Genomic DNA, 102,500 nt, shown 5'->3' with positions numbered 1-102,500 from the left:
TCTGTACAGCCTTTCTCCTCTGGATTGCTGCAGCGAACGCGCTGCATCAGTGGAGAGAGAAACCTGCACGAGCGGATAACAGCCTCGGTGTCCCTGAACCGCACGAGCCCGGGAAGCATCGCGCCACCCTTATCGGCACCGGGTATCCCCGTACAATGTGAGGCTCTTCGCACGGTGAGTGGTCTTTCATAATGTCCTACTGTATCAAACTCAAACGGACTGCATTGGTACATTTAGCTATCGCTGGATTCCATCTTTGGGGTTGGATCAACCTCCCCAACTGGGATAACGAAGTCCTCCGACAGACCTGGCTATTTAACCAAATACCTTGCTCACCATACCGATATTTGTTTCGGGCTTTGGTTATAAATATTGCGACGGACTCACGCGCTTGAGTTAAATAAAAGTTTGCACGCGGGGGAACTTTTCGAGTTCAGTCTCGAGCACGAAGCTGAGCTCGAGCTATGAATTAGGATTAAGAGGTTCTGCATAAGGAGATGAGGACCGGAGGTAGCCTACTGCGGAGCTCCTCTAACATCTTCTCCACCCTGGAGGAAAAGGACCCTGCCTCATGATGAAGAGAACTTCAGGAACACGACACGTTTCAGAGTGGCTCATTGTAACGCAAACGAGCAGTTCATTAAACTCATCGAGAGAAGACCCAAATTATTTGCCATTTTTGAGGTTGACGATGCCGAAATTAGTAATATGTCATTAAATGTCGTTTCACGTCTGAGTGCTCGTGTAATTACGAATTGTTTCAGGTCGGCGGACTTGTGCGTTCAAACCATCACTCCCCTTTCATGATGGGTTCTGCGGTAAAGCTACAATGAGGAGAACTATCCATGCGGTGAACATCCTCGTGAATGTTCACCGCTGTGGAGAGTCGTTAACGTGATTCATGTTGCCACCGTACTATTTAATGCTGCTACACCAGAGGATTGATCCCCAGGCGTCAGGAAGAACCAGAACCCCATTACTGAATGAGATCTGCGTCAGTAGGCTGAGATTCGAGAGGGATGTAGTTGTGATATATGACATGAAATGATAATGATGATTGTGTGGGGAAGCGTGAGGTTCAAATATTTCCCTCACAGAATTGCGTACAATGCTTTTCATGAGAACTAGTAAATCCCCGTTTTAAATTCAATTTTTTATTCAATATTTCTGTTGTTTCCCTTTATCTGTTAGTAGGCAATCTTTGTGGATACAACTATTTAGCGTTAACGTGTACTTGTGAGAGAGTTTGTGCGTACAGCTGTGCGTTTATGTTCCTTATATTCTTTGACATTTTGTCGTAGTCGTTTTGCATGTTATCACTTGTGTGACGTCACGTGATGACTGGTTCTGGCCCCCTAGGGATTAATATAACTTGTACCAATCCTCCCCTCATTCACATCATAGCCATATTATGCACTATTATTTTTGTTTTGCAGATTAACATGACAAGACTGGTGATTATTGTTGATATTTATTGATCATTTGTGCATATTTAGTTTTTACCATCGAAATGTATTGCATTTATTTAATAGATAAGATAGGGTATTACGGTATACATTTACTATGTGATGTGTTGTTCATGGCACATAAAAGGTATGAATTTTGAAACTGTCAGAGAGGAGATAAGGTTAGTAAAACTGGTGTTTCTTGGTCTAATGTTAACCAGCTGGCCTTTTTCTCATAGAAATACACCCTGAGTCTGCATTTATTTCACCACAAATGTTTACAGAGACACTCCGTTGTTAAACTCTGTTTGTGATGTGAACCGGGAAAAAACGAATCAGCCGAATCTGACTTTGCGAGTAAAACCTCTCCAAACCATCCCATTCACCCAAATTAACCGATAACGTCAACCAGCCTTCTCATCGCCTGCCCACTGGAATCCATATTCCTGCAACTCTCAGTATCTGCAGTGCTTACCGCATAGTTCCACGAGGGTTGGATGAGGTGTGGGGACACACGATGCCTTGTCACGGTAGAGAGCAGTAAAGGCCTCGTGTTGTACCAGCACCTCGGACCTGCTGGATATCATATCATTCTGTGTGCGGTGCATGATTGGGTCATCAAGTCACATCACCAAGTCATGTTTGCATGTGATAATACATGATGTTACATTCTTATGTAAATCCCAGTGCAATGTGTGTATGTTTGTGTGTGTGAGCATACATGTGTAATCTCATGTGTTGGTGCTCATCATGGCAAGTTTGTGCAATGTGTGCATTGGTGTAAGTCTGTGCATGCGTGTGCGTGCAAGAGTGTATGGTGTGTGAGCAGTTGTCAGAGTGCGTGTGTGTGTGATTAATGAAGGTGGTCTGATGGCATCAATGGACCATGACAGTGGTAGGCCACGAGAATCCATTTCTCATGCTCCTTCCCCGGGCAAGCTGCTGAATCAGATTTTGCTGGAATTTTGCTGATAGATAAAAAAACATGCTATGAGGGCAATGTTATATTAACCTCAAAGTCCAGGATGACAGCGTTTTGTGATGCAATCCTTAGTCAGTCCTTAGTCTGAACAATGGGTCACTTTATATGAATAGTTCTGAATGACTTCCTCAACCATGAGTAGAGATAAGTGACATCCCTTACATCATGCATGTTACTCTTTATCGTGAAGTGGTTATCGCAGTGCAGAAGATTTGCTAAATTTCACAGTTATTGGCGTGGATTCTTTGTGCTTCTTTTTGGTCACCTTTAAAACAAACAGGTTATGATGTCACAAATGTGCTTTGTTATAATACAAACAACCATATTTAACCTAAGTTTAATATTATCCCAGCAATAAGTCGACAATTTCAGGCTGATACAGTAGGGTTCTGTAAGCAGCTGAAGTCTGTGCAAGCAGCACTACGGTCCAAGCAGCAGCAGCCAAATGCTCATTAATATGAATGGAAGAACCAAAACAACCGTTTATTTATAGTCAGGGGAAATGCAGTGGGAAATAAATTGCCCACAAACAATTTTGGTGAAAAAAAAACAAATAGAGCAGATGTGTTTCCAAGACAACAGATAATCAAATATATATTCCCCAAACTGTAATGAGAACCTCAATCTCTTCAACTATAAAAAACATTTTATGTTCCTGAATCCCTTTATTGTATGTCATGCATCCCATTCTGACGTTGGTCATTTATAGTGTATTTTCTTCTCTGGGTCTTGGTAATCTTCTAAGCAGTTTCAGATCTTAACTTCGATGGCTTTTTTATCAGCCATTATAACCTTCATCCCCTTCTTCAGTTTCTGTTTAGCTATAGTGAAACCATATGTTTGGATTAGTTCATGTTCTGCACAGAGAAAAAAATGGATTCTATCTTCCTAGTGAATTCAGGGTGGGTGCAGTTTCTCAGTTACTTTGCAGTCCCTAAACACTTGGTGAGACAGTGTGTTGCTCCTCATCTTTCAATGAAAGGCCCTTTGCGCTTTTAATGTTATCACTTTTAATAATTGAAATCGGGCCAGAACTCAACATAAATGATGACACGTAAAGTACGACTTCACTCCAGCGTTGTGTTGTCTGGCGGCTTGTGTTCATTGGCCATAAAATCGCATTAGCTACATGTGTCTGACTCGTAACACTGATGACTGTTCGGCTGCTACAGCTCTGACAGGACATTTTTCCCATTGATACAAAAGACTCCTTTCCATTACCAGTTCATCTTATTGTTACGATGCATCAGAGTATCCATGACTGGTCTACGGCTATCTGTCCCTGCTTTGTGTCTGCATGGATTACACCTGCAGCAGTAACAACACACACCCATCTGCAACTGTCCAGTTGTGGTGTTGGCTCTCACAAACTGCGCCATTTTTGTTTTATTTCGCGGTCTTCGCTGCTGCTTGTTCGACGTGAACTGAGACTCCCTCCCCCTAGCGCTGATTGGTCTTATCAGTTTGTTAATTTTTTGGAGGGCATTTCAATAGTTTCACGTCCAGACTGACCTGCAGAGAGACAGAATGTGAACTTGGGATGGTCTCAAAAGGCTAGCTGTCCATGGCTCGCCTTTGTGAATCCACTCCGTCATCGTCTCACCGTTCCTTATTGTTAGATTGGTTGTTTTCAGGCCAGGTTCCCAGTGTATGTGGAGTCAGGCTGCTGTATATGTTGGCGCTATATGTGTGTGTAGGGTGTGGTCCGGCCTTTTTAGGGGGGATATCTTCTCAAAGAGGTCTGGTGCTGTCCTAAGAGTCCCCTGGGCCAAACTGTATTCTGAGGCCCAAGAAGATTGGGGCACCCACCCCACACATACAACCTCCAGAGAGCAGCCATTCAGACACCTCATATCGTATTGAATACGAAACATCGTGCAGTGGACTATACCATCTGGTCGATTCATCATAATCTGATGTCACTAGTGTATCTAGAAGATGGATTTTGCTTATCAACATCACACTTCGGGTTAAAATAGTTGCTCTTTAATTTGCTGTTAATGGATGTCGAATTTTTGGAATAACAATATCCTTTATCATAATATGTGCTTATTAACACATTTTAGAAGAAAGGTGCTTATTTTGTAGTGCTCTCTGTGTTGATTCATACTTAAAGTCTTGGGTCGTGGATTAGTAGCATTGTGTATAAACTGTATTTTCTCCCATTGTTTTTGCAGCAGTATATGACCCCTGCGACTGCGCTCGGAGCGTCCCTGTGTCAACAACTACTTACTGTTCACACCCCGCTGTGGATTGGTCAATACAAATTGACTGTTTTCTACACCCTGGAATGATTTGCCACACCAGCAGAGAAAGATCTCATGTTTAGTTTTCCTTACTAAGAAATACATTGAGATTCTGTGGCTGTTAAACTAGTTTTCATTGGGGGAGTTATCTTTGGGAGCACACCATGGATGAGATCCACAGCGGTGACACCTCCCTAGTCCAGGGCGCCAGAGACATCGCCAAGGAGGCCAAGCGCCATGCCTCCAGAACGGTCGGCCGCAGTGTGGACCGCGCCTCCGACGAGTTCTCGCAGCACAACAACTACGACCGTTTCCAGGACGACGAGGCGATGGACGACAACCGCCGGGCCTATGCCCCAACCCCGTCCGGCCAGAGCGGCCGAGGCGGCGGCAACGAGGAAGACGAGGGGGCATCCAGCGACGCCACGGAGGGACACGATGATGAGGACGAGATCTACGAGGGGGAGTATCAGGGCGTGCCCCCCGCATACGGGGACGGGAAGCCCCGGGACGGGCGCGTGGCTCTGGGCCAGCCCGTACCTGAGAGCGCCAAAGACCGCAAGGAGCTGGAGAACGAGCGGCAGGCGGACGAGGAGGAGATGGCCCAGCAGTACGAACTCATCATGCAGGAGTGCGGCCACGGGAGGTTCCAGTGGCAGCTCTTCTTCGTGCTGGGCCTCGCGCTCATGTCGGACGGCGTGGAGGTGTTCGTGGTCGGTTTCGTGCTGCCCAGCGCCGAGACTGACATGTGCGTGCCCAACTCTGGGGCCGGGTGGCTAGGTATGTGGCCCTGTGACGATGATGATGTTGATGAGGTGAGGTCACACGTCACATCGGCATGGGTTAGGATTATTATTGGTGAAAGAAAACCCACAGTTGCACTCTAATGGAGACGTTTTTAGACAACATTGTGGTGAATTTGAATCTACCGGGTCCATATAGTGCAGTTGTCACTATATAACTGGGTATTACATGACATTACACAGGGCAAGAGAGTATCATTTTCAGGAAGGCCTGTAAATCAGGCCCGTTAACATTTCACCATAAACTGTTTGTGTAAAATCCCTGAGATTTACCGTCCCTTTGAAGTGGCACCCAATATTTCCTCCAACCAATCAATCTATTGCAACACTTCTGGGCAAACAACTGCTGTGGTTGCTGCCTCAAACTCAAATACTATTATTAGGACTGTATTTACTCCATAAACACCATGAAATATGTGTATATGTAATCTCCAGCACATTATTCATTTTGAATACGGCTAATAATCCTACTCAATGGATTTTCTAAAACCATCCATTGCCCCATTTCACACGAAGATGAACTTGTGTTACCATGATAGGGTGGAATGGTTGTTGTTTAGATCTTGAGTGCAGCGTGTGTATTTTACACACCTCGATGAGATCGATGGCTTAAGACGGGAAGTGACGGTGAATAGATGTCTCTCCACGGCGAAACGGCCCGATGAATGCAGGGTTCTTGGCACGCAGCCCAGCCATGAGACATCTGAAAGTGTAATCTCATTGTTAAGGGCAGCCAGTGGGTTGTCATGGCACCAGGTATTTGGATACACACGTAGGAGGATCATACAGGGAGATGGATCTCCTGTGTGTGTGTGTGTGTGTGTGTGTGTGTGTGTGTGGTGTGTGTGTGTGTGTGTGTGTGGTGTGTGTGTGTGTGTGTGTGTGTGTGTGTGTGTGTGTGTGTGTGTGTGTGTGTGTGTGTGTGTGTGTGTGCGTGTGTGTGTGTGTGTGTGTATTTGTGTATGCTTGGGACATTGATGCTTTCTGTTTGTGGGAGTATGTGTTCATGTTTGTGTATATTTTTTGGATACACCTGTTGTTTATGTGAGTTTCTGTGTGTGTGGGCGTGTTTGTGTATAGTTTAAGACATACATGCTGTTAATGTGTGTGTGTGTGTGTGTGTGTGTGTGTGTGTGTGTGTGTGTGTGTGTGTGTGTGTGTGTGTGTGTGTGGTGTGTGTGTGTGTGTGTGTGTGTGTGTGCGCACGCATCTTTGTGTATATGTTTTGGACACATACTGTGTGTGTGTGTGTGTATGTATGTGTATGTGTGTGTTTTAATGAGATGGTGAACTGGATGTGTTGGTTGGTCTATTGTTCCTGCTCTTTCTACTTGTTATCTTGATTGGAGTATTTGTAGTATGGGGTTGTATTTAAGTATGTCTTACAATGGTTATTACTAATGTCTACATTACCCCCCCCCCCCAACAAACAAACACGCAATCCCTAACGCACATACACAGCAGGCAAGTCTAAAAACATATACACAAACATGCACACACACACACACACACACACACACACACACACACACACACACACACACACACACACACACACACACACACACACCCACACACACACACACACACACAACACGCACACGCACACACACCCACAGCATGTATATCTAAAACACATACTGACTCACGGTGTTGTGCATGCAGGGCGAGCGCACGGAGGAGAGTTAATGTCTGCAGCACCGTTCTTTATTACTGCAGCTGGGCCAGGAGGAGACAAGAGGGGGGGACACAGAGAGAGAGAGAAGGAGAACGGGAGGGGATGAGGGGAGAGAGGAGGAGACTGGGAGGGGGGAGAGAGGAGTAGAACGGGAGGGGAGAGAAAGCGGAGGATAACGGGAGGGAAGGGGGCGAGAGAGGCGAAGACGGGAGGGGGGGAGAGAGAGAGGAGGAGAACGGGAAGGGGGAGAGAGAGAGAGGAGGAGAACGGGAGGGGAGAGGACATAGAGAGCGGAGGAGAATGAGAAGGGAAGGGGGAGAGAGGAGGAGAGGGAAGGGGTGGAGAGCGAGGAGGAGAACGGAGGGGGGGACACAGAGAGAAAAGGTGGAGAACGGGAAGGGACGAGGGGAGAGAGAGAGGAGGAGAACGGGAGAGGGGGAGAGAGAGGAGGAGAATGGGAGGGGAGGGAGGCGAGAGAGAGAGGAGAAGACGGGAGGGGGAGAGAGAGAGAGGAGGAGAACGGGAAGGGGGAGAGAGAGAGGGGGGAATACGGGAGGGGAGGGGACGCAGAGAGAGGAGAAGAATAAGAAGGGAGGGGGGAGAAGGGAGGAGAGGGAAGGGGGGGAGAGAGAGGAGGATAACGGGAGTGGAGGGGCTGAGAGAGGAGGAGACGGGAGGGGGGAGAGAGTGGAGGAGACGGGAGGGGGGGACATAGAGAGAGAGAAGAGAATGAGAGACAGAGACGCTGATGGTGAGACGGGGAGAGGGAGCCGTTGGAGGAAGTGAGAGAGGGCGAGGGAGAGACAGACTGGCTGAGTTATATAAAGAGGTACAGAGGGGTGAGGTAGAGAGAGAAATGAGGGAGGGGTGTAGAGCGACAGGGGAGAGGATGGAGGGACGGGGTGGGAGGCCATTCTTCCTCCCTACATTACGTTACATCACATTATGGTGAGGGAGAGTCCTGAGAGATTTAAGGCAAGAAAGAGAAAAGGACTAGATGCGTTGGTTCGGACCACACGAACCAACGCACACATTTTTACAAGTCTTGGTTCCTGGTCTGTTGGTCTGTTGTGTGTGTGTGTGTGTGTGTGTGTGTGTGTGTGTGTGTGTGTGTGTGTGTGTGTGTGTGTGTGTGTGTGTGTGTGTGTGTGTGTGTGTGTGTGTGTGTGACCACACTTGCCATTCACAGGTAGACTCAGTCCCCAAAATGACCTGACTAATAGGCTTGGCTGGAGCCTGGAAATTGCTAATTAAAATGTCCACTCAAGGCAACATTCACTTTAACACTGAAGACGGGAGGGCCTGAGCGTTTCTTACCCCCCTTAATGAGGGCTAACAGAGAAATCATGTGTTAGAATAAACTGTGGCCAGGTGCATGGGTAGAATTATGGGTATCTAAAGGTATACACCATGTTATAATATTAATGAATATGTTTTAATTAGTGTGTAATCCCATGGAAATAGGAATCGTTGTGTACACAGTGAAGATGAATAAAAGATAATCACCGTCTAAAACTGATAACCATTTCAGTTTGAACATACTCGTCCGTTTAAATCCTTCTCCGTCCTTCATGCTGTGGGAATTCCTTCATAGATTCTCCAGCTATCAGGGAATTATCTGGATCAACCGTTAGCTTAACTCCACTCTTATTTCACTTTAGCATGATGAGACGTTGTGTGCGGTGGTAATTACACCTCCTAGGCGTCCGGAGGGCGCTGTGTTTACACACAAGCACACAAATAATGAGACTAACTGGGTGTTATCTCAAGGCCTGCGTGGCTCTGATACAACACAGTACGCTAGCTCTAGCGCTTAGACAGCAATCTGCAAGGGAATATGCTTGTATTGAACCAAACGTTTGATGACGTCATTAATAAGAAAAAATATCGAAATGTTGTAATGTCTCCAAAAAAAGGTCCCAAATAAAATAACATTAAATTTTCTTCCCAGATGGGGAATCAGGGAATATGAAAATAATATAATTGAAAAATATGTTTTAGATGATAACTGTAGTATGTTTATTTTTGGCTGATCCTGTTAAAGATCTGACCTCCCGTTTAACCCTTGTTGAAGGAGAAAACAAAGACCAAAACAACTAAATCATCCCACACCACCACCAGCCCCCAGGCACCACCGACCCCCACCACCACACTCTCTGAACAACAACATAACCCACCACCACCACAACAACCACCAGCATGATCCCGCCTCACCGTTTTATTACAGATATAACCCTGTGTGAGAGGGGCAATAAAATGAATGGGCCCGGCCGTACCAGATGCTAATCATGGACCCGGTGAATCACACCAGTTCCCTGCGTCATGTCTGCACAACTCGATAAGGCTCACTAGCATATCTATTTCATCACCTTAAACACAGCAGGACGGGTGTTTGTGTGTGTGTGGAGGGGGATGGAAGACAGAGAGAAAATAAAAAAGGGTCTTTGGCTACCTTCTCCACCGCACTGTTGTGGTGCCCTGTCCTCCAAAACGCATTAGCATTTTTATTAGCACATTATTAGCACACAGTCGGGTGTAGAGCATAGTGTTTACTGGGCTGGTCCAACATCACACCCCAACTGCTCTCTGCATTATCCAGAGGAATCACCCTGACACACGGGGAGAAGAAATAACTTCCGGTTCCCTTCGCCTTATTCTTTTCAAGAAAATGTATTTTCATACAGACTACAAGGCAACAGAATGCAACATTTTATGTAGTAAAAATATGTCTATTTGTTAGGTTGTTAGTCACAAGTAAATCAAAGACATTGAATCACTGGGACCTGAAGGAGGCAGCAGCGGCTTTGTTAGCGGCCCACACCTCCTTGAACTTGTTTGTGTTGTGACTGGTTTCAGAACTCAGTTGTTTCCTCGCTGCGGCTCTCTTTGTTTACCGGTAAGCATTGTCTGTCTTACGCCAATCCATCGTGTTGGTCGCAACTTGGCCATATGTGGCCTCTCAGTACCAGTCAGTTTGTTAAACAAGGCGTTTCTATAAGAATGTTCCGCATTTAGGCCCAATTCAGTGTAAAACCATGTGTTACTTATTAGTGGTGGTGGTAGTTTGATCTCATCTTCCCTCTCCCTCTCCATATCTCTTCTCTAGGTAGTATCGTGTACTTGGGGATGATGCTGGGAGCATTCTTCTGGGGCGGCCTGTCAGATAAGCTTGGCCGCAAGCAGTGCCTATTAATCGCCATGTCTGTGAATGGTTTCTTCGCCTTCCTGTCCTCCTTCGTCCAGGGCTACAGCATGTTCCTGCTCTGTCGCATGGTCTCAGGCTTTGGGTGAGAAGACTTTTCTATCCTGCTCTATGTACTAGTCTACTCGACTATACTGTACTGTATTCTACTACTCTACACTGAAGTCTACTTTACTGTATTCTACACTGTTGTATTACACACTACTCTGCTGTATTATACACTACTGTAATCTATGCTACTCTACTGTACTAGTCTACTCTACCGTGTTCTACAATGCTATACTGCTAACCCCAGTTACCTCTGCGACCTCCTCCAAGAATACACTCCCTCCCGCTCCCTCCGCTCAACCTCTGCTGGACTACTATGTATCCCCACATCACGACTCACTACAATGGGTGCCCGGTCATTCAGCTGTTCAGCACCCAGGCTCTGGAACTCCCTCCCCCCACACATAAAACAGTCAGACACCATTACAACCTTCAAGTCACAACTCAAAACTCACCTGTTCAAACTCGCACACAACGTCTAACTGATCACTGTTTTGATTGTTTGTTTGTTTTGTTTTGTCTTGTTTTTGTTTTATTTATTTCTTATTTATTATGTTTATTTATTTATTTTTTCCACAATGTCTTTTTTTTTTTTTTTTTTTTAACGATTTATGATGAATATATATGCTCTGTAAGGTGACCTTGGGTATCTTGAAAGGCGCTGTCACGTTAAAATTGTACCGGGGGCGAAAATTGTACCGGCCTACGTCATCGTTTGTTTACATCCTGACAACCTGCCCGGCAACAGACGACGCGATGCAGAAAACATGTTTCCAAACGACGAAATAACATAATACAGATAGCGGATCGCTATCTGTATTATGATAGATAGCGATAACACTTGTTTTTACTTTATATTTGTATTGTATTTAATTGTTTAATCGAAACAATAAAAAAATTTGCCCGCGAAACGGGCGATCGCGTCAAATGACAAATGTTTTGCCCGCGAAACGGGCGATCGCGTCAAATGACGTAGGAGGGTTCTTGAAACATAATACAGATAACGGATCGCTAGATAACACTTGTTTTTACTTTATATTTGTATTGTATTGAATTGTTTAATCGAATTTAGCTAGTAAACTGAGTGTTTTAAGCAGGTTTCGTAGTCTAGAATGTTCAAGAACCTTCCTACGTGATTTGACGCGTCATTTGACGCGATCGCCTGTTTCGCGGGCAATTTTTTTTATTGTTTCGATTAAACAATTAAATACAATACAAATATAAAGTAAAAACAAGTGTTATCGCTATCTATCATAATACAGATAGCGATCCGCTATCTGTATTATGTTATTTCGTCGTTTGGAAACATGTTTTCTGCATCGCGTCGTCTGTTGCAGGGCAGGTTGTCAGGATGTAAACAAACGATGACGTAGGCCGGTACAATTTTCGCCCCCGGTACAATTTTAACGTGACAGCGCCTCTAAATTAAATGTATTATTATTATTATTATTATTATACTGTACGAGTCTAATCTACTGTATTCTACACTACTCCAATGTACTAGCCTACTCTACTGTATTCTACACTAGTCTACTGTGTTCTGCACTACTTTACTGTATTCTACACTACTCTATTGTGTGCTACACCACTATACTGTATTCTACACTATTCTACTGTACTCGTCTACTCTACTGTTTTCTCCACTACTTTAATGTACTAGTCTATTCGACTGTATTCTACATTACTCTAATGAATTCTTCTCTACTTTATTTTAATCTACTGTATTTTACTCTACTGAAGACAACTCTACTGTATCATACTGAAGTCTACTCTACTGTATTTGACTCTTCTGAAGTCTACTCTTCTGTGTTGTACTCTACTGTATTTTACTCTACTGAAGTTTACTCTATGGTATTCTAATCTATTGTAGTCGACCCTTCTTTATTCTACACTACTCATCTACTTTTATACTTTACTCTTCTACTCTGCTCTACTCTACTCTTACTACTATACTTCCCCTTCAGTAAACTACTCCACCTCACTATTCAACGTTTTCTACTTCCTTCTTATCTACATCTATTTTACTCTACTCGACACTGCAATGACGCATCTGATGTGAGTAAAACATATCTTAATGCTGATGTTTCTTCCTGTCTCCGCCCCCCTCCTTCCTGTCCTCAGCATCGGTGGCGCGGTGCCCATCGTGTTCTCCTACTTTGCCGAGGTACTGGCTCGGGAGAAGAGGGGCGAGCACCTGAGCTGGCTCTGCATGTTCTGGATGATAGGGGGGATCTACGCCTCGGCCATGGCCTGGGCCATCATCCCCCACTACGGTTGGTACCGGCCAGCCTCCTTCATCCAGCCGCATTCATCCAGCCTCATTCATCCATCCTCATAGCCGGGCTATTGCCAGACCAAGCTCAATCGTAGATTGCACGTTGGTCTGGGGAAGCTGCTGTCATTTTCTTCAGCACAAGAGGCGTGATCGACGGGCCTAGTTCAACTGACTCGGTACGCGATTGGCTGCTTGCCGTTGCATCCCTGTCATCATTGTGTTGAACCAGCCAATACCGCACCAAGGGGAAGCCAGCTTGGTGATTGGCTCCCGCAAAAACATATCGGAAGCAGAAAGAAATGCATTGCTCTTCTCCAGACCCTTGTGCAGGGCGAACTCAAATCGCCGGCAGAATGGGCGGAGCTACCCAGTCTACCATCCTCATTCATTCCAGCCTCCCATCAAGCCTCCTTCATTCATCCAGCCTACCATCAAGCCTCCTTCATTCATCCAGCCTACCATCAAGCCTCCTTCATTCATCCAGCCTACCATCAAGCCTCCTTCATTCATCCAGCCTATTTCATCCAGCCTCATTCATCCAGCCTATTTCATCCAGCGTCCTTCATTCATTCACATTCACATTCACATGTCTCCCAGAAAACCGGTGTACTCAATGACATGCAGAGCCGGCCCTCCTTATACGCAAATTAAGCGGCTGCTTAGGGCCCCCGACCGCCAGGGGCCCCCAAGAGCGCTGTATGTTTTAAAAAAATATATATATTAGTGCCAGTTTAACGCGTTATTAACGGCGTTAACGCAAACCCATTTTAACAGCGTTAATTATTTTATCGCGCGATGACACTGTTTTGGCTTGGTAGTTGTAGTTTTTTCACCTGCTGTCTAGCAACAACTAGTCACGTTAGAAAAACAAAAACACCATACCAGGGGGGTTTACCACGAACCTCGCTGAACATACCCAGGCTTTCTTGGGAAAACCTGGCTCGACAGAGCTGCAACTCGCAATCAGAGTTAAATGGTACCACGACGCTCACTTTAGATTCAATTAGTTGAACCAGGTTTTCCGCTTTAGGTTCAATGCGCGTTCACATAAAAGGGGCGTTTCTCCCGTCATTTGACTCACCCTTATGCAAAATAAATCGTGCGAGAGCGGTGTATTTCATCCAAGGCGAGCAGTGTATTATTATGAACTCCTACGATGAATTCAAAGTTCAAATCACAGCCAAGGGGAACACGGTTGCCTATAATATGGCTAGGGTGGCGTGCTGGCAAAAAATAGCCGACCGTGTTAATTCGTAAGTGAAAAGATTCTGCATGTTGTCTAAAAAATATTATGTATCTTTTACCCCCATATATGTGGGGCCCCATGTTTGCTCCTACGAACATGGGGCCAAGTCAAAAATAAATATAAAAATATTATTCAATGTGGTAAGTTGTAAGCATCCATTTTAATAATTTCTGGTGAATTTAGCCTATGATTTGGTTTTCCGACTATGGAGGTGATTTTTCTTAACAATTCTCACAGCTATAACATGAATTTGTAGAATAAAAGGCCTAGGCCTAATTGTGTCACTGACATAGTGGTTCTATAAGGGATAATGGACAACACGGCACTTGACTATAGGTTAATGTACGTTAAACGTGCGGGGCCACCTTCGAACTTGAAACACAGACACACTGCGCAACACTAGCCGCGTTTACATGGCACATCTGATCCGCATAGATTTCTATGCGGAATAGATCTGTTCCTAAAATGTGATCCCCTACTGTATACATGGCAGTAACAAAAGTGTCCGTTATGTCTCTCGCGCACACCTGACACATCTCTGATCGGCGGTGACATAATGGACGTCTTATAACTATTTGGCATTGTGAATTTGATTTTAATGAAAGCACAGCAGGAGAGAGCTTTTCTCTGCCTGCTCTTTCAATTAAGAAGGAGGACAGCACAGCTACGTCCGATCTTTATATTTACCCCCACCTCCACCGCAAACAAGAGGAATTTGAATGCGAGTCCGCAGCAAAGACTGGTGGAAGAGAGTGGTCTCTCTAAGTTAAGAAGTATTTTAACGTTCAGCCTGCAAAAGTACTAGTAGCAGCCTACTCATTTACAGTTATCCCGGACGCGCGCGGACACTACGATACGCGAACACATCATTAATAAACACCCATGTCCCGTCGCTTAGCAACCGGACATGCTTACCGGACTACTTATGAACAAAGACGTGAATCAGGCAATAAATCCACTTTCCTTGACAGCGGTCAAGTTCGGTGTGCATAAAAGTACCAACGGAGCTCAGTGGACCAATTGCGAACTACTGCAGCTGCTCTAAGTTAAACCCCAATCTGTTCGGAATAAGTGTATACATGTCGATTAAAACTGACTACTCCACCTCTTCTATTCGGCATAGAATTCTATGCCGAACAGATAATTGTATTCCGAATGAGGCGTACCATTTTCTATTCCGCATAGAAATCTATGCGGATCAGATGTGTCCATGTAAACGCGGCTATTAAGTGCACGGCTTCTTTGTGTAGCATTGACTACATACGGTCCAACAAGGAAGATCAAATAACGAATACCCTCTGATGAGAATCTGTATCTCTCATAAAGAATATCGTCAGACAATGCCAAGGGATCGGTTCTGTCCCGAAAAACCCTCTGTCTCCGGAGAGACGCCTGTACGATACGTGCGGCGAGGTCCACGGGAACACCCACAAATGGTGACGCCATTATCGGAGGAGGGGCTAGGAAGCTGCGCACGCCGATTTAAGTAGCCGATCTCCGGGTAGACTAAGCTGAAAAGCTGCTCCCGACCAGGTTTGGTTGCGAGCATAAGTCACTATGGTGATACAGCGACGCTTAAAGAGATCGACTTTCGTGGTACAGCTAACCCAGGCTTTCAGCTCAACATACCTCCCTAACCCTTTAATCGAAGTTCGTAGTACAGGCCCCTGGAGGGTCTGGGTAGCATGTTGGTTCATTGGGTCAAACAGAGCTGTACTCTGATTGGTCACGCTCTGATAGGTAGAGGTTATGTGGTGGGACTGCCATTTGTTTTGGCGTTTATTTGTTGCGCTGTCAAACTAAATTAGTAATACGGATTTAGGATTTTACAATACTACACCTCCCTCGAATCATCAGACACATGGCGGAGAAGTGGCAACAAAAAATCTCATGATGCATTCTGAGGTACAAGCCCTTGACTTTTAGTGAACTGATCCAAGATGAGCTGCTGATAACGTACAGTAACATACTGCTGGAAATAACCCATGGTGGACATACAGCTGGACAGAACCCATGGTGGACGTACAGCTGGACAGAACCCATGGTGGACGACGTACAGCTGGACAGAACCCATGGTGGACATCCAATGATCCACCACTGGTACACTGAGCACATTTTCCTTCTTCTTGTGTGTGTGTGTGTGTGTGTTTGTGTGTGTGCGTGTGCGTGTGTAAAATCGGTTCTGCTGCAGTACTTTTCTCCATTGACTGGCACATTGAGAGAGTGTGTGACACACACACACACAGACGCACTTTGTGTGCGTCTGTGTGTGTGTGTGTGTGTGAATGTTTGTGTGTAAGCAAGTGCACGTGGGTGTCTATGCCAGGGAAATGTGGTATTTGGGTAGCTTTCTGTTTTACCCTTTTAATTTTTGAGGAATAATATTAAATGATTCCAATTAAAGTGCCTCATTTTGGAAAATCTGTATTTTAATTGGTATGTGGAATCAAGCTGAAGGGTTTGTGTGATGTTTGTTTACCTGAGGGTTTTAATAGACACCGACTGATAGCCAAGCCACACTCTCTGCATCATGGTGCATCTATTTGTTGTGGATGTACGTGTGTGCATGTGTCACATGCATGTTTGTGTGTGTGTGTGTGTGTGTCTGTGTGCTAGAGTGTGCGTGAGTGTGTGTGTGTGAGTGTGTGTGTGTGTGTGTGTGTGTGTGTGTGTGTGTGTGTGTGTGTGTGTGTGTGTGTGTGTGTGTGTGTGTGTGTGTGTGTGTGTGTGTGTGGTTGAGTGTGTGTGTGTGTGTGTGTGTGGTAGAGTGTGTGTGTGTGTGTGAAAGAGAGAGAGAGTGTGTGTACAGATTGCTTATTTACTGTATAGGAAGTCCATAAATCTTGCAGAATGTCTGAGTTCCTGAATCAGTTATCCATCCCTCCAGTCCATTAGACCCATAATCTGTCTAATGAGATCCATACAGGAGAGGACAAAAGCAGTTTATCAAATACACATTCACAAACGCACAAACTCACTCAACAATCAACTCAACTAAACAGACCCTCATGCATACACTCACTCACTCTCATACTCATACTCATGCACACACTCCCTCTCACACATACTCACTCACTCTCATGCTCACGCTCATACACACACTCACTCACACACACACACAAACTTTCCCATGACTATATTGGGAAGTATCTGAACAAATCAGAATGCATCGTTGGCAGTATTGTTTGAGAGCTAGTAGGCTCCGGGTAGCATAGCTGTATGATTACTATCCAGGACCAGGAGTGTGTTTATACGCATGCACACACACAAATATATATTGTGGCGACCCGGCCCAAGGAATGTCTCTGTCACTCTGGAAAGTACCACACGCCAATGTCCGTTCAAAGCCACAAGAGGCATTTATTCAAGGAACAACGGAAAAAACACGTGGGTCTGTGCCCAACGCGGGAAAAACGAGAAATAATACTGATGGCTCTGTGAGCCACGAAAGAGTCAATGTTATCGTCCCCGCGAGCGTTGGGGAAAAGGTCCGCTAGATCCACTCCCGGAGGTTCCCCGGTCCACTCCAGCTTACAGCTTCCTTCCCGTATGAGAACCTGTCACAGCCTTTTAAAGGGGTACCTGGTCTTGCACGTCCTCCGCAACAGGTGTTCTCCATTGCGCCGATTCGGGTGACGCAATGGACGCTCTCTGGCTCCGACTGGACGATATCGGCGGTATACGCCATCCACCACCTCTCCCCGGGGCCGCATGGGTTTGGACCGGGTTGCCACAATATATATATATTTATATATATATATGTATGTGTGTGTGTGTATGTGTGAGGGGCGGAAATATATATGTGTGTGTGTGTGTGTGTGTGTGTGTGTGTGTGTGTGTGTGTGTGTGTGTGTGTGTGTGTGTGTGTGTCTGTGTGTCTGTGTCTGTGTCTGTGTGTGTGTGTGTGTGTGTGTGTGTGTGTGTGTGTGTGTGTGTGTGTGTGTGTGTGTGTGTGTGTGTGTGTGTGTGTGTGTGTCTGTGCGTGTGCGTGTCTGTGTGTCTGTGTGTGTATGTTTGAGGGGCGGAAATATATATATACATACATTATGGAGGTTGTTGCCTGGTGTGAGCTCATGATAACAAGAATAAATTCATTATTTCTTAAAGCAGTTCTCAGCATTTCTTTCCCCCAGGAGTTGATATCTGCTTAAAGGCATTTTGTTAGACTTTAGACTGTTGGTAACAGAAAGGGCTTGAAACCTCGCAACACAGCGTCACATCACAATAACCCATAACTCCATATTGGAATCAAAGGCTCATCGAAGTTGTTGTTATTGTGTTGATAGTAGTGTTTGACTCTTTGTTTACTAATGCATCATCATCGTTTCAACGGAAGTTATGGAATATTAACGTTGAAGTCTTGAGTCCTCTCAATATGGCAGTATTATTATGATTATATCATCATCAAAATGCTGCGTTGTGATGTACAAGCCCTATTGTTCCTCAGCAGTGTATGAGTGAAGTGGGAATACAGCGGGATTGGGGCGAAGGTTGCTGTTAACGATACTTTTATAACTATGATTTGATCATATGTTGCATTGGGCATAACTGTAGATTAGTATGCTGTTTTATAAACTCACACTGTTTATGTGTGTGTGTGTGTGTGTGTGTGTGTGTGTGTGTGTGTGTGTGTGTGTGTGTGTGTGTGTGTGTGTGTGTGTGTGTGTGTGTGTGTGTGTGTGTGTGTGTGTGTGTGTCTGTTCCTCTGTCTACATGGCTGGTGGTAGGGTGGAGTTTCAGCATGGGTTCAGCCTACCAGTTCCACAGCTGGAGGGTGTTCGTTGTGGTGTGCGCTCTGCCCTGCGTCTCTGCTGTGGTGGCCCTCACTTTCATGCCCGAGAGCCCACGTTTCTTCCTACAGGTGAGGGGTGGAAAAATCTCATTTCAATGCAAAACGTCAATTAAAAGTAAATTCGGTGGCAAACGTTCCGATTTCAATGGAAAACAATAAAAATCAAGTGGCAAACATTCTTAAATCGGTGAATACTTCTTAATTCAGTGGCAAATGTTCTAAATTCAGTGGCAAACATCCTTAATTCGCTGGCAAACATTCTAAATTGAGTGGCAAATGTTCTTAAATCAGTGGCATACATTTATAATTCAGTGGCAAACATTCTTATTCAGTGGCAAACATTCTTAATTCAGTGGCAAACATTCTTAATTCAGTAGCAAACATACTAAATTCAGTGGTAAATATTCAAAATTCAGCGGCAAATTTTCTAAATTCAGTGGCGAACATTCTAAATCCAAGGTCAAACCTATAAATTCTCTAACATTGTGCACCTTGGCTTCTTTATCTGCTTTATTTGCTTCAGATATATTGCTGACATTGAACTCTTATTCTTATTTTTATGTGATCTTCTTTCTGCACAATTCTATGTGCAAATTTTCTGCAGTAATTATTGTGCTGTTTTTTTTTTCTTTTCTTATCTCATTGTATTGATTACACTTCATCGTCCCTCCTCTCATCTCTGATCTTCTCCAGAACGGCAAACACGACGAGGCCTGGATGGTGCTCAAGCACATCCACGACACCAACATGCGCGCCCGCGGAGAGCCTGAGCGAGTGTTCACTGTGAGTGAGTGCAGTGACACCACCGCCTCCACCACCACCGCCTCCACCCCAGTAAGGCTTCAGTGTGGTGGCCAGGAGTGACCTCTGTCTCCCCCTACAGGTGAACAGGATCAAGGTCCCTAGGCAGCTGGACGAGCTGGTGGAGATGCAGAGCGAGACGGCCAACCCTGTGGCCAAGGCCTTCATGAAGGTTCGGGCCGAGATCAGAGGAGTAGGTTGCTTTCTTCAGGGTTTACCAGCCTGGCGTATAATCAGAGCTAAAGCAGTCCTGCAATTTAATAGCAGGACTGCTTTGTGTAACATGTATGAAGCCTATCGTTCACCAAGTTTTGAGCTTGTCTGCCATCAGACCTCAGAATAGAACCTGAAGTCTGATTTGTGAGAACAGTCTAAAGCCAATCCAAGTCAACTTAAACAAACGTTCCACTTGGGACATCAATACTGTGAGAGTCCAGCTAGGTGTGATTGATCGAGAGGTAGACCCCAGCCTACCAGATTGCTCCAGTCCACCAGTGAGGTGATTCAACATCAGCCAAATCGCTGCACTGGGTCGACACTCCCACTCGTGATGTCACAAAACGCTGGATAAATATAGTCCATCTACCATTTACAAACGGTTGTCCTGTTCCCTACCAGCTGTGGATGACCTTCATGAGGTGCTTCAGTTACCCGGTGAGGGACAACACAGTGAAGCTGGCCGTTGTGTGGTTCACCCTGTCCTTTGGGTGAGCTTCCACACACACTCTCCTGCTCTTTATTCGACCTGCCCTTCCATGTGCTCCTCCTGATGTCCCCGCATTCAGTGTTGAATGGCGACCTGACGCTTTTGTTTTTCATAATTGTTCTCCATAATCCCTCCTCTGGGAACAGGTTGCATGTGGGAAGAAGCAATGGCTGTCTTTCTTTAATGTGCCAGCTCCCGTCTGCCTTGGTATCACTCAATAAGTCACAGCAGGCTGTGAGTGTGGCAGTGTGTGTGCATGTGCTAGTGGGCCTGTGTCATTGTGTTTGAGTCTGAGTGTTTCTTTGTGTTCTTGTGTGTGTGTGTGTGTGTGTGTGTGTGTGTGTGTGTGTGTGTGTGTGTGTGTGTGTGTGTGTGTGTGTGTGTGTGTGTGTGTGTGTGTGCGTCCGTGTGCGTCCGTGTGTGTGTGTGTGTGTGTGTGTGTGTGTGTGTGTGTGTGTGTGTGTGTGTGTGCGTGTGCCTGTCTTGAGCGTTTGTGTGTGTGTCTGTCTCAGTATGTCTGTGTCTTTGTGTGGTTTGTGTTTAGATACATCCTTTATTGGGTCATAAGCCTGTAATGCTAGTGGTGATGGATGACAGATAATTGAAGTGTGTGATGCAACAGGCTAATGGTGGCGTCTGCCACCTGTCAACAAGTCATCTCATTGTAATGTCCTCATTGGTCCAGATAAGCCCTAGGGGGCGGGTTGTACAGTGTTGTACAGCGTGTGTAGGGATCCTTACATGCTTTTCTATTGAGAACACGTAACACGCTTGATGCAAATGTATATTAATGTATATGCTCATGTCATCTACATATACACACACACACAAACATACGCAAGCACTCACTCACACACACGCTATCTCTCTCATACTCACTCACTCACTCACTCACTCACTCACTCACTCACTCACTCACTCACTCACTCACTCACTCACTCACTCACTCACTCACTCACTCACTCACTCACTCACTCACTCACTCACTCACTCACTCACTCACTCACTCACTCACTCACTCACTCACTCACTCACTCACTCACTCACTCACTCACTCACTCACTCACTCACTCACACAAACCCACACATCACATTCCAAACCCCATAGTTAAAGGCCAGAGCATTAGTTTGTGACCCGTTCCATATGCAGAGTCCCGTCCTATCTTCAATCAACACAGAGCTGGCAGCCGACTGGTGCACTTGAATTAATTATTTTCCGTGATGCTCTTGACCATTAATGACTAATGTAACGTCCCAGTAAGGAACTGGTAGTAAAATCTCTTTCCTCTGGTGTCTGGTGTGAGCAGGTATTATGGACTGTCGGTGTGGTTCCCTGACGTCATCAAACACCTCCAGGCGGATGAGTATGCCTCCAGGGTGAAGATCCACAACGGAGAACGTACCGAGGACTTTACCTTCAACTTCACCCTGGAGAACCAGATCCACAGGAACGGAGTGTTTCAAAATGACAGGTAGACTTATTTTGTGATTCCTGCCTTTCTGTTTGAGGGTGCTATATGAATAAACTTGCCTCCTTGTGTAGCAGGAATTTGTAATAGGTTTATATGGTGATATTAAAGCTGGGGTAGGTAATTTGTCTTAGTAGCATTTTTTGTCATATTTGTTGAAATTCTCTGCTGAAAGTAATCAATAAATGATATGCTCTGACAAGAAAAATAAATTGTTGAGTATCTGATCTGTTATAAGCCCATCCAATCATTTCATACAGCCAAATTAAATGATTGGATTACCTACCTGTCTTACCTGCCCACTGTGCCCGTGCACTTATTGCACCTGACCGGAGTGTCCACAAGTCTAGGCCAACCCACTGCTAAAGCTAATAGCTCTGCCTGTTTTGGGGGAAAGGCTTTTGAGGGAGCGTCGCTTCGAATGACAACGTTCATTGAGCGCGACAAGACAGATAACACTTATTTTACAAATTACAATTATTAGCGTTCCTAACTTTATATTTGTATTGTATTGTATTGTATTTATCTATTTCCCTACACAGTAATAGCTAAATGTTATGGGGATTACGTGAATAATAATAATCATAAACATTTACCAGTTAGTAAATGCCTGCTCACCTATCTACCCATCTATCTATCTATTATCTATCCATCTATTACCTATTACCTATGATCTATTCTCTAAATTAAATTAAGGAAATTAAATTAACACAAGTTAGCTAGACTATGATACACTTTAAACACTCAGTTTACTAGCTAAATTTGATTAAACAATTAAATGCAATACAAATATAAAGTAAAAACAAGTGTTATCTAGCGATCTGTTATCTGTATTATATTATTTCGTCTTTGGCAACATGAGCGCGATTGTTTTTTTAAACCTGCCTGGCAACGGGCAACCCCTTACGTAATCTGTTGTCCGTTGCCTGGCAACGGACAACTGATTACTGATTACGGTACAAATTTGGCACCCGGTACGAATTTGGTGTTACACCTCCCCTAGCTTTAAGCCTCAGTGCCTACACTAGCTTTAAGCCTAAGTGCCTACCCCAGCTATAAGCCTCAGTCAATAACAAAATATCACAAATTGACATAGTTTTGCGCCCGATTGCGACTGGTTGGTCAAAGTGAAATGTTGGGCCAAATGTTTTAATTCTGGCATGGCTTTAGACACACACGTGTCTGTAAAATGGATTTCTAGTTTCTAGTCTAGCTTGTTCATTCTGTGTCATCACCATTCTTTAAAATGGATGAGAAGCTTTGAATTTTTAGAGTGTTGAAAAACCCTCAAATGACAAGGATGGCCGCATCAGTGGTGTGATGCAATCTAGATGTACGGTCATAATGGGGTACGGCAGCACCTGGGACATCATACGTGATGTTTGATGTCTTTGATCACGCTGTGTGTTCGCTCCACAGGTTCATCGCCATGAGGTTCAAGGCGGTGACCTTCATCGACTGTACCTTCGACAACTGTTACTTTGAAGACGTCTCCTCCGTCGGCACCTCCTTCAAGAACTGCACCTTTATAGAATCCTTCTTTTATAACACTGGTTAGTCCACGTGGAAAGACCGTCCGTTTGTCTGCCCCTCCGCCTACCTGTCTTTTTGTCTGTGTCTGTCGGAGCATCTGTTTCTGTGTTTGTTCTGTCTGTCTGTCTGTCTCTCCGGTCAGTACCACGCTCAACCCAATGGTTTCGAGGCAGACAGGGATTTTGTAGTGTACTAAACTTTGTATTGTACCAGACGTAGGGCAGAACACTCTCAGGAATGTTACCAGAGAGATTTGAATGGCCTCCGTCCAGCACCGTCCAGTGCTGAGCAGCTGAGCACAAGGAGATGATAACAGCCTGTCTGGCTGCTGATTGGTTCTCCTCTATGGAGCAGTGGGCAGAGACAGTAGATGATACTGATGAGGGCAAGAAGTGGATGTACAGTAGAGATGGAGGCCATACTTTGTGAGATTATCGTTACTTATGTCACTGAATTAATCCATCGTTACCACTGTGGATCAAGGAAGGGTAAATGTTTCAGATGTTGTGGGGTCCTGCCTTTTAGAATAACAACCTGTTAATCAAACTGTGTCACTGTTAGATTGAAGTCACACGTTTATTTTGTTTGGTATAGAGCTGATATCCTCTCATTGTGTTCATTGTGAATATATTCCTGAATATGAACAAGTGTTTAGTGTGAACTCAATTCTGTGAAATCCCTCTTTCTTCCTCCCTCCCTCTGGTGAAATGGCAGACATCGATGACTCCAAGCTCACCAACTCCCGTGTGATCACCAGCTCCTTCCACCACAACAAGACGGGCTGCCAGATGACGTTTGACGATGACTACAGCGCCTACTGGGTCTACTTTGTAAACTTCCTGGGAACTCTGGCCGTGTTGCCTGGCAACATCGTCTCTGCGCTGCTCATGGACAAGATTGGACGCCTCAGCATGCTGGGTAGGAGACTCTGTTTGATATCTGCTCCGGTATGATGCTCAGATCTATGCTTGTGGTTACTGGCCAGAGACACAATCGACTATAGATCTAGGAGCGCATGTAAACAGTTGCCTCTAATCTGGTTTGAAAGAGTTCAGATTGACTGTAGATCTAGAAGCCCATGTAAACCGCTGCAACTAATCTGGTTTGAAAGCCCACTCCCCTTATTTCGCACACCGAATATATATTAATACATAATTCATGTACTAAATATATCAATATAATATGCTGTGATATGAAGCTAGAATATAATGTGTAAATTTGATATATACTATAATATTATTATAATATATTACATAACGTACTGAGCGGAACTGAGTCTGTTTTTCAGGTCCTGAACTGAAGAAAATATAGATATTACTATTAAATAAATAAAACATTCTTTATCTCTTGTTTCTATAATCTGGCACTGGAAACAGTTTGCCTTTTTGATGAATATTATGTATCTCACATGATCCGTAAACTTTCTGGAATGTATCTTCATGAATTAATGCCCTCATTGTACGTCTCTTTGGATTAGTGTCAGCTCAGTAAATGTAATGCAGAGCTGCTGACCATGTTTCGACCACAGGGGGATCCATGGTGCTGTCAGGTATCAGCTGTTTCTTCCTTTGGTTCGGCACCAGCGAGTCCATGATGATTTTCATGCTCTGTCTCTACAACGGACTCAGCATCTCAGCGTGGAACTCTCTGGACGTCGTCACGGCGGAGATCTACCCCACTGACAGGAGGTGGGTGCTGTGTGTTTTTGTGTAGTAAGTGTAGTTGTGGGTCATAAGGACCAGTTCTCCACCCGTGTTTCATCGACCTGCCTCTATGTGTCGAACATGGGGCGCCATCAAGAACCACTACTTTGTACATTGAAAACAACGAGGTGATAGGAATGTGGTGGTCATGTTGAGTGAACACGATGAGGCCAGCGTACAGTACGCCACACAGAACTGAATCTCTGGCATTGTTACGTGGATTATCAAACTGTAGGTTGGACTTTTTTATTATATATGAAAGGTATTTATATGATGTTGTGCGCTATGTGTTTCTCCCAGGGGAACTGGCTTCGGGTTCTGTAACGCCATGTGCAAGCTGGCGGCGGTGCTGGGGAACCTGATCTTCGGCTCCCTGGTGGGCGTTAGCAAGGCGGTGCCCATCCTGCTGGCCTCGGCCGTGCTGGTGACCGGGGGCCTGGTGGGCCTCAGGCTCCCCGACACACGCGCCAATGTCCTCATGTGAAGGGGGGCGGTTGATCTTGAAATGGATTTAGGGATTTATTTTATTTGTTGGTTTTCCTTATTTAATTGTTTTTATTAGTAATTGCATTTATTTTTTTGTTTTTATTTATTTATCTTTTATTAATGTTTTTATTTAATCTTGCTTAAGTCCATTATATGAAAGTGCCAAAATGCTCAAAATCTGTTGTTAAATCAGTAGCAGATATTAACCAGAAAATATGGAACAATGAAATATAGTCACCGTTATTTGCGGTCGCAAATACACAGGGGCTCATCGTTGTGTTTATATTATGGAGTTGTATAAATATATAAAGTAAGTGATCCTTATTACATCTTATTTCTGGACAGTATGGATCAACATGTTCGACGGTCCTCTGAATTCTCCCTTTAGGTCTGGGTGAAGGTTTATTTGGTGCTTAGAACTAGGGATCTTCACAGCTCGGCAGGGCTGACCCTATGGGGGTCAACCCTATGGGGGTCAAGCCTAACCCTATGGGGGTCCACAATGATCTTATGGGAGTCAACCCTGCCCATAGGCTGAGGGCCATAGCCTCACCCATAGGGCCCTGGATAAAGAATGGTAAGGAGTTTTTTCTTCAATGAGTCTAATTAAATTATTTTTTAAATCAAAGACCTTATTATACAATGACATAGGTCATATAATTCCTAGGCAAATTAACAATTTGAATTTGTACGTTGTTTAGGTTTCTTTGTTGAGTGTTGAGTTTCTGTCCGCCTGCTCGACTGCATAATGAGACATTGACTAAAGACATCCTCTCATTTAATACAGTCCCAACAGACTCTGCTGCAGATGCAAAGTAAAACAACGTTTACACTTTCTCTATTCCCCTGCTGAGGAACTTTTACACCTCACAACCCTTTCTGTCTGAATGTTCTGTTCCTTCGTGTGTGTGTTTGTGTGGTATGGCAATTTGCTCAGTGTTAAGGGCTTCGCTTTTAACTAGTCTGGATCTCTATCCACATTGGACAGCCTCCGTTTGACCTCTGAGCCCCCTGAGAAAATCACCCTCTGTCTGGCTCCTCGCTCTCAATCTCTCTCTCTCTTTCTCTCTCTCTCTCTCTCTCTCTCTCTCTCTCTCTCTCTCTCTCTCTCTCTCTCTCTCTCTCTCTCTCTCTCTCTCTCTCTCTATCTATCTATCTATCTATCTATCTATCTATATCTCTATCTATCTATCTATCTATCTATCTATCTATCTATCTATCTATCTATCTATCTATCTATCTATCTATCTATCTATCTATCTATCTATCTATCTATATCTCTATCTATCTATCTATCTATCTATCTATCTATCTATCTATCTATCTATCTATCTATCTATCTATCTATCTATCTATCTATCTATCTATCTATCTATCTATCTATCTATCTATCTATCTATCTATCTATCTATCTATCTATCTATCTATCTATCTATCTATCTATCTATCTATCTATCTATCTATCTATCTATCTATCTATCTATCTATCTATCTATCTATCTATCTATCTATATCTCTCCCTCTATGTCTGGGTGAGGGGATCTTAATGTCTCCCTCCATGCTCTTTTTAGCTTATCTTGTTGTTTCTGCTGCTCGGCTCCCTTGGAACTAAAAGGCCTTTCTTGAAGAATCTCGCTTCAAGCGTGTCTCTCGCAGACTCTCTTTTTGTGTGCATGTGTGTGTGCGTGTATGTATGACTTTGAGTGTGTGTCTACCAGTGAAGGTTAGTTTCTGTGTGTGTTTGTTTGTGTCAGACCTTGTGGATGCATGACTACGCTTCTTGAAGCAGCGGGTGTCTGTGGTGTTGTAGCTGACTCATCGCCTTCTACTTCAGAAACTCATGCGCCCAAAAACATTATATTGTGTATGTTTTATTTTCACTCTCAAACATGCCACGTATTTTAAGGGATGGAATGTGTCCAAGCAGTGACACTTTCCTCTCATTTTGCCCCAAAGTGAAAGTAGCCCAACCTTGAGTGAAATCCAAAGCCATGCTTCCAACATTGTTGGTTATTAATATCCATGCTTGATGTTATAATATTAACAGTAACGTTTTCATTCTAATAAGCAAATATGGCATGGTTTTGGGGGGGGGGGGAATTGATTCTATGTGGATTGAGTTGCACATTTGTGCAACATTTGTGCAACTCAGTAAATGCCTTTAAATCTGTGCTACAACTTTAAATCGTACGTTTCATGTTTTCATTTCATATTTTTCCTGAACTTAAAAGACGAGCCGAACCTATTAGGATTCTTGTTTCCCGTTTCTGGTTGTAGTTTGTGTGTACATTTTTCGTGTCTGCTTGTCCTTGAACTTCTCAGCCACTGTGCCATCAAGGCAACACTTAATGTGCCAAGCCCAATTTATATATTGATCCCTGTGGAAGAAAAAACAACCTGCATGTTTGTTCCTCAAGGCATTCTGTGGTTCTGTTGTTGTGTCCTCTGTTCTTTGGTTCCCTAATAACTATTCTTGTGTTGTTCTATTTTTGTGTTTCGGTTTACTGTGAACCGTGGGTTAATTCTACTCTTGTTTTGAGTTCTGAATAAGTGTGGACATGGCATGCTCTTTGTGAGGGGAGGGCTTTATGTGCTCAAAGAGCCAATCAGACTCGGGTATTTTAAACCTCAGAGCTTCATTGTCGATAGATTATTGATCACAACTTCCTGACGTCAATGATGAGCATGTCTTACCTTGTGGTGTCATGTTCACCCATTTAGAAAACCAAATAAAACATGTCAAGATCCTTAAGGGTCTTAAGGATGTTTATTTCCACAAGGGGACTCTCCCAATGTGAAGATCTGAAACCCTCTGAGTCAAGAACAGCCTCCCTATACAGATCAACAGCAGATGGCACCATATATATTCTAGATGTCAGTGTCCCAGAGGACACATTTATTCACATTACATCTACATAAATTCCAATTTGGATATTTGTCTCCCTCTGTTAAATGGAGCGAGTCAACAAAGTACAGCATAAACATTACTTGTCACCTGAGATCCATTAAAACGTTGCTAGTGGAGAGGCCCACTACAACACTGCATTATTTCCTTAATTGTACCTAATTATAATTTATCTTTGGGCTGAATAAAAAATAACTCCCTTCTGGCCAAGTCTCCCGGTATGTTGTCACTTTAATTCAGAGTTATTTTCGACAGAAAGACACTTATGTGCCAACAATTGAGTGCAAACTCAAATGTTGGCAGGAAGTAAAAAGTTGATGGTCCTTTTACAGCTCATCGCATAATTGTGTATCCTTGTAATTACAGACCATCCTTAACATACTTCTGGAATTAATAGATGAAACATTTTGGTAGTAGACATGGTTTCAGCTCTATACCCTGATTATATTATAGAATTATAATGTCTATGGAGTTAATAGATAACATCCTACTGTTTATGACTGCCTCTTTATCTCAACAATGTGATGTGTTTCTTTGATTTCAATCTTGTTCCGGGGCGAAATGTTAGTGTGTCCACTGATGAATCAAACGGCAGGAAGCTGCTCCCTGTCTGACAGGAAATACCAATGCATTGAGTCGGAGGTCTGAACCAACTCACCGAATACAGTGAGCAGAGAGTTCTCCCACTCAGCCGTGTCTGGTGACCTGAAAGACAATGTTCCTAGAAATACAACCCCTTCAAATATTCACAAACAAAAATAGATAGTTTTGAGTTTTTTCAAGTGTGTATTTACTTTGATTCATACCGATTATAATCAACTAGAATCCTAACACAACCTTTTAAATGAAAAAGATTTGACAATGCAAAGTAGAGAGTTGCACTGCTCCATGAAATCAGTAATTCCATTCTCATCAAAACCTGAAAACACACTTTCTCAGCATTAAAACACAACTGTAAACACACACCCACACACATTGTACTTCTCCCCTTGTAGTGAAGTTGTTTACATTGAAGCCCGATGAGGGTTTCTAATCCTTGATTCTTTACCCGGAGCAGTAGAAAGACAACCAACAGAAGGTCCATTCCTCTTCTCCAGAACTGCAGGCTAGGTTCACAGCAGCAGCGACTATCTCGCTCCAACTCATTTAGATAAACAGGAGTATTGTGTACGTGATGCTGGTAGATAAGCCACCCTGACACCCCATCTGCACTGTAACACTCTCATATGCTATACAGCATAGGATTGTACACAACCACTTGCCATAGTATAGGCACTATGTATTCCCGCGAGACCAGGGAATGGGAGCGCAATCCAGGAAGTTGGAATGAATAAAGTCACACGTTACGCTGATACGGATCACTCGTGGAGTTACTTTTATTCATCAGAAAGTGTGCCACAGAATAAACATTACATGCACCTGGCCCCTTTGTATTCACAACCTGTTTAAGCTCCGCCCCTGTCCCATGTTCTCCATGTCAAGGTCTCCATCCCTCTCATCACTCATGATGGAAGGCCGTTTCCCACAGATAACACATTACAGTACCCACTGAGTCGCTTGTTCTCTGACATTCCTCCCTGGAATGTCCCCAGCTCTCCTGTGGCACTAGAGCTGCCCAATGAACACTTACACACACGTCTTTATGACTGTGTAACACAAACCTACACTAAATGCTGTGTTGCCGGTTTCTTGTCAATAAACATTTACAGCAAATTCATTGCAGAAGACTTTCTAAAGAAGAAAAAGGAAATTAGATATTATGGGACACATACAATCATCAGCTTGTATTTAATTGTCTAGTATGTTCCCCAAAAAAGGAAACCTTAAATAAACCATAAATGTTGGGACTGTGAGCAGTCCCAGAGGTATTCTTAGTCACCCACGCACCGCCTATCCCAGCGGCCACCCTTTTCAAGCGAATCAAGGATATATTCATTAATCCTAGACGCAACTCTGCTTCCGGCAGGGGATTGTAACACACTCGCAAAAACGCACACTCACGCACTCACACATGCACACCTAAGCACACACATATATACAGTATATATAACAATATAATACTGTTGACAGATTTTCAAATATTGAATTTGCCATAACTTTACCATTCTTTACACAATCAGTTTATTAATCATGCAAGTCAATAGATCTTGATCATCCAAACTATTTTTTCAATTCAAGCTATGAATTTTAAGAAGCTGATTTTTTTTAAATGAAATTGTAACTGAACAGCAAAATCTATCCGACCGACATTATTGGTCTCATGGCAAAAATGTTTAGCATGCAAAATAAATAATGTACACCAAGTTTCAGATTTTTGTATCCATTGGGGTGGCCATGACAAACCCCAATCCTAACCCTTAGACCAAAAGTCATAGCACCCAATATTGGACTTTTGCCGCCAAACATTTTGGAGACCCGAGGCCTCTACGGATTCTGTTTTTTGCTTAGGAAATTTCCTTTCCTAACTAGATGATCCGGAAATACTTGGAGGAAAGGTTGTTCGAATTCTAAAAATGTTTAGGAAAGGTCCCTTGATGCAACCCACCGTAAGCACAGACTACTACTGACCAAACTTTACGAAAGGAAAGGGGATAATTGTTACCCATAATCCTTTACAGCAGCGATATTTAAAGCAACGCCACGACAAAGTTAACTGACTCTAGGCGAAGACGCATGACAGACGCGGTAAAGCAGAAGAAGAGAAGAGAAGAAAATAAAATGCTAACTTCCCATTTAAGAAAGACTACTGGGTGCAGTTAATTTCAACATCAGGTTAAGTTTAGCCTCTTTTTTTCAAATCTGAATTGGGGTTCAGGTGGTCTAAAATGTTCCCGCTGGCCAAGTCAAACCTAAGTGATTCTACCTGTTGGCGACAACCTGATTGAAATCAATATGACTAGAAGGCATCAGTGGCGGTTTCTCTAAGACTGCAAGGGAAGCTCAGCTTCCCCTAAAATTTCGAACATTAAATATTCAAATATGTATTGTTGTGTTAACATTTCATTGACTACAAATTCGTTAAAATACGTTCATGTCGAAGACGAGTTCGATAAGAATCTTATCCAAGACTGACTCGATTTTGTTAACTTCTCATACATTCCCGTAATGTCAATGCATTAGACCGTAGAAGCCGAGCGTCCATTCACTTCAATGAGACTGCATGGAACAGTTTTTTTCATTGCCTCGAAACTCGACGGTCATTGGATAAATGCCCAGATTTGTCCCGCCCCCGGACGCTCAGCGTCTCTGGGGGTGGATGGAGCAGTGGGCTGGCCTGTGCTAGCCTGGACGCTGGGCTTCCGCGTTATGATTGGAGGATCAGTCGAAAGTCTGAATCACTTTTTGATTGACAGCTATTTTGAGATATACACAGTCACTTCACTATCTGAGTTCAGTCCCATCGCGGATTTTGCAAGTAAAGTCTCATGACAAACTGCAACACATTTCTTGGTATTTGCTTGGCGAAATTGCTTCCATTATTAATTTCTTACACTGTGAATAAAACACATTTATTGTATTTCCTTGTTTCAGTTTAACATACTTTCCGCATTTCCTTGTTCCGAGATTAATATCGTTTCGTTAGTTCGTTCATTTATACTGTTGGCTAGGTCGGAGTGAACTAGCCAGCTAGCATTTTCTTGAAAAGGAACGGAGGGCCGAATTGAGGTATAAATAAATTGACAACTATTTTGATGTAGGCCAAAAATGAGCTTCCCCTCTTTAAAAGACCAGCAGCCGCCACTGGAAGGCATGGATCGAAAGAGGGCGTTTTGTGGTCCATCTTCGGAAAAATTTCACACTAGAGACAAATAATATTACCAATACCCGCCATCGCGCAATGACGTCGGTAGGGAAAAGTGGAGTCAAATTCATTTTAAACATGTTCGAAAGGACGCACCTTTGACTCACCTTGACCCGATGACCTTATCCACAAAGGTTAAGGAAAGGTGTCATATAGGTTAGGAGAGCTGACTCTCCGAATGGGCCATGCTCTTCCAGGATACAAATATCATGGACGCACTTCCAAACGTTTTTACTTTACCAAACAATAATAGGAATTCGGGCAATAACAATAGGTATCCACAGATAAACTGTGAACACCTCACTTCACCTCACCAAGACATCTTCCCTGTAGGCCTACTCGGGAACAGCCCGTTGGTTGGATCCATGCCAGTGTTTTTCTCAGTGTCTAAACATTCCAAGAGGGCCCCCTCAGATCCCTCCACTTAAAAGCATAAACTTTAGTAGTTGAAGAACATCCACGACATATTTTAGATATCAACTCGTAACTTTATTCATAGAGCACTTTTTTGTGCAAAACAGCAAGGTGCTTGACCCTATGTGCTTAAAAAGGGAACCAACACAACAACAACAACAACAACAACAACAACAGGAAAGTGGTTAAAAAAGAAAAAGAAAATGCAGCCTAGGGAAATGTGATGTGTTTTTGTTTGTAGAGCTACTATTATCAACACACACTATGTCACACTTTGGAATTCACGTGGGAGTCTGTACTCTGAATTAACGCCCAGCCACAATCTAAACAAAAATAAGAAGGAAAGCAATCCCTGTTGGTAATGAGGAATTTTGCAAAAGTTGTTCATACTTAAAGGAGTCATGCAGTAAAAAGATGTAGGTCTCAGCTATACTACAAAGGGGGGAAGTCCATATCTATGGGACTTGAAAGGAGACTTAGCCGACCGCTGGGATGTTGGTGTGTTGTCATACAGAAAAAACATGATGAACCTGATTGAAATTAATATGACTAGAAGGCATGGATCGAAAGACGGCTTTTTGTAGTCCATCTTCAGAAAATTGTAGTTTCACAATAGAGACTAATAATATTAGCAATACCCGCCATCGCGCAATGACGTCGGTAGGGTAAAGTGGAGTCAAATTCATTTTACACATGTTTGAAAGGACGCACCTTTGACTCACCTTGACCCGATGACCTTATCCACAAAGATTCAGGAAAGGTGGCATAAAGGTTAGGAGAGCTGACTCTCCGAATGGGCCATGCTCTTCCGGGATACAAATATCATGGACGCACTTCCAAAGGTTTTTACTTTACCAAACAATAATAAGAATTCGGGCAATAACAATAGGTATCCACAGATAAACTGTGAACACCTCACCTCACCACACCAAGACATGTTCGCTGTAGGCCTGCCGCCTACATTGGAACAGCCCGTTGGTTGGATCCATGCCAGTGTTTTTCTCAGTGTCTAAACATTCCAAGAGGGCCCCCTCAGATCCCTCCACTTAAAAGCATAAACTTTAGTAGTTGAAGAACATCCACAACATATTTTAGATATCAACTCGTAACTTTATTCATAGAGCACTTTTTTGTGCAAAACAACAAGGTGCTTGACCCTATGTGCTTAACAAGGGAACCAACACAACAACAACAACAACAACAACAACAACAACAACAACAACAACAACAACAACAACAGGAAAGTGGTTAAAAAAGAAAAAGAAAATGCAGCCTAGGGAAATGTGATGTGTTTTTGTTTGTAGAGCTACTATTATCAACACACACTATGTCACACTTTGGAATTCGCGTGGGAGTCTGTACTCTGAACTAACGCCCAGCCACAATCTAAACAAAAATAAGGAGGAAAGCAATCCCTGTTGGTAATGAGGAATTTTGCAAAAGTTGTTCATACTTAAAGGAGTCATGAAGTAAAAAGATGTAGGTCTCATCTATACTACAAAAGGGGGAAGTCCATATCTATGGGACTTGAAAGGAGACTTAGCCGACCGCTAGGATGTTGGTGTGTTGTCATACAGAAAAAACATTTACCATGGGATTTCCAGGGAGGCGTTGTGACGTTCAATGAAACCGAACCCAGCTGGTTGACGTTACAGGGAAACGAGACCCAAACAGAACGAGAAGCCGAGTGGGGATGCATCTGGATACTCATATCAAATACCTTGTAATATAAACCTTCTTAAGATGCGTCACCTCAGGATTAGCCTCTGGAATCACCAATAGCCTTGGAGTTTTCTACATAAAGTGTCTTCATTTACAAGTATGGTCAACAAAATGTGGCCATAAACCAACCTGCATCTTTCTAGTGCTGAGGATACCCTGTATCTTTCAACTGATAAACTCAATTTGTACTTAACAGAGGATAAATAAAGAAAAAAAACTTTGGGGAATAATTATTTTTTGTCCCATTTTCTGTTTGTTTAATGTGTAGGCTTTTATAAAAATTACAAAACATAAATGTGTATTTAGCCTAATTATCAGCCTATTATTATAAAATAATAAGCCTGATGATCCCTAGCCCCTTTTTTTGTTTTGTTTTTCATCGTTTATTAGTATTACCGCGTTTAGATCGTCGGTCTAGGACGGCCTACACTGATTTAGGGTTGGTTTTACTGCTTAAGTTCTTCCTCAGGACAATTACGTATTTAAGTTTTTACAATTACGTTTTTTTTTTTTTTTTTTACCTATCTCATATGAAGCACTCCCATGTCTGGGATACAAAAACGAGTTCAAGTCACAGCCATATCATGAGTTGTTGGAAGAATCAAAAGTTGAGATAAGGTCTGAAAACGGGTTGGCTGGAGAGGTGACATCACAGGAGTGGAATGCGCGTGCACTGCGCGCTCTGCTTCACAGTGTAAGCAAGAGGCTAAGGAGGGTTCGACCGCACTGGTTTCCCAGTAGAAACAACTGTCCCAAGATCCGAGGTAGCATACTAAGAAGAAACAGGGAATTAATTGGCCGTACAAATCACATCTTTTTTTGTGTGCTTTTTTTTTTCCCAACTTCATAGTCGGCCAGCATGTTTTGTACAACCTTTTGGTTGCTCCTGGTGTCTGCGCATGTGGCCTCGACTGCGATACATAACGGTGAGTTATGGTGACGCACGCGCCCTCGGTGATCTGCTCAATGCTTTTTGAGTTAGTGTGTGGAATTCGATGACTAGCTTGTGTGTGGATTTGTCTTATCTTATCTGATACATTGTAGTTACTAATACTAAATAGGCGTACTAATGTGTTGTTGATATTGCCAACTCGGTATAACATGGGTAATTTTTTTTTGAATACCCTATCCTCAATTCATGTATTTGGACCACTTATAAAACTGATTTATAATAAAGGTCTAAACCTGAACTATTTAAATTTATTTAAAACATATATAATATATTACATTTATTCATATGATGTATGATCTAAACCCTCACTGCAGGGAGCTCCATCGTGAGAACGTTCGCCATAACACGCACGGTCCAGAGGCCCACCGACGAGCCCTTTGACTCGGACTCGTACGGTGACACAAGCTGGCAACATTTCGTCATTTGGGCACCGGAAGAGCTGCAAAACAACTCCTACAATTTAGCAAACGAGACTTGGCCGAGCGAACACATCTCAAAGCAGGCCCGGCAGTTTCTGAGCAGTCCTCTGTCCACGGTCTTCATCCCGTCGTTCTACACGCTGGTGTGTCTGCTGAGCTTGCCCCTCAACGGCCTCGCCCTTGTGACGTTCGCACGGCAGGTGCGTCCCGTCAAACCGGCGGTGGTCTTCATGTTGAACCTGGCCGGGGCGGACCTGCTCTTTGCTCTGCTGCTGCCCTTCAAGATCCACTACCACTTCAACGGCAACGACTGGACATTCGACCCGCTTCTGTGCCGCGTGGTCACGGCCAGCTTCTACTGCAACATGCACTGCTCCGTGCTGCTCATCGCCTGCATCAGCGTGGACCGCCTGCTTGCCGTCGTCTACCCCATCCGTTCGCTGGGCTGGCGCCGGCCGCGCTACGCCGCCGCGGCCTGCGGCGCAGCCTGGACCCTGGCGCTGGTGGGCTCCGCCCCACTGGCGCTGACGGAGCAGACGGTCCGGCTGGAGCAGCTGGGCATCACCACCTGCCACGACGTCCAGCAGATAGAGCAGCTGCAGTGGTATTACAAGGTGTACTTCTCCACCGTGGCCGTCGCTCTCTTCCTCCTGCCCATGCTCGTTACCCTGGGGTGCTACGCCCTCGTCATCTGGGCGCTGCGGAGGGTGCCGGACAAAGTGGGCCATCACTCGCGTAAGAAGGCCCGGGCCATGTCCATGGCTCTGATCGTGCTGATGCTGTTCCTGGTTTGTTTCGCCCCCACCAACTGTCTGCTGCTACTGCACTACCTCCAGTTCAGTCCCCTGGGGGGTGGCGCCGACGGCTCCTACGTGGCCTACCTGGTGTTCCTGTGTGTGGGGAGCCTCAACTGCTGTCTGGACCCTCTGGTCTACTACTTTGGCTCGTCTCAGTGCCAGCGGCAGCTCTCTGCCACGCTTGGCTGCCGGAAGGGGCTTGATAGTGGCAGGAAGAACAGATACTCATGCTCTGAGACCTCCTCCAGAACTGTGTTGAGGTCCAGCCACGCCGGGTTCACCAGTCTGAAGGCCAAACCTCCGGGAGCCAAACTGGACTCTTTCCAGACCAGCCTCGAAAGCCAGTACAAGAAGCTTCTTGTTTAGATCAAAACCTGAATGTACTGGATTGGTTAGCCCCGGCACAAAGGCTTTTACATAGGAAGTTAAAACAAAGCTTTGAACCTGTAAAAAAAGTGAATTGGTTGTATATATTAAATTTGCTTTGATTTATAAATGTGATTAAACCAAAGTATTATTTTCTTATTAGAATTTTTTATCAAAGATAACTGAAAATGTTTCTATTTATCTACCTATAAGTATCTACATCATACACGTTATTCAGGCCTTCCTGCCTATGGACCCTCGATATTAGTTTTGCACGCTTACAAAGTCTACATGCACTCATATTCCTTTATTTTATAGGACTCGAAGTGAGCTGAATAAACTAAATCATTACAAAAAAACATGTAACACAGATGATTCCTGTATTTTATCTTCTTTAAAACTGTGTGTGTGTGTGTGTGAGTGAGTGAGTTAAAGCTACCAACAGAAAACTACTTATCAGGTCCCTCGTGTCTCTGCTAATCCAACCGGAAGCCGTGTAAATGAAGCATGTTGTTGTTTTCCAAGTCCAATATATGACATCCTATATATTATTTATCAACCACAATGCTCAAATGGATTTCTTCCTTGAGCTGGATTTTTGCTTTTTTGAACAATCATTGGATAGTCAACGCAAATGAGGAAAATTAGGAAATCAGTTTGGTATTCCGTTACGCCATTGAATATATCAATGTAAATATTGCAGTTACGAAATACATTTTAAATTTCCCAGAATATATGCCAAATAAATTAATGATGGCTCGATAACAATTAAAAAAACATTCGAACATGACGCTATGAGCCGGAAACTCATAGAACGTCGAGAGGCGGTACCTTATCATTGTCATCGCTAGAGGGAGCTGCATCGTTAGAATTGCTGGCCGTCATCTGCTCAAGCCGCCACTCCTACAAAGTCCACATGCACGCATAATCCTAACTTTATTTAATAGGGCTTGAAGTTAGCTGAAAAAATCAAATCATTACAAAAAAACACGGAACACATGATTCCTGTATGTTACTTTTCTTTATAACAAAAACTGTATTTTCTTGAATCGATTGCTTTATAATGAAATGCTTTAAACGGATTGCTTTATAATGAAATGCTTTAGACTGATTGCTTTCAATAGAGGGTACTGCTACAGTATAGTGTTTATTACTTGAACCACCTGTCAATCATCATGTCTGACAGTAGGTAGGGCCCACGACGTAGTGGTCACGTGCCATGTACTAAACGATGTTATGGTGTCTCCATTCGTGTCTGTCAGTTTCACCCATGGTTTCACCCAGAATTTAGCCAAGATTAAATTTTATTTATAATAACATATCTTCAAAACATAACTTTGAAATAAGTAGGCTTTATTGTTTCATAATCGTGTATTGCCATGCTGAATTTGTTTCCCCTCTGGGGGAAACAAACTTGGAGGAACTATTTGTCTGAATTCTAAATCCATGAAATAACATCTCCAGCAACTGGGCGTAGATGGTATTGTCAACGTTTGGTCACCTGACTGAGTGACATCACGACTATATAGATCAGGTAAAGTTGTGAAACAAGATAACTGCGGAAGACCGGAACAGAGCCTCTGACTATCGAACGCTTTTATGTTAAAAGTCTCTGGTTAAAGTCTCTCAAGCGATGAAGCCTGGCTGTGTTTCTAAGTTCCTGGTACTATGTTTTTTCCTCAACATATCAAAGTCTATGGCCGATCATGGTAAGTGTCCCTCCTGGCTGATTATGTTTCTCCTGAGTAGACCTACTGAGAAAACCAGCAGAGATCTACCCGGCCGGCTGTCAGTCAGGCCGTGTCGATGCTCAGTGATTGGTGGAAATATTGTTTACAGTAGGCCTATATCATTGATCTGCGTCATTATTGATTCATGTGATCCGGATATAACTTCTGGTCCTGTTTTGAAGAGTGCATCAGTGAAAAGATGTCCTATCAGTCATTGCTATCTCGCCCTATTTTCGTTTGTCAAATTCCTTCAAGACGATAAAATCGATGAGTAGGCCTATATTATTGTCCCTCGTGACAATAAGCAGATGACGAAAAAACGACAGTGTCCAATTTACGGCAGATTGAGTAAGGCTCATTAGTGTGCATGTGTGGGAGTACAAGCCACCCAATATAAACAGCTGTGTTGCGGGGATTCAGACCATATGGAAGCATATATGTAGCAAAATTCAAATGGCAATGCAATTTGGAATTACATTATGCATTTGACAATTCATTATGCAATTTTACAATGTAATTTGTAAATACGTTATTCAAAGTGTATTTTAACATGCAAAGTGACAATGCAATCCTCAATTAAATTTGCAAAAGTTATAACAATACAAATAGAATAACATTTTGTCAAATTCTTTGAGTTCCTTTATACAAATTGAAAAGCTATAGCGTCCCCGTGATTGCAATCCACTTCGCCGCGCTCCGTGTGTTGCGATATTCAAATGACATTTCAATCCGCAAAACGGAATCCAAAGAGGGAATCCAAAGAGGAATCCAAAGAGGAATCCAAAAAGTCAATATGCAAAGTGGCAAACGTATCAGCCAATCAGCGTCTGGGCGGGAACTACGTCACTTGCTCGTAATTTCCTTGTTCACTTCTAGTTCGTATGTGTCAGGTCCATGGTCACCAATGGAGGTTATTGATACTCTCCGAAGTTTGGCCGATGATGTGGAGAACAATCGTGTTGAAGACACAGATGCAGTAGATAGAGTGCGTGTTCTGGGAGATAGGATAGACGACTTATCCTCGCTGGTACGTTTTGACGCCAGTGTGGTAAACACAAAGATTTCCCAGGCACTGGGTGCGATACATAGGGTCGGGAGACCCACCGTCTCCACCCACTCCTCACCTACAAAGCTCTCCACAACCTAGCCCCCAGTTACCTCTGGGACCTCCTCCAAGAATACACTCCCTCCCGCTCTCTCCGCTCAACCTCTGCTGGACTACTATGTATCCCCACATCACGACTCATTACGAATGGGTGCCCGGTCATTCAGCTGTTCAGCACCCAGGCTCTGGAACTCCCTCCCCCCACACATAAAACAGTCAGACACAATAGAAAGTGACGTAGTTCCCGCCCAGACGCTGATTGGCTGATACGTTTGCCACTTTGCATATTGACTTTTTGGATTCCTCTTTGGATTCCTCTTTGGATTTCCTCTTTGGATTCCGTTTTGGATTCCGTTTTGCGGATTGAAATGTCATTTGAATATCGCAACACACGGAGCGTGGCGAAGTGGATTGCAATCACGGGGACGCTATAGCTTTTCAATTTGAATAAAGGAACTCAAAGAATTTGACAAAATGTTATTGTATTTTTATTGTTATAACTTTTGCAAATTTAATTGAGGATTGCATTGTCACTATGCATATTAAAATACACTTTGAATAACGTATTTACAAATTACATTATGAAATTGCATAATGCATAGTCAATTGCATAACGTAATTACTTATTGAATTGCAAATTGCAAATTGCATTGCCATTTGAATTTTGCTACATATATGCTTCCATAAGACCACGCCCCAATCTGGAGTCCTTCCTAGAAAGGTTATTAGCTGACTTCACAGTTTTTCTCAGTCGCTTTGGTTGCTACATTTCTCAGATCAGAATTGAAATTTGCAAAACATTAAGTGCATTTCTCATAACAATTTGTACAAATAGCAAAACACCATGGATTTCTTGCAAAAGCAAGTCTCTTGCTCAAAATCCTTAGTTTGTTTCTCAAAGTAAATATCTGTGTCAATGAACAAGTCAGTGCCATCAAAATGACAAGCCCTTGTGTCATTGTATACGGATGAGACAGTCAAATAGTTTAGCCCTGTTGTCAATATAACAGTGTACTCTGGAGGGATGTTCTGATGTAAACCATGGCTAAAGTTTTGAAGACAATTATTGTAAATTGTAAGTTACACCTTAGTGTATGTGGGAGATTGATGGCGAGAGACTGGACAAGATTCACATTTACGCTTTGACTGTTTGTACTGTAATTTGTTGACGGACCATGTCATTGCTAGAAATGTGAACATAGGAAAATCTCCTTAGGGTAAACTGTACATGCATTGCTGTATGAATTACAGTGCAGTCATCCTACACCTCCTGATGTTCCTGTTTGTTGGGCCACAAATTCTCAGACAATGTAACATTGTGTTGTGCTCCAGCTATATATATACGTTCATGGTTCAGGAGATGGACCTTTGAGCTATTCCAGAAAAGTGGTTGATCGTTGGTTGATCTAACACTTCACACTTTTCCCTTCTTTAGAGAAAGTCAAGATTCACCTGGTAGCAATTTACCAATTCAGGACAGATTTAGAAAAAAAGTCTAATGGAAACGTATAGAAATATGCTTGACATATTATGACAACTTGTTCAACCATTTTGCATGCAAAGACTTATGCAATGAACTAATGCCCAAATGTTGTGGGGGTGAGACTATTCAATAGAGACCCATTACCATACATTTTGATCAACATGACATAAGCAATTGATAATGTAGGAAAGAGCAGAGAATTGTACATAATCATTTGCATGAATGTACCAAAGCATTTGCAACTTATTCAAAGAAATGAGAAACTGCTTTTTTGATGGGCACAAACGACACAATGATGTGAAGATTGAACAGGTAGTTTTGAGAATTTCAATTCTGATCTGAGAAATGTACCAAAGCGACTGAGAAAAACTGTAAGATGATATAAATATTTCTAAATAGTTCCTGACAAAATATTCAGTAGGTCTTTCGTGGAACCCTCTGTGAAATATAATATACTGTTGACCGTAACTTAATGCCATTTCTTGCTTCATGCCAATACAAATGTTGCATGCGTGTGGTTTGGACATTTTCTTTTTATTTCCGGCAACTTGGTGTGCGTTAAATTTCCGTTTGTGTTGTTGCCATAATGTTGTGAAAAAATTTACTGGGCCATTCTTCACACCTCTTGTTGCCGTCTGTTGACTTAAGAGAGATCTGTAAACGATCTTAATAAAACTTGTCTTTCATTGACCTTACATTTAGGGAATATAGCAGCCGCTTTTATCCAAAGCTTCTTACAATAAGTACATTTGTCCGAAGGAGAAACAATATTTCGGTACAGTAAGGATGTTCATAGAACCTATGCAAAGCACTAACAATTGTAAGGTTAACCCCTTCCCATTACACAACAAAGATATCTAGGATAAGATACTACAGAATTAAGTCCTCCCATTGTATGACTTGCGACATACAATAAGTGCATAGGGGTTGAAGGGGCCGGCTATGCAGAGTCTAGGTGAGCTCTGTACAAGAGAGTTTTTTGCGGAAGCTGGTGAGCGACCCTGCAGTCCTGACATCGGCAGGGAGCTGACTCCACCACTGTGTTGCCAAAACAGACGAGCTGCTGAGGTAGTTGGGCGGCGCACTTGGGTCTGCTTGGGCTTGGGTGTCTGAGCTTAGATTAGTGACTTGACCAACGCTTGGAGCTAGGCAGGGGCAGTTCCATTGACCTCTTTGTATGCCAGTACCATCATCGTGAATCTGATACGAGCTGCTACAGGGAGCCAGTGGAGGTCCCTGAAGAGGGGGGTCACATTGGAGAATTTAGGCAGGTTGGACACGAGGCGCGCTGCAGCGTTCCGGATACGCTGCAAAGGTTCAATAACGGGGGCAGGGAGTCCAGCGAGGAGTTGAAGTAGTCGAGGCAGGAGATGACGAGCACTTTGACCAGGAGCTGAGCTGCTTCCCTCATGAGTAATGGCCTGATCCTGCAGATGTTGTAGAAGGCAAACCTGCAGGATTGGGCTATCACAGTGATGTTTGCGGTGCAGCACAACTGATTGTCCAGTACTAAGGTAGTGAACATGTGTCTTATAGTGGAACTTTTCAGTTGGACACAAAGTTAATACTTCCTTTGTATTTCACTCCAGCATCCGACTCCCGAGGCTTCACTGGAGTGGAGGACGATGCAGGTGTGAGCATCAGCATCAGAGGTGAGACGGTCTTGAAGAGTCCGCTGACCACAGTCTTCCTCCCCATCGTCTACATCATCGTATTTGTCGTGGGTCTGCCTGCCAACGCTCTGGCCCTCTGGGTGTTTCTATTCCGGACCAAGAAGAAGAACCCGTCCTCCATCTACATGGCCAATCTGGCGCTGTGTGACCTGCTCTTTGTCATCTGGATCCCTCTGAAGATCGCCTACCACTTCAACGGCAATAACTGGATCTACGGCGAGGGTCTGTGCAAGGTCCTGGTGGGGTTCTTCTACGCCAACATGTACTGCTCCACTGCCTTCATCGCTTGCATCAGCATTCAGCGCTACTGGGCTGTCGTCCATCCGTTGTCCCGGCAACGAAAGGACAACGCCGTGAGCGTGGCCGTCTCCGTGGTGATCTGGCTGGCGGTCTGGGTCCTAACAACGCCCCTCTTCCTGTACGACCAAACGGTGAGGGTTATCAACATGGACATCGTTACGTGCCATGACGTCACCCGTCCTAGCCAGAGGGAGTTGGCGGCAGGCTACTTCCTGACCATGGGCATTCTGGGATTCGTAGTGCCGGCGGCGGTGTGCGTGGTGGCCTACGTGCTGATGCTCAAGGCCCTGCGGAGCTCCATGACGGACGAGGCCATCGCCAAGAAGCGACGCAAGGCGGTGGTGCTGATCATCACCGTGCTGGTCATGTTCCTGGTGTGCTTCAGTCCCAGTAACATCATGCTGCTGGTGCACTACGGCCTCATGCTGGCCCAGAGGACCAACAACGGCTACGGCTTCTACATCACCACCCTGTGCCTGGCCAGCCTCAACAGCTGCATCGACCCCTTCGTCTACTACTTTATCTCGGAGGACTTCCGCGAACACGTACGAAACACGCTTATCTGCCGCAGCCAGCGCAAGGCAGAGCGCATGCGCGTGTCCTTCAGTGCACTCAAGAACTCCAAGAACTCCAAGAAGAGTACGTACAGCTCTGACAGCTCTGGGAAGACCCAGAGCAGCAGCTGCTGACCGCGGGGGGCGTGTTGGACTTGGCGGGTGCTGCCTCACAACGCGGCACACTTTTTAACATTTTAACAAGAGCTTGTTTTCCTATGAATTTGTATATACTGTGAATTAGAATTGTTTGTTTTTTATCAGGTCCCTGGTGTTGCTGGTATCCGACCGGCAGTATATTGTCTAAATAAGGCATGTTGTTTCTGTTTATGTTTTACCCCAATATGTGATATTCTTTTAAATAAAACACATTGCTCGAATGGATTCCTTCTGTGAGTTTGATTTTATTTTTTGTTTCAGATAGTCAACACCAATAAGGAAAATTAGCTTATTAGTTTGGTTTCCGTTATTTGACACACGATTGAATACACGATATTGCACTTGTAAAATTGAAATTGCCCCTTTTTTCGATCCACAAAATAAATGAATAATGATGTATTTAAAACCATTAAGGCTCAATAACAATTGAAAAGCATTCAAACATGACGCTATGGGCCGGAAACTAATTGTCATCGTACGACGAGGGGTGGTACCTTTTCATTGTCCTCACTCCAGAGTTGGGCTTAACATGCACGGATAAGAGGCCCAAAAAACCCGAAAAACACTGCTAATTTTTTCATATATCAACATGTCACATCTAAATCTTGTAGATGTGTGTAAATCTACTGCTTAATTCTAAATCTAAATTTTTTTATCTGTCAAGTTATCTATTTGTTCAAATGATATGCTCCTGTATTATGTGGTTTACGACCAGAGTTTGGATAGCTTCTTGTTCACATCTTGTTTTCTATATGAGAAATAGGTTCTGGTTCAAACATCATGCCCACCTATTAAAGAAGAAGAGGAATTTATATTTACAGGAGCTGTTGCTGCAAAACTGATTGTTCAGTACCACACCGAGGTATCTGGCAGTTGATGACGTAGAAGTGATGATCTCGACAGTGACCAATAGGTCCATGTGAGGGCAATCTTTCCCTGGCATTAGGAGGAGCTCAGTCTTGTTCAGATTAAGTTTAAGGTGATGGGCAGTCGTCCAAGGGCTGATGTCTGCCGGACATTCTGAGATGCGTGCTGCAATCAGGGTGTTGTCTGAGGACAATCATTAGTCAACATGCGACTGATGATTTTCCAGCGCTAAAGAATGAAGAAAATACATTGTGATTCCTCCCTGATAAGGAGAACTGAATGGAAAGCCCAACAGGTTAGGCGTGATACAGGAGGAAGATGGCATAGATTAGTTATTGATGGAGATGAAAATAACTATGAACTTTGGGAAGTAGAGTTTTTCGGCCACCTGAGAAGGACACAATACTCTCCACCGCCCATCCAGACCCTGTAAACAACAGAGAATGCTACGCAGAGTTATTCAATTCCTCGATGACAAAAGCCTATCGTTGGTGATGAGAGAGGCGTCAGAAAAGCCCTACAAATGCTATGGGGCCTTTACACCAGTCAGGGTGAGCCCAGAGCCCTGTTTCAGGTAGCTGGTTTTGAGGCAACCCCGAGTTTGTTCGCTCTGAGTTAGTGGAAACTCTGGGTTTTCCGTTTCAGGTAGCAGGTTAGTTAATATAATTTGTGTTTGAAATTGTAAATAATTATACTTGAAGAAAATACTTCAAGCATAATTAGCAACCGCAGCAACCGTTAGTTGCTGCGGCAACATACGCCGTGGGTCTAACCTACTCGAGTCGGGAGGTGGTTAGACCTACTCTGAGTTTGTTGTCTATAAGGCTGAAGGCAGCTCTCCGAAGGAAGTGTTAGAAATGACATGTCCTTTTCTACGAGAGCCCGTGGACGTAGAGGCTGCGATCCTCAGAAGGAATCTCCGTTAGGAACGATTATTAAGACCCCGGTTGGATATAGGCCTACTTTCTTTTCCTGATAATTTTCTTCACGAGCGCGATCGTTTTTCAGCGCCATCTATCATTTATTCAGCCCACCTTCTCAGCCCCCTTTTTAACTGTCAGACGCACCGGGGGCATACTTTTAAGTTCAATGCAAATGATTTGTGTGGCACTACGTTTTTTTGCAAATGGCAGCTTTCTTTACAACGTCGGTGACGCCGAGCACATTTCAAAGGTGACTTTGGCATTGAAACGTTTTCTTTACACGTTTGTGATGTTTCCAAGTCACCGACCCATACGAACAATCAAGGAAGAGTTCTACAGAATTGCAGGTATAGTAGCAATAATGTAGCCTATTTGTTTCTTGGAACGTTTTAATTTAATAAATAATGTGCACTATTTAATTCAATAAATTAATTTGTAATGTTGTAGGTTTACCGGGTGTCATCGGGTGCATCGATGGAACTCATATTCCTATTAAAGCTCCTTCAGTGAATGAAGGAGACTATGTTAATAGGAAGTCCTTCCACAGCATCAATGTGCAGGTACAGTTGTAGGCCTAGACCAGGGATGCCAGGGTGAAATTGGTCAGGGGGCCAGAATTTTTTCAAGTGAGACCTCAGGGGGCCGGATTACACTTTCGGACTGAAAAGGCCTGAAAAGGCCAAACACTGACTCAACACATGGAAAGGTAGGCTATTTTAAATTATGCTTGAAGGCCTAGACATCAAAAATAAATTGCATTGGCCCCAAAATAGCCTCACAATGAGGCCTACAATTACATAGCCTAAAGCAGGAGACAGCTCCCCTCTAAAAATTTAACATTTTCCTATCCATGCAAGTAGCCTACATTTATAAATGAGAAATGCAACAAAATAGACTAGGTGCCAACAAAACACATTTCCTATAAATAACACAAGTGTTAATTACTTTTATTTTATTTATTGAAGGCTTGCATAGGTGAACTAGGCGATCGCCTAGGGCGCAAATGCGTTGGGGGCGGCAAAAGTGTAATTAATGAATTAATTTTAATGAAACAAGCGTGTTTTCTAAACACGTTACGAAATGGAATGGAGAATGGGGGATAAACAGTTATTGAATCGTAACAGACCAGCAGCAGTAACAGACCAACTGACGGATTCCAAAAAAAAAAAAAAAGTGACATACAGTCGGGCCGTGTCCGGCCCGCGGGCCGTAACCCTGGCATCCCTGGCCTAGACCATGGTTTCTCAACGGGGGCGGTACCGCCCCCTGGGGGGCGTTTGCACAACCTAGGGGCCGGCAGTCCCCGAGGAAGACGTGCGTCAAGCCACTCGGCCTGCAATTGAGGACATCGCTGGCCGATTAGTCCGTGCTCAGCTCATTAATCAGTTGTGAATTGTTTTAATTTTGTATATATGTTTTATATAGGCCGACACAAACTGTAAATCCGGTGACAGCTCTTCTATTTATTCGAACAAATCTCTCCTACAGAATCGAAACACCTCAATTAGCTCCTTGTCATTTGATGATGTTCACTGCATTGCTTCTGTCAAAAATAACCATTCCCGTCTAAATGCCTGCTCGTTGTAAACCAGACATTACAAATACATATTGTAGGCCTACTCACTTTCGTTTGCAGTGTTTTATTGTTATGCATTAACACAATTGATGAATGAAAATGAATGAAAGAATGAATGAAAGGAATATTTATTTCGGTGTCCGACAGCATCTTCATTTGATCAGTAAAAAGTAAAACATTAAAACACAGTAAGAAAAAATATAATAAATATAAATATAATAAATATGATGATATGATAATATAATAAATAAATATAATAAATATAATCAAACAATTATCCTTTAACTCTAAAATATTTATTTACATGTTTGTACAGGGATGGTCTGGTTGGATGCTCTACGGTCGGTTGGTCTTCAAAAATAATGGTTTGGGGCCTCATTTGTTGCTGGAGCAACTGTATTTGGAGCCGTAATTTAATTTGCTCTAATTCTATTTTTTTGGTCTCTGCCTCTAATTTAATTGTCTCCTTCTCCACCCGGATAATTTCTGTCTGCTTCATGGCTTTCAGTTCTTTCTCCACTGTTCGACGCCAGGTTTCTTTGGGTCGTCCTCTCTTTCGCTTGCCTTTGGGTGTCCAGTGTAGGGCGTTTTTGTAATGTCATCCTGTTCTTTTCGCATGATGTGTCCAATCCATCTCCACCGCCTTCTTGTAATGATGGTCTCTATCAGGGTTGGACTGGGACAGAAAGTCAGCCCTGGCATTTTCTGTCCAGACCAGCCCACTACATTATCAGCACTAGGGGTGGGACGAGATGAACGGGAAGAAGCCTGTATGTACTTGATTAAAACAATTTAATCAAGTACATCCATCCGAATAATAGTCCAGCACTGTAAATAGCAGTTGTTGCATTTTACTGTTTTTGTTTTTCAAGTTTGTGTCTCTGGTGCTGCTGACAAAATAGATGTGGAACCTGAACAGGAAGTTAACAGACCTCCTGTGGTCGCTGCATCTCCATCACCCATATCTACAGATCTATAAAACCCTTGTTAAATATCACACTTGATCCAACGCTAAATTCTCTCTTGCAGTTTTTAGTCTGTGACTGTGAAAAATTTTGGTGTAAGCCCAGCATTAGTTAAAACCAGACTTGGTCAATAATAACAAAATATCCTGACAAATAATCTAAATAGAAACATATTACAGACAGTAGCAGCATTAGAGCTGAAACTCATTTGTTTTAACGGTGACTCAGTCATTATGAAACCATAAATAGAGAATTGAAAAAAAATATATTATCTATAGCTGTATGAAAAAGTCTAAGACATGCATTACAGGTTTATATATATATGCATTCTCATATACGTGTATGTGCACATGTATGTTTACATGTGCACATACACGCATGAGAATGCATATCTATTCAGACCTGTAATTCATGTCTTAGACTTTTTCACACAGCTATAGGTAAAGAAAATTGTATTCTCTATTTATGGTTATAAAGACTTACTTCCTCGTCCGCAGCCAGCCAGCTACACTCCTCACCAAATTCATGACTTGCAAAATAACAGCAAACAGAACTTGCACTCAGTATCTGTGTACTGACAAGTATATGGATCCAATAGCCATGTAGCCTTTTTTGATGTAGTGACACTTGGTGACAAATTTATCTGTCATGAAGGATGACTTAAGTCTCCAAAGAGCCCCAAGGCCTACCTGCATAACTGTTAATTGAACTTAAAAGATATGCAGATGTTTGAAATTAACATCAATATGAAAATCTTCACCAGGCCGCAACGCGGGAGGAGGAGATCGAGGTGTGACGCGGACGCGGACCGAGCGACGCGGACGGACGCCGGAGAGCCAGCGCACCCGCCTACCCGAACCCGAACATCGCGGAACGCCGAGGGCCCGCCCCTCCGACCCAGAGAGAGGAGTGGAGGTGCTACACGTGCGGCCAGACGGGCCACCTGGCCCGCCATTGTCCCGGAGCAGGGGACGTATCCATGCCCACGGCCAGTCCGTCCGACAGGAGAGGGGGGGTCTGCCTCCGCACCACCTGCTGGTCCCACGAGCGGACCGACACCCCCAGCCTATGCTGGGGGTACGCGTGGGGGGGCACGACACCCACGCCCTGCTCCACTCAGGGAGCGTGGTTACGCTGGTCCGACCCAGCCTGGCGGACAGGGCCTCCGGGCGGAGGATCGACGTAGGCTGCATCCACGGACAGACCGAGTCCTACAGCACGAGGCAGATCACAGTCCAGACCCCGAAGGGCACCTTCACGGTTCGGGCCGGGCTGGTCCCAAACCTCCCGATGCCCCTCTTAATCGGACGGGACTGCACGATCTTCGCCAAACTGCTAGGGGCCGAGCTTCAGGCACCCCGGCGCCGACCACCTCGGACCCGACCCCGCCGGCTGCGTAGCCGGCCGGCCTATATGGCCTCCCACCCGGCGCCCTCCCGGTCCGACTCGGACGAGACCCCCGACAGGCCCCCGAGAGAGGCGGCACGACACACCCACGCCTCGTCCACGGTGTCCCTTCCCCCGGGGACCCCGGACACGATGACGGCCTCCGAGCAGGCCCCTCCGCCAGACGAGGAGGAGACTCCGCCCCTCATAGACTTCTCCGACTACCCCCTGCCCGACGGGGGAGGTCCCGACAAGGGAGGACAGTTCGCCACCGCCCAGCTGGAGGACGACGCCCTCCGCCACGCCTGGGGACACGTCCAGGTCCATGAAGGCCTCTCGCGGGACTCGTGAGTGACCGACAGTACCCACACTTCAGCACCAGGGGGGGGTTACTATACCAGGTGGTACAGAGAGGGGGTAAGGAGGTAGAACAGTTGGTCGTTCCAAGGCCGTACGTAAGCAAAGTCCTCTATATGGCCCCACCCACCTATTGGGGCTCACCTGGGGGTGGACAAGATGAGGGACAGAATCCTGAACCGGTTTTACTGGCCGGGGGTAAATCGTAACGTAGAGGATTACTGCCGGGCGTGCCCCGAGTGCCAACGCACCGCCCCGAGACCCAATGTACGGAACCCCCTCATCCCGATGCCGCTGATAGAAGTCCCGTTCGACCGGCTGGGTCTAGACATCATAGGTCCCCTCCCCAAGACTAGTCGAGGCCACCGCTACGTCTTAGTTATGGTGGATTACGCCACACGCTACCCAGAGGCAGTTCCTCTCCGTGCCGCCACAGCCAAGGCGGTGGCGAGGGAGCTAATGGTTTTATTCAGCTGGGTGGGGATAGTCCGAGAGATCCTGACGGATCAGGGGTCCTGTTTTATGTCCCAGGTGTTGAAAGACCTCACCAGTCTGTTACAGATCCGCCACCTCCGGACCTCCGTCTACCATCCCCAAACCGACGGGTTGGTGGAGAGGTTTAACAAAACCCTCAAAAGTCCATGCTCAAGAAGGTCATGGAAGCTGATGGGAAAAACTGGCCCCAGGCCTCCACGGGATTCTCGCCCTTCGAGCTCCTCTACGGCCGGCGACCAAGAGGGCTGCTCGACATCGCCCGGGACGCCCGGGAGAGCCAACCATCACCCCACCGCACCGTCATCGAGCATGTGGAGCAGATGCGGGGCCGGATGGCGCAGATCTGGCCCGTGGTCCGGGAACACCTCGGTCGGGCCCAGCAAGCCCAAGCCCGGGTGTACAACCGAGGGGCCAAGCTCCACACCTTCAACCCGGGGGACCAAGTGCTGGTCCTTGTCCCGACCGCCGAGTGTAAGTTCCTGGCCAAATGGCAAGGTCCCTACGACGTTATCGACCGGGTCGGCGACGTCAACTACCGGGTGCGGCAACCGGGGAGGCGCAAGACCATCCAGGTCTACAACATCAACCTGCTGAAGCAGTGGCACCCACCAACAGCCCCGCGAGAACCAGCCCTCCTGTCCCTGTCCGCACGACTACCCCTGCCCGAGGTACCAGTGGGGGAGCAGCTGAGCCCAAGCCAGACCCAGGACATGAAGGAAGTGGTCCTCCAGCACCTCGATGTCTTCTCGGAGCGGCCCGGGAGGACCGCGACCGTCAGCCATGACATCAGGACGGAACCGGGAGTCAGAGTCCGACTCCGGCCCTCCCGCATTCCGGAGGCACGGCGGGCCGCCATCCGAGCGGAAGTCATCAGCATGCTACAGATGGGGGTCATCGAGGAGTCCCACAGCGCATGGTCCAGCCCGGTGGTCCTGGTCCCCAAACCGGATGGAACGTACCGCTTCTGCAACGACTTCCGGAAATTTAATGAAGTGTCGGCCTTCGACGCCTATCCCATGCCCCGCATAGACGAACTGTTAGAGCGGCTGGGCCCAGCCCGGTTCATTACCACCCTGACAAAAGGATACTGGCAGGTCCCTCTCACCCAGCTGGCCCGGGAGAAGACAGCTGCACTGTCCCGGAGGGACGCCTGCCTAGGCCTATGCCGGGGGGACCCCGACTTGCGGGTGGGGGTGTGTGGCAACCCCGATCCGACGGAGGAGTTTGAGCCCCGCCAGCGCCCTCTCCGCGGGCAGGTAGTCGGTGGGAGATATGTGCCGCTCGGCGCAGCGACGCGGGAGCGCGCATCGAGCGCACCCGCGCAATCACGGAGATGCGGAGCACCCGGCGGAGGGAGACGGCGGAGGGTACTTAAGGACCGCACGCGCACCAGTCAGGGGAATGCGGCCGAGTCGGAAAGACGTGGTAGGTGGAGATTACCCGGACCCCCGCTAACGCCATTACGCCTCCCCCCAGGACTAAGCAGCCGAAGACGCCGGGGACCGAGACCCCGCCCCCCGCAGCAGGACCAGACCCGGAGCGGTGTCCTTTTTTCCCATACCAGGAAGAACCTGAGTTAACTCTTTCGTTACCCTTTTTTTGGCATGAGTGGTTACACGCAATAAAAAAACGTTGACCCACACCCTGTTTGGTCCGTCTCCTTCGGGAATCTCAGCCGCCGACGATTGGGGTTGCCACAAGCTCATGAGTCTGTGTCAATGTTTACTGTTGCTATGGCAACAAGAGACTGCTGACGTTAGCAGATGTTAGCTAGCTTAGCTAAATCATCTGAACAATAATAACCCATAATATCACAATTTGGCATATTTAAACAAAATCAACCACAACTACCAACAGTCACAGCCCTTCAACTCTGGGCTAATATGTTGTCACAAGTATGCAGTTAATTAGGTCACATCACATTCAATGTAAAAACGTTTTCTACTTTGTTTTGGACATGTCTCAAAATGTAGCCTAGCTAGCCCCAGGCTAACGTTACTTAGCATATATGCCTCCACTCGCTCGTCTCCTGGCGCAGCAGCACCTGCTGGGGTGTGGACCCCGGCACCAAATAGGTCTGTCAATTTTGAATATTTAACTTCCATCTCCAGAGGCTTAAGTCGCCGTTTTTCAGCACCACCCGGGCGTTTTCAGCTCCGTACCGGCTCCCGCGACTCCGGTCCATGCCATGAGGTCCCGCCCACCCTGGTTTGTGTTGTGATTGACAGCACTGTCAGGGCTCTCTGAGCCAGTCAGCCCATGATTGATTGACAATGACAAACATAGACCAATAATATGCATCGATGCTGGCAACACACTGCTAGCTCTCTGTCGCCCATTGGCCAGCCCAATTGGAGGGAATTAGAGAGAGAGGAAAAAATAAAACATAGCGGACCGGAGCGGCCCACATTGGGTCAACGGCGCACCGGTATGCCAGATGGCCAGTCCACCCCTGGTCTCTATACTTTCTTGGTTGGTCCGAGCAAGTAATTGCTGGTTGGAGATGGTGTTAGGCCAGAAAATACGTATGATTATTCGGAGGTTTCTTGTGTGGAATGCAGATATCTTAGAAAGGTCTTTCTCTGTCATCCTCCAGCATTCAGAGCTGTATAGTAAGGTGGAGAGAACACAGCTCTGGGCCCCGTTTCCCGAAAGCGTCGTTAGCCTAAGTGGATCGTGAAGTGCGTCGAAAGGGCATCGTAGAGTTTTCACCGCGTTTCCCGAAAGCATCGTGGGGAACGAACGTCTTGAAAACGCTCGTAGCTAACGAGTACTCCAGGGGTGCTCGTAGGTACTCGTAGGACGCTAAGAGCATCGTCAGCTATAGCCTCAGTGGCGACACCATCGGACATTCCGTCTATTGGATGCGTTTTATTAAAACGCATTGCGCCTTTATGTTCTTAGTTTGGTAATTAATAAAGATTAGGAATTAATTTATTAACAAAGATGTTAAAATGGCCAAAATAAAACGGGACAGTCCAGAAAATGTTTGCGCAGGCAGGGCACTCAAAATGTGTGAGAGAAAGTGGGGGGATTTGTGCAGACTGACATAGGCTACTCATAAAACGTAGCATAAAATAATGTAAAAAATAAAATAAAATTAAAAATAAAGAAATAGAATAAATTATAAAAAACAAGCAAAGGAGCAGGCAAAAGGCTGGGATATGGTGGGGATTGGTCACGTTGACCGGAATGTTTAGTGACATGTGGGAGGGTGGAGGGGGTTAAAAAAAAGTCTCAATCACTCTTCGACGCGCATGAAAACCAGCCGCGTAGTTATGAGGGAGGCCGTCCTCACACCGATCTTCCTCGTCGTCATCGTCCTCAGCGTCCTCCGGTTCAAGCAATGCCACCCCAGCCTTAGCTGCAATGTTGTGCAACATAGCCGTCACACATATCACGGCGCATGACTTGGCCGGCGAAAACTGGAGCCCTCCGCCTGACCTGTGAAGGCATCTAAAGCGCAACTTCCACCTCCCGATCGTGCGCTCAACGATGCACCGGGCCAGACGGTGGGCTTCGTTGTATTCCTCATCAATACATACCTTACCCTATTTCCGGAGGGGCTTTTATAGCCAATCAAATTATCAATCAAGGAAACCCTTATGCGGAATCAGATTAAGTCGGCTCTCTTTGCTGCGCAAAGCATGTTTCAGAAATCAGCCCATTAAGATAAATGTAGTTGTCACACAAGCTATTTTTAATTTTTTGTCATATGGAATTATTTCAGGGGGGGAAATGCCGTGAAACGCACAGTGCATTCAGGATTAGGACTGATATATGTCGGTTTCAGCCTAATCAATTGTGTTTTAATGTCTTGCTATAGCATTCATATAATTGCAGTCTATTTTTTTCGTAGGCTACTCTGCTGTTGTCCTTGATGGGGATATATTTTAACCCTTTTTAACACAATTTTCCTGCGACATTCCTGCGTCTCCCCCTCCTACGGAGCCCATTTCAGCACCGTGTCAGTAGACAGTTACAATCCTACGACGTCGTGAGTGCAGCGAATGCGCGTTCACGTTAAGAGGAGTTTCGGGAAACGCTCCAAAGAAATTATCGATGGATCGCAAGATCCATCGGGAGAATGATCGTACGAGCGAAGATCCATCGTTATCGGGAAACGGGGCCCTGGTATAGCTTGAGTTTGGTGTTGATGCTGTACTTCGTGGACTTCCACACATTGTTCATCATTCTGAATGTGTTTCTGGCCTTGTTGAGTCGGCTTTTGATGTCATTGCCTGTTCCTCCATCATATCTTACAATGCTTCCCAGATATGAGAACTCTTCTGTTGTGGGTATATTTATTCCATTTATTATTTATAGGTGGGGGATTTTGTGTGTTTAAGGTCATCACCTCTGTTTTCTTCAGGCTTATGTTCAGTCCTATTTGTTGTGCAAATCTGTTGACACAGGATGTTTTTTCTTGTATATGTAGGTGTGTATGGGAAACCAGTGCCAAGTCGTCTGCAAAGTCTAGGGGCCTCATGTACTAAGGTTGCGTACGCACAAAAACGTGGCGTACGTCCTTTTCCACGCTCACGTTCAGATGTACAAAACGTGAAATAACCGTAAAAATGTGCGGTCCCCACGCCAGCTCCAGAGCTGTCGTACACACGTTTCTACAGCTATTGTTCCTTTGGCGACACTTAGAGGTGACGCTGGGAAACTGGGAAAAAAGGTGAAAACCATGACTCATCAGAGTGATTTGCACATCAGAGACACACTAATGAACGATTAACACACCTTGCAATTATATGGGTGGCTATAAAAGCATGCGCAATGGATGAAGAAAATTGTTTTAAAAATGGCTGCGTTAGCGTTGTTAGAGGACATCGCAAATGGTCAAATCCGAAGGGAACGTATATTTAGGGAACGCGAGGACTTACTCGCAAATGATGATGATTGGCTCATGAGCCGATTTCGTTTCCCCAGGCCAGTATTACTGGAGCTGTGCGCAGAGCTGCGGCCGGCCCTAGTGCGCCACACAGCCAGGAGCCAGGGGTTGTCCGTGCCCACACAGGTGCTGACCACGCTGGGGTTCCTGGCAACAGGGGCCTTCCAGCGGGAGCTGGCCGATCGGTCAGGAGTGTGCCAGTCCACCCTGAGCCGAGCCATGCCAGCTGTGTGGGACGGAATCATCATATGAGATTAATATGAGTCCAGACCGGCCTCATATGCATTAATGCATTAATATGAGATAATTAATGCATTCAAAGCCGAGCCACGCCGCCTTGCCCTGTGAATTCAGTTGCAGCGCAAATATAGCAGCAAATACGTTACATTCTTAACCCAGCAGCGGTGTTGTTCAGATACTGATTAAATGGGTTTGTTAACCATGCGTAATAGTATGGCTCCACGAGTATGCGCACACGTTCTATGTGTTCTTCATCTCTGGGCACTGCGTCCCTTTATGTTTTGCAGCGGTTGCATTTGTTCTCTGTTAAAATACATGGTTAATGTATTATTTTGGAGTTAATACATTTGAAAAAAAAAACAGGAACACCACTAGTTTCTGGCTACGCCACTGGTGTCACCGATCAAAGCGGCCACTCTCAAATCGAAGGGGGAGAGTTCCCCCACTCCCGTCCCCCCTCCTGTTGCGATCACGCTTCGGCGGTGGGCAGAAACCCTCCGCTTCACCTCCATCTTGAGGTCTGACCACTTTTTTTTAATTTCAGAGTGTGTGCGCTGCTGAGACCCCACTGCATTGACGGCCTCGCAAACACGCTCCCACTCACTTCTCTTTTGTTTTGCATTTATCCCTGTTGACAGGGTTCCAAATAGCATATGCTTGCGCATTTCTACCTCGTGGAGCAAAATCTCGAGCTCGGACTCCGTGAAGTTTCTTTTTTTGCCTCTGTTCATGGTGCCAGGTGATCGGATTAAGAGGTGAATCTCAGGTCCAGAGGCCTATTTAAATGAAATTGCATATTTAAATGAGGGCGTGGACAGGGAGGAGTTTGGCACCTCGGCATATGCGCTCAATTCCACGTTGATTGAGATGTACAAAAGAAACGTGCTTGGATCCATGCGTTCGCACACTTTGATACATCTGAATTTATTTGTGCAAGACAGTTTCTGGGTTTTGGCGTACGCCAAGTTTCAGTATGAAATCCACGCAAGTCTTAGTACATGAGGCCCTAGGTCTTCAAGTGTTGTAAATAGTGTCCATCTGATGCCTCTAGGTTGATCTTCGGTTGTTCTTCGCATCACCCAGTCTATGACGGTATTGAAGAGTAATGTAGACATCACGCATCCTTGCCTCACTCCAGTCTTGACTTCAAAAGTGTGGTTGCTGTTACCTACTTGGCATGTGAAGTTGGTGGAAAAACCCTTTATGATGAGGATGATTTCTTGTGGAATCCCATACAAACGTAGAATGCGCCATAAACTGTCCCTGTGTATGCTGTCAAATGCTTTCTTGAAGTCTACAAAATTGATATATAGCTGTCTTTGCCATTCTGTACACTGCTCTATGATGTTGCGCAGAGTGAAAATTTGGTCGGCACACCCTCTTCCTTTCCGAAACCCTGCTTGTTCTCTTCTGAGCTGCTTGTCTATTGCATCTGAAATTCTTTGCATGATGACTTTTGCTAGTATTTTACTTAGAATTGACAAAAGGGTAATTCCACGCCAGTTGTCGCAGTTTTTTAGGGAACCTTTCTTGGGGATCTTTACGATTACACCCTTTGACCAGTCGTTTGGTATCGTCTTCCCCTCCCATATGGATGTGAAGAGTGGTTTGAGCAGTTTTGCTGAAAGTTCTGGGTGTTCTTTGAACAGTTCTGCGTTCAGGTTGTCTTGCCCGGGGGCTTTTCCGTTTTTGAGTGATTTGATGGCTGAAACTATTTATTTTTCTTCTGGTGGTGCAGTGTTAATATCAAGGACAGTCTCAGGTTCCTGTATCTCTGCTTCGGCTGTTGGTGGGGGTCTGTTTAGGACCTCACTGAAGTGTTCAGCCCACCTTGCCTCTACTTCAGCCTCTGATGTAAGAGTTCGCCCTTGTTTGTCAGTGATCGGCGTATCTATAGATCTATGGTACCTACCGCAGACTATTCTGGTGATTTTGTAGACCTTACCTTGCTCTCCCTTGTTTGCTGTTTCTTCTGCCTGGTCTGCAAGACTGTTTATATAATTTCTCTTGTTTTCTCTTGCCATCCTCTTAACTGTTCTGTCGGTTTCCCTATATTGTAATTTGTATTTATCTTTAATCCTTTCTGACTTGGCTTCCATTAATTTCTTTTTAAGTGCTTTCCTATCTGCTATGACTTTTCAGGTGTCTGCTGTAATCCACTCTTTTCTGTTCCTTTGCTTTATTCCCAGGCAGACTTCACTGCTATTGGAGTAAGCGGTTTTGATCTGTTCCCATTTAATGTTGGCATCATCAGGTCCTTTTTGCGTGTTGTCACTCGTGTCTGCCAGAGCTTGGAATCTGTTTTTCAGCTGTAGTATGAAAGCTAGTATTCAGCTCTCCTTAATTTTAACTTAAGCACTGCTGTGACTAGGTGATGGTCGCTGCCGACATCAGCTCCTCTCCTGACTCTAACGTCCAAGAGTGATCGTCTCCAGGTGCCGTTGATCATTAGATGATCTATCTGGTTCTTGTCTCTTCCATTGGGGAAACACCAGTTGAGTTTGTGGATGTCGCAATGTGGGAATAGGGTACCTCCGATGACAAGGTTGTAAGTGGGACATAGCTCTAACAGCCTCTCTCCATTTTCATTCATAATGCCGCAGCCCCCCCTCCCCATGGCCCTGTCATAGTTTTTGTTATTGCTGCCTACTTTTGCATTTAAATCGCCCATTATTATCTTCATGTCATGTTGTGGAGTTTCTTCTAATTCTGCTTGAAGCTGATCATAGAATATGTCCTTGGATTAGAGGCTAATGTAGATAATAACAATTAGCCAATGACTCACAAAGACAAACTGGAACACTATAAGTGCTACAAGCCAGGAAATTAAGTCCAACTAGTACGTGTGGTGTATTTCTGAAAGGCTTTGTAGGTGTTGTAAATTCCCATTAGTTTGTAATATCGTATCTTATATATATATACATATAATGTATATAGCGTTATTTCTATTCAGGCACTTTGGGCAGCCCAGGTAGCGCCGTAGGGTCCTAGAGTTACGAATTGTACGGGGCTGCGCCAGAGCTCGTTGCAAGGCCCCCAGGACCGGTGTAAGTACCATATCGGCTCGGCTTCCAGATCGGCACGGGGTCCGTCGTCTGCTGATTACGTCACACAATACGCTATCTACAGCAATAAGGTTTTTTATGGCTTAAATTAAAGCGCCTGTAATGATCTTTCATTTTCAACATAGACCATTCCCAACCTATCTGTATGGATAGTTTTCTTCTAAAAACAAAACATCCCTCGGAATCATCTTGGCAGTTAAGATAAGCCGTCCGTGTTGCCAGATTGGGCACATTTTCAGCCTGATTTGGCTACTTTGAATCACGTTAGGCTGGAAAAAATGGACATAGGCCCAATCTGGCAACACAAACCGAAACTAGACATAGACCTATTCGCGCTCACACATGTGCTCGCTGTTGCCTCGTGGTTGCTATGACTACAGCCAGAGCTACAGCACAAAACTGCCAATCACAACTGTCCGACGTACAGCCAATCACAATGTACGCCCATTCAAGCGTACAGCCAATGATATTGTGTAACGTAATCAGCAGACGACGGACCCCGAGCCGATCTGGAAGCCGAGCCGATATGGTACTTACACCGGCGCATACTTCCGCAATCCACCAGTGCTCAGAGGCCAAGCCTGGTATTGCAGCTGTTTAAGCTGGCTGTGGACGGGGGTCCGTCATTTCATGTGGCCCAGAAGTAGATATCGCCGTCCACTCCAATACAAGTGGGGAACAGGATTGTGTCTCCGCAAAAAATGTCTGGATATCAATCAAAGGCTCATAATTACCTTCATGCCATGTCCTAAAAAAAAAAAAGTTTTTTCTTTCCAAAACGCCACCTCAAGCGTTTTATTAGCAGTTGATGTTGGGTGGGCAGCTGAAAGGAGTCGTACTGAAACAAACGGCTCCTTGCTATGGACCTATTTTGAAGTGCACGGCTCCATTAACTTCCGAATTAAATTAAATTCCGAATTAACTTCCACTAACTCCATTAACTTCCAAAATCTAACTTCCAAAATCTGAGATTTGTCCTTTTACTTAACATGAATGGCGTTGAACACGGATATATAACACACATATCATTGAAATAGCTGTAACAGGCACGGACGTATTGATTACCTGAATGATTATGGGAGACCTACGTAATTTTCATAATATTGTTAATTGTCTAATATTAACATTTCAGTTGCGTTGGTAGGTATTTCATTTTCATTTGCTTGTTTAGCTATGTATGACAGGGTTATGGTTAGCTATGTATGACAGTTGACAATGTTGGTGTATTACAATTCATTATTTGGGTAGGCTACTCCAACTTCGTTGCTGGTAGATATGTAAACATTTACTTTTATATAAATTATTGATTGCATTTTTCGTAAATAGTTAATTGGAAGGAATCTGTTTCTTAAGTGTTACGTATTTTAAGAATCTAAGCTACCCACACATAGACCCAATGAAGCAGGACCAAACATATAAGCCGTAAATACTATACATAGCCACTAGGGGAGCAAGACCTTATTGAAGGCGGCTCCACCACAGAAGGCATCACCTGAAGAAGCCGAAGCCACCACGCCCACTAGGCCACGCCCACTTGACGGTCCCTTACCTGTGCAAACTAGAGCTGTGTTCGAAATCGTTCCCTATCATGGATGTAGTGCACTAAATAGGGTGCACGCCATTTTCTAGGGTGTTCGAATTCTCAGTGGTCCACTATATAGGGCACTATATAGTGGACTTAAAATAGGGTACATACGATGTTCCCTACATGTTACTCCCGTATACCACAATGCAATGCGGTTGTATTTTTCCAGGGGAGAAGAAGAAGCCGAATAACCGCGAAAACGAATACATTCAATGATGGAGTCTCCGGCTTTCGTTTAGAAATGTCAACAATTTATTTGGGATTTAACATAGAATATTTAACATTCAAAATTAATTAAACAAGGAAATGTAACATTCAACATCAATACAACCTCCAGCTTTCGTCGTGAGTGCCCGGTTTGTTTACTTGATGTGAGTAGTTAATACTTACCACCACTTGGGTAGGTTTTTTAAAACATCAACATCCGGTTGGGGGAGGGGGGCGGGTGTTTCTAATGACGGCACTTCCGGTTGGTGTTGTTATGTCAAGGGACTTATTGCTATTATGTGTGATTTAATATAGGGCCTACGTTCTCCTCTCCTTATGGGTCAGTTAGAGTGCAAGCCTGCTAGGTGTCGTGTGATGCGTTTTATGGCCATGTCTCTTCCTCTCTTTGCGTGTGTTGTCTTAAGGCCCTTAAGGCACAGCTTTCAATGCATTGTTTTGGTGTTTGGTGTTGTTCCTCGTCCCTCTGGTTAACGTCTCCAATAGCCAGAGAGTTACATGTTTACCATCGGGTAGACATCCACATCCACCATAAGCCATCCTAAGTATATTTGTGTGTGTGTGTGTGTGTGTGTGTGTGTGTGTGTGTGTGTGTGTGTGTGTGTGTGTGTGTGTGTGTGTGTGTGTGTGTGTGTGTGTGTGTGTGTGTGAGGTGTTCACCATAAGAGGGTCCGTTTGTGGATCACTTAGACAACATATTAGGAGTTACGACTCCTAATGGGGTATGGTGTTGTTCCTCGTCCCTCTGGTTAACGTCGCCAATAGCCAGAGGACTACATGTTTACCAAATGGTAAACAAACACCTCCTCCATAAGCCATCCTAAGTGAAAGGGTGTGTGTGTGTGTGTCTGTGTGTGTGTGTGTGTGTGTGTGTGTGTGTGTGTGTGTGTGTCTGTGTGTGTGTGTGTGTGTGTGTGTGTGTGTGTGTGTGTGTGTGTGTGTGTGTGTGTGTGTGTGTGTGTGTGTGTGTTTTGATATAATAAAGCGCTGAATATTATTATATGTAACCTCTTAATACACATATATATATATATATATATATATATATATATATAGTGGGTGTCGTATTATAGGGATGAGAATACGGTAAACAAGCCCATAATCTCCTGTATAGTAATATTCTATATAGATAGATAAATAAAGCATATCAGGGTTAAAAAAGTGGTGTTCACCATAGGAGGGTCCGATTGTGGATCACTTAGAAAACATATTAGGAGTTATCATGATACTATTATCTGATGTTCTAATAATTTCATTTATTATAAGGGGGGGGGGGTCTACGTTCTCCTCCCCTTATGGAGTCAACTAGAGTGCGAGCCTGCTAGGGTCGTGTGACGCGTTTTAATGGGATGCCTCTTCCTCTCTATGCATGTGTTGTCTTAAGGCACTTAAGGCACTTAAGGCACAGCTTTCAAGCAATGCTATGGTGTTTGGTGTTGTTCTATGCCCCCTCTGGTTAACGTCGCCAATAGCCGGAGGGTTACATGTTTACCATCGGGTAGACAACCACATCCTCCATAAGCCAGCCTAGGTGAAAGGGTGTGTGTGTGTGTGTGTGTGTGTTGTGTGTGTGTGTGTGTGGGTGTGGGTGTGGGTGTGGGTGTGGGTGTGTGTGTATGTGTGTTTTGATATAATAAAGTGTTGAATATTATTATATGTAACCTCTTAATACATAGCTATATATATTCTATTATTTGCGTTTATTATAAGATATATGTATTAACCTACGTATCATTAGTAGATAGTCTATTGTGTGAATGAGTAGGCGTAGGCCAATGGTATCTAGGCATGCGCACTAACGGCGTGTCTATTGGTCGGGAGGTCATAACACTGGGGGTAGGTGTGTCGGGTATTCTGTGGATCACCTATAGGGGATATATATCGAACCAGTGCAGAATGAAGATAACCCTGATCCTCCAAACATCCTGATCCTCCAAACACCCTGATCCTCCAAACGTCTGAGCTCTAGGCTAAGCTAGTAGACTCGTCATAGCGGCTGCAGAATAAAGGAGAAGAAAGAAAAACAGCTACTACAACCTGCGCAACTATGCCTACTGACTGTAAGTATTCATATGAGTGTAATATGTTATTATTATTATTATTATATCATGACTATGACCATGTGTATACGTGGCCCATATCTGATTGATGCATAGTTTTTCCGTAGTGATTTCTGACGTCGGCTATGAGAGCTTGAAAAGGCCTCAGGGTCCACGCGCACGTAAGATGATTTCATAGCAACGTATAATATATAGATCCCTCTCACTCTCTATCATTATTATTATTATCGGCTATAATATATGCCCATAGAATAACCTCTAAATCGTATGTTTCTGTCGTGTAGCAGGTGCTGATATTCGGTTGAATAATCGAAGAAAGATACTCGGTGATCGGACCAATGTGGGGGCCAGCAGTAGTTATGGTGAGTTATTAGTACACACACTATTATCATACATGTATTACATCTATTTTATTGTGCATTTAATAATGAATAAAAAAAATAATAATAATAAAGACCAGCCAACCCTAACCCCTGTATACTTTTGTATTTTTTTTTTTTTTTTTATTATTATTATTATTATTATTATTTTTTTTTTTAATCTGTTTACGTATAGTACCTATCGTGGATGGTGTGAAACAGTGGACCCCTGGATCAAACCGTCTAACCAAGAAAAATCTCAAAAGACCCAATCTAGGACCGGCTCTACCTCTACCCAGCTCGCCGCTAACAGTGGTGCAACAGCAGATCCCTTATAAAAAGGGACGCAAGGACACCACACATAGTGTTTTAACTCCAGAGAATTTTAACTTGGTTCTCCATGCTGTTATAAACCCTAAAATCGCCCACCACGGGGGTGGATGGTCTGAGTCCAAACAGCCGTTGATTGATACATCGGTTGTACCTGTGTCTGAGCCGCCTGCAGAGACCGTTACTGTACAGCCGGATGGAGGCATTCAGCATGGTAGGAAATTAAAGAAAAAATGTATATGCTATAGAGGGGGGGATGAACATGATGGGGTGTGATATTGATTATGTCGATTTCTTTTTTCTATTACAAACAGTCCTTGGAGACCCTCAGGATGCACCACTACCAGAACTGACCGATGAGGATCTCGAGGGTCTTACCGACGTTCCGTTGTGGCCCTCACAGCTGTTGGAACAGCTCGACTTCACTCCCGCTCATTGGATAGACCCTCCAGCTACTTCCGTAGTGGGTACCGCCAGGGCAGAGCCTGTAAACCATCAGCCTGCAGCCCCCGCCTCTGGATCACGACCCATCCTCATCCAGGCCTCTATCCACAATCTACCAGGCACTGTGAGTCGTCCCACCGCCAACGGAGCAGTGGCTACGCTGCTACCCGACGGCTCAGAGGCTGCTGATGAATACATTGCGGGTGGTCCATGTACCAACTGTTGTAAGGATTGTGTCGGTAAATTAACCTTGGTAACTACAGCAGTTGATGTAAACTCCTCAACCATTGGTCGTCAGTGTAAACTGGGTGCATTGTCTGTGAAACGTATTGACAGCAGATTTCAGACTGTCGAAGCGCAAACGGCACAGTCACTCGAGATCATCGGGGAAATCAAGGACGAGCTAGTGCGTTACGGTCTGGCTATAAAATCAATACAGCAGCAGATTTTGGTTGTCGAGGCAGCAGTGCGTGTTAACACTCTGGCCTTGGATAGGGGGCTTCTGATATCTAATATGGCGCGGAAAATTTGGCTAATTGAAACTACGGCGCAGGATAACATCAGGGCCTACAAGGCCATGTCTGCCCGGATGACTATCATGAATGATGCTCTGGATATGCTTACGATGAATCGTTAGTATTTGATTTGTGGTTTTGGGGTGTTCTTTTTATTCTTATTTTTTTGTTTGTTATCTTTTTCGTTTATTCTGTGGAGAGGATATTTTTGTTTTAAACTGAACGTAATAAAAACTTTTTTCTTTATTTATTTTTTTTATCTATTGGCATAAAAACTATAGCTGAACACAATGCATAAAGCTATTAGCCCCAGAAAAAGGAAATTCAAATCTGTAGACGGTAATCCCAAGAGACGGCGTAGATCTGATAGCGGGGGTAGCATTATCGATGTAGATCTTGAAGAGATGGCTATGAGGTATGATACACCCTGCGATACGTCTGTAGACCGTGTGGGGGGTGGGGGCATGAGTGCTGAAGGTGGTTTAGACATGCGGGAAATACGTGCTGACATAGCTAGAACTAGACGTGTGTTAATTGATGCTGATGTAGGGGGTAATAGAATGACGGAGGCCCTAGACAGGGCTGCTATGATAAATGTTTCGAACGATCCATGTGCAGATGGCGGGGAGGTGTGTGTGGGGTTAGATGTCCCCGGGGATTTAGACACAAGGGATGTGTTGTATGCGGCGGCATACACCAGAGATGTACTTAACACTGTCGATGGGTGGCTGGCTAGTGTACAAGAGAGGCTAGACATAGCCAAGCAGATAGACATAACATCACCGATAGATGTATTGCATGTGTCGCAACGTGACGAAGGGGATGGTGAGGGTTTTCAGGAACCCCTGGCGGCTGTAGGGGGTAGGACTGGTGACTCTATAGAGTCGAATATACAGGACGGTGGCGGGGGTGGTGGTGGTGGTGGCGGTGTTGTTGACGTTGATGGTGACGATGGCGGTGCTGATGTTGTTGGCTGTGGTGATGATGATGATGGTGGTGATGATGGTACCCCTGTGCCTATGGCGGCGGGTGATGATGATGACGAGTTGCATACTAGATTATTTCCCCGCTTTAACGGTTTTGAGGTTAGACAGACCATTGATCTGAGAAGTATATCCCTTGAAAATGTACAAGAGGTCCCTGATTTGATCAGGGAGAGGCTGTCGGGGTTTTTTTTTTTTTTTTTTTTTTTAAATATGTATGATGACTATATGCTCTGTAAGGTGACCTTGGGTGTTTTGAAAGGCGCCTCTAAATTAAATGTATTATTATTATTATTATTATTATAACAAACTGTTCACAAAGTACAGCCGACGGTAGTGTCTTAAACGTTGTTTTGAGAGGGCCTTCATTGGCAGCTGATGTGCAGGCTGTGCTCGTGGCGGGTGATGATTACAATGCGGATTTGTTTATGGATCATATTAGCCATGTCATACAGAGTAACGACACAGGTCTGACGGATGATGTGTTAGAGCTGGTGGTCACAGGGGTCCATAACAAACGGGGTGGTGGGCGTTTGAAGTTAAAATCAATTCCCTATGATGAGATCATAAACAAGAAGAAATTAAATCTCTACACACCTAGTAACACACATAACAATTTGTGTTTCTCACTATGCATGATACATTTTCTGCAGGAGGGGGTAACTGGAGGCAGTACAGTGCCCGACGAGACTAATTTGGAGGCGGCTCGCAAATTACACAGGGAGCTGGGGTACGGTCCAGATCACTCTGTGGGTTTCTCGGATGTTTTCAAATTTGAGAGACATCTAGATGTTAAAATCTTGATATTTCATCATAATGATGCATTCAAGAAGCTGGAGATGTTCCAGACGCATATGGGCCAACATCCTAAAACAATATGGTTGTACCTGCATGATAACCATTATCATTGTATAGTGAACCGCACGGCTTTCTTTGGTACGCGATATGTGTGTGAATATTGCTACAAGGCCCACGAGACAATTCTATTCCACAAATGCCCGATCCATTGCAATGTGTGTCTGACAGTGTGCGATAGCCAGGGAGGTCGTACTATAAAGTGCACGGACTGTAGTCGTATATGCCGCTCGCAGGTCTGCTATGCCATACATAAGCAACATTCGGCCGTACATAAAATGATACCGTGTGAAAAGATCAAATACTGGAATCAGTGTTGTAGACAGTATATCATACCGAAGAAGAAAAAGAAGAGGGGGGAGGAGGAGGAGGAGGAGGAGGAGGAGGAGGAGGAGGAGGGGGAGGAGGGGGAGGAGGGGAAGGAGGAGGAGGAGGCCTATAAAGGGCATGTATGCAGCGTGTCAAAGTGTCATCACTGCGGTGAACCGATACTCAGCGACACTGTGCATGAATGTTTTATTCAGCCGTACGACCGCCTTAAGAAACGCAAGCGCAAGGGTCGACGCAAAGGTCGGGGGAACCGTTATACGACGGCTGCACCTGTAGATGATGATGATGATGCTGATAATAGCCGTTTATCTGATGATTACATATTTTATGATTTCGAAACGCGCGTGCATGAGGGTCGACACGAAGCAAACTTTGTGGCTGCTAAGACTTCTGAAGGCGAGGAATGGTATGCTAGCGGTACAGATTGCGTGGGAAAGTTTGTGAGACGCTACAGAACAGGGGCTTATAGGTTGTTTACATTCATTGCGCACAACGCATCAGGCTTCGACAGCTATCTCGTTCTGGAATACATGACCAAGCAGGGTATTGTACCCTTTATAGTCATGAAGGGTAGCAGAGTCGTTATGATGCGCGATGATGCCTACAGCCAGAGATGGGTCGACTCATTCAGCTTTTTCCCCATGCGGTTGGCTAAAGCACCGGAGGCGTTGGATTTTGAAGATATGGCGAAAGGTCATTTTCCTCATAAATTTAACACGCGGGCCAACGAGTCTTATGTCGGTGCATACCCTGAGATCTCATATTATGGTTATGATTCCATGACTAGCGATCAAAAGACAGATTTCGCTTTATGGTACAGATCTGTAAGGCACAAAAAATTTGACATTCAGAAACAGCTGCGCCGCTACTGTGTCAACGATGTGAGGATCCTGCACACGGCGTGCGGGATCTACAGGGAAAATTTCATAGAGTGTGCAACTATAGACCCCTTTGCATATGCCACTCTGGCTTCGGCGTGCATGGCCACCTTCAAAAAGTCGTTCTTGAAAAAATACGTCTTGGCGTTGACCTACGAGGGGGTCTATCGGAAAAAGCAAAAGTCGTTCTCATGTGCATCCATCCAGTGGCTTGAATATCTATCCCACTCCAATAACCTGGAGATTCAGCACGCTCTCAAGCATGGGGAGGCTGAATATGGTCCATTCTTCCTAGATGGATATGCCCCGGCTATAAACACAGCCTATGAATTTGCAGGATGCTTTTATCACGGGTGTGAACGGTGCTACAACGCTGGTCATAAGAATCCTGTCGTCAAAAAGACCTATGGTGAATTATGGTTGCAGTTTCACCTCAAAATCACGGCCCTCAAAAGAGATCATGGCTTAAGAGTTGTGGTCATGTGGGAGTGTGAGTGGCACAGACTGAAAAAGACAGATGCTACAGTGCAGGCCTTCTTGGCTACTCTGAAGATACAACCCAGGATTGATCCTCGCGACTCTCTCTATGGGGGTCGCACCAATGCCATCAAAATGTACCACAAGGCCGAGCCCGGTGAGAAAATACGCTACTATGACTTTACCTCTCTCTACCCCACAGTACAGGCCCGCTGTCCATATCCTATAGGACACCCCAAGATCATTTTCAGGAATTTTGGTCCTTTGGACGGGTATTTCGGCATCGTCAAATGCACTGTGTTGCCCCCCAGAGGTCTTTACCATCCTGTGCTCCCTTACAGGTGTCATGGAAAGCTGATGTTTCCCCTCTGTGGTACATGTGCCACAGAGCTCAATCAGACAGACGCATGTCATCACGGCGACGATGAAAGGGCTCTGACAGGTACATGGGTGACTTTAGAGGTAGAAAAGGCCGTGGAAAAGGGGTACGTGATAATACAGATGCATGAAGTATGGCACTACCCCAAGCAGTCAAAGTCTCTGTTTAAAGGGTATGTCAAAACGTTTCTCAAGCGTAAACAGGAGGCTTCAGGATACCCCAGCACAGTGGATACTGCGGAGAAACAGCAGGCATATGTGCAAAACTATCTGGTTAAGGAAGGCATACAGCTGGATCACGACAACATGAGCGTCAACAAAGCCATGCGTAATTGCAACAAGTTGATTCTCAACAGCCTGTGGGGTCGCTTTTCGCTACGCCCAGACCTACCCACTTGTGAGCTAATTGCAGCACCTGAAAGGTTCACCCAGCTCATGTTCAGCGACAGCTATCACATTAGCCACTTTTGTTTTGTTTCTGATGAGGTGGCCCTTGTACAATGGAAACACAAAGATGCCCGTCTCGAAAGGGCTCGGGATGTTAACGTGATTGTGGGGGCTGTGACTACGGCCCATGCCAGGCTCATGCTCTATGACCTTCTAGACAAATTACAGGAGCGTATCCTCTATTGTGACACAGACAGCATAATTTTTGTTTCTAAGGAGGGTGATTGGGTACCCCCTTTAGGTCCTTATCTGGGCGACTTGACCGACGAGATAAATGATGGCGATCGGTACGGTACCGAGCAGGAGGATTACATTAGCGAATATGTCTCAACAGGTCCTAAAAGCTATGCCTACCACACACGTCAGCACAAGTCTGTAGTCAAATGCAAAGGGGTGACTTTAAATGCAGCAAATGCTAAAGTGGTCACCCAGCAGACACTGAAATGTCTAATCGATGATTTTGTCAACAATCGACCACAAACCCGCGACATCACCACCACGGTAGATACCATTCAAAGGAATAAGAATAAGCTTCTGCTTAAAAACGCTACTGTGGTTAAACGACTTAGGGTGGTTTACAACAAACGCAGGGTTTTTCCCGACTACACCACGCTTCCTTATGGCTATTAACCATTTTGTTTTATAGCGTCCAAATGATCCCTGTTTTTCTTCTTCTTCTTCTTCCACATAGTTTTTTTATGTCTTTTTATATTATTCATTTTGTATTTTGAGGTGGTATGCATATTGTGTTATGTTGTGTTGTGTTATGTTATTAACTATTTGGTTTTGATTTATTGTTTTCAAATTGATCCATGTGTTTTTCTCCTTTTAATCTTTTTTATTTGAATCATACATTTAACAATCATGTTAAATGTATATGTATCATGATGTATATGCATATACTTTTATACTCGTCATGCATTAATGATGAATGTGTTAATAATCATGCATGTGTTAATAAAGAATGTTAACTTTCACATGTTTCACTGTTCTATGGTCACAAGGCAGCCGGCCGTCAGAGGGGATGCACACAGACCGCAGAGATGGCTGTTGCACACGCTACGTTTGATCCTAGGCTACAGCACCCGTTCAGCATGGTAGTATCGGGACCGTCAAACAGCGGCAAAACCTACTTTGTCAAAACAGTCATTGAAAATATGGATCGGTTATTCTCAGAAAAGATTGAAAATATAGTATATATTTATTCATGCTGGCAGCCCATATACGATGATCTGCTTAAAATAAGGAACATTCACTTTATAGAAGGGATCCCCAAATCTCTATGCGATGATACAGTCTTACCAGTCCATACTAGAAATCTGCTCATTATTGACGACTTGATGAACGACGCATGCAATCATTTAGAGGTTCAGTACGTTTTTACCAAATATGTACACCATCGTAATCTCAGTTGTATGTATCTGGTCCAGAATTTATTCATGCAGGGTAAAACCAGCCGTACAATTAGTCTAAATACCAATTACATGGTTTTGTTTAAGAACCCACGTGACAAATATCAGATTATGCTGATAGCCAAACAGATGTTTCCGTGTAAGACAAAATATTTTCTAGAAGCCTTTAACGATGCTACCGACATGCCTTATGGGTATCTGCTTGTAGACTTTAAAGCCATGACCCCAGACAACATGAGACTTAGAACAGATATATTGTCGGACCGGCATGTTGTATACACTCAGAGAGTAAAGTGATTAGCCCCAAAAGACCATGTCCTCACGTATAAGCAGAAATCGTGAACGTCTTAAGCAACTATATAAAGCACCTCCAGCACAGCGTAAAGCTATCCTCAGGACAGCCAACACCGACTTTATCAACTCACTGTGTGAAATAGCCTTGAACAATTTACAAGGCAAAATACCACTAACCCCCCGTCAGCATACGAAATTGCGTAGACGAAAGAAGGACCTCAGAATACTCGCCAATAAAAATGTACTAATATCTAGAAAGAAAAGACTAATTAATCAGACTGGTGGATTTCTTCTACCCCTGCTGTCTGTGGCCGTACCGTTGTTTACAAGCCTGTTCTCAAGAGGAGGGTGATTATAATGGATCATACGCACAAGATGTATCTAGTTCCTCAACATCAACTCGATGCCTTAAAGCATACCCAACCCAGGGATTCTGTTAGACAGACTGCTGAAAATGAGCTGGATAAGGCCATTGCGACGGTGTTGAACACTCCCGATACAGACCTATATGAAAAAGCTGCCAGGTACGGAGCGGTCCTGCAGCGTTATCTATCCATGGTGAAACAAGGACAGCGTGAGCATGGAGAATTAACTCTGTCACTTGCGGATGGGGGCCCAGTTCATACACCTGTGGCGGCACAGCATGGTGTTGATGACGATGATGGCATCGGCGATCATATTTATAAGGATATAATGAAACATATACCCGTCAGAAGCAAGAGCAACACCAGACATATCCTGGACTCTTTAAAGAAATCTAAAAATGTCTCATGGACGGACAAGGGGGAACTCGTTTTACAAGGCGAAACTATTAAGGGGTCCCATATGTTTGATCTGTTAAAGAATGTTACCGCCCCATACCATGTTGTCGAATCTGTCAGACCACAGGGATGGAAGGTATTTCTGAAATTTTTAGCCAGTAATAATATACCGCTATCGGCTATCCCTAATAAACAGCTCAGACAAACTGTAGACATGTATAAGTATACACCCTCAACTATGGGTGACTCTGCGGCGGCAGCTATGCCTGTCTCATCTGGTAAAAGGAGGAAACGTAATCAGACATTGCCATCTATTACCTCCCCTGGAATGCCTATGGCCGAGTGGATACCATTTTGATTTTCTTATGTATCTTTATGTATATGTTATAGCTGTAAAAATAAAAGAAAAAACAGTACGACTGGAAATGTAATCAAATCATTGTTTTATTTTTTATTATCATACCAAACACAACACATGTTACGTGCTACATCCGCATATACATGACTGCACACATGACATATCATGTTCATCACAGACACTAGGTTGTACACGGCCAACAAAATCATAAACCTTTTCATCATTACGGGGTAGATTATCTCCGTACATTTTCAAAAACTTTTGATAGGATACACCTTTTTGCATATTAAACAAGAAAAAAACACAATGTTGCCCACATGCGGTACTTGATGGATCTTGGACCTGTTGTGTAGAATGAACTACATCTATACAGTGCTGATCGAGAAAACGCTGTATGGTCTCAGGAAACTCAGAGTATGAGGGAGGGTTGCCGTAGGAGTCGAAAAAGTATCCCTGGCTCTCAGCCGTAATATATATAGCTAGCCAATGGGCCCCGGCCATGTGTGAAGGTTCGGTGTTGATCACCAGCATTGCAGGCCTCTGACGAATTTCCCGGGGTAGATGATTACACGGCAACGCACCAAGAAAATAAGCCTTGTGGGCCATTTTCTGACACACTGCTGTCAGCTCTATAGTATTCATATCGCAACGTCTTTTCAGTAATAGTCCAACAACACCTGCCGTCTATTTGATATCTCTATAACAGAATCATAAACTGCATAACATATCAAATTGACCGTTGTAGCCAGCGCTGCTCTAAATCGTGCTTCTAGCCTCACATTCCCTGTTCGGACTAGCGATACATGTTGTCCACAACCCTCGTCCGCCTCAAGGTTGAAACAAAATAATGCATACCCATCTCCAAATTCCTTATGATTAATTGCTATTTCTCTATCTTTGAGCTGACGACCTGTAGCCTGAATGAGCTGAAAATATTCTCGGGTGTACAGTCCGTTTCTAAAGTCAGGCTGGAAGGGTTTAGCAGGATAGGCCTGACCGTCGCAGTATAGGGATAAAAACTCAATGCCGAAATGCTGGAATCTGAAAGGATTCCTAGCGTAACTCCCTGTGAATGCTTCGTTATTCACAAAACCTATAATAACCATCTTGGGTATTTGTCCTAGAAATAGATTATCCTGTGTGCATATTCTGCTGCCTGCAGCAATGGATACATTCTTTAGACACACCCTATCAACGGGGTATTTGACATTAGCTTGGTTTAACGCCCGGGCATGGGCCAGCTTGATGCCTGGTGCTATCGCTACCTTTTTAATGAAAACATTTGCAGACACTATAGATACACGGTAGTCCGCAGCACCATCGGACATCAGACAGAAATTATTTTTTGCTCTAATGAATCTCATGCGTAGATCAACTCCGTTAATCAACAGTTTCTCCTGAAAAAACATATCGACGTGTATAGGGGCTATTAGTTCGACTATACGACTTCGACCCGTATATTCGCTCCTAGTCGTTAAGCCTAGATTGAGGCCTCCAGGAAGAATATCGTCCATATGACCGTGGGTGTCTTTCTGGAATAGACCACATCCAAATTGGGTGTCTAATGTCCCGTTTCCATAGTTTAGCAAGCATTCTATAATGCCTCTGTACGGATAGGTGTTTGACGACTGGGTGATAAGCCTATCACCCAGAGTAATATCTACTTGGGAGAATAACGTGCATCCTGGATAGTTAATCAGTCCCACGGGTGCCGCCGGAGCCAAGTCTGTTCCATCAGGATTAGTAATCTTGATCCTCAGGTGTAAATATGTATTGTTTAGGTCTATATAGTCTTCGCTACTGGCCGATACAAAGAACTCTATGGGTCCACCATCTGTTAGCGCCGATAGCGGGGGTTGGTGAACACCACTTTTTTAACCCTGATATGCTTTATTTATCTATCTATATAGAATATTACTATACAGGAGATTATGGGCTTGTTTACCGTATTCTCATCCCTATAATACGACACCCACTATATATATATATATATATATATATATATGTGTATTAAGAGGTTACATATAATAATATTCAGCGCTTTATTATATCAAAACACACACACACACACACACACACACACACACACACACACACACACACACACACACACACACACACACACACACAGACACACACACACACACACACACACACACACACACAGACACACACACACACACACCCTTTCACTTAGGATGGCTTATGGAGGAGGTGTTTGTTTACCATTTGGTAAACATGTAGTCCTCTGGCTATTGGCGACGTTAACCAGAGGGACGAGGAACAACACCATACCCCATTAGGAGTCGTAACTCCTAATATGTTGTCTAAGTGATCCACAAACGGACCCTCTTATGGTGAACACCTCACACACACACACACACACACACACACACACACACACACACACACACACACACACACACACACACACACACACACACACACACACACACACACACACACACACACACACACACACACACACACAAATATACTTAGGATGGCTTATGGTGGATGTGGATGTCTACCCGATGGTAAACATGTAACTCTCTGGCTATTGGAGACGTTAACCAGAGGGACGAGGAACAACACCAAACACCAAAACAATGCATTGAAAGCTGTGCCTTAAGGGCCTTAAGACAACACACGCAAAGAGAGGAAGAGACATGGCCATAAAACGCATCACACGACACCTAGCAGGCTCACACTCTAACTGACCCATAAGGAGAGGAGAACGTAGGCCCTATATTAAATCACACATAATAGCAATAAGTCCCTTGACATAACAACACCAACCGGAAGTGCCGTCATTAGAAACACCCGCCCCCCTCCCCCAACCGGATGTTGATGTTTTAAAAAACCTACCCAAGTGGTGGTAAGTATTAACTACTGATGTGGGCGCATCTGTCTGCGTCACACAAATACCCGGCGCATTTACTGACGCAAATGACGTTCAGAAATGTTCAGCGTAGTGTCCGAATTCTCGTTCCCTATTCCCTAAATAGTGCACTATATCATGTACACTATATAGGGAATAGGGAACGAGTGTATAGGGAACGATTTCGAACACAGCTTAGGTGAAGGGACCAGAGATTTTCAGCGACACCCGCGGACAGTCACGGGCTTCTGCCCGTGGCTGGAAGTAGCCAGAGTTATTATCTCTCACACGTGTTCGACACGATTCCTAGACTTTCATTCCATAGCCAGTTACCATACCGAAACATGCCTACTTTAACAATAAAGTCAGTTAAAAGCTATCCCGGACTTGAACCTTTCCTTGAAGAAACTCAGCATTTGCAACGAACATTTCCAACGTTCTTGGAAAGGTTCTTCCGAGACTCGAACCACGCGGCCGTTGGACCGCATACAAGCTGGATGCAGGCGCCATTGAAAGGTAAACAGAACCTGTTGTTAATGACCAAACTCTGTAATAGTTAGAATAGTAACATTTAGGCAAATAGCTTGTACTGCCTGTCTGGTTGCGTGGTCCCGGGGTCTCGGCCATCCGATTGTAATTCAAAACAGCCGGTTACTTGGACGGCCTCATATACGCTAACAGATTAAATTAAATAATTATATTAAAGGAACGAAGGGCTAGGAGTCTGTTTTTATGGGTTTGTCGATAGACTGTATCCAATGTGAAAATCTAATGTGCAATTTTGATTAGTATACAACGCAGCCGTAGAGTGTAACCACGTGGTGTTAAAGAGACGGCGCGTCTTCGTGACGTGGGTTTCCTTTGTCCAGACGTCCGCCATCTTGGGTCTTGCAGGGACCAAGAGCAGCGGGGAGCCCAACTACAGTGTTACATTCTCTCTCTCTCGCTCTCTCCATCCCTCGCTCCCTCTTCCTCGCTCTTCCTCTCTCCCTTTTCCTCTCTCTCGCTCTCTCTCTCTCTCTCTCTCTCTCTCTCTCTCTCTCTCTCTCTCTCTCTCTCTCTCTCTCTCTCTCTCTCTCTCTCTCTCTCTCTCTCTTCTTATTTATTTATTCGCTCTCTCTCTCTCTTCTGCAAGTACGGTAGGGGCCATCTTGTCTGTTGTTAAGACTGCGTGGTCTCTGACCTGGGACAATAGCAGACCTCTCTCGCTCTCTCTCTCACTTTGACAATCTCTACCTCTCTCTCTAGAGATATGTTCTCTCTATCTCTCTCCAAGCACACACTTACAGAAGGCAACAAGTGTCATTTTTGACCTGGGTGCTCCTGGCTGTTTGATAAGGCAATGGTAGCCTGCACAAAGGGACCCCCGGTGTGTTATGTCTGTCTGTCTGTCTCTGTCTCTGTCTCTGTCTCTGTCTGTGTCTGTCTGTAGAAATATGTTCTCTCTCCATAAATATATTCCCTTAAAGATCAATCTGTTTCAAATGATAACAATGTTTTGACAGCTACTTATTCAGCCAATGGTGCAAGTATAATTGTCACATTTCACTAGTCAATAGCTGGAAGTATTACCATTGTATATTTCATTCCAATATTTGAGGTATTTAGTTTGATTTTGATTTAAATATCAATATCTAGTTCATAACTACAGTTTCCGCACGCTCCTTAAGTGCCATCATCCTCATCCTCTATGAATCAATAAATCCATAGCAATAAGTTGAAAACCATCGGTAAAGCAATAGTTTCCGACACATAATATTTTGGCTATAGTTTTGTAACTAATAGAATTCAACATCTATGGGAGTACAATATTTATGTATACATGTGATAAATCTGTAAATCCACTTTGTTTGTACAGACATATTACTTTTGGGCAACCAGGAAGGTTGTTCCACAGTTTCAATATGGGATATTGAAAAGTAATTAACGTTGCACAATCTTGTAACTCCCAATTCCTCGTTCTTTCTCTCTGTCTGCCTGCCTGTCTAAAGATAGGCCCTCCCTCACCCCTTTAATTCCTTCCCCATCCTTTAGTCCCTATCTCCCACCCCCCCTCATAAAGACCCCCCCCCCACTTCCCCAGAGAATAGAATGAACCCCCACCCTTCCCACATCACCTCTCTCTATCTCTCTCTCTGTCGCTATTTTTAACAATGATAACTTCTATTTGTAGTTCCCCTTATCATCCAAGGATCTCATAGGGCTATCTGTGTACATATAAATGTACACAAAGCGCAGAAACAGAGTGTATTAAGAACACAAATTGCGGTTAAGTGGTAGCCTTATGCCATAAGGTACCACAGTTTTCAGCCGGACAGATAGAACTCTGAGAAGTTTCTGTAGTCGGCTGATACGTATTGTGGTATCCGGGAGTGAGGAATGCGCCGGGAGTAAGTGAAACACGTGGCAACGGATGGTTTAAGCCGACTTTCGGCGTTTATTTCAATAGCAAAAGAGGATAAGGGTGCGCTTGGGTCTCCGTGAGCCTCAAGCCTCTGCAGTCCATGCGTCTCTCTGCCTCTCCCGTCCATGCTTGTCTCTGCCTCTTTTGTAGTGGCTCCGGGCCTTTCTCCTCCCCGCCGCCAGGTGTCCCCCATCCCGCTGATTGGGGGGAAGGACCCGGTGCTCTCCGTCGCCGGCTGGTGGGTGGGGGTGGTACACCCCGTCCTTCACGGTTCCGCGGGCCCGTTCAGGCCGAGGCTTCAGGGGCGGGATGCCACACTCCCCCCCCGTTTGCTCAAGCCCCTGGTCTCCGGGGAACCCGCCCAGACAGGCATCCCGACGTGACAGGGCGTCGGCGTTGGCATGCTCCCGGCCCGGTCGGTGGTCCACCCGGAACCGGAAATCCTGGAGAGCCAGGAACCACCGTGTCACCCGGGCGTTGGTGTTCTTGGCCCCCGCCATCCACTTCAGGGGGGCGTGGTCGGTGACCAAGGTGAACTCCCTCCCCAGGAGGTAGTACCGCAACTTTTCCAGGCACCATTTAATGGCCAGGGCCTCCTTCTCCACGGTGGAGTAATTGCGCTCGTTGGGGAGGAGCTTCCGGCTGACGTAGGTTATCGGGTGCTCCTCTCCGGCCCGGACCTGGGACAAGACCCCCCCAAGTCCCACCTCCGAGGCGTCTGTGTGAACAATCACAGGGAGGTTAAAGTCAGGTGTGATTAGTACCGGTTCTGAGCACAGAGCCTCCCGGAGCGTCTTGAACGCCCGGTCCGCCGCCTCAGACCAGGTAACCCGGTCTGGTAAGGCCTTACGGGTTAGGTCGTTCATGGGGCTGGCCAGCGTGGCGTACCCGGGAATGAAGCGCTGGTAGTAGCCCACCAGCCCCAAGAACGCCTTCACCTGCTTCTTGGTCCTGGGTTGCGGCCAGGCCCGTATGGCGGCTACCTTGCCTTCCTGCGGCCGCACTGTCCCTCTCCCGACCCGGTACCCCAGGTACGTCGTCTCCTCTCTCCCGAGGCGACATTTGGCCGGGTTAGCGGTGAGGCCCGCCCTCCGCAGCTCTCCCAGCACGGCCCTTAGCTGGCGGACGTGGATATCCCAGCTGGGGCTGTAGATGATGATGTCATCGATGTATGCCGCCGCGTAATCCTGGTGGGGCCTCAGGAGCTGGTCCATCATCCGCTGGAATGTGGCTGGGGCGCCGTGTACCCCGAAGGGGAGGACGGTGTACTGGTACAGTCCCCCCGGGGTGGAGAACGCCGTCTTTTCCCGGGCCGCCCGGGTCAACGGCACCTGCCAGTACCCCTTGGTCAGGTCCAGGGTCGACAGGTACCGTGCCGGGCCCAGACGCTCGATAAGTTCGTCGACCCGGGGCATGGGGTAGGCGTCGAACTCCGATGCCTCGTTCAGCCGCCTAAAGTCATTACAGAACCTGAAGGTTCCATCCGGCTTGGGCACCAGGACCACCGGGCTGCACCAGGCGCTGCGTGACTCCTCTATCACGCCGAGCTGCAGCATTCGGCGCACCTCGGCCCGTATGGCCTCCCTCCGGGCCTCTGGGATCCTGTAGGGCGGAACCCTTACCCTTATGCCTGGTGCCGTCCGGATGTCGTGGTGGGTGGCGGCAGTCCTCCCCGGCAGGTCGGAGAACACGTCCCGGTGCTGGAGGACGATCTCGTCCAGGTCGTGTCTCTGGGCCGGGCTGAGGTCCTCCCCCACCGGCACCTCCGGGATCTCCTGCCGGGCCGCCAGGGACAAGGGAGCGGGGTCGGCGGGTGTCGGCTCCCCCCCCCTCCACTGCTTCAGGAGATTGATGTGATATAGATTCGTCGGCTTCCGCCTCCCTGGCTGGCGGACCCGGTAGTTCACCTCGCCCACGCGTTCCACCACCTCGTAGGGTCCCTGCCACTTTGCCAGGAACCGGCACTCCGCCGTGGGGACCAGGACCAGGACCAGTTCCCCTGGCTGAAAGGTCCTCAGCTGGGCTCCTCGATTATAGACCCTCGCCTGGGCCTGCTGCGCTTGCTGGAGGTGCCTCCGGACGATGGGCCACACCCGGGCCATGCGGTCACGCACCTGCTCCACGTGGTCCACGGTGGTGCGGTGGGGGGACGGCTGGGTCTCCCAGGCCTCCTTGGCGATGTCCAGGATCCCGCGGGGCCTCCGCCCGTACAGCAGCTCGAAGGGGGAGAACCCGGTGGACGCCTGGGGGACCTCCCGTACCGCGAACAGTACGTGGGGCAGTAGTTGGTCCCAATTCTTCCCGTCGGCCTGCATGGTCTTCTTAAGCATCTGCTTAAGGGTCTTGTTGAACCGCTCGACCAGGCCGTCCGTCTGGGGGTGGTACACCGAGGTCCGGAGCTGCTTCACCTGCAGGAGCCTGAGGACCTCCTTCATCACCCGTGACATGAAGCACGACCCCTGATCGGTGAGCACCTCCTTTGCTATCCCCACCCGGCTGAAGAGGAGCATAAGTTCACGGGCGACCGCCTTGGTGGTGGCGGCGCGCAGGGGAAGGGCCTCGGGGTACCGGGTGGCGTAGTCCACTAGCACCAGGATATAGCGGTGGCCCCGGCTGGTCTTGGGAAGGGGGCCCACGATGTCTAAGGCCAAACGCTCGAAGGGGGTCTCGATGATGGGCATGGGAATGAGGGGGTGTCTAGCGATGGCCCGGGGGGCTACCCGCTGGCACTCGGGGCATCCCTGGCAGTGGCGCTCAACATCCCGCTTAACCCCCGGCCAATAGAACCTGGCTAGGACCCGCTCCCGGGTCTTGTCCATGCCCAGGTGGGCCCCCAGGAGGTGGGTGTGGGCCATAAAAAGCACTTTACTGACGTAGGAACGGGGCACCACCAACTGTTCCCTCACTCCCCCCTCCCCGGAGGCTACCCGATATAACAGACCCCCCCTGGTGCTGAAGTGCGGGTGTGGTGTGTGACTCACCGAGTCTCGGGCCTGCCCGTCATGGACCAGGACGTGGCTCCAGGCGTGCTTGAGGGCCTCATCCTGGAGCTGTGCGGTGGCGAACTGGCCGGGTCGGGACGAGCCTCCCCCCCCCTCTGGTAAGAAGTCCGAGAACTCAGTAAGGGGGGAGCTCTCCGGGTCTTCCGGTGGGTCTGGTCGCTCGGAGGCTGTGAGGGTCTCCGGGGTGTCGGGGGTAGGTTCCAGTGTCTCGCTCCGGACGGGTCCTCTCGCCGAGCGCGCCGGGGTCCCCGGTGGGGAAGGTCCGTTCCCCTCCGATCCCTCGTCCTCCGCCGTCAGCTCCCCCGGGGACGATGGGCGCCGGGTGGCCCCGTAGGCCTGCCGAACCCCCCGCGCCCCTCTGCGGGGAGGGCCTCTCCAGCTCCGTAGCTCCCGCGTCAGGTCCCACAGCCGGTGGAAAATCGGGCAGTCCCTTCCGATTAACACGGGGACCGGAAGGTGGGGGACAATCCCCGCCCGGATCGTGAATACCCCATGGGTGGTGCGGACTACCACGTGGCATGTGGGGTATGTCCGGGTGTCCCCGTGGACGCAGGCCACCTCCATCGGATCCCCGGCCTTCCCGCCCGCCAGGTCGGGGCGAAGGAGGGTAACCGCACTGCCGGTGTCCAAGAGGGCCTGCGTGTCCTGGTTCATTACCCGCGCCGGGATGGTCGGACTCCCCGAGGTTCCCCGCGTCCAGCAGGTCGCCAACATGCACGTGGGGTCCGCCCCCGGGTCCGCGTACGCCGACGGCATCGACACATCACGTCCCCTCGGGCAGTAGCGAGCGATGTGGCCGTACTGGCCGCACCCGAAGCAGCGCCGCACCTCCCGGTTCTCCGGTACTCCGCTCAGGGGGGTGACGCCGGGAGCCGGGTTGCCGCTGGGGGGTCCCCTCGGGGCTTGGCCGGTCACTGCGCGCCGTGGGGCTGGGGCGGACCCGGCGTTCAGGAGCTGGGCCACCTGCCAGTTCTCCAGCTGGAGGACCAGGTCGTCCACGGTGGCAGGGTGATGGTGGGCCAGCACGCGGCGGGCGTCCGGCGGGAGTCGCCGCAGGGTGTGGTCAATGATCACCCGGTCGATCGGGCCGGGGCCCTCTCCCGCTGTCAGCCACCGCTTCACCAGCCGGCTGTGCTGGGCGATCTGGGTGCGCACAGCTCCCTGCGCGTCAAACCGCCAATCCTGCGCGCGTTGCGCGCGCGCCGCGAGGTTGTGGCCGTAGTAGGCCAGTATGGCCTGTTTGAGCGCCGGGTACTGGCGGGCGACGTCCGCCGGCAGGTCCTGGCTCGCCTGCTGGGCGGGTCCGGTGAGGAACGGCGCCACAATGTGCGCCCACTGCTCCTCTGGCCAGCCTTCCCTCTGTGCGGTCCGCTCGAAGACCTCGAGGTAAGCCTCCACGTCGTCTTCCAGTCCCAGCTTCGTGAGGCGGCTGGTCGGGGCGGCGGTCGGCGCAGCACGGACGGCGTGCTGAGTCAGCCGCAGAACGGCTTCGCGGAGCAGGGCGAGGCTCTCGGTGGTCTCCTGCTGGTGTTGCTGGGCAGCCAGCGCCGCGGCTCCGTCCGGGTTCTGCATGGTGGGGTAGTAGTAGTGGGAACGCTCAAGATGCCTGCATTCTCCACCATATGTGGTATCCGGGAGTGAGGAATGCGCCGGGAGTAAGTGAAACACGTGGCAACGGATGGTTTAAGCCGACTTTCGGCGTTTATTTCAATAGCAAAAGAGGATAAGGGTGCGCTTGGGTCTCCGTGAGCCTCAAGCCTCTGCAGTCCATGCGTCTCTCTGCCTCTCCCGTCCATGCTTGTCTCTGCCTCTTTTGTAGTGGCTCCGGGCCTTTCTCCTCCCCGCCGCCAGGTGTCCCCCATCCCGCTGATTGGGGGGAAGGACCCGGTGCTCTCCGTCGCCGGCTGGTGGGTGGGGGTGGTACACCCCGTCCTTCACGGTTCCGCGGGCCCGTTCAGGCCGAGGCTTCAGGGGCGGGATGCCACAGTATGTAGTATGCACCGCAGCCATATTTGTAGTTCTTGGTAGTGCCCCCTACTCGTTAACACGAGATTATTCCCAATTACATCTCAACATCTCCAAATGTACCACAAGTATATAACTATTATAAGTCCCAACTAGACGACCCCCAGCTTTCCAAGTAGCCGATCTCTTGCATTTGTACTAAATTTGTTCTCTTTTCTCGTCAGGCCTTGGCAACCCGAGCAGTAATGGATGCCCGACATTCATCATTTTTAATCGTTAACATTACTACAAATATTCTCTTTTCTAATCAGGGAGTGGCAACACAACGATCAGTTGCCCACGATCATCATTTTACTTCTGTGCATAAAATATTAATTCTCTTTTCTCTTTAGGAGGTGGCAACACAAGCATTATAGTTGCCAAACACTCATCTTTTTACTTCTCTGCATTGATCTTAATTCTTTCTCTCTCCAGGAAATGGCAGTATAAGAACGAATGCCAAACACTGACAGTAGTTATTTATTTTTTTCAGGTTGCTGAGCCCTTCTGTCTATTCAACATGCAATTTGTGTAGCAAGACAAGTAGAGAACCAGGCTGGTTCAAATAGACACGGGGTTCAACTGCTAGAATAATATGTCGAATCAATAAATGGTGCACATGGTTTTAAACGGTGCCCAAGGAGGGAGTTAGCTCAACTGCGGTAGACACAATTACAATACGTTTTTTGCGAATATTAAATCTACATGGGTTAAATTCTGCTATAATCAGCTACTACATACGAATAAACACTGCGTGAAATGTTCAAAGGTCAACTATTGCCTCCATTGGAGCGATTGCAATAGATATAATATCGTACCACAATATGCATGCATTATCTTGTATTCAACAATTAGGAAAGCCGGATTCCAGAACCGAAAGAAGTCCTACAAAAGGGCACCAACCCAGGGGTCTTGCATCAACCAGATCCCTGTACGGCAGTTACACAGTGATCTTAAAATATAAATAATTATCTAGACTCCACATCATGAACGGTTAGCCTTTAAAGTTGTCCATAGCGTGCATACCGCTCGTCCACAGAAGTCCGGGGTTATCCAGGCCTGGGGATTCTTATTAGAAGAGTTCTGGGATAACCTCCAATAGAGGAGTCCCCCCCAATAGAGGATCCTGAGGACAAGCGGTAGAAATGCATAGTTCAACAGACCTGACGAGGTCCAAAATACCAAAATAAGAAAGAATATAATATATATTTCATTGCAAACTATGAAAATAATAAAAGTCTTCACGTAATCTATGGTTAATAATTGGCAATATTTACAATTAAATTACATAAGTAATAAAAATTAATCCATAATTCATCATAATTTTGATTAACAATATACGTGTTACGTTTTTTCTTTACACGCCAATACAGTGGATACGCGATTATTACAATATATCACAACCAGTTTAATGGTCAACCAAAACGCACAGCCGTACGTAACCCCGACTGTCCCCAACTGACAACGTTACGGTAACAACAGAAGTATGATGCCTAATATTGAAATGGAGATTTTTAATATTAAGATATTTTGCTAATGTTCAAATTTAAGTTTTGTATGTTTGTATTTTCCCATCTGGTCTTGTCACCCTGTTATTCTGCAGGGTCGTTCAAAATCCTTTGAGGTTAGTGGAAATCAGTTCTCACTCTGTTCCTCTGTTGTCCAGTGTTGGTTTGGGCCCGTTATCCTTGATCCCCAGTGAAGCGCAGAGACGCAAGTGATAAGGAACGGCCAACCCCATATTTATGACATCTTAAGGAATGATGACTTAGAAGACCATATGGTTAACAAAGGCTTTTGGTTTGTTGTGAGGCAGCTGTCCTCAGCAACACTTCTGAATGTGTAAGAACTCCTGGCCACTCAGCGGACCTCTCTGCGGACCCTTTAGAAAATGAAGGGCTCCGCAGGAAGAAATCCCATCTGAGGTCTCAAATTGTTGAATAATATGCTTATTTTTAGGTCTATTGATGCATGTTATGATGCATCTTCGTTTGTGCTTTTCTTACGAATGTGTATATATAGATAAAAAATAAAATGAAAATAAAAATACGTAAAAATATAAAATGAAAACAAATGGTGGATTCATATACCATGTGTGAATGTCCTCTTGTGTGTGTCAGAGCCACCAAAATAATGGAGGTTACTCGACTGTTACATACACGAGGGGATATTGAAAGCATACCACATATAAAACTAAGATAATTAGAAAATGGTTCATTATAATTAACTTGCAATAACATTTGCTTCACCCAATAACTTCTGAATTTTTCTTTTAGGTTCAGGTTTTGTTTTGTTTTAGAATATCACCCTATATTTAATGCCCAGATGTGCATAATTCAGATTACTCTTATTCTACCTAGTTTAGATCGATTTGATGTTGACAAACAAAAAACTAGATAATTATAATAATAAATACTGTTCATGTAATGGTATAGTTAGGTCTGGGACCTGCGTAGCTAAAAAAAACTGTTTTGGAAATAGTAATGGACGTGTCCGGGACATGTATAGCTATAAATAAGTAAAGATAAAACTGCGTTTTACTTTACTTCACTTTGCTAAGACATATGCACGTTTGATGTGGTATGCAAAAGGCAGAGAATAAGGCGTATACACGTTTGATGTGGTATGCAATGTACATAGGAGTGAATCAAGTGTGGACAACATCAAATGCGAACAATACGTAGAATAAATGAAGATTAGGTCATCCAATATACATAGTTAGTGTAGGACAATCGGGTAGTATAATGAAGGTAACTGTTGGAACCAGATACGGTTACAAAGAAGTGATGTTGAACATACAAATTTTAACATTGTAATTTCCCTTTTTTTCATCATTTTGGGTTTATAAGATAAGAAATGGATTAGCAATACATCTGCTCGCCAGGGACAATATAGGCTCAATTTAGATTCAGAAGTAGTAGGTTAACCTTTCAAATGCCACTGCTACTGCTGTAACGCTTTGTTACAACGTCAGCGTCTCATAGTCTGATATTTATTTTACTCTGATAAGTTACGGCACACAGGTATACTGACTCATGAAACATTTACGGTTTACTGCATTTAACAACAGCGTGGTCTCAAGACGGCTGCATAGACCCACAACTATCGACCTTTGGTTTTGTATGTACTGGTCTTCATATATCTTCATAATGGATTGGTTTATGTACAGATGATTAAGGAAAGGAACTTCAACTTGGTTGCACTACACCGTTGTTAGGATTGGTTAATTCTAATGCGCATGGCTGAAGCAATGCGCAAGGAGGGATGTAGTGTGAATATTAAATCAAGGTTGAAGGTTGAAATCAGCTCAGAATAAGGAATGGGACACTCAAAACAAAAATTTAAAATCCGCACAAGCACTAAATAGATCAATTATAATACAAACATGTTTGAAACGCATACAATTTTCAGGTCCTATGTTTCCAGAAGCAAGGTGAGTACCGTGTATCACTCTCTCTGACACAGCTAACTTTGCACGTAATGCTTACGGTTAGATTCATGCTTACACATACATTTCTAGGGTCCCATAATGGACTTCCATTAGAACAATTAAAAATAGAATTATAGGAAATGTTTTTGAACAACTAACTGCTGTACATGAGTTTGTATTTCTACAATAGAAACAAAAGTTCCAGAACCAGATGCAGACACACCCGGAGCCGATAAACTGCCTCCGCCGAGCAAGGAGTAACAGTCACATGAGGAGATCAAATAACGGCAGGAGTTGAATTGGTTCTGTTTTGCTTGTCCACCATATAAAAATTATGTATATATATATTGTTTAGATAAATTACATGTATCATAATCAGCAACACTTCGTTCAGTTTAACAGATAAAGTTAAAAGAAATATATATAGATATGGAAATGTTATTGACAGAGCAAGGAGGGGTAAATGCGATGATAGGCACAACGTGTTGTACTTTATCCCCAATAACACAGCTCTGGATGGGTTGCTGGCATAATTACAATCCCTCAGGTTAGAATTGGCAGAGAACTCCGGCATTAATGACCCTTTCACAGGATGGATGGAGAATATGTTTGGGAGGTGGAAAAGCATGATCCAGTAAGTGCCCGTCGCGGGAATAAATGCAGAGACCGTGTTAATTGGCACCGGCTGCCGTTGTATTCCCTGTGCACGAGGGCTACTGCATCTGCTGATCCCCACAGCAGTGGGCGCTACAGAAGCGCCAAGTGCCATTCAGGCTTACATGGGGATCAGATATGATCCGATGAAAGTGAATGATACATCACCTGAGGGGCCCGACCATATCCAGCTGTAATATGTAGAATAGTCAACACCTATACTATTCTAGTAGAAGCGCCTGTATATAAGATAATCAATATCCCGGATTTACTTGAATAACAAATTTCTAACAACCATACCAGGCTGTTTGTTATTGTATAGTGTTGTGAGTGCAACCCGTTATTTCTGAATCGCTGCATTGATAATGGTACTGTTGATCTTTGAGACGGTTGTTTACAGGCCACCTGTTGCTGATACGACGACGACGGAGAACCTGTTTGGACATTCCCATGATGTAGGAGTAACCTCTCTGAGTTGAGCCCTTGACAAGGAGGGACGAGTCTTGGGTTCATGAATTACAGGCCCGACGGCGACAGAAAAAACAATGACTACGATAATAACATCGCCCAAAACCACCCACATGAACCGGCGCACCAATACACGAAGATCACCTGAACCCCCCAAATCCATGCTAGCCTATCAATCATTTTGAAATTTTAAAATTGTATTATGACCACCAATTTTTACTTTACTTTTGCTCATGTTGAAAATTGTATGACCTTGTAGCACATTACCAAAAGTATTAGCTCAGGATTTCTATGGATAGTTTTGTTTGTGTGCTGTTTGGCCATGTGATTGTATGATAACAAGATTTATGTTCATTGTTGTATTGTTAAATAATGACCTGTATTTCCAATGAGACCCACAAGGTGAATGCCGTCTCAGTATTATGAGCGCGTAGTGGTTTTTTTCCTCTATTCGAGAGTTTCTCCCACACGGTTGATGGTGTTGATGAATTATCCTACTTTGACTATGTTTTCGGTGTGGTAAATGGTGTTTATGATTTAAAATATTATTGTATGGTCATCTAAGATGACCAAGGAGGGATTGTTACGTATTTTAAGAATCTAAGCTACCCACACATAGACCCAATGAAGCAGGACCAAACATATAAGCCGTAAATACTATACATAGCCACTAGGGGAGCAAGACCTTATTGAAGGCGGCTCCACCACAGAAGGCATCACCTGAAGAAGCCGAAGCCACCACGCCCACTAGGCCACGCCCACTTGACGGTCCCTTACCTGTGCAAACTAGGTGAAGGGACCAGAGATTTTCAGCGACACCCGCGGACAGTCACAGGCTTCTGCCCGTGGCTGGAAGTAGCCAGAGTTATTATCTCTCACACGTGTTCGACACGATTCCTAGACTTTCGTTCCATAGCCAGTTACCATACCGAAACATGCCTACTTTAACAATAAAGTCAGTTAAAAGCTATCCCGGACTTGAACCTTTCCTTGAAGAAACTCAGCATAAGCAATAACATTGAACTGATTTTTTTAGGCCTACATACGTTTACTATGTTACTATGGTATTATATGGAGCAATCTTACATATTTATGAAGTTTCCAGATCAATAAAGTTCTATCTCTTTTTATTTGAACTGCCTGTATGTCCTCTTGATTATAGTATTACAGTGTGTACCTTGCATCACCTCTCAGCGCCTACCCAGCTGCATCTTATTCCATTTCGAAAAAGCGAGCATCTCACCAAGCAAAGTTTTGCTAATGCCTGCTCAAGTTATTTAAATACTTCATTCTATGGATATCTGAAAATATTTACAGATGGTTCTAAAGATCCCAAAGGACATTGTGGTATTGGCATATATATTCCAGAATTTGAAAAAGGATATGGATATAGAGTGGGTGACTTTATCAGTATACTCAATCGAGATGGCCACAATAATAACCGCTCTTAGATGGGTTGTAGATACTAAGTTTTATAACAGATAATTCAATACGTGAAGATTTGGTGATAGAGGTAAAGCATCTTCTTTTAAATATTATAAGCCTTGGTTTAGTTATTCAGTTCTGTTGGATTCCAGCCCACCATGGAATATATGGCAATGAAATTGCTGATAAATTAGCTAAAAGATAATAACCTAATTAGAAGAATTTAACCTTAAGTATATATATATATATATATATATGTATATATATTTTTTTTTATTCATTTCTTTTGTTAGTTTGTTTTATTTTGTTTCGTTAGTTTGGTTTTTTCTTTGAATTTATTTTTATGATTTAAAGTATCATTTGCCAACGTCCTTGTCACAAACTCCTGTGTAGTAGCAGAGCCCGTCTACGAAGAGCCTGGGCACTCCCTATACGCCCCATTGTACCGATTTTGGTTGTAGTTCCATGAGACATCCACTGGGGGTGATCGCGGGCGAGTCCAGATTGAATGGGAGTCAATGGGGCTAAACGGCTAATTATGCCTCTTTCACCTGCTTGTCGTTGAAATATCGCAAATGTTATTGTAGATTCCGCAAGTTCAATATAGATTATGGTTCAAAATCAAATGAGTGAGTACTTATGTCCTTTCGATTTCTTACAGTTTGGGCCGTTGTTGGCCATATACGCTAGCATTCTGCTAATGAATGCTGATTGGTCAGGGACGGACTTGCGACTGATTACGACCAGAGACCCCTCTTACGGCATCTGAAGCTGAAGAGCAATCTGAATCGTGTTAACTCAATTTTTGACTACTGTATTTATATTTTCCTGCAGGTCCTTTTATTTTTTAGATAGTATGTATGGTGAAAGTACATGGGCATCAATGGAATTTCTTCCATTTCATGTGTTCAATGTTCAATGTGTTATTCAAATTCAAATTCAAATTCAAAAAAACTTTATTTGTCCCCAGGGGGCAATTGAGGGCACATAGCAGCAGCATTACAAAGGACAGGGCCATGTCCAAACAAAAACAAACAAACAAAAACAAACAAAAACAAACCACGGCTTCACCAGTCCATGTGGGGAGGGCACAAGCCCGGGTGGGGGGTTTAGGAGGAGTTGAGGAGGTGAACAGCCTTGGGAACAAAGGTTGCTTTTCTCCTCTGTGTCCTACAGCCGAGGCAGCGTAGTCGGCGCCCTGAGGGGAGCCACTCAAAGGCGGGGTGTAGAGCGTGTGAGGGGTCCTGCATAATTCTTTTGGCTAACCGGAGTGTTTGCTGGTCGTGGAAGGAGGAGAGAGTTCTTATTGAAAGTCCAATTATTTTAGAGCAAACTCTGGCCGTACTCTCCAGGCGGTTTCTGTTTTGGAGGGTGATGGAGTGGAACCAGCAAGTTATAGAAAATGTACAGATGCTTTCAATGAAGGAGTAATAGAAAGTAAGCAGTATGTTTTTGCTGACTCCAAAGGAATTTAGTTTCCTTAAAGGTTGGGTAGGTGATTTGCGAAACGCCAGCAGATTTTGAAAATACACAACTCAAATGGTCCTACCCCCTCTCCTTCAACGCTGACTCTGACTCCACCCATTCCAAGTACCTGGACGCGCAATCATGCACGAGCGCGAACAGAGATGCGCGAGAGCGAGCCAGGCTAGCGTAGGTTTTCGTTTAACAACATGGCACTACATTCAGCTGTAAGTTGCACCCAGTACCGCGGGAAGTAGGGGTGCTGGGGGTGCTGCAACACCCCCTGTCCGAGGCCCTGTCCTATCACAGAAAACGATCATTTCTAAAAACTCCGGCCAGAGTGGAGATTTCTGAAAACGCCGGTTATGTGTTGTCGGTTCAACGGGGAGAAACGGGATTTTAGTTTCTGAAGCGTCCACATTATGCACCAGGAAATGCTTAACGTCATGTGAGCGCCCGCTGTACCGTATTGGTCCGAATATAAACACAAACCCCATTGTAAGACGACCTATATTTGGAAAAAAGATTTGAAGACCAGATCCGGTTTTTATGAATAAATAAATTGTATTCATTGAAATAATATACGAAAATAAAAAGGCATCGAATAAAACACGGCATTGCCACTAAACAGTAGTGCAAATAGGCCGTACTGATGTGTACACCAAAGACTATTCCTGACACTCCTCTGCCCCGCTGTGTTCGCTCTGGCTGTGGTCGCTCCGAACTGTTTCGGCCCGTGGCAAAGCGAGTCATCCTCGCTGCTGTCCAAGGCATGTTGAGACGCAGCATTTATTTAATGCTCATATGACCTAGTGCTGAAAAAAGGTTATATGAAAAAGTGTGAGGGTAGCGGTGGTGCGCTAAACTTGTTCTGTGAGCAGCTGGATGTGAACGATCGATTTTCAACTGTGCGCGCATGCACTGGTGTAATTGAGATGCGCTGCTATACATCTTTTTTTTTATCAATGTAACGAGTTGCGAGTCTAGTGCAGGCTGAGTTTTTTTTTTCCCAGCACCCCCTGCTGAGAATACGTTCTCGCTGCTATGGTTGCACCAGATGTTATAAACATTAAACGGTCACATAAATCATTACTATTTTTAGAAAATGTATGTTTGTTTCATATAATTGTATTGGAAGTCCTGGTTTTCACTAGGGTTGCCGCGGTGTGGACATTTTCACACCGAGTAATACACTCGTCTCCACACCGGTATTACCGAGTATAAACGGTATAAACTTTGAAACTAGGTCAACCGCCACACAAGCATCGGTTTTTAGACCCTTCTCGTCCTTCAGTTGCCGCCAACGTTCGAAAGCAGCGCCTAGGATTATTCTTGATTTCAGTTTTTCTCTTTCAGCGTTTTTATTATCAATTACTCTCTGAAAAAGAGTTTTCCTTCTCTTTGCTGGTGGTGGTGGTGGTGGGGATGGTGGCGTCTTGTCTGCCATGGAAATTGTCTTCTACTGCTAGGTCCAAATGTGGATTAACTAGTTCCAGTAGCTACCGCAGGATAACAACAAACAGGAGCTTGCTCTGGGTCACGAGCTCTGGGTCACGAGTACTGCACGAAGGGGTCGCGCGCGGGGCGCGGGGGAGGGGGAGTGCAGTACGACCGTTTGATTGACGTACTTACTGTCCAATGAAACTCGGTGGCAATGGATATGATTGGCTGGAGTTTTTCGAGCCCTGCCCGTTCCACAGATGATTGACAAGTTTAATTTTCATGTCAGTACTTCTAACTCAGTGGCTGTAAGCGGGTTATGATAAGGATTTCAAGTAATTTTGCAAAAATGGCCAAAAAAGCAAATCACCTATGCAACCTTTAAGAGATACTTCCGCTGATGACACTTCCTAAGGATCTCTTCAGTGTTGGAGGAGAATTTCAACTGGCTGTCGAAGATGGTGCCCAGGTATTTATATTCCTCCACCAGCTCCACCGGCCTCCCGTGGATTGAGATGATGGATGCTGCGGCCAGCTCTCTCTGCCTCTTAGAAAAGGTCACCACCATCTCTTTGGTTTTACTCACGTTCATCTCAAGGCATGAGCTGTCGCACCACTCCACAAACTCCTGGAGAGCTGATCCATGCTGCTGTGAAGGACCTGAGAGCAGGGACAGGAGAACTGTGTCGTCTGTGTACTTCACCAGGTGACACTGAGGCTGTGTGGATCTGCAGTCATCTGTATAGAGGATGAAGAGCAGAGGTGAGAGCACACAGCCCTGAGGGGAGCCCGTCGAGGTGTGTCGGAGGTCGGAGAAGATGTTGTTGACCCGGACTCTCTGTGACCTGTCGGTTAGAAAGTCCATTATCCACCGGATGAGCTGGTCGTCTAGATGGAAGTAGGAGGTGAGTTTGTTCGACAGGATGTGGGGCTGTAGTGTATTGAATGCAGAGGAGAAGTCAATAAACAAGAGTCTGGCTGATGTGTTGGGCCGCTCCAGATGTTTGTGTACAGTGTCAATGATGAATGCTTTTGCGTCGTCCACACCTCTGCCTGTGCGGTAAGCATACTGTAGTGAGTCCATCAGGGTGTCGGTTACAGTGAGGATGTGTTTTTTTAACAACCCTCTCCATGGCCTTCATCACCAGGGAAGTGAGGGCCACAGGCCTGAGGTCGTTCAGAGTGTTGATGGTGCTTTTCTTTGGGATGGGGATGACTATAGAGTGTTTCCACAGCTGGGGGACTGTGCTAGTGTCCATGGATCTCTGAAACAGGGTTTGGAACACTCCCCCCAGCTGCTCAGCACAGAACCTCAGGACGCGGCCACTGATGTTGTCTGGGCCAGGAGAGCTGTTCTCCCTGGTCTTCCTGAGGGCTCTGACCACCTCCTCTGTTTTAAAGGTGAGTGTGGAGTCACCAGGTTTCAGTGTTGTTAATGTATCTGCCAGTTGGGTGGAGTTGTCAGTCTCAAACCTGGTGAAAAAGGAGTTGAGGTCGTTAGGGAGAGATGTAGAGCTACTACCCGCCACCTGGATGGTTTTGTGGTTGGTAGCAACGGTGTTAACAGCAGCCATGGTTTTGAGGCCCTGCCAGGCTGAGCGGAGGTTCCCCTGGATGAATTTTTCCTCAACCTTGTTCTTGTACTTCAGCTTAGCAGTTTTTATGGCGCGCTTACTTCCCTGTTGACCTCCTTCTTTTCAAACTCTGAGCCAGTGAAGAAAAACCTTTTTTTCTTGTTAAGAATTTCCTTCAATTCTTTTGTAATCCAGGGCTTATTGTTTGGGAAGATGGTGACCGTTTTGGAGGGGATGATGTTGTCCACACAGAAGTTGATGTAAGATGAGACGGTGTCCACTTGCTCCTCCATGTCGTTTGAAGGGGTTAGGAGGTTATTCCAGTCAGTGGATTCAAAGCATCCTTGCAGCGCTTCGATGCCGTCGCTAGTCCACTGCTTGATGTTTTTAATAACCTTCTTTGCCCTCCTTATGACAGGTATGTAAGATGGAGCAAGCAGGATGGTGTCGTGGTCGGCAGTGCCAAGAGGGGGGAGGGCTATGGACCTGAAAGCATCTGGTACAGAGCCATAGCATTTATCCAGTGTCCTCCCACGGCGAGTGGTGCATGTTACATATTGTTGAAAGCCTTTGAGTGATTTATCAGGAGAGCAGTGGTTAAAATCACCCAGGATGAATTTTGGGGAGTCTGGTGAGATTTGTTCTAGTCTATTTAATGAGCTTTTGATGTGCTCAGTGGCAGTAACTGCGTTTGCTCTGGGGTGTATGTAAGCCAGGATGATAAAAAGTTGAGGAAACTCTCTGGGGAGGTAAAAGGGTCGTAGGGAGACAGCCAGGAGCTCGATGTCAGGGGTGCACAGTTTCTCTCTCACTACAACTGTGGAGCACCAGCGGGTGTTAACATAGAGACACACACCGCCCCCATGTTGTTTACCGGTGCGCTCACTGTCCCGGTCGAGTCTGAGAGGGGGTGCGAAGCCATCAATATGCGTCGTGCTTTCTTCATCGTTCTTATTTAACCAGGTTTCGGTGAAAGCAAGAATAGAGGCACTTCTGTATTCATGCATGTGGTTAACGTTGTCTTGTAACTCATCCATTTTGTTGCGGAGGGAGCGCACATTGGCCAAGATGATAGACGGAAGTGGCCGTTGTTTAAATTTCTCCCGTTTAAGCCTAGCTTTAATTCCTCCTTTTTTCTTTTTTCATGTTATATACATGGTAGGTACGGTATGACCACCTTAAATAATACAGTCAATATCCCGCTCAATATCATTTAATCTGTCATTGTCTATTTTTCGAAAATAAAGATAGTTTAAAAAAGAAATGCCTCGTAAATGTGCAATGATAATGATAACTGCACTTACAGTGGAAACGGATTGTCCGTCCTTTCGTTACCAAGGACAGAAAAACGTTCTTGCTTGCTCCTGTATGAATGGTCCTAGGCTACCTGAGGCTTCACCTGGTAAGGAAAGTTGCGCTGGAGCCCGGGTAATATCGCACATGGCTTATTCAAGTTGCACGCTAGACATTCTCTTAAGTGTCGAGACTCAAGCACTTAACTTACCTTAACCGATTGTTCCATACAAATGATTAGTTAACGATTTAACAACTTCAACATCTGCTATTACAGTCGTTATTTTTTTGTAGGACTTGGGCTAATGACCTTGCACAGAGGGAAAACCATCTACACCACCTGTCATTGATTTCTATGCATTCAATGATCTTTACAGATGGGTTTGTTTTAAGCCATTGAATATACCGTAATTGGTCTGCCATGCAACACATTATAAGCTACACAATGTTTGTTAAATGAGAAATATGGTCTGGGTCACATTGAAACAGTAACAGTTGTATAACAGTAATTATACAAACATTATACCAACATTGCAACAGGCAAGTTTATTCAAACATCACACTAACAAGAAACACAATAAGAACAGTAACTAAAAAAAAAAGAGAAATGATTTAACAACACTGAACATACTGAACAGAGGCAGGGGAAAAGGACATAGGAAGAAGACTTGTCCGTTGTCACAGCATCAAGGTCCAACTGTAGAGATCAAGAAAATAAGAGGCATGAGGAGAACAACAGAACACTGCTCTCTAGCAGATTGTTTACTGATGTAAACTAAATTGATGCAGTCTTAAAATTATGATTCTAATCCAGGTTTCTATTTTAGGAGAAAGAAATGGCTCAAAATCGTTACTAAAAAAAAGTCTCTCTGTGAGTAACATACATATGTAAAACATTCGCGCGTTTCTTCTTTTTTTACATTAGCTCACTAAAACTCTGTAACTAGGGCAAAAAGAAAGCCTTACCTCCAACAGCTGGTGTTATCGTTGCGGGACAAGGGAAGTGCTTTAGAAACTGCCGTAAAGCAGTACCTCTGACAGTATTACAGTGTGTGACGTCATCGCATGTTTTTAACGCCTTTTTAGAACAGATACGTGACCTTAAAAAATGTAATATTCAGCTGAGTTTATTATCTTAGCCCCACCCTTTGATAGCAACTTTAAAATTACTTGACAAAAAATTACATCGTGAGAAAAGTGGATTCTGAGGATAAAACCCCCGTTGGCTCGCATTCATTCTGGACTCGCCTACGAGCGCCCCGCGTGGTCAAAGATTATTACTGCAACCAGTCCAGAAAACCGGAACTAACCCGCGAGTGCCAGTTCTCCTCATATTAGACATTCTCTGGTAGTAGTCAAGTAGGTGGCGGTATATGGGGAAAAACTATGATCCACCACTAAACTAGAAGAAGAAGAAGATCTCTGCATCCGGTACGTCACGGAATAGGTCACGTGTCTTGGCCCCATAACGCGGAAGCAAATCGCTCCTGTATGTTGCCCTGCGCCACTGAGCAGTTTGCATAGGAATGAATGGGCGGCCATTTTCGGTCTGTGGTCCATCCTTTAATATGTCCATGGTTTGTATAGGAATGAATGGGCGGCCATTTTCCAGTCCGTGGTCCATCCTTTATTATGTCCATGCTCGTTGCGCGCGACTGCTTAACACGCCATGACAGAGAATGCGTTCGTGAAGAGTGAGTAATATTGAACCACGTGTATCTACGTAATATATATGTTATATACATTCCGTAACTCGGTTCCTGATGGTGGCCGTGATTTGTGTGGTTCTGCTGTGTTAATTGTTTCACTCACGAATTGGGTAGCTACGCTAGTGTATTAGCCTGCACCTCGTGTAGCATGTGTGCGTCACTCTGCCGCACCATGTCGGCCGTTATATTGCACTATTGCATTATTGTGTACGTGTGTATGTGGCAGCTATTTATGCCAGTTATGTTTATATAGCATTTATGGTATGTTGCTAGTACTAGAGCCCGGTGTTTTAGTAGGTAAATCTAGTAATAACTATTTGTCTATTTCTTATTCTGTCTTACAGAAAAAACATTCCTACATCATTCATACATCTGTTCATCCTTCCGTCATTCATTTGGTTACTTATTGAAGCCATCATTGATGTCATTCGTCTGCAAGAGATATAAACACTCTGAACTGTTCCCTGTGTATGCGTCTACTCTCTGACCGGAGTTACCGTCCTGGATAAAGTGATCCCAGCAAACACACACATACATTCTACAATAGTAGGAAAACATGTTTTATTCGTGATGTCATTTAAAAGTAGTACTACACTATCCACAATCCTAAAGTGTAACACAGATTGGCGGAGCTCGCTCTTACCATGGAATCGCACCCGCGAAAGTCAAGTCGCCGATGATTGCTACTGAACTCGATCACTACCACAGCAATCAGGATTTAGATTAATGGAAAGTTTGGGATGTGGTTAGCTGTAGAGAAAATTAACTCTACATGTTGAAAAATATGATTACAGAGGATGTATGATAAAAAAATTATTAGCACCAGCAGTGCTATTTAGTAATTTGGGTAGTAGGCTGGCCTATCACTATCAGCTATGAAGACATGTTGAATGAATACGTCACTGGAATACGAGACTGAATTCACATGAATAAAAAATGAGTAACTTTATTACCTTAGCGAACCCAGGGAGGTAGGGATGGGAATTGATAAGAATTTCACGATTCCGATTCCGATACTGCTTATCGATCCGATTCCTTATCGATTCTCTTATCGATTCTCATTGGGTGAGAAAATAAGTATAAATGTGTTTGTTTGCATTACATCTCTTTAATATCTGATCAATTGGTCTAGACGAAAAGATATATGTTTCGCTTTTTAAGCCCAAATGCCATCATTATGTGCCATACAACTAAAAACACAGACTGAAAACAGCCAAGTAAGAGCTTGTGCCTTTTGGAATTCTAACAGTGCTCATTTGCATTCAACTTGTAACAAAATTAAACTGACATAAACAAAATGAAGCATTGATTAGACAGAGATTTATTAGATGGGCCTACCTAATAAACCGTTGGAACACACAAGACCGGAAACCATAGCAATGCCGGTAAACAAACCCCGAGAAGCCCAATCTCTATGAGAGCTCCCCACGCTACGGCCATCCAGAGGCGACAGAGCTGTTGGCCGTGATATTATATATACAATTATAATATAGTATATAATATATTATATACTATTATATATAGAGCTCCGGGAGTCGCAAACTGCAACAATCACTTTCTCCTCCATTCCGCGGTTCACCCGGACTGCACTGCACTGAGTTTGACGGCTGAACGCGGATTGGCTGTTACGTTACACATGTCACTCAGTTATCACGCTGTTGAACGCTGATTGGCTGTCATCACGACAAAAACTTGTCATCGGTTTTTCTCCCGCGAAAAAACTCGCCCTTATACGCGTCTCTACGTTCACTTTGTATGGGATCTTGTCGCCCCCGTCGCGTTTGGTGTGAACGCACAATGCGATTCTTCCTCGGCGGCGACGTGTTTGCTGCGTTCTGAACCAAATCAAAAGCAGCGTGTGTGTGACGTCACAACGCATTTGCCGCGACCGGAACCGATAAGCGGAATCGTTAAGCAGGCTTGCTAACGATTCCAAGGAATCGGTTGACTCGGAACCGGTTCTGAACAAGAACCGGTTCTCGATTCCCATCCCTACAGGGAGGGGGGTTCGGACTATCGCCAGTTGGACCTTTGGCGCCCTCCTAGGTCCTTTGCGGCAGTGACATTTGTGTGGGGTGCAAGGGTTGGGGTAAACTAGGTGGCGGTGTGTTTGTGTAGTTGGCGTTTCCACCACCGCCACCAAGTAGATTGTTTAAGTGTGTTAGCAGAGTCACACTCTCACGGTGGAATAATAATTTTATTACATGACAAATAACTTCTCTCTTTAGTCTTTAGCCGTATAGCCTACTGGAAATTGGAGTGAACATTCCCTTATATGGTCACAGACATAGCGCAACAGCGCCTCCTTTTGGTTTTGAACAGGCAACTACAGTTACATGCAATCATACACATAGCAAGCAACATATCAGCAAAGTATGTTGTGTTTCTCTGTGTGTGTGTGTGTGTGTGTGTGTGTGTGTGTGTGTGTGTGTGTGTGTGTGTGTGTGTGTTAACAATATCTGACACAACTACACAATAATGACGAGAGATTTAGCAGTTAGATTCAGCATTTCGATTTAGGATTTGGATAAAGATTTATTATTTAGCTTATCGCGTTGTCCCGCGTGCTAATTAAAACTAACAAATGTAAAAGGATTTAATTGAAAGCTAGAGAGAGTCGAATTTTCTCTTTATATCATTCCTGGCGGCCCGCAATGACATACATAATTATGTAAGTTATAAAAAAATAAATAACTTTTTTATATTTATTATTAAATCAATATTAATTTAAATAAATATAAAGAGAAAATTCGACTCTAGCTTTCAATTAAATCCTTTTACATTTGTTAGTTTTAATCCGACTGTACATTATTTTGAAAGGGTGAACCTCAGTTTCGTGATTTAGACCTCACTTGACCTCACTCCCGGAGGTCCACAGTGCAATGTTTTTTTTGACCACTGGGATGCTGACGGCGTTTCCCGCCAATTTTTTTTTTCCTTTGGCGGCCCTCAGCCAAATTTTGGGTTCCTAAATTGGCCCTCAGTTGTCAAAACTTTGAGAACCCCTGCTTTAAACGGATTGCTTTTAATAGAGGCTACTGCTACATTAAAGTGTTTATAACTTGTAGCCTACCCTAATGGGTGTCTCGGTTCGTGTCTGTCGGTTTCACTCTATAAAATCTATGGCTTCACTCAGAACTTTGACACGATTAAACTGTATTTTCATTAACATTGCTTGACAACATAACTCTGAAATAAGTAGCCTATATTGTTTTAAATTGTTTTAGCTATATTATCAACACCTAGGCTGTATTGCCGTGCTGAATTTGTTTCCCTCTCGTCCACTTGGAGGAATTATTGTCCTATTCTAAATAGCCTAAATGAAACAACATGAAATACCATCTCCAGCAACTGGGTGGGGATGGAGTGACATCACGACCATATAAATATAATGCAGCCTACAGGCAGCTCATAACGACTCATAACGACACACAGACAACTGCGGAAGACCGGGACCGAGTCTCTGAATATCGAAGACAAGCGATGAAGCCTGGTTGTGTATCTAAGTTCCTGGTACTATGTTTTATCCTCAACATATCAAAGTCTATGGCCGAACATGGTAAGTCCCTCCTGGCTGATTTGTATGGTTCTCCTGAGTAGACTAAGTAGACTGCAATCAGGCCGACTGTCAGTCAGGCCAGCTGTCAGTGTGAATGCTGATTGATCGTTGGTATTGTTTAAAGTAGGCCTATTGAGAAGACTATTATTATCTGCTTCATTATTGATTAAAGTGATCCGTTTCTTATGATCATGTTTTGAACCGTGCATCAAAAAACTGTCCCATCAATCAATGCTAATTTGCCTTATTTCCGGTTATCGAATTCCTTCAAAACAATTTAATCGATAGTAGTTATGATATGGGGCGTTCACATCACAGGGAATTATGGGGGAAACATTTTCGCAACGTCGGAAAGTTGTCGTTAACGACGAAAATGTTTTCCCCATGATTCCCAGCGATCTGAACGCGCCAGGAAATATGCTCATTAGATCTATCCATCCATCTTTCTCCATCTATTCGGACCGACTGCATTGATTGCGGTGCAGGCTGATCTACGCACACCCTTTCTCTGTTGATTTGCCGCTCCCTTGCGTCTTTTAGTTGCGCGTGAAAAGTGTTGAGTGAAAGACGCGCGTTTGGGAAGAAGAAAAAGTCTTGCTTAAGGTCTGAGAACGCAAATAAATGCCTCAAACTAGTGCTGTCATTTTAAAATAACAACGTAACGTTTGTTTTATTACTGTTGTTATTTTAACGCAATTAATGTGGACACTCCGCTATTTGGTTTCATTTAGGCCTACTACTTATTAGAGCATGTAGTAGACCTACTGCTCAATACTCAACCTAAAATTACGTCCAGGGTATCAAAATGAACAAGAACATCTAATGTGCATTTTTGTGATTCCCAACATCTGAACAAGAGAGAAAAAAGGCAAAAATAAAGGCCTCAAAGAGCTTTTCAGAGACCTTCTCTAAAATGGCAGGATCCTTTCCCTCTCCCTCCCTCCTTCCATGTCTACTGCCTATCCGCCTCACTGTGTGGACTGTGGACCTTGTTGGAATTCAACCAGAACTTAGTTTTGTGTTACTTAGTCTATATATGCCTTTCGAGTAAAAAATGGCAAGAACAAGTCAATAGGCTTTACTTTACTGAATCTATCCATAGGCTATGTTACAGTTTAAAATATTTTTATTTGGCTATATCATTTTAATTCTGATTTAACATTATTTCCATGTTGTTACTTTTCAATATCTGTCATTAGGCTAAATAAAGTCACATTTGGCAATGAGCAGTGTCCAAGTAACCTATTCTCGCAATATAGTCCCTAAAGGTTTTCTTATGGTTTGACAGTCCTCCTCAAAACAAAATTACAAGGTGTCTTAAAGGAGACATATTATATAACCAGGTGTGAGTGTGATTAGCCTAACAAGCCGTTTGGAAAATCTGCCCCATATGACATTACAAGTGGGCGTGTCCAGCTAGATCTATTCCGGATGGATCAGTCTACCATCCTACCCAATGGACTGAAGGAAACGTTGCTCCACTAGTGATGTCATATGGGGCAGATTTCCGAAACGGCTTGTAAGGCTAATCACACTCACACCTGGTGGCATAATATGTCCCCTTTAAAGGTCCCATGCCATGAAAATCTCACTAATCTTAGTTTTCTAACATAAATATGAGTTCCCCTAGCCTGCCCAGTGGCTAAAACTTGTGTTCGGTGTAAAACGAGCACTAGGTGTTCTGCTCGCCTTTGAAAAAACGGAGGCTCAAGCGTGCTGATTTCGAATGTGGTCCCATATGCCGTCATAAAGGATCAAAGGTCCTCCCCTTTCTCTGCCTTGCCCGCCCAGAGAATTTGGCCCGCCAATGAGACATGACTGTGCGAGCGCCGTGTGTGTGTGTGTGTGTGTGGTGTGTGTGTGTGTGTGTGTGTGTGTGGTTGTGTGTGTGTGTGTGTGTGTGTGTGTGTGTGTGTGTGTTGTGTGTGTGTGTGTGTGTGTGTGTGTGTGTGTGTGTGTGGTGTGAGTGATTGCACACACTGTAACTCAAGTGTTTGCTGTTGGTGTTATGGCCTATAACACATCGGCTCTTTGACGTCTCTTGTATTTCCACAACGAGACTGTAGTGGGGGTCATCTCAGCCATGGTTGAGAAGGAATTGGGGGAAAGGAACTTTGGCATTGACTCCTTGAAGTTCATGAACCACGACATGCGGCCTGCTGCCGTTTGCCGCGAGGCACCACCGCTGCGAAGCACCACCCGGCAGCCAGCAGCAGGCAGCGCGCGGTTCAGTCTACTTCAGATTGATGTGGAAGTGGAAGAACCATTGACGTCGGAGAACCCGACGCGGTCGTTTCAGATTTATAATATCCCCTGGAGGCTCACACAGCTATTGGCCGTGATAATATATATATATGATATAGATATCTACGTATAATATGATATTATTTAGACATAGAGTTCCAGGTCTCCCGTGTGTCCTACAATATTTACAGAACACGGCTAAAGGCTGTGTGCGCCTCGCCATTGCGATACACCCACTGTAAACAGAGCGCATGGTCAGTGGCGTAAATATCGGCGGTGCAACCGGTGCAGCTGCCCGGGGCCCAGAGGGCGTCAGGGGCCCATGGAGGAAGAAAACAATATGTATCATTTGTAGGGATCGACCGATACGGATTTTTTAGGGCCGATACGATACCGATATTTTTTATCAGCCTTAGCCGATACGCCGATACACCAATACCGATATTTAGAACCGTTTTTTTTTTTTCAATCATAAAAATTACCCTGATAACAAATGTTACAAGTCTCAATTTAAAAAAGGAACATTTATTGAACTTCAACATAAAAAAAACAATATTTAACAAATAGTAAAAACCGGTGAGGTAGAACAAGTAAGGTAGAACAAGTAAGAACATGTAGATTAACAACATTTAACAAATATCAAAAACAGGTGAGGTAGAACAAGTAAAAAAATTAAATAAATATATAAACATAAATAAAATGTCACTATTGCACACAGTAGCAACAAGAATATCAGGAAAATGTAATACAGAGTAAATAACAACTTTTTGTGCATATAAGAATTGTGCATTATATTCACATTGCCCCACTTTCAATACTCTTTACCCCACACACCCCTCACTGAACGTGCTTAATTTAACAAATATTGAAAACAGGTGCGGTAGAACAAGTAAAAAAGAGTACCCACACACCCCTCACTAAACGTGCTTAATACTCCCAGTTTAGGAGCTGCAGGTTATAATGGAGGAAACAGAGACGCTCTGCATTTGCTCCCGTCAGCCTGTTTCTCTTTTTCTCGTATATCTGGCTGACCTCGCTGAATACCCTCTCACTGGGAACAGAGGAGGGCGGCGGACAGAGAAATCTTCTGGCGAGTGGTGCCAGAAGGTGAAAGCGGGATGCATTTTGTTTCCACCATTCAAGTGGTTGGCCCGTCTGCCTGTCGATCAACGGCTCCCGTAGGTATTGATTTAGCTGCTGAGTGAACTGCTGCTCCTCATCCTGATCAATCTCCTCAGAGGTTGGTCCTTGTGCCCTCAGAAGGTTGGCATACATCTTTTCAAGCATGTCAGACGGACTAGCGTCTTCCTCCACTTCTTCCTCCACCCTTATCCGTTTTGGATCTGGGCCTTGATCATCTGAGGAAGCCCTTTTCCGTTTCTCAGCCTCAGACAGAGCAGCATGCTCTTCCGTTATCCAGGCCTTTGCTTTGCTCAGTGCTTCCGGTGCCAAGGCATGACCCCTGTAACGTGGATCGATCAATGTTGCGAGGACCAAGCATTTGGTCTTGTCTGCATTTCCAAACCTTGCCTTTAAACTGTCTAGCATAGCGTTGCGGAGTGTTTTGATGCCCCTTGTTTTTGCACCCTCAACTTCAAGTAGCATTTTTAGGAAGGTGATGCTGGGAATTATGCATGATATTGATGAGTCTGATTTGCTAATTTCCCGTGTTATCTGTTCAAGCGGCTCAG

At 45.1% G+C, this 102,500-nt stretch overlaps 3 protein-coding genes and 1 long non-coding RNA gene across 5 annotated transcripts; all 4 read left to right on the top strand.

Annotated features, from left to right (window-relative positions):
- Window positions 1-4,837: 4,837 nt before the first annotated feature.
- Window positions 4,838-25,439, top strand: LOC130381202 (synaptic vesicle glycoprotein 2C-like). The gene is made up of 12 exons (XM_056588671.1): window positions 4,838-5,453; window positions 10,261-10,441; window positions 12,526-12,677; window positions 18,653-18,786; window positions 19,411-19,500; window positions 19,601-19,711; window positions 20,137-20,225; window positions 21,532-21,696; window positions 23,113-23,246; window positions 23,941-24,144; window positions 24,755-24,914; window positions 25,230-25,439. The coding sequence occupies exons 1-12, from the start codon at window positions 4,838-4,840 to the stop codon at window positions 25,411-25,413; spliced, it is 2,220 nt and encodes a 739-aa protein (XP_056444646.1). The 3' UTR covers window positions 25,414-25,439.
- A 9,485-nt stretch (window positions 25,440-34,924) lies between these two features.
- LOC130381079 (proteinase-activated receptor 1-like) lies at window positions 34,925-37,455 on the top strand. Its single transcript, XM_056588501.1, has 2 exons — window positions 34,925-35,184; window positions 35,525-37,455. Exons 1-2 carry the CDS (start codon window positions 35,118-35,120, stop codon window positions 36,790-36,792), a joined length of 1,335 nt encoding a protein of 444 aa, XP_056444476.1. The 5' UTR covers window positions 34,925-35,117; the 3' UTR covers window positions 36,793-37,455.
- Window positions 37,456-38,075: 620 nt separating this feature from the next.
- LOC130381776 (proteinase-activated receptor 2-like) lies at window positions 38,076-44,188 on the top strand. The gene is made up of 2 exons (XM_056589535.1): window positions 38,076-38,501; window positions 42,700-44,188. The coding sequence occupies exons 1-2, from the start codon at window positions 38,426-38,428 to the stop codon at window positions 43,770-43,772; spliced, it is 1,149 nt and encodes a 382-aa protein (XP_056445510.1). The 5' UTR covers window positions 38,076-38,425; the 3' UTR covers window positions 43,773-44,188.
- Window positions 44,189-62,020: 17,832 nt separating this feature from the next.
- LOC130381865 (uncharacterized) lies at window positions 62,021-63,087 on the top strand. Of its 2 annotated transcripts, none has more exons than XR_008895497.1 (4): window positions 62,021-62,437; window positions 62,545-62,598; window positions 62,725-62,799; window positions 62,993-63,087. It is a non-coding gene; the product is annotated as an uncharacterized LOC130381865 (long non-coding RNA). The 2 variants fall into 2 exon arrangements; XR_008895496.1 differs by having other exon boundaries at window positions 62,722-62,799.
- Window positions 63,088-102,500: the final 39,413 nt, after the last annotated feature.

This window comes from Gadus chalcogrammus, chromosome 4 (genome assembly GCF_026213295.1).
Source record: "Gadus chalcogrammus isolate NIFS_2021 chromosome 4, NIFS_Gcha_1.0, whole genome shotgun sequence".
NCBI lineage: Eukaryota > Metazoa > Chordata > Actinopteri > Gadiformes > Gadidae > Gadus > Gadus chalcogrammus.
This window is presented reverse-complemented; position numbering and strand designations above follow the sequence as displayed.

Coding starts and splice junctions, on each gene's coding strand:
- LOC130381202 (XM_056588671.1), top strand. CDS start 4,838: ATGGATGAGATCCACAGCGGTGACACCTCCCTAGTCCAGGGCGCCAGA. Junction 21,697..23,112: donor GGAGTGTTTCAAAATGACAG/GTAGACTTATTT, acceptor TTCGCTCCACAG/GTTCATCGCCATGAGGTTCA. Junction 24,915..25,229: donor ATCTACCCCACTGACAGGAG/GTGGGTGCTGTG, acceptor TGTTTCTCCCAG/GGGAACTGGCTTCGGGTTCT.
- LOC130381079 (XM_056588501.1), top strand. CDS start 35,118: ATGTTTTGTACAACCTTTTGGTTGCTCCTGGTGTCTGCGCATGTGGCC. Junction 35,185..35,524: donor CTCGACTGCGATACATAACG/GTGAGTTATGGT, acceptor CCCTCACTGCAG/GGAGCTCCATCGTGAGAACG.
- LOC130381776 (XM_056589535.1), top strand. CDS start 38,426: ATGAAGCCTGGCTGTGTTTCTAAGTTCCTGGTACTATGTTTTTTCCTC. Junction 38,502..42,699: donor AAAGTCTATGGCCGATCATG/GTAAGTGTCCCT, acceptor ATTTCACTCCAG/CATCCGACTCCCGAGGCTTC.